The following is a 144179-nucleotide window of genomic DNA, read 5'->3' as shown; positions in this document are numbered from 1 at the left end:
GATAGTGGGAGTGGGCAAATATAGAGTGATATGGAGGGAGGTTAAAGGAACACAGGATGAATGATGGCGAGGCGGGAGATAAAACAGATGAGGTATAGCAGAGGAGATGAGAGAGGGTGAGTAACAGAGAAGATTCCTGAAAGTTAGAACAGCATGGCGTCATTTTGTTTCAACCACATTCGTCTCGGAATATGGTTTATTTCACCCATTTTAGATTTTGTATTGAACACAAAGAAAAAGAGCAGCGTTTCAGAGTTGTTTATTATTTACCCAGTAAACATCACGGACTTATGTCTAACGCTAACCCAGTGATCGCCTGGAGGGTTGAACACAAAACAATGTATCTGGATCTGTTTATTCACAAAAATATCCTGCAGGCTTTTAGAGAAGTGCGAGGCCGCTGCTGCAAGGTGCTGCTTCATTTCCCTGCCATTTCACAGAGCCTGCATAAACAAAATACTAAATAACAAAATGTTGAACTATTTATTCCCGTGTGATTTGTGTTTGCACTTCTCTCTCCAAAAAATTGAGAAAACAACAATAAGCCTAAGGATACATCCATACTACTGTTCACATCAGCTGTGCTACGGATACACCTGATATCAACACGACTACGGAGTTCTAGAGCCACTGAAATGGAGAAGTTTGGAAACGCTGTTGGCACCGTTTTAGTTTTAAAAACTCTGGGGCTGCGTTTTTTCTGCGACGGGCAGAAACGGAGATGTTTGGAAACGATGACCTGCTCAACAACTGCTTGCTGATTGTGTCTTTTCAGTCACGACGTAGCCTTCACAGATTCGTCAGGCTTCCAAGAGAAAACCACCAGCAGTAGCCTCGGCTACCAATGTAAAACACAACGTGGATGATCAATTACACGTGTTGCTGTCTTTTCTGACACCTGTTGTGCAGTTACATTTTGCATTTTACCATGATATCCCTGCTCTGGTCATGTGATATGTGTTTTCAGGTGTGTTAGTATGGACAGGGATTAAAACTGATGCGGAACCAAAACCTGTCGACATCGTTTTAGATTGAGACGATGTTTTCAAATGAAAATGCTGTCTTATGGATGTAGCCTACGATGTGTAAAACATAGCTGAGTGATTTTGAATGTTCCAGATGGAAATGATCTGTGGAAACAGAGAAAAGGGATTTTAACAGTGGAAAAGTGCAAGTGAAAAAGCTATAATCACTGAGCCGTACCATTCCATCTTAAAGAAGGGAGGCTTTCAATGACAGATCATATCCTGCACTGAACAACAATTCTGATGAAAGCTGTTATTATGGACAAGCCTCTCTGAATATGAATGTCCGTGTTTTAGCCTTTAGTCTTTTTGTTTTGACATTTTTGCAATCTGACAAGTCCAGGAGGTTTCAGCTGTTCCGTATGCACAGAACTTTCCTCCGTAAAAGTCTTTAACTAATATGTATAGGGAACATCTTTTCTCTATGACTGCTAAATATGATCTGTGGGTGTTTATCCTCAGTGGACATGATATCACAGGGACAGAGTGAGGTCCTCAGATTGCAGCAGTGTGTGTATGATGTGCAGTGTATGACTGAAAAGATGGAGCATGAGATTCCTCTCAAACTTTGTGTCCGTCACAGTCATGAAAAAGTTGAACTTTTTCATGTTCTTGCAGAGGCTGTGCCGAAAACAAGTCGGCATCTCACCGAGAGAAGCATTTGTGACCTCGTCGGCTGATTCTCTTGGATATTCTGGACCATGTTGTGCTGACAGTTTACACCAGAGTTGCATTATGATGCTGTTTTCATTCATATCCGGCGCGATACAGAGGTTGTTAATGAATTAATTTCCTCTTCACTACACTGTCAGAAATTCCACTGTGTCTTTGTAGTGGCTTTGATTGCTCTGAAAAACACTTTAGATGAACAAAGGGCGTAAGGTTTCAGCACAGCAGTCACACAAGTGCCTGTGCATGCAGATGCTGTCAAAGAAATTGATTACTGACATAAATGTGGACAGCGATCGCCATCATTGATTCATGTTTTATTTTAATTATTAACAATGAAGGCATTTCTGCAAGTAAAGGTCCACAGCATGGAAGAGCAGTGTGTGTGAAAACTCCTGACCCTCCTCTGCTAGAATAATGAGTTGTTTTGGCCGGATGCCATCAGTGTGTGCGGGGTTCAGGTCCCTCCACCCCCTGCTCCCCACCATAGTTTGTCTGGCCAACCACCACTGAGCCCTCACCAGTCATCAGACATTCTCTTTCTAGCCCACTACAAAGTCCCAGCTGCGGCCACGCCGCCAACATCAGCACCGGCTCGCTGAGAAAGGTCACGTCTAATGATCCGGACGTCATGCTGGAGCTGGAACCAGCTCTGACAGGGAGAGCGGGGTCCAGAGGAGAGACAGGGTTTGTGCCTGCATTACTGGTGACTTTGAATTTGTGCATCTCCCTCTCTCTCTGTTTTCTCTCATTTTCAAAGTGAGTCTTAAAGTCACATTCACACACACATTCATTCATTCAGCTTGTACATACAGTACTTTTTCTGTCATATCACTCACACACTGCTGGTAACTCGGGGTTCAGTGTCCTGCACAAGGACACTGCAGAATGCAGGCTGGAGGAACCAGTGACCTTCTGGTTAGTGGACGACCCGCTCTACCTCCTCTGGCGTTCGGCAGAGTAATGCTAAGGTTAGTAAGAGAGGAGACAACTGGTGGTTCCCAGAGCTTGGTTCACACCATGAATAAAGATGTTTGGCTTCCCAAATGCTCCCTAGAAATCTATTAATAATGCATTTCAGTGAGCCAGACGTTCCCAGTGAGAAAATGAGGAATGCAGTGGTTTGGATGTAGCGGATATAGTGGGAAGCAACGCAAACAAGTTTTTCTCCTCAGATTTTGTCTTTGTTCATCTTTTCCTTTACGTTTTGTGCTTTAGGTCCCGAGCCCTCTGCAGGTGCCGACTGGGCGCACACAGCCTCACGCTGACGCTCACCATTAGCACCAAACAGCAAGCAAACGGTTCCCTGGTAAAATGAGTTTAACCCTCCTCTCAGAGCTCCTGGTGGGTTTCATGCTGGCACCTTCCCTCTGTAGTTCCAAGAGCCTCTTTCTGAATTCAGTCTGTTTCTAGCAGTGTGCAAATTGAACAGGCTTGACTGTAAGAATTGCCGATTTGCACTGATAAAGATTCTACCGGCAGCTCGGCTTCAGATTCAGAAAATAAAATCAGTTGTGGGTGATGTGTGTGTTTGGAGGGGGGGGGGGGGGGGGGGGGTTGGTATGCTTTTATGGGATTTACATATTGAAATATTTAGAAGTAATTAACCAGGAGAAATGCAAACACACACACAGACAAGCACAGCGACTTAATGACTCCCTGGCAGATTTATGGTGAATAGAGCAAAGGGGAGTCTACTTGACCTCAATGAAGGGACAAATGGCCGCATTAGTGTCCATAAATTACAATACAAACACACATACAATTACACAGCGCAGCAGCAGACATGGCCTTCCCCAGCTGCACCAATGCACATGCAGATGCCTATGTGTGACACACACACACACACACACACACACACACACACACACACACACACACACACACACACACACACACACACACACACACACACACACACACACACACACACACACCACCTCTCATCTTATTGCATCATAATGATCGATTTATCATGAAATTATCTCGCACAACACCAACACATTTAGTCATCCATGACTGGGACAAACTGGTGCTTGTGATATGATACAAAAATCATCTTTGTGATTTGTGATTTCTCTTTCCATAAAAAGGAACTTATTGATTACACTGTAATCTGCCACACTAATGAGGCCTTTTACATCTTTATAGATGAGAAACTGAAACTCTCTCCATGCTTGCTGCTCTTTCATTAAAGTTTTCCATATTGATTCGTAAGCCAAACATCTTCACCGCTCTGTTTTTTGGAAAGTGCATCTGCTCCCTAAAGAGCGTCGGTCTGAACACCTATTGACCCGAGGAGATATTCTGCTGTCTCTTATGGATCATGAATGTATCTTCACAGTCTGGAGCACAAATGAGAGCACAGCATTGAGGACGAGTGGGCAGTTAGGGAAATTAAAGCTACAAAGAAGCTCAGTGAGGTTCCCTCCGTCTTTAAGACACAAATAACAGAGCATATGAAGAAGATAAAATAGATAGTCAAAGATGACTTTACACAATACGGCCACACACTTTTAATTCATTTTAATTTCTAAAGATTCAGCTGCCCAATAATCAACCTCAGGCAATCAATCAACCAATCGATCAACAAACTTGTCTGCCAGGTGTAATCAGGTATTGGTTAGGACCCCTGCATCAACCGTGGGAGTGGAACTCCCAAAAGAAACTGTCGATAGAGAAAACAGGAAAGGTGCGATAAAGGACGAGTCAGAGAGTGAACGAATGAAAGAACTAATAGATAAACTTGCCAGGCCCAGCAGTTCCACTATATTGCTGTGTTTAAGTGAATTGTCCATTATTTCCCAAATTGGTTATCGGTCTGCATTGATTTTCCCATTGAGCCTCCCTCTGAGCTCCAGGTCGACCCACACAGGCTGTCCGCCCACCGCTTCGCTATTGAGCTTCTTGCCTGGATACCCACGGCTTGACCAGCAGCCCCCCCACCCCTCCACCCTCAGTGAATCAGCACACAATGGCTGGCGAGATACATCTCTATTATATGGCAAAAAGTATAATAAATAATACGTGGGGAATCAATCCAAATCTGGCCAAAGATGACAAAGGACGTTTTGTGTGAGTGAAAAAGCTGGATGTAGTTTTTGTTTGGAAACAGTCACATTGATTTCCCTAGCAGGTGGAAATTTAGATATCAGTGTTTGCCGGTGTTTTCATTCTCTCCATGTGGTCGATCCATATCCTCCACACTAGTTGTACAATGAAGAAACCTTATATACTTTCTCTCGCTGATCGCTGATTAGTCAATCTATTACATCTACCCACAGTGCTAATTTAGACTGGCTAAACACATCGATGTCACTTAAAGGTTGTGGGGAGGAGACAGTGTTTCTGGGAGCTCTGGGGAAAGATCCCACAGAATATGAAGACAGATGCACACGAGGCACGTCTGTCTATCAGCCTATCAGTCTATCAGTGTTGCTGTACAGCAGATAGATTCCTCTCAATAGATTCATTGTCCCTCCTCGCATCTCATGCTCACTTTCTCATTGGGCTGCTATAGATCTCAGGAGTGCACACCGCGCTCAATCTACACTCCATTAGAGCTTGTGGATGAGGCGGGGATGAATAGACAGAAAGAAATAGAAGTGTGAGGACAATGAATGCAAAGCTATAAACTCAGAATTATTGATACAGCGAGCAGCACTGCAGCTCAAAGCTGATGATTGGGATGATGCTGCTGCTGCTGCTGGTGGTGTACGTGGCGGGGGGGGGGGGGGGGGGGGGGGCTGCTCAGAAGCAAATCTAACTTTTCACGCCCATGTCCACTCATCAAAAGGCAAACCTCGCTTCCCTCTGTGACAAAATACACACCAATACACCAATACCTCCATACACACACAGCCACACAATGCGGCACAAAGAGGACACACTGTGACTCCTGACACTCATGGGCAAAAAGTGGTGGACTGCTGGATAATATAGAAGAAAGAAAGAAAGAAAGAAAGAAAGAAAGAAAGAAAGAAAGAAATCACACAACACTGCTGAGTGAGTTACACACACCTAACAAGGCTGTGTGTCTTTGTGTGTGTGTTTGTGTGTGTGTGTTGTTCATTGGTATGCACTGACATGGAGACAAAGCTGGGGTGCTCATTAAAGCAGACATCAAGGTGCTCTTTTGACTTAACTGTACCCTATACAAACACACACACACACACACACACACACACACACACACACACACACACACACACACACACACACACACACACACACACACACACACACACACACACACACACACACATACATTATACACACAAACATATACAGCTTGGCCATTACGGCAACTCCCAGCAGGGACATCTCATTACATCCTGGTAATAAGCCTCTGCAGACGCACATTTAAACCAAAATTCCTTCCACGACCATAAAAAAAACAAGGTGATTGTGAATTCCACCTGGAGCACAACAGAGACAAGAGCTGCGAGACCGGGTTCCATCACTGACACAGAGGAAGAGAGAGGAGCCCAGTGGCAAAAGTTAAGGAGATGTGACAGCTCCGCTCCATCATGGCTGACAGCAGACAGCTTCATTCAGTGCAGTGAGCAGACTGCAGGCTCACGCCGCTGCAAAACAGAGCGTGTTATTGGGTAATGCTCTCTCTCTCTCTCTCTCTCTCTGTCAAATTTCACTCACAGCTCACAAAACACTCTGACAAGCGTGTGATCTCTGTGTGCAGCGATCATGTGGTGACCCTTTCTGTGTGACAGAGATCTTCAGAGGGACGTAGGCTGAGGATAAAAATTAGTTTGGTGTCTCTCTCAAGGACAGAAGTCATGGCTGTGGGTAGACGTGGATATTAGATTAGGAATTTCTATCCTGCCTGACATAAGTGTTTTGATCAACCCAAATCAAATTTTTGGTATATTTTAAAGGTCTGGATGTCTGGAGCTTTATCCGATAATCATCTTTTACCAGCCATGGTATGTGATAATTAACTGTCACCATAAGTTCTTGGATACTCATTATGCATGTTTGCATGTTACATCTGGTCTTAGATCAGCAGAGCTTACATTTGGCTAAGTGATCTATTATAAGCACCTCATCCTAGTACAAACACTCATTCATCTCCAGTCACCTCACAGGAGATTTACTCTCATGACAATTCCTTTCCACTTTTCCCTTTCTCCCTCCCCGGCTCAGTTATTATCACATCACATTATCATCACAAAAGCCAGCCCCTTGTAAGTGTTTTCAAGAAAAGCCGTGTGCCCCCTTGCACATGTCAGGAAAAGAGGGGGAAGACAAACCAAAGGGGGGATGAAAGAGAGGAGGACGCTAAAGCAAATTCCAGGCTCTTACCGTTGAAGCCGGTGAAGTTCCCCCAGTCGAGCAGGGAGCTGTTGAAGGAGGGCAGTGAGCCGTTGTAGAACAGATCAGTGCCATTGGATGGGTTTCGCATGGAGTCGCTGAACAGGTTCATCTGCAGCAGGGTCTTTAACAGATAGCGAAGCATCTTGCCCCACAGAGGGACCTGCTCTCCCTCCTGCTGAAGGTCTCACTGTCTCTATCTGTTAATACTGGGAGTCTATCCACTGGTGACTGGATTTCCTCTGCCTCCTCACTTGGTGCTGAGATGACTCCAAGAGATGTCTTTATGATCCCAAGTTGAATTCAGCCGTATGAAATTTTTTCTTTAAAAACTGAAGAAAAGAAAGTAAAGTTGACTTAAAGAAATCAAGTTGAGATGATTGATTGGTCGTTGATGTCAGACTGAGTTGGGGGGCCCCCGCTGTGAGTCCCTCCAGTTCCTTCCCAGCATCGGATTGTTCCTTCCTCCCTGTTTCTTTTGTTCTGGGATCACATAACTTCACACGCTGTCTGCCACCACACAAAAACACAGCTCGCCGGTGTAAAAGAATCCAGCAATGTGATGATGACCCCTTCGGATTTGCTGCTCTCCTCTCTCCAACCCCTCCCTCTGGCTCCTCCTGTGTCCCTCCCTCCCTCCTTCTCCCGCTCTCCTCCTCTCTCTCTTTCTGTCTCTGTGATGGGGTCCCGGGGGGTCCGCAGGGGGGAGAGAGAGCAGGTGCTGTTGGCAATAAATGTTTAATTATTAGATTAATAATCATCCCAGGAGGCTCTAAATCGGGGTGGTGGAGAAAAGGGGGAGAATAGACTTACTGTCACTGTCTTTACCCTAAACTACACACACATACATGCACGCAAGTCATCTCATATACATAAACGCATGCGTACAGTATGTGCAAGACAAACAAACATGGGACAAGCCAAACTCCTGCTGTGTCGTTTGTCTCTGTGTTTGTCTTCCCACTGTCACACTTTGTTTTTTCCCGTCACATGTCAATATCTTAATGAAAATGAAATGACATTTTCTTCAGCAAAAACAGAAGATTGCACGAAAAAATTGGACTTAAAGCATCTCTGAAACAAAACAGTATGAGAAAACACCCTGATAATGCGGTGAGCTGCAGAAAACCGGAAGATCTTAACATTCAGTGTTCAAGGTAGAATTTATTGTCATTCCCTCCACATACAGTACTCAGTCTTCCGGGGATCCAACAGATACAATAAAGTAAACAGAAAACAAAGACAGTAGTAAAGTCCAAGCCGTATCACGACAATAAAAGTGCAATGAATGAAAAGTAAGTATGTGCCTGGCTTCATTGAAAACTGTCCATAAAATGTACATAAAAAATAATAAGATTCCGCTCCTGGCTTTTACAGCAAAACAAGCGAACACTTCAACAGTAGCCGTCTCAAATCAGTGTATTGTTATAATTTAACGTAATATAGATACATTTTGTTGTCCAAGAAAAAGCCTAAAGCTTTGAGGCATGTTATCTATCCTTAGTGTTACATTTACATGAAGCTATAATATTAATTTCATGTTTTTCAGGAAAATAGCAGAAGCACATAACACACAGTAAAGTAATAAAAAGCAGTAGCTGCATTACATATTAATTAGATGAGGCTCATGTTATTTGGTTAATGTTAACTTTTTTTTTTTTACTCAAGATTATGAGCTGTAGCAAACAGCCATGACTGCAGGGCTGCTGGATTATAGTGTTTCTGCATATTTGTCAGCCCGTTGTTTATAGACTGTATAAGTGTGTGCATCCCTATGTGTGTGTGTGTGTGTGTGTGTGTCTGCAAATGGATGAGAAAAATGTAGCCACATGCCTTCAATCATGCTCAAGCATGCTATAGCCCTAATGCATAGTCTACATATCATCATTGACATGCACGTGCGATCGTAGCAGTATGGTCGCATGTGGCTCATGGACGCCCCGCTGACAGCAGCAGTGTGACTCCTATTAACGATGCCCGTCCCCCATCCGGACCCTGTCCTCCTGCTCCATCACTGTGACAATGGGAGCCATCCCGCCAACAAACTTGCCGTGACGACCCCTGTTCCGTGCCCTGTTCCTGGGGTTTCCCCCCTTCTTTATTTTAGAGGGTCCTCCATGCATGGGGGACCTGTGCCAGCTACATCTACACATACAGCACTAATGGGGGAACAATATGGACAAGGCATAGAAGAAGGGCGAGCTGTGTAAAATCAATAGCCGCTGTTCTCAGAAGTGTTTTGTTAATAGTAGAGGATGTAAACGTGACGTCAAATATACAGCAGCTAACTGATTTCTGCCTCTGTTTAAAACTGCCTGGCTGCAGCACTTTATATGCTCTGTTCTTCTACAGTGTCTCCAAAACTCTCACGCACATATTTGCTCACAGAGTAATTCCTCAATCAATCTCTTTAAGAGGAGGCTTTCCACCTCCACAGCCAGGCTGCTAGCAGGGTGATTAACAGTCCAGGAGAGAAACACCTCGCTCCACGCTCTCCACATTTAGAGTCAGGATATACTGTGTGGGAAAAGTTTATGTGGATTAAAGATTACCTCATATTTTTATTTTTTCAACACAGAGAGCAAACTTTTTGGGGTTAAATCTGTTCAAAGCAGCTTGACAGCCCTCAGTTCACTTCCTGTTATTACGCTGTTGACAAATATTCACACCAGGGTTCTTTATCATCCCACAAATGAGCCAGCATGTAACGCCTGCCACAAGAAAACAATAAATATTCACAGCACTGCCGTCAGCTGATAACAATATGTTGGCAGTTTTGAAAAAAAGACAGCAAATCATAACATGGTGATAATGTTGTTGCAATTATCTTCAACACCCAATTGCCTGTTTGTTTTTTTATTTCCGCAATAAACTCTCCATAATGAGGCAGCAGTGAAGTGCCACAGCAAAGATGTGTGTATGATTGCATGCTCCGTGGTTCCTCTCCTGAGCCACTCATAATTCTCAGTAACAACCCTCCACGTTCCACCATCTTGACAACCATGTGTTTGATGAATACATAAACATTTCTGCTGTGTAAACACTGAAAGAGTCTATTTTACATGCAGTGTGTATGATTCCATTTATACCCAGGCTTCAAAGCTTGTTTTTCCGACGTGCTGACGTGTTCTTACCATCATGTGTGCTCATGTTTAACATTACAAAGGACAGGTACCTGTGCTCATGTTCCAAAATAACTTGTAAAATCTACTTGGATGTTGCAGTGTAACACAGAGAGTAACCATATAAATAACAGTATTAGGTAGTAAATACTTCACCACTGGATATTACTTCATTTCTGAGTGTGACCATGGAGCAGAACCTGAAGGTTGCTGCATGTTGACCTCTGATTGAAGCATGAAACCAAATTTCATGCAGATCCATCAAACTGAGGGGTGAATGGTGGGGTTGGGCCTTTTATACAAATGTTAATTCAGAGTTGGATGCAGATGGATCATTAATGTCAACATCACGTTGGATTGATGTCTCGTTACGACTCTTTACCATTTCAAGGTCTTTTAACATTCCCACACAGGTAAAGAACAACAATGATTTGAAATCCCTCATTTCAGCATGAATCCCTGAGTCAATACTTGTAGCTATTTTTGACTCATATTTAAAACTATGGATAAAGAATCCGAAGAACAATTTAAAACATGTATGATAATAAAAATCACAAAATAAATGTATCATAATTTTGTCATAATCAATTAAGAATTATTGTTTATTGTACTGCAACAAAATAAAGTGTATATTTTGATTGTATTTCTTCTCAGGATATCAGTGTTGGCTGTTCCACATGAACTTCAACAGTAATTTGATGCAAATTAAACTTGCTGATAGACTGAAAGTTGAAATTGGCTAGATGAGGAATTACAAGGCTGTAGAATTTGAACTGCTTAACAAGACAAAGAGTGCAGCCATGCAAGCAGCATTGTGAGGCTGTACTTACTGTTGAGGTTGGAGCTAAATGTTAATGTTAGCATGCTCACAGTGACAGTGCTGTTGTTAGCTGGCGTTTACCATGATCGCCATCTTACTTTGAAATTATTCCAAACATGATGTTTGGAATAATCAATAGTTTTGCAGGTATTTGGAAAAGTCACCAGGACACATCAGTAAGAAACTGAATACATGTTGAGATACAGTTTTTCACTAGACAACTATGAGCCATTACCTGATTGAAACAAATGTAAAATGTCATTATATGGCTTGTCTGGTTAGAACATGCAGTGATACTAGTATCTAAGTTAAGGCTTCCCTTAACTTACATACTTTTAATAGTACTATTAAAAGTATGTAAGTTAAGGGAAGCCTGAGCAAAATAGTTCAAACGCTAGATTTAAATGTCCAGTGTGTAAGATTTAGGTGTAAGGGATCTATTGGAAAAAAGTGAATATAAAATAATCCTAGTGATGTTTCACTAGTGTGTTTCATCTAAATTGTATGAATTGTTGTTTACTTTACCCTAGAATGGGCCCTTTATATTTAAATACTTTATATTTACATCGGGAGTGGGTCCTATCTACCGAGGCCGCCATGTTTTTTACAATAGTCCAAACTGGAGAAACTAGACACCTTTTGAGTTTTTATGACAACTGAAGGCTACCACAGGTTCTCTTTCATGTTTGGAAGGAGAGGGTGAGGTGAGGGGCATTCAGCTGCAACATGCAACTTCTCCACTAGATGTCACTAGATTTTACACACTGAACCTTTAAGGAAAACATTGCAAATGAATGAAACATTTTAGAGAACATCATCACAACTGAACGGTCATTACCCCCTTTCCTTTCCCAAAACCCAAATCTATTTACGAAAACCTTGTCAGACAAATATGATAAATATTTATGGAACTATCTTAGTTTCAGTGGAGCACCATGGTTTACAGCGATACTGTAGATTTGGTTTATGACAAGAATATATATTTTCCTTAAGCCTGCCACAACTGGATGTATTTGTCTATTACAGTTTCATTGTACACTTGTATGATGGGTTTAATGTGTATAATTCAACCACATTCTTCTGTTACCGAATTGACATTTGAGCAGTTTCAAGTTTAATTTGCCTGCTCAGAGACCCGCTCCAACATAACTGGTAATAAAGCTCTCCAGCACATGCATAATAAGCTGTCCAATTTTTGGATTGTGCTGCAGGAATCTGGAGATGTACAAAAAACGATTTTTGTATTTGCATAAAATGGTCCCAAAACTTACGTGATGATATAGAACGTGAGCCATGTGAACAGTGTGACACTGAAACTGTGTCATAGATTCATTAACATGCCTCTCAAATAATTATTCACAAGCGAACCTTTTGATTTACAGTCTAAATGTGACTTTCCATATATTATAAAGGAAAAAGGTCAGAAGAAATATGAAGTGAACCTGAGAACACATTGTCTTATTAAACACACTCACCATCCAGAGGCATATCCTTAAACTGAGCAGAGCTCTGAGTCTATTTGTGCTCAGTTAAAATCTGGCAATCTGCCTTTGGCTGTGGAAACTTGGCCACTTTCATTCAGTCTCAGAGGACAGAAAGTGTCTCCTGGGTGATTTGGATGAGGCTGAGAATGAACTATTCTGCTGCAAACCCGTTTACTAGGATCTTTAAGTTGCTTTTTTACTGAAAAATGTCAGGTGGGAATCCCAATCTCAGCACCACTGTGCCTGCATACTGCTGTGTTAGCATGGCTGTAGACTCTTGTCATTCCGCTCCTTGTTAAACAAGCTGTTTGGATGACTCAGACAAAAGCCACTGGCCAAAGCAATAAATTGGCTTTAACTGATCAAATGACTGACATGGTCGTCATGGAACCCCTGTTTGATTAAAATGGTGTTTAAATAAATATAATTATTAAATGCTTGAGATTAGTGAAATGATTTTCTGACATCTCAGCTGGTTTGGAAAACGCTTCGGTCCAGTATGTAATTTACACAAGTGTGATTTGGAAATTGAAGCCTCTTTACAGTAGCATTGATTCTCTATTAAAGTAGGAGGCACAGTACATCTGTAATATTTTAATAGGCCATTCATTTTTTATCTTTCAAGGATTTAAAAAGAGTTGATTTTAACCATTGAAAGAATCCTAAACAAGTGATTATACCAAGCAAAGCACTTTTATATCAGATGAAGGAAGTTGAATCTCTAACTTCGTCACAATCTTCGTCCCCCCCCCCAAACACACACACACACACACACACACACACACACACACACACACACACACACACACACACACACACACTTTTTGAAGGCGTTGGAGCTTTTGTCCCCACATGAGGAGGGAGTCAGTGTCTGGCAAAGCCGCTCTTTCCAGTGTTTTGAATCATTAGATTTAGTTCATTAAAAAGATTTGTTCACCGAAGAGTTCAGTGCAGAGCTCTAACAGTGCAGTTCCACTCACTGAACTGAAACACAGAGAACTGATAACAGTCGTTGGTGAAGGATAAGCCAGTGGGCTGAGGATTTAGTTGGATAAAGACACTGTTTGCAAACTGAAAGCTGATATAACAAAACACTACTCAACTATGTAAAGCACGTATATTTTTGCAACACTTGTTAATTAATTTCAATATTTATACACAAATTAATTCATAATTACTTGGAGAAATGAGAGGGAGGGGCAGGCTTGAGCGATGGTGAAGGAATCCCTGGCCATGCACTCCTCCCTTGCCTGTAAAAGGATCAATGTTGTGTGATTGTGTGAGTCTCTGCCTACTCTAAAGGTGACAGTAGCCTCACCATATAGGTTATTGGTGAGGTTGATTCAAACTTCAAAGACTGCCTTGGATTCTGAGAATATCAGATATTCAGTAAGTGTGACTTTATAGCTTATGGTAACATTTTGCATGTGTGCTTGCATGGTACAGCACACATTAAAAGCTTATGCATACAAGGTGAAAGGACTGACATCTTTGTAGAATGTCCACACCATTGGGTCCGGACTTTCTCCACAGTTTGCCCTTTACAAATGAAGAACGCAGCAGGAGATTCTCCGCTCAGACGCATTCACAACAACACAGAAATCTCCACAGTGTTCAGGTGAGGGGTGGCGCAGCAGGCAGAGGCAGGATGTAACACATTATTTCCACATCAACTCTATTTATATGGCTCTTCTTTTCCATCCTGAGATATTTGTATTCTTTTATTTTTTTATTATCAGTTTTGCATCTGTTAGAAACGTCATCAACATGCCCACTCGCTGGTGGTGAATCCTCCGGAGGATCTCCTGCCGTATTCTCATGTCAGCTCATTTGGACACTATCCAGAGTTTTTACGAGATGGATGGAAGAAGAAACTCCAGGGAAAATCTGGAGCCTCTGTCTCGGACATTTGTGCTCTCACGTACAGCCCCTCTGGAGAATGTCGGGAGATTATGCATGTCTGAAAGCAGTTTTTAAATTAACATTTCAAATTTACGATACAAATTTGAGATATTTTCGTAACTTTCTCTCTGCTCTGATCCTTTCTTATACTGGGTGGTGAAATAGCCACAAGACCACTTGATTCCTCTGACTAACAAACTCTACAATCTCAAAAAGCCATACATTTCCGTCCCTGTGGTGTACTGGAGAAATACAATTTCAGATATTCAAATTTCCCCAAAGTTTATAGAATGTTCCTCCCCTACAAGACAAGTTTGTTACTATACCATTTCACTGCACTGCATTTGGGCATCAACATTCTGTGTAACACCCAGAAATCAATGGAACAGACTGTCAGACGACGTGAGGGGCAGCAGGTCAATCAGCACTTTCAAAGCCAATTTACAGGAGCTGCTACCTGCTCAGCTCTGCACTCACTGACTTTGATATCATATCCTTATTATTCACTTGATTTTATTTGATAAGCACATTTGCGTTATGCTGTTGTGAGTTCTTTCTTGTACAATGTTGTAGTTCCTGTCCTTTACAGGATTACTGATGCAGATTAGCTGTAAAATGTAATCTTGTGCATCAAATGGTGACATTTAGGTTTCAACTGTACACTACACAAATAAATCATTCATATTAATCAGTAAATTCATAAACTATAAATCTGCATTACAGTTCAAGATCAATGACATGAACCAGTCACTGTATCCCTGCACCTTTGCTTGCAGCTGACAGATAACGGATCATTTCAGGAAGTGATTCAGTTCTGTTCATAGTTTTCTTTTATTGTGTTTATGGATAAAAACAGAGAAACATATGTCCCCACATGTCAAGACTGAAGACATGTGCAGACAATGTGGCCACAAAGAAATCAGTTTATATGTTTTACATGATATAATTTCTCTTTTAATCAGTTTATGAAAAGATTTAAACTACTTAATAATCCTGACTCAGGTGCAAGCATTTTTATTCTGTTTTGGCTTTTGAACAGATTATGATCACAATGTTAGTCTCCATGTAAACAAACCCAGTGTGAAAACAGATACGACAGATTGTGCTACTGCCTGGGGCCCTTTACCTCTTGCTAAGGAGAAAGTGTTACATGGTAATGGATCCTGACTACATGTAATTGTCCAAAGAAAACTCTGGCCTCATTGCTGCAGCTCATTGTCATGTCAGCTGCTGTGGCTGTCGGTGTAATGACCGAGTGTGAGTCCTATTCCCCTGGATGAGCGTCAGCTGAGATGAAGTGTGGTTAATGTCTGACTTGTCCTGAGCAGCGAGACGTGATGGCTGCCAGCACCTGCAGTCGGACAGGCATCAGAAAAGGAATCGGTTTGCCACTAGGCACCACACGGCGCCAGAGTGGAACATCTGTGCCCGGGTCGGGGCGTGTGCACTTCTGGGGTCTGCTGCTGCAGTGTGGACCCTTGGGAACCTCTGAGCTGGGGCAAAGACAGCCGGATACATCTCCAACCCCACTCTCTCAGCTGGATAGTGGAGGGTTAAAGGTGGCAAGCAGCCAGATACAGCATCTCTACCAGGCTGCAGGTGTATGATACACCCCCCTCAATATTTGCCTCCTGCACTGATACATCAGGAGAGGTGGTGGCAGTAATTGGGGGGTGTTTTTGTTTTTTTGCCAATAAATATCGTGTGCTTCTGACCTGCCCTGGCAAGCAGTTGGCAGGATCCATCATTAGAGCTTGGTTCTCCCTACTGCCCATATGCCAAAGTGCCGTAATTGGTGCCTCTGTCCTCTGCATTTATTGTGTAGGCCAGAAGGACAGGCCCCCTGCACAAAATGTCCGCTGTCTCTCTCTGGGGGACAGTGTCCAATCACCCCTCTCACAAAGTGGCTCTTCAGGAAACCCCGTGGCTGATTTCCTCATTTCCTCCAATTGCCTCAGAACTTCAAAGCCAGCTTCAAAGCATTTGGACTGCCCGCTGACGTGGTTGAAACCGAGACAATCATGCCACTTTAAGAGCAGGAGAAATCCTTGTTAGTCATCTGTCTCTCTATATATATATATATATATATTTCTTCTCATCACCAGTCACATAGCAGGAAGCGTAACTGGAAGTGACAGAGTCAATATGCTTTAGTCAGGGGATTATCCGATCTCCAGAGGCCTAAGTTACATGCGGGGCCACAAGGGGAGGAAGTTAAACAAAGCACTAACCGCACCCCTCGGCCCGACTCTCTAAACCCTGAGCAAACTCTGGGTAATTGCACAACAAAAGCACGATTAACCATGACTCCATGGACATTAAGTAGGAAAAGATGGATCTGTCATTTATCCTATCAGACATTTGCATCTCATGAATTCCCCTCCGCACCTTTTCATATTAGTTTATTCTATTCAAATTTTTTATACTATTTTGTTTTCAGATGAATGCAGATAAATGCAAAGTACTCATTTAAATATGCATTAGCATTATTACCAGCACCCCTCCTCAAATGATGGAGGATATTTTGGTAAGCCCCCGGACCATGTCTGCTCCCTCGGGTTAGACTCCCCAAGTCCTACAGGGGAGCGCCGCCATTTTCAAGGGCTTCTTGGAGACTGACCCTTTCCACTATGCCGCATCGACTCTTTGATGTGACTTCCCTGAAAAAAGACCTTGCGCTATTCAACAAGATTGGTTCACGTTCTCACAATCGGCACGTGTGGACCTTAGAAACACTGGAGTTCATTCCAATCAGCGTTGGAGAGTGAAAATATTGCGGCGCAGGAGTGAGGACGTCTGCGTCATATTGATTGGCAGCAGAAAAAGATGAGTTATTTGTCAGCCTCAGAATGTGAAGGAGGGGAAAACTTTTGAGCTTGATTGCTTTCCCACAGTGCTTTGCGCATCCAACTTCAAAGAGGCCCTGCATTCCAGGGGAAAATCAATGGCAAGTGCCTGTCACAGCTTAATAAGTGCTGTAACCAGGACTCACCTGGAGAGATTTAACCATCTTTGCTGTCATTCTCCACATCATTTTGTGATTTCATCTCATCCATTAAATGTCATGAAAGTGATATGATCCTAAAATAAAGAATACATATATATTCTCAAACAAATAATCAACTTTATCAGGATGTCCAACGTTAGTGCGTCTATTTCATCTTCTGTATTTTCTCATGCTAAATACAGAAGTAAAAAAAAACAATGACCTTGAAAGGAGGATCCATCACCAGTTTACCAAATAATCTCTGTTACACTGAACCATCCATCTTGTCAGTCAGAAATAAATGAAGCTAAAGTAGATTTGACAGAGGTGGCAAATGATGTTAGATGCTCAGAGTTTTCTCTGGTTTGGTTCAGCTTATAACGTGTATTCTAGTAAGTTGAAAAAATATGTGTGGGGCGCTGCTGAGTGAAACTTATGTACTTTTGAACGCACACCTACTGACGTGTCTTGACTAAAGCGCCCTCAACTGCATAACACACCAGCGGCTACCACCCCGCCCTTTCTCTAAGTGCCAGTGCAGACCAGACAGCTGGGTCCCCCCCCCTCCGTCCCCGCCTGCTTCTCCCTCTCTGTGAGGCTGATGAGCCAGGCACTGTAACAGGTAGACTCCCCAGGTGCAGGGACCTCCTCCCAGATCACTAAGCTATTGCACCCAGCTCAACAAAGCTGAGCTTAATTAGCCAGGGGGGGTGGGCTGCTACTGGCCAATAATGAGCTGCGGTGAGAGTAATGTCATAGCATTGAGGGATGAGGAAGTTGTGTGGGGGGGGTCCAAGAGTCTTTTTTTCTTCTTCCTGGCAGTGAATTATGGATTTTAACCATCTGGCCGTTGAGGAGGGGCGGGGAGAGGACGATGATATGCCTGACGGGTGACTTTAACAAAGATGTGGCAAGAGAGGGGCGTGTCTGAGATCACAAGCTGAATTATAGCAAGCGTGACTGGACTATTGTGTGGTGTGATGGGTTGGTTATTCACAGCTGGGGCAGCCCAAATTGTTCTTTTATATTCTTTTATTCGGCTTTATTGGAGCCAGAGGGGCTCGAGGAATGATTAACAGACATCACAACAAGACCCACTGTCAGCCTTTCCCTCTCAATTGAGTCCCCATCCATTTATTTTCACCACTGTCTCTGTGATGCAAATACACAGGCCTTGCTTGGTTAACTGTGCCATCACTGGTCAGGCCCCAGAAAATTGGTTGGAATAACACAGCGGGTGCAGCATGAGATCCAAAATCAAGAGGTTTGTTTTAGCTCCAGTTTCTGAATAAACTGTGGAACAAAACTGCCAAAGACATTTATGAGAGGTAATTTTAGAACACCATTTGTTTGTTGGGGTAATTTCAACTTTAATTTGCCTCTCAGCATCTTCAACTATCCGGGTTTTCAATGTAATTTCACATCTACAGTCATCTGTGATAATACTGAGGCATATGTCCTTACAACATAGAACAACAAGAAGTGCGGAGCCGGCCAAGTCGCCCACCACGCTCCATGCTCACCCCCCTCCTCCTCCTCCTGCTCTGCTTCTCTGTTATGCTTCTTCCATCTGGTGCCCATTTTGCAGTCCACCTCCCTCTGCCCCTTGGGGGGTCGGGAGCAGGAGACACCAGGGCTAGCTTAACAAATCCTCTCAAAGGGCACCAGTCCCTCCTGCTACTCCATAAAGCCAACTAGATGGAGTTTTCATGGCAATTAGGGTGGAGAGATGGGTGGCTTTTTTCCAGGCACCCACTGGCCTTCCTCCGCCACTGGTACTGAAGGCTCTCACATCTTTCACACTGAAGCCATTAGCACGGCTGGCCCGCTGGCATGGACTAATTGTTGGCCTCTCAGGAAATGACAGCGGTTGTAATGGTGATGCCGACATTTAGAGGCTCCTGAGATCAGAGACAGTTGCTTTACGATGACCCGAGGTGTTCAGGCCAAACAACTACTGGAGAAGTTTCAGATGCAGACTTTGGACGTTTGTGTAAACGTACGAAACCCTTTGATCTCCGGTTAAATACCTCAAATGACACATTTGTGATTAGGCTTCATTTGGACATCATTATCATTGTGTACAATCACGCTTACAGTTTGGTTTCAAACAATGAGGGAGACTTGTCTTTTGATTCATCAGCTTGCAATAGGAAAAGCTTTGATGAGAGTGTTCTAAGCGAATGAAATAGACCAATCCACACAGTATTCAGAATACTATAAACAACAGACCAAATGTGTTGGTACCATTGATTGGAAAAAAAGATGGACGATGCATCTCCACTTACTCCCACTGTACAAAAATGAAGCTGTAATATCCCGGGTACAGGAGATGTCATCCTGCACTGGTGACGTCATTTGAGTCTGCGCATTAGTGATCAACCAATCGTGAGTCAGTTTCAGCCATCAATCACTAGGTCTCCGCCCGTTTTTACAGCATCAAATGATAAATGAGTGTTTTAAACCAAACTTATCAAACACATGATCACTTGAACATACATCATTGTGAAAAGAAGAAAATTCATTAATTAATGACAACTTTGACTTTTGAGCTTGGCCCATGTCCCTTCTCGTAAAATGGACATTGGGGGAATATGTAGGAGTATAGGAGCATACAAGTATAGTATTAGTACGACAGTCACCCCCCAGGTGTATGGAGCAAAGTGGGCCCCAAAATGGGGGTTCATTACTAATAAAGAACAGATGAACGTGCTAAAGGAAAATATTTGTACCACATTTATCTTTATATCAAAGGATGTAAATCATAAAACCATTTTATTCAATTTCATGGTCACGATGCACACTCAAGGAATTTGTTTCACGAGAACAAAGAGTGTATTTCTTTGAAGAGCCCCCACACACCAACACCACCCTAACCCCCCCTCCACACACAGGCCCAATTCTCAGAGCACATGATAATTAATTCACTGAGCATTTCATTGAGATCATTAGGAAAGTCTTGTTAAAATTTGATGCTTGATCAGTTCTCAGGCAGCGCAGTCGACCTTCCTGCACGTCAGTATGTAGGAAGAACTGTACAAAAGAATCTCCTCTGCACAATTTGTCTTTGGGCTGTATGGGGAGTTCTTGTGTACTAATTTCATCTGATCATCACTAAATGTCATGTCTTAATTTTGTAGTCACACCTCAGCTTTGAATACAAAAGTATCCTTGTGAATAAATCACTGAAAAAATACATTTCCATCAAAACCCTATGGAACTTGATCTGGTTAGTTTCTTCATCCGACCCTGACTGGAGAAAAAATATTGTGAGGATTTCTGTCCCTTCTTCAACTGTGAACATGCAGAGAGCAGCACAATGGCAGCAACAACACACGAATAACTCCAGGAGTGCATATTATTAACCAGACCACAGCAGGTCTTCTACAAACAGACAAAATTCACACATGTTCTCTGTGACGTTCGAGTTATGTCGGCATTTCAAACAGATCCAAACAAAGACCTCACTCAGATACCCACAGATAAATCTCTGGCATGATCTTTACAAAATGCTACAAACATTGTCAGTCTCTTAATTCTCACAGATTAGTAGTTTCGTCAGGCTAATATTTAAATGGAATTGGTAAACATCTTTTCTTCTCTGTTCTTCAGCAGCAGAGAGGATGACACTGTCAGAGAACAAATTCTTTGTTAGAAAGATTGATAAAAAGCGAACATTTGAAAGTTGACATTCATGCATTCTGTCAGTTTTGAGTTTTTCATTTTATCAAAATGAACTTTGAAAAAAATATAATACACTCAGTTATACCTTTATTGTATTGGCTATCATGTCTAGACTTGTGCCCAGTCCTAACTCTGTCAAAGGTTTAAAAAAATATTTGGATCCACATTTTTATCTTTGTGAATGGAATACATGTGACATGTGAAAACCATAAAATATAATGACTTTTACATGTAAGGGTCAGGATTGGATGGTTTCAGTATTCTTCATTTATAAGTCTTTGTTATGTAATAAAACAAAACCCTGTTTGTTTTTCATTTAAAAGCTCATGTGTTTGTCTATCCACAGCCATGAGTGATTACTGTTCATTGGAAGGGGCAGCCCTTTAATTAGTCAGCACTCTCTGGGGAGCCATTACCACGGGGGAATCTTGCCCCTCTTTATTAGCCCATTTTAAAATTGACTAAGAACAGAGACAGGCAGAGGCAATTTGGTTTCCTCAGACAGGACACCAGCTCCTGTGAATATGCATGCTGGGATGTGGGCTGTAGTAGTTGGAGGATGTGGGGACGTGTGACAGGGGGTGATGGACGACTGCGGTCGGGCATCATCTGGGGTCCCTCACACCGTAACAAAAGGGGTTTCAAATTCCATAGACTTAATAAAGAGACTGTGGCAATGTAGCAGCAGAACATGATGGAGGTGAGAAACAACTCTGATGAAAGGAAGGATAAAGGATAAGGAATGTCTGAAGGTATTTCAGCCCATCACATGTAAAATTCAAGAAAGATATGTACCCAAAAAAAGTTTGAATGTGAAGCTACTTAAGAATTGCTCTGCACCAGGCCCAAGGTTACTTCAACCTCTTAATCCATTTTAGAGGTTTTTTTTAATGCAGGTAAACCTGCAAAAAATGGCAATTGACTCCTTTCCCATTGACAGTAGAGGAGTTGCCTTTTGTATTCCCCCAGTGAGTAATATTTATGAAACTGAAAAGCTTGCTGTCATGCATGATATGAAGAAAAAAATTGCTGCTTTCAGACATGCTCTGAACTCCAGATAATCTCCTGACGTTCTTGTTAGGACTGACCTTGAGAGCGGTCACGACCAATAGTGATGAGGCAGAGACCAGAGATTTGACAGACCCCAGATGTGGGCATTTATTCACAGCAATGACAAAAAGTTCAGGTCAGACAGCATCGATGAAATATTCAGCAGCATTCGCAGGCAGAACTGCCAGCACTGACTAACCAAGCTGTCTTCTTCTTCTTCTTCTTTGTTCGGTGTATTGGCGGGTGGCAACCAACATCAAGGTGCATTACCACAATCTACTGTGTCTTCTTCTTCTTCTTCTTCTGTTCTGTTTATTGGCGGGTGGTCGCTGTCACCTAACTGAGCTAGATCAAAGGGCAGCCTTATATACTCCTCAGCTTCGGGTGCTACCAACCACAGAGATGCTCAAAGTGACCTATTTCACATTCCAAAATAAACATGAAAAAAAAAACATACAAAAATTGGACAAAACAAATACTAACATTACATAAAATATTTTAAAATGTACTCCTATAAATCCTAAACCCACACAAAGCCAACAAACAAACCCGTCATATCTTACCCACCCACCTACTGTATACCTCTCCTTCACCTTTCCAACCCTCCACGAATGACAAAAGGTGTTTGTTTCCCTGGGGACTCTTTTAACTGCGCATCCAGGCAGCAGGAGACAGGAGAGCATGGGTGAGTGTAAAATACATGGGAGTGTTTGTTATTTTTGTATTGACGAAAAATACATGTATACATGTATGTAGTATATCTTGCTGTTCGAGCCACTAATCACGTCATTGAACTGTGGTTTATTGGTGTCGCACCAATTACAATACGAACACAACCATTCTCAAAACAAAGTACTAAATGTATTCACTACTTTTCCTCATTATTTAACGTGCAATTCTTTATTGCAATTCATTATTTAAGGTGCAATCTTTTTCTGTGGAAATATACTTTGCCAATCCAGTTCATTGAACGCGTTCATATTTTTTGTGAATGCTGAACTTACCAGTTTACAAATGATGGGTGAACGCCGCTCATGTTTTACGACACTGTTTTACCACACGCCACATGACGTCTCCACAGGCACGGCCCAGCATGACTGGTGTTAGCGGTAAAGACGCACCTACTACTGGGAGCGAGTTGGAGTTTATGCACACACACACACAGGCCCGGCCCCCCACTCACTCACACAGCGACTCACACACATACCCCTGACTGCAGTGTGCAGTGTACCGTGCTGGAGTTTCCTGTGTCCTCCTGCTGACCTGCACTCACTTTAACTAATAAACATCAACACTCATCATAAGTAATTAGAACATGATCAGTTCATGAAGTTTACCTAGTGTTTGATTGATTCACTCCAGAGTTTATGAAGCTGCATTTAAACATTTTGTGCGCTCTCACACAAGACGTGGGGAGCAGTCAGGACTCAGTGTTAAAGTGACCGGAACGATCCACATTCATGATCAACACCATCGATTAATAACTAAATACATGATTGTTAGTTTGTCATCTAAATCTAAACCATCCCAATAAAAGAAACAGAACAAATGAACGTGAACTAGTTCATTTTCATCTCTATGAACTGAACTTTGAACTAGTTCTTGTTAAGTGTGAACTGGAACAACACTGTCCGGAAGTGACACAGAAACGTAACAGAGACTGAGGACCTCTGTCACAGGGGCTGTGCATGAGGCTGCAAATGTCCGAGTGAGAGGCCCCGGAGTGTGTCCCGTCAGCGCCGTAGTAAAAATCTCTGGATAATGTCCGAATGAGCCAGTTGTGGGAAAACAGCAGGAGATTGTCTGGAGGATTCACTGCAAAAGTGGGTTTGTTGATGACGTTTCTAACAAAAATTACAAAAATTATACAAATATCTCGGGATGAAAAAGTGGTGCCACACAGGAGGTAGACACGCCGAAGATGTCAAGAGAGTTTTTGGTGATAGGAGCCGACACCAGTATCGAAACCAAGACATGTGATCTCTGTATCTCTGAGAATCTCTTGCTGCGTTGTTCATGTGTGAAAGGCAAACTGTGGAGGAAGTCCCAGACCCAATTTTGCGGACATTCTCTGGAGATCATGTTTGGCTCAAGATTTTGTTTTGTGTGTTTGTGGCTATTTACGCACCAATGCTCAGAAGTTCAATGCTTGTCATAACATTGCACAGGAAATGTGCTGCGTCAGCATTAGACTGCTAAAATAAGGAAGAAAAACAACAACAAATTTGCACCTTCTCTTGGGTGTCATGTTTCCATCACTGCCAATCGCAAAATCCTGCATCTACTGTGGAGGCATTTGACCCGGGAGTGAATGCCGATATATTCCCATTGCAGATAAAAGCTAGATGTTAGCGGGTGTCAGTGGGGTTTTGACCAGTGGAAAGGGGCATTATGTCAGATACCTGCCAACACTGGTGTTTCTGCCAGGGCCCCTTGTGAAAGGAGGATCTGAGCCCTTCAGCATGTCACCCTGCTACACTCTTACAAATCATTCCACAGAGAACCCTTAGCAAATTATGGCATCAGAATAAACTGTTGTAGAAATGATTATTATAACAGTTTGCTACACCTTGGTCTAATAACGATTGTCAACCCTCAAAAGAAAAAAAATATATATATATTGTATGGTTGCACTTATATATTACACTTACATGTAGTACTTTGCTTTTTTTTTTTTGTTGCTACTGTAGTTACATTGTCAGTCGCTTTGGATAAAAGCGTCAGCTAAATGAAATGTAATGTAATGTAAATAAATAATTTCTTCCAAAAATGAAGTAATTCCAGTCAAAGTCAACTCTTTCCCTTGTACCAAACTTACAGAGGGGTGAACCCAACAAAGTGCAGACACTAACTGCTGCCAAGGACAGACTAGATCTCTCCTAACTCCATCCCCCCACTTCTTTGAAAGCTATAAACCACAGTGGAAAATTAACACATTTCAATCTACAGCTGTCTGTCTCGTACCTTTCTTGTTTCCCTCTCTCGCTCCTTTAGTCGGTTTTCATAGGTCTACCATTGTTATCCGACTCAGCTGCTCATTTCAAATGAAGTCAAATCAAGAGGCACATCACAGGGGCTGACTAATTACCAGCCCTGATGCATGTACTTTAGCCATCTTGTTTGGGAATAGAGAGATTAAGGCATGGAGAGACATATGCTGTCAAGCAGCGACCTTGGAGAGACCTGAGACTCGCAGTTCTCTGCTGAAGTGGCTTCAGTGGTGTATCAAGCCTCTGAGAAAAGCCCCAAATGCAATTACAGCAGGGGATTATGCTCCTACTCTGCAATGGGATAAAGTCAAATTTACCAGTGTGTGTTTAAGTGTATGTTTTTTGTGCATATGAAGTAGAAGGGCTTGTTAGTGGCAGCTGAACCCCCAGGGCCTCTGCTTTGGGGCTGTTAAAACACACAGGCCTGGAATCCTTCTTCTGTTTAGGCAGCCTGGCAAACAGTGCATCGTATAAAATATTGACTATAGATCGTCCATGGTTGTTGTTGTGCCGGAGCTTTTATATTCAGTTATGAGTTATGATAATGTTGTATCTGATGTTTATGAGACAGGACTAAACTACACTATTAAACACTATCTAAGAGCTATTCCTCTACAGCAAGAAGTGGGACTGATGTGATCACTCTGTGTGACACAACAAATGTGTCAGTGCTGAAATCCTGGCTTAAATAAGAGGAAGACACATTTATTTTTTTCATTTTCAAACCTGTAGTCTTCAGAACCTATGGAATGCAGTTTGAGTCAAAACAAAATAAATAAATAAATAGGTATATAAATAAATAGGTAAATAAATAAATAAACATGGCTATGAAATAGACCCTGAAATAAAAATATATCGCGATAAATATATAAATATAGCATAATATAAATATATAACTAAATCCATTTTCATAGATAAATAAATAATTTTGAAATAAGTAATTGTATTTATGTTTTTCGAAAGACGACATTCATTTATTTCACGGTACTTTTATTTCATAATGCCACATTTCATTATTTCATAGGACTTTTATTTTATAATGCCACTTTTATTTTTTTATTTCATGGGACTTTTATTTTATAATGCCACATTTATTTCACTGCTCTATTTATTTCCATTCCTAATATGCAAATGTGGGGGGCGTGGTTATCTTCCAACCAAAGCAACTGCACCAGAACAGCACTGAGTCAAGACTGAATGGGAGGGAGAATAACACCTGAAGGTGGCAGTAATGCAATAAAACATCTGGCGGGTGCCATGTCTGACTCAAAGAAGAGTCTCTCCGAATTATTGAGAGACGCTGTAAACCACCTCGATGGGATGGCGACGCGGCAGCCACCCCCTACAGCTTTTTATTTTATGAATAAAAAAGAACGTGTGGAACTTCATTCGAAGATTAAGTGACTTACTTTAGGCCTTCTTTGGCTGATCTCCTCTGAATTGTGCTGCGTGACACACCAAACAGATTAGCGATTTTCGTGTTGATAGGCCCTACAACACAAAGGTAGCGAGCATATCGTCTGTGTAGAGGTTACTTCCTGTACATCTTGCACATGGACATGGTGTTTGATAAGTTTCAAACAATTTAAGACTTCGTCATCCATGTCTATGTTCTGTAGAGCACTTATCCGCCCAAGTACTTCAAAATCTTCAGTGCGTTGCAAAATGGTGTCCCCTGACTAGCTAAGGCCAGCATGCTGTCTCTGACACCATTACTATCTTCCATCTTATCTGCACTACAGCTTGTTTTTCTCGCGTGATCTTCTGATCTCACGAATCCAGGTGCCCCACGAGGTATCTGCCTATGATCTGGTGCAGTTGCTTTGGTCTGCAGATAACCACGCCCCCAGCATTTGCATATTAGGATGGAAATAAATAGAGCAGTGAAATAAATGTGGCATTATGAAATAAAAGTCCCATGTAATAATTAAATATGGCATTGTGAAATAAAAATACAGTGAAATAAATAAATGTCCTCTTTTGAAAAACATAATTTTGAAATAAGTGATTGTATTTATTTATTTATTTAATTTGGACTCAAACAGCATTCCATACAGAACCACTGTATGGACTTTACACAGCTCAGCTGAAGGCACGAAAAGATTCATTCAACTTTTATCACATATGTATTGTAGCTTCCCCAGACCTGTAAACAGATTGAAATGGATGGAGCTCCCTCTTTCAGACCTGTTAAGACCTGGGTTCCCTCCCATCAGGTCTGTCAGGTTATAGTCTTTGTTTTATTGAATGGCTCCGTTGATCAAAGACATCTGCTGAATATCACTGGAACAGAGGCAGCGACACCACATGCTCACTTCATTCAGCTGCTGCCGTTAAATAACTGAAACTGAAACTAACTGCTTTTATAGATTTTGTGGCTCAGCGGGTCACTGGCTCTCAAAGCCTTCAGAGCTTTATTGGAGCACATTGGTGTGATTTTGATATCTGGATTTATTGCTGATAGGGTGTCTGGATTTTCCTGCCTCACGATATCAGAGACAGTGTGTTATCTTCAGGTTTGTCTCCTGGTTTATACCAACTCACTGACTGGTTTCTCATTATGTGAGTCTTCCATTCTTTGATTTTTCTTCTTCCAACAGTGTGAGAAAAGCAGTTGGAAAAGCATAACAACAGCAGGTCAGCCCACAGCAGTGTGCTTCAGGCTGACGTCAGTAACAGACTTTTAAATGTAGATCAGGAGCAATTACAAAGTATTTCTTTATCCAGCTCTTTGGTGCCCATCCAGCTGGAGGCCACCCATGAAACTTCCTATGTGGCATATGCCTATAGTCGGCCCTGGTCCAGAGGGAGAAAGTGCACATGGCAGCCACCCCAAAGACAAAATGAGTCATGGCTGAATCATGTCAGGTGCATGAGACAACATATTTTTATAGTTTTGATGTAATTTCACTTCAACTTGACAAAGATGTTTTTTGTAAAACAGTACTTTCTACACCTTAGCTGTAACAATGAAACTAGGGAAGGGGGGGGGGGGGTTTACTCTGTCAATCTCCTTTCCTTACCTCATCCACGGAGGGGTCACATGTGCGGCTGCATTTGTGGGGCATTAATGCTCCCTGATAATCAAAGGCAGAGCATAGCCAGGGAGGGAAGCAGGGATATAAAGGGACTTGGTGAAGCAGACCCCTCTGCACCCAGAGCCTTTTAATTAGGCTCACAGCAGGGACGCTGCACAGACACACACACACACACACCCCTCATCACTTACACACAGATGCATGCACATACTCATATAAACTGACAGTCACATACATTTTTCTGCCTCATTATTCCAGTGTATGTGTCGTCCCCATTTCCTGATAAATTGGGGCTTTGGATGTCTTCTGTCCCAACACTTGTCACAGGAGCAGAGATGGTTTGTTCTGATGCTCTGTGACCTTTTTCTTTCTGCTAACCATGCTATGTCACAAGCTTTTTGTCTAACAAAGGGGATTATAGGTGGTGTGTATGTTCTGGGGCATCAATTTACAGCCTCTAAGGCATTGCAGAGTCTCTGCCCCGAAAAATTGATCAACCTACATGTCTTAATATATTGCAGAAAATAAAAATGAGAAGCAATTACTAAAATATCATTATTTATTCAGCACATCTTTTTATTGTGTGGCATAATTGGACAATTTGTTAAATGTTTTAAATCAAATCTTAACTCACTTCAGGAAGAATGACAGATTTCTTTTCAATATAAAAACAATTATCAAACAACTGAAATAGAATTTCTGAACCCATAAATAACCCATAAATTCTCCTTTGCTTTCATCAAATTATCACAGCTGCAGAATTTCAAGTATAAACGTTGGTATCTTACCTCATTAGATTTATTGACAGCATCACTTTTTGAAACAGAGGCACTGAAATGCAGCTCACCATCTGCCTGGACTCCAGTGCCTGCTGACATTTGGCCGGTGACCTTTAACCTCGCTCGGAAATGTCATGACACCAGAAGTCAGCCTGATACAATAGAACCTAAACAGTAAACTCTTAACTGGTGAACACATTCAAAGTGACACGATAGCATTTGAACAAAAAAAACTAAACAGAAATGTGACACAGTTGAGTTGTGCAGTAAGTTTTACATGCCAGGTGCCAGACTTCATACCTGAGGAGTGATGACAGTGAATTTCAATGCAAGAAATGGAGAAAGGACGGTCACATGAAGGTCAAAAAAGATAAAGTCCTATCCATTTCATTTTAGTCACATTAAGGAGGGATTTAATATGAACATCGAGGATATCATCAGAACGTCTTTTACCTGGTGTCTGAAAATATTCCTTTGGGGACCTTGTATAAATGTAGATTTTGAAAGTACCTAACCACAGTCGCTCATCTGTGTAATTATACCAAAGAAATCAGCATCATTCTAGGCCATAGGACTCTGTCATTGGTCCTCTTTATACCACAGTGCGTGCTGCAGATTCAGTCTCTGATCTGCGGAATCCTGATAATATGCTGGATTTTTGTCTTGTCCTTCCTTTGTGCCGTGACAGCTCTAAAGAAAACGTCCAGTTACACAATATTGTTACAGCAGCAAAACTCCTTTTTACATATGTGCACAAAACCTTTTCACATACACACAAAATACCTCTGCAGCTTGACACACACACAAACATGAGGTACAACAACAAACTGTGAACTTCTATGTGAGCATCACTTAACAAGCACTAAATAGTAGTGACCATAATTTGATCCCATGCAATATAGAAGTTAAACATCAGTGCCACTGACCTGCACTGATGTTTAACAACCACTGCAGTATATTTGTCCTTAGAATTAGCCTTTATATCAAACTTTTGTTGGCTGTAAAATATATAGCACAGCATTTCACCTGCAAACACTTTAGACAAAGAGCAGAACGGGACTTCATTTATCATTTATTTCTTGTCAAGTTTGTTTTTGCATGAGTTTTTAATTTAAAAATATTAATAATTTACTCTAATTGTTGTCAGAGGTATTATATCTCACTATTCAATACATGGGGCTGATTTCGGATCTTTACAAAAGATCTAAATATACTGTAATTGTAGGTAAAACTAATGTTCCTGTGCTCAATTTACTCCAGTTTTATAATAAGTCATTAATACTAACACAATGTTAGGGCTGCTGGGTGCAGTGAAAATATTTCCCATTGTGGTTTGAATGGGGTCTTAAAGACTGGTGCATTCAACAGAAGATTATACTAAAGTAAACTGTTCAATATCTGTAACAATATCAGCAATAAGCACTTTAAATTTGAAAAATGTGATATCAAAGTCAAAGAAAAAAGTGTTGATCAGATTGTGTTATTACTATTCTATCAGTAATCATCCAAAGTTTATGTCTAAACACCAAGAAAAAGTTGGAATCACCTTAAAAATCTATATTCTCAACATCAGGGGCAAAACTTGATTTGTCTGCTCCACAATTTTTCTCGGGAACAAACTATGTAATTGTCCTTGAAGTAAAAGCTACATAAAACAAAAGTAAATCCCCATTCATTATCCATTATCTTCACTGGAACCTTCAATCAGATCATCACCACAATTTTCTTTATCAAATCAGTTTTGCCTCTTGTCGTGTCTTTGACTTTGTGTGCAATTATCAAGTTGCGTCTGCATGAACACTGGTTCACAGGAGAGCCATTCAACTGTCTTTGACTTCAATTTGAAAAGTCACTCAACCATTTAAAGTAAACATCTCCAATTGTTACTTCTGCTTTGGTGTGTTATGTCACTTGCAGACAAGTTTGAATTGCTGTCCACAAAAGACTTTGGGGACATTAATGTTATTAAGACAATGGACTTAATACATTTGAAGTGTATTAGCTTCACTCTATTCCGCCTATTTTACCTAATTCTATCCAGTGAACCTATTAAGAATTTGGGGAGCTGTAAAATAAAAATACATGGACAATGTATACACTGTCAAACCTGCGTCAGGAGCCAATTATTGTATCTTCAGGACTGGAGAGTAGACAGTGAGAGTTGGCCACACTGGTCAGGTCAGCTGTAGAGGCTAATGGTGTATTGAGCTGTGGACAGGCCGTGGGTCAAGAGGACTTGGTCGCTCAGCTGCTCCACACCTGGGGTCTGCTGATGATAAGGTGGGGGGGAGGCACTCAGCACTCCTCTCCACCATGAAGAGGTACATTCATCCGTCATTGAGTCTATCTGTCCAACCTCCATCGCCTCATGAATGAGCCTTCCCCCCAAACAGACCTCAGTGACTGGGGGGGGGCAAGGATCAGGAGACAGTGATGACCATTAGCAGTCCTTCATTCACCTGTGTCAACTGTTTTCCTTTGTCTTACCACTGATGCCTGACATTTGGGGAATTGCTCATACCAACCCATCTCAGAGTGCTGACTGCAGGAATTGCTAATGGGGGAGTGTGATGTGAGAGTTTGCATAAGGCTCTTTTTGAAACCAGGTACATCTGTTTGCTACGTTAACTCTGCATAAAATATTACAGATTGTGCTATGCTGCAATAAAATCCAAACAACTACAACAAAAGCACCACATCTACATTGGGATTTATGAATTTACATAGTGATGACACTGCAAACTATATCATCACCAACCAATTATTTGCTTCTTGATTTTACATTCATGAGATGTTAATGAGGTGAGAAATGTCCCTAATTCAAACAGCAGCAAATGATTTTTAGGATTAATTAGGTAATGGTACCCAGCTGCTGATGCGTCTGGATGGTATAACAAACTTTTAGTCGCACGGGTTGTTAAGGCCCAAACATTCCACCCAATTCCGCCCAAAGTCATATAAAATGGTTTCACAAACATGACATCTGGTTGAAAAGGCTGATTTGAAAAAGGCAGTGAATGGTGGAGATTTTTTGGGGTATTTCTCTTTGATCAACACAAACTCAAGAGACCGAAATCATGTGGTAACTCACAATCATGGAGGCATCAAAATAAACCCACTTCACATGAGGCCCCCACATAAAAGTCTGGATGGATTAGTTTTAAAGTGTCCAGAAGACAAAGAGCACCACTTCACTCAAGTATGTCGCATCGTCACCCCATTTTCTTCTCTCCATCACAACTGCATGAACTTGGACTCCCACTGAGCCCCCCACCTTCTCCTCCCTCCCACCTCCCTCAGAAGCAGGGAGGCGTGACATGACTTTGGCCCTGACCCTAGTCCCTACCTGGATGTTTTGTTTTGAGCGTGTGGAGATCAGATGTTTTTGGTCATTACACTGCCTCCCATTAGGGCTCCCGTTTCGTCCAAATAAACCTAATGAGACAGTGTTTAATGTCCAGAGTCCCTCCCTGCCCCTGATATAAGGATCCTGTGTGTGTTAGGGCACGTCGAGCCAAATTACCCAGACGCCTTGTTCCGTGATGGCACCTGGGCCCCCTTGTCGCTCGGGGGAGGTTAGCTCAGGGTAGGGGAATCCACTGGGGGTGGAGCCCAGCTGGAGGAAGTTAAAGAGCTAAATGCTGATTGAGGTTGGCTTGGATGAGAGAGGTGTTTTAGCATTAGGGGAGTCAACGGGGACTCATGGGGGTTCCTTTGTTTGAGGAGATGTGGGAGAATCCAACATAACTATCCTGTGGAAAATTCCAGAGTTGAGGTGAATGCATTAATTCTGTGTTTTTTGCTAATGTTTAGGCACAGAAGGCTCTGTGCTTGATCTTTGAGGCAAATGTAACTGCATGAGCTAAACAAAAATGGATCAAATACTCAATTCAGCAAAATTTGCTACAATATTATTATATTTAAGTTTTTACCCACAATTCTAGGGGAGGCAGTTTCACTCTGCCTGTCAGTTGAGCAATCCACTGCTGTGATCCAAAATGAAATGTCGACAACTACTGGATAGATTACAATGAGATTTTATATTCATAGGCCACAGATGATGATCCAGCAATGTTGGTAATTCTCTGACTTTTCCTCTCGTGCTTTAAAGAAGCAATAATTTTTCTCTGCCAGAAAACACAGTTTCTTGTTGGGAGCTGCTGGCGGTAATGGTCGATTACGAAGAGCTTCAGCTGATGTTTTACCAGACAATAGGTTATAATATGCTGAGCAGCACTACGATGCTACTGTGACTCAGTAAAATGACGAAATGGGCCAGTGAGGCTAGGGCTAACTGATTAGCATGCTAACCTCGGTAGAAGAAACAAAGTAATAGCAAAGTTAACATTGGCTTTGCTTTCCAATGCCTTAGACAGCTCTTGTCGAGTAAAGGAAAAACTTATTATTAAAAAATATTCTGCAAGACTTGTAAGAAAACTCTTGCCCAATATCACCTGGGATCGATCGACTCCAGCTTCCCCCGCGAGCCTCACAGGATAAGGGGTATAAATATTGGATGGATGTTAAGTAAACTTCTGTTAATGAGAAAGTAATTTGGTAGCATCGGCACAAACTTCTACATCAACTCCTTTAAATCTATATGCCTATACACTGTTTAATTATTAAGCAAAACTACCAAAGATTCACTGGTTACAACTTGTTAATATGAGGTTGATAACATGGTTTTCTATGATGGTAAAGTTACATTTCTTTTCCTTTCTTATTTGACACCATCTGAAGTGTGAGTCTGGGGTGATTATTCTGTCTACTAAGAGGCCAGGGAGGACATGATTTCCTCTGTGAAGTCCTGCTCTTTTTCAGCCTGGTGTCCTTAAAATGACATGTCTACCGCAATCAGTATCAAGGAGGCAGCCCACGTAATGGTCATTTCACACCTATCCAGTAATGAGCCAATCAGACCAGTGAGATGATAAGAGTGAGATGACATTACAATTGATGGCAGGATGTGAAAAGCCATCTCTAAAAATGATAGCTCGTTTTCAAAGACTGCATGGAAGAAAAAAATCATTAGAGGGGAAAGTCTAAAAGACTGAATGTGTTATTGTGTTGGATGAATTTTGAATATGATGATTTGACGGAAGAGCGAGAGAGGCATACAAATACTATTTATCAGAGTAAATCAATCAATGGATTAATTAATCAATACATCAAATCCATTTTACTAAAAATTAAAGTCAGCCATGTCTACTTAATTTACTTTAAGTCCAAGGAAAAGGAGTCATCTCTGTGTCTGACATAATAGTTTAACGATAGTATCTGAGCTAGCTTATGGCTATTTGATCATTTAGCTGTACATGCAGTATTTCATGCTGCTTCAGTGTATTGTCAAGTGCAGACTGAAATACAAAAGGGCTAAGATCACCCAGAAAGTAAATACGATGAATATAGTTCTTTACTTATTTATAACATATGAGTATTACATTCCTGTAATGCTACCAGGGTCCTATTGGGCAACTACTGCCTACAAATCATTGTGCAAGACTTTTCATTATGCATGAGAATAGGCTGCTGCAACGCAAATTCAACCTTGAAATCCACTGCAGGTGTTTACCTGACCATCTGATGGGCAACAAAAAGCATCAAATTTAAGCTGACAGGATGCACTTTAACTTCATAATCATCATGGCACTTCACACATGTTAAGTAATGAGTTTGGAGGCATATGTAGGACTGCACTCAGATACGCTTAAATGAAAAACACTTGAGGGCATTCCTGGCTCTGTCATTAATACTGATGCTCATGGGTAACAGATGTGGCCCAATCAAAGATGAGCATGGAGACAAAAATAAATCCATCACCCAACTGAAGGGGACAATTAATGCTGCCTTCAACAATACAAAGGTTGATTTTCAGACCTCCTCTCACATGAGCATTGATTCGAACTCATAAATAAAGAAATAAGTCAACGTGAGTTAATCTCAGCTGGCAATATGATGTCATGTCACGTTTTTATAGCATCAAATAACTATGAACTTGAATATGCACCAAGATGATAAGAGCTATCTAAATGACAGAAACTACCTTTAGGAAAAGTATATATACATATATATTGAATGTGCTGTTATTTTTTTGTTTTATTAGTTTTATTCATGTCCTATCTGAAAACATGGAGATGGCAGGGTTTATGACCTATACTGCAGCAACCCACCAGGGGGCAATCAAGATGCTCTGACAGTTTTGAGGTGGCAACACATTTGGTCTAAGAGAAAATCAGCATTCAGCAAAACACAATTTTGTATTCACAGTACATCCTTCCTTCATCTCTGTCTAATCATTTACAGTTTGACAAAGCAAATCGTTCCTCTGATGATAAGCCCAAGATTATGATCACTGCCGTTTGCTAATTATGAAAGACGCTATTCTCAAACTTCAAATTCATGAGGCGTCAGCAAAGCTGGTGGGACTGAAATGTGAAGTCAGTGTCCTGAACATGTGCAAATAAAGTCCCATCTCATTAACTTTAAGTTATGTCTGTACATGTCCGCAGAACATAATGATGGCCTCTTGATGGTACATGGATTAACACAGATCCTCACTATTTTGTTCAGATGTGCTTTCTGGAATATTCAAACACAAATGAGGCCACAGAAGACTTGACCTCACTGCTCTTGGGTGTGCCAGTGGAAGAAAAAAACGAGTGAGACCCACTTTTCTAACATCTTCAACATTTCTAATTGAGAGCTCAACTAATGTAACCATTAAGTAATTGCACTTATTTTCCCATGATTTCCCACACACACATGCACACAGACACACGCACGCACACACACACAGACCCAACAGCCTCCATAAATTCAATCAGGCCGCACCACATATCCACACTAGATTCCAATTCCCTGAATTTACTTACTTTTCACCATTATTGTTTCTCATTTGCAGTATTTTCTGTAAATAAGCCACCAACTGCACTGTAGGCAATTTGCAACCTGTTTACAACAGCATGCACATGGCCATTGTCCGTAAATGGTCACGTGTGTTAGTATGCACAGGGATAATTGCTGACGCTGACCCAAAATCGTTGTGTGGATGGAGATCACTTTAATTTTAAAACACCATTTTGATATTAGTATGGATGTAGGCTCATGCTGGGTAATAACAACTTGATCTTCACGAACATCTCATCATTAGCTTACCATGTTAGCTGCAGCTTGGGATATTTTACTTTTTCTCATTAGGATTTACCCTCTGTGAATGATAAACATCTAAACCAAATTTGTGCAAATGTATAGGTGTCAAGATATGTCAGTGAATATGTTAGAAATTATCACCATCTGGTGGCGCTACAGGAAGAGTCAAGTGATCACCAAAGTCAAGAGGATCAATTCTTTGAGCACCATGTATGTCTTCAAAATTTCACAGCAGTCTACCCAACATTTCACAACAAACCAAAACTGTGGTGGCATTAGAGGAAGGTCTGTCACTTTTTATTTGACGTTTGAAAAATGTTTTGAATGTTGGGGGAAATGTTCATATTTGGACTGTTATGACCTGTTTGGAATCTAATTGTACAGTCTTTAAGTGCAACAGATGGTTTTGAGTAATTTTTCATGTGATGCAGTAAAGGGTGCTCTAAAACTTCTCTGTCAGCTTGACTTATGGCATGCATTATGAGCAAGTCACCCAGTGAGGCTTTGTTTGGCTATGTTTTTTAACAGTGTGGGGATCTATGGAGCTCTATACAATTAGATAAAGTACAACAGACTTTTAATACACATGTAATTGTTAAGTTAATTGGTTCTCACACAGAAAAGGGGTCCATGAAAAGTCTCCAGATTCATCCATTAAAACTATGTCCAATATTTACATGTCCAATATCTTTCTAAAACATTTCTCTTGTATTGTTCTTTCATGCAACAAACAAAAGGCTAAGGGACATACCCGAGGGGGTCCCCCAATATTTGCCAAGTGAGGAAAATTTGATTTATCTTTCGGTGGATAACAGTATCATAAGGCTTATTCTGATCTAAAATAGATCAGAGTATGAGCCTCACTGTCTGACAGCAGATATGACAACTGATTGACAGCTGCAGTTGTGACACGTAAAGGTTAGACTGACCAGCCTTTCCTGTCTTTGACCTTTCTTGGACAGACCGTGTGTTGACCTCATCCGAAAGGGATTGTACTGTCCCTTTGGCCAGGTCAACACCCAAATGACCACACACACACACACACACACACACACACACACACACACACACACACACACACACACACACACACACACACACACACACACACACACACACACACACACACACACACACACACACGCCAACCACTGGACAGATGGCAGAGCAGGCTGGAATGACTTGTAGTCCCTAAAGGACGACAATCAAACACTGTGACAGGAAAGATAAAGTAAACAATGACACAATACATCAGTCGGACCATATCAAATGACCAATTACAGCCAAAATCCAATAAAAGCTCTCTTTTACAGCCCAGTGACGACTGCAGTCTGTTGGACTTTTCACCCTTGCTGCAGTAATAGGCAGCAAAGGAGCGATAAAATGGTCTTTCTGGAGTAATTAATTGTGTGAGTTGTGATGGTTTCATTAATTCATTAATGCAAATAAGCCTTAACGTATTTAAATGTGAGAGCACTCTGAGTATTGTGATGTAAGTAAGATTTACTGTATGATGTATGACAGTTATGTAAGGGCTGCTCTTTGGGCTTACTGTTGTGATTTGGCTAACACACACACACAATATGTTTTTCTACACCTGATTCTACACACGTTACATTTTTCTAAATAATGGTATATTTCCAAAAGCAGACATAGACCAAACTTTCCCATGGACAGTGAAATACAATATATCTTATCCATGTACCTATCATTCAGCTATCATAGCGACACAGTCACTCAGTAGAGCACATATTTCTGCCACAGCCGAACAATCCTGCATATCATTGTCTCATTCATATGGTAGAAATATAAAATGAAGTGGTCTCATACCTAAATTATTTATTTATCATAGAATATTTGCCTACTAATTCCACAAAGTCTGTCCGTCTCTCTGTCTGTCAGCATGTTTAACACACATCTTAAACCCTATCCTCTTAATGGCCTCACACTTGTGCGTTGTTAATGGCCTGGGGAAGTGCAGTGTCAAATGTGGATTGATTCGGACAAGTGGTATGTTCATTATTAATAAAAATTGAACAAACAGGTGACCAGGTGGGGCAGTGTGTCTTCAGTATGCGGACCGAGTTGAATCTTCTATTTCATCGCATAAAATACAGCAGCGAACTGCAACTGGGTCAAACCACGGGTCAAAATTGAAACCTGATCATTTTGATATATATTTTTATTTCATCATATCGGACCGACAGAGAAAGACATTCATGAAATTACTTCCCATTTTGCAATTTGTCCTAAATGAAAAGTCTTAACTGTTTGAGGAGGAATCAACGGATAATTCTGATGTAGCTCCGGAGCATCACCACAGGTCAAGCAATCAAACCAAACCACTGTCACAACCCGGCTCAGAAGTCGTGACAAAAAGAGAGGGAGACACTGGTTGAAAGCCAAAAATGAGTAAATTATTTAAATAAAATTGTCTGACAACGAACATAACACAAACGAAGAAGGTAATGAGGTGTGTTCATCAGTGGAATCAGTAGTGAGGGTGTGTGGATAATAAAGCAACGATGAGGCACGAAAGTCAGGTGAGTGAGAGAGCGTCTCAGCCAGGAGGACGGGGGTATATAGCAGGCCCAGGTGCTTCCAACTACCAGAGAGTCCACCCACCCGTTACCTGCTGCGTCACATCAAAGAAGAATAGGTTCTATAACAAGGCAGGGGCCGTCACATCCACTGCAAACAGGCATGTTTAGAACAGGCTCTGCACTAGTATTTATTCAAAGTAAAAAAGATTGTCCCTTAATCCACACGCACATCAAAATCTAATGGGTTTACACCAGGCCAAGGCTCCATCCCTCCCTATCACTCTTTGCATAACCCTGCTAACAAAGAAACCCGCAATCAAATAAACCAGGAAACTAAAAACATATCCTCCTGGGTGGAAATAAGTACAGAGATATTAAAGGGATAGTTCACCCAAAAATAAAATGTTACTCATTATCTACTCACTACTAAGCCAATGGAGGGGTGGGTGAAGTGTTTCAGTGTGGTGTCATCCAGGTTTACGTGAACCCCGACATTTCAATTTGACTTGAAATGGCATCATACCATGTTTTGAGCCCACTGTTATCCACCATCATTTGAACGCTGTTATTTAGGCTAAAAAACGTTTTGGGTTGAAATTGAATGTCAGGGCTTACGGACACTTGGATGACACCACAGGAGCAGTATGGAGGCATTTTATGTTTTTTTTCTGTTCTTTTATTACGTGTGAAGAAGGACTCACAATTTACTTCAATTGTATTGGATTTCGCTGCAATGTTGTTTACCCCAGAAACTCCAAAAGTGTTTTGTGGCCTTAAACACTTCACCCACCCCTCCATCCGCACAGTGGTGAGTGGATAATGAGTGAATTATCATTTTTTGGTGAACTACCCCTTTAAATAGCCACCGTCCAGCCAAAACTGGCATGATGGCCACCCTGGCCCCCTCAGCAGTATCATAGGTTTTGGGGCAAAAGCAGTGAACTGTGCTGTGGGGAGGTGAATAACTCCCCTTCGCCCGTGTATCTGTCCACAGATGTTAGTTTGATAGTCTGGGTTTCCTTTATTTACCTGAAACCTTCCAGAATCCACCTCTCCACCACATCTCTCCCACACAGCCGGTGATCCACGCCGCATTTTTCTCCGCTCTTCCCCGCACGTCACATTCCCCCCCTCCCCTTAGCAACAGAGGCAACATGGCGGCGTCCAGTAACGCGGAGCATTCTCCAGAGATATCGACGCCGTTGAAGATTCCGAAAACCGAGGTGCCATCCCCCGAGTCGGAGGATTTGAGTGACAGCAATCAATACCACTCCAACCCCCCGACGCCGAACCGCTTCTCGCCTCTGAACGTGGGCTCGGGGGCCGCGGGCCGGACGGCGGCCTCATCCTCCAACAGCTTCACCGCTTGCCGCGGGATGTCGTGGACCCCGTCCGAGACGAACGCCCTCATCGCGGTGTGGGGCAACGAGCGGCTGACGGAGGCGCGGATGCAGCAGCTGGAGGTGGCGGGCACCGTGTTCTCCGGCAAGGCCCCCGGTCCTGCCATGTACGAGCGGGTGTCCAGAGCCCTGTCGGAGCTGGGGTACGAGAGGACCCCCTCCCAGTGCAGGGAGAGGATGAAGGTAAATGAGGTTATGAGGACACAACAATGGCTGGAGGGGCTGCGTGCTCCCCCTGCTTTCACCTGGACCTGTAGCGCTGTAGCTGCAGGGGCTAGCAGCTGCTGCCGTGCAGGTTGTAGACAAGGACTTGTTCACTTCCATACACCCACTCACATTTCCTCATCCCCAGCAGCTGACCAGACATCGGGCATACATGTGCAGCTTAGACACGCTGACAACCCACTATGCAAAACTCTAGCCTCCTAATAAGCTCCCACATTAAGGAAATTGTAAATTTGTTGGAACACCTCACTTTTCAACGCAGCAGGGATGCAGCATTCCCACTCAGATCATCTTCTGTATATACGTTTTCAGTTCCTATAGCACCAAACAGTGGCTCTATATTGTAATAAACGCATTGGATTGTATTTTATTCTTTATATAGCTGAGATGTTTCCATATGATGATCACTCAGTGGACATCAGCAGTTGGTTTATGAATTAAAAGGATGTAAAATGAGTCTTACTCAAATCACTTAACTCATTCACTCAGAAAGAGTTGGCAGTGTTGGTACGGAATCAAACCTTTGACTCTAAAGTGCTGATTGAATAATTCAGGCATTCATCTGCTCACACACCTTTCTGCATGTGACAAACAGATAAGTTATTAATCATAGTTTTAGCATTCATTGTCAGAAAGCTGTCAGACATGCACTGAACTCCGCAGAGCCTCCGGAGGTGTGAATGCAAATGTCAGAGTGAGACGCTCTGCAGTTTCTGCTGACTTTCTCTGCCATGGCCCCCAAGTATAAAGTCTGTAGAAATCCAGCAGGGGAAGCCCCAGCTAGATTCACTGCGAGTGAGGGGGGTTGAAGAAACTTAAAACCTGATGCAAAAATGAAAAAGACAAAAAGAAAACAAATATATCCCGGTGAAAAAGTGGTGTCATACACGTAGACGATGCCAACTAAGATGTCAAGAGAGTTTGTGGTGATAAGAGCTGACACTGAATTTATCTAAAGAAAATCACATGATCTCCGCAGCGGAGTTAATGCGTCACTTCCTGCGTCTGTCTGCTGCACCCGGCCGCTCCACCTCTCACCTGAATATCGTGGAGGATTTGATGCTGTTGTGAACGTGTCTGTGCAGAGAACCTCCCGTTCTTGCTGTGCATGTGTGAAAGACAAACTTGGGTAAACTTTGTAGCCAACTATCCTGATTTTACCCGCAGGTCATGTCTGAAAACGGCTTAACTGTCAGTGCTCTATATTCATATGACATTTCCATGAATTTGACACCATTGCATTGGATTCCAATATCCATCCATACATACATGCAGCCTGAGCCAATCCCAGTTTACATTGGGGTAGAGGTAGGGCTCACCTTGGCAGGTTGTTTCGCATCAGTCTATACAAACCTGAAATTATGTTCTTCAAAATTTTAATTCCACCTCAGGGTATGAAAGAATTTAAATATTAAATAATAAGTATGTACTGCAGATCTGATTGTATGATCAAATTACACATATAGACATTTAGGAATGCAACATTCAGACGTAGCATCTCAAAAGTGTGTTTGCCTCCTGTTCTTACACCTGAATGTTTGAGCCTCACTGTGCATCGTGATGTTTAGTATGTGCAGTGAGACACTAAGGAGGCTGTTTTCACATTTACCTCCTCATTGGTTCTGGATTGTTCAATGATGGACAGGAGACAGAGTTGCTAACTAATTATTTAACTTGTCAAATATATACCAGATAGATATAAAAAAAAAACTAGAGAGATGATTATAGACTTCAAGGAAAGGTGAACATGTGAGCCTTAAACAGGAAGAAGTGGAAATAATCTTTTGTTTTATACTCTCTCTATCACTGACCACTATAGAAACAAATATATCAGACAAAGTAGTTGAAAGTTCTCGGCGGCTCCTTCCCCTCGCTCTCCTGAATTAGTGGTAAGGGCTGAATCTCACCCAGCTGCTCCTCTCTTTGAAGAAGTGTCCTTTGGGAGACGGTTCAGAAATCTCCCTTTCATATCTGAGCTCTTTAAACTACATTCTCTGAGGCTATTTACTTTTGAAGTTGCAATTTAAGGTACTTTCTTTTAGTTCATCATTTACTTTGTGATTATTTCTGCTGTACTGTTTAATATGTTTTGGTTATTTGAACTCTGAATTGTAAGCCTCGGGCACAGTTATATTGTTTAGTGCTTTTTTCCCCTTTATTTTGTGGCACCTTGGGTATTTAAATATGTTCTCATCAGTCTGATTATTTTATTTTTAGCATGTGTTGAATGAGCTCATCAAGTCATTCCTACTAATGATTATTGAAATAGCAATAAACATAATTATTGTTATTATTACAAGCAGAGTATTTAAGCGTAACTGTTGATGTGTTTTCATTGAGCCTTTTCACACGTGATAAAATGTTGTCGCAGTGTTTCAGACTTCTCAACAAAAACTGCAGAAAATATAAAACTGCTGAGTCAACCTTTTCTAATTGAAGCTAATCACAAACAGCACTGTCAGCGTTTTCAGATTAAAAGTATTTCTCAGCACATGCAGGACATTTTCCGATTTGTTGATCCCAACTCAAAACGTATTGTAGCCTGCGGCCAGAGAATCAATTGCTATTAAACCTGAGAAACTCGTTCGACTTGGCTATAAAAGTTTACAGCGATATATCTCGTCTTTGTGCCTCTGAGTCACCACAGTGTAGAGCCATCCAAATGAAACAGCCGACTAATAATTGTTTGTTTACACTCCTTATGAGCAGCCTGAAGTCACTGACTTATCCTCCCATCGCAAACAGACACTCCGCCGCTGCTACAGCCGTGTGAAGGAGCATGGCATCGGTAAAAGGAAGAGCAGCTACACTATTGAGCAGCTGGAGAAAGTGTTTGGTCAGGGAGGCTGGGACTCCCAGAGCTGTGCTCCGGTGCTGATCAACAGCAGCGGCCTCTATCAGGAGATGGAGTCTGATGGCAGCACCCTGGAAGACTTCTCCCAGGAGGACTGGTGCAACCAGGTGCTGGACTCGGCTTTCCAGGAGGGAGACATGGAGACTGGTGAGTGTGTCCTCGAGCAGCGGTCAGATAGCTGTTAGCGACTCAAGGATGGTGCATTTAAGCTAAGATTTGTACTTGTTTTGTTCCCCTTCAGACGAAATCCAGGTGCCTAAAAACAGAGCTCTGCAGATTCAAGCAGAGCTGTCAGAGCAAACCCAGTAAGTCACCGAGAACAAAGGCTGACTTCACTGTGCTTCTGTAAACTGAGCATGTTTGATAAAAAAAGCTTGTGTGTTGTAAGTTCACTTCACCTCCTCATACACATTACACTGTACCGTGGAGCTAGTTTGACATTTCTCTGAAAGGGGTCACTTTGATAGAGATGAACCGATCAGGGCAAGATAAACATGGCCTTAGCCTGTAAATATACAGTGTAAAAGTACAGTAACAAAAATTAGGTTAGCCCTAAAATTTCTGTTTTATGATTCTCAAATGTGTGTGCACTTCTGTCTGCCACACTGTCTTTTCTTGATACTTCCACTTGGAGTCGCCAAAGCCTGAGAATTCAAGTCAGGGTTTAAAGGAATCTCCATTACTCTAGTGTTTGTTCTCTTGTTTAAATTTATAATTTAGCTCCTATATACTGTACCTATATATTCAAAATAAGAAATGATCATATACAGAGTATTTGATATTATTTTTACATTAGTTATCATCTGTATAGATGTTGGTGCGTAAATATTTATTAAAGCTGCTGTTTATGTAAAACAGAGTTCTTACCATCAGTAGCTTTCCAATCCAGGCTAGTGTGTCTGCTACTTGTACGACACTTTCTTACATGAAAATAATTATTACTTCATTTTGGTTCTCTGCAGAAAAAGGGGCATGATGCAGACTGTGATGCGTATCCTTGAGTCAGTGGAGCTGAAATGGGAGCACTTCCAAACGTGGACTGAGTTCTCACGGCTGCACCTCTCCAACAAACTGGCCATCTTTGGCGTGGGCTACAACACGCGCTGGCGTGAGGACGTGCGCTATCACTATGCTGAAATCAGCTCGCAAGTGCCACTGGGCAAGAGGCTTCGCGAATACTTCAACCCAGAAAAGCCTGAGGGCCGTATCATCATGACCAAAGTTCAAAAGATGAACTGGAAGAATGTCTACTATAAGTTTCTGGACATCACCATCAGCGAGGCACGCTGCCTGGAGCTGCACATGGAGGTGGACTGGATCCCTGTGTCCCAGTCCAGGGCAGCAGGCGGCAGCAAATGCACATGGCACTACCTCCTTCCTGGGGACATCCCTAAGGCATACGGACTCTACGCTATCGGCTATGTGGCAGTGTCTTCCTCCAGTGACACCGGTCTGACCTCTCCCCAGGGTGACAGCGAAGACCACAGCTTACCTCAGTGCGAATCAGAAAACTGGGCTCCGAGTCAGGCTGATGGAGAAGGAGCAGGGCAGGGTGACAGGACTGGGGCTAAAGTCACTTACTGCTACTTGGGCATAGCTGAGGACAGGACCATACAGCAGTGTCTCTTCCAGCACTTTCAGGGTTCTGCCAAACACCACGTCCACGGGGAACCCTCTGCCATGACGCATTTCCTGCAGGAGAACTGCCGCGGCGGTGTCACAAGTTGGGATGCGGGAGGCAATGACTTGTCGCAGCGTTTTTCTATTTACATAAAGTTCATTGAGGTGGAGCTGGACTTCCTCTCAGCAGGGTCCCTGGTGGAGTGCCTCGAAACCGCTGTGGGTTATCCCTTGAAATACAACAACAGAGAATCATCATAACTACACACCACTACGGTGTTTATGACTTGTACTCACTGAAGATTTATTTAACAAGTATTACAGCCAGCGAGGCAACATGAAAGGTGACCAACTCTGTTACACAGCATGGATGTGTGCAGGATTCTGGCATATTTTTTGCAGTTTCTTTTGAGCTGACTTTTCTTTCTTTCTTATTAATTCTAAAAAGAATGACAGTGCACAATATGTCAGATATATTGTGTAGAAACACGGGAATAGTAGGTTAACTATTGAAGTATGTACTTATTATTTTTCTGCTAATGTGCACTACAAATGTTTTTGCTGCTTGTTGAGTGTCAATAAACATTGCTTCATCAGGGAGCGGGGGGGTTGGCAAGGTGACTATTGCAGTATGCATCTGTCTACCTCAGTAGGATGTAGCAAACGAGGCAGCGAGGGGACCATAGCGTGGATTTATTCTTCAACTGCCTTTACTTTGACTGTTGAAATCTGGACCTGAATTCACAAAGCATCTAAGAAAAATGGTTTATTTACGTCTTATGTTATTTTTTGCAAGTGTAACTGGGCTGCAGCTAGAAGATGCTTCTATGCAAATTAGGGACAAAGGGTAACAAATTTGTATTGGCCAGTGTAAATATGTTTATCCAGCAGTGTGAACATCAGACGCACTCTGCAGCATCATGCTTTTCACTCTGTTTCAGCTCAGCACATGGAACAACACATGTCACTTTAGTCTCAACTTGCTATGTCCGAATCCAAATGGAAAATGACCGCCAGTGTCAGCTACTGTAAAAAAAGATGAGATTTAAATCACAGCGTCTTAACCACTTCCTGCTGTTTTGAATGTCAGCTGGCCTCATTGGCTCCCTGCACTTCATTTAATCCTGTTTCCTGCCGTCAACCAGATGTTAAAAAAAAGTCACGGCAGAATGACCACATTTAAGCTGTCTTGGTTCTTTTTATGTGTCTTACTAACCCTGTTGCATGATCTTCCAATGATCTAATGCACATTCAAATACTTGAATATGTTTGTAGTTTTCAGAGTTTTGCTCCAGCACAAGCAAAGTCTGTTGTACACATTCACTTTGCTTAAGATGATCAAATACTGCCTGAGCAGAAAGGACATCATTAATTGCTTCTTCTGCTAAAGATAGCTAATAACACACTGGATCGTAAATACACCATTAGACAATATGTATTGGGAGCCAGTACTCTGGAGCATCTCTAGCTGCACTCATGGATTTGTGTGTCAGTACAAAGCTGTGTTAACAAGTTACCAGCTCCTCTCAGATGCTGGTGTTTCAAATGCACCATTCTTACAGAAAATACAGAATGTGCAGGTGTTTTGTGATAATCTGCTCGTGTGCAGGTGTAAATCAAGCCTATGACTTCAGGTCAGGTTCAGACTATAAGCTGCAGAGGTTAACTCACATTTAACCAATAATCATACTGAGTTCTTTATGAACATGATTCCAGAGATTATGTGCAATGTGCCAGGAAAGACTGGAGAAAAATCAAACGATGGAGAAGTCCACGATGAATCGATGTATATAAAATCTACCTTATATATCTAAAATATATATTTAAGATTATCAATGTTCTTGAGCATTCCGGCTTTTGCAAACTTGCAGTGTTCATTTGTTTGGGTATACAGCATATTAAGATGAATATAATATTTTCTAATTTATTGGTTGACACAATGTCTTGTATGTGATTGTTTTGAAGTCACCGTCTTGTATGTTTACATGTTTAAAAAACAATAAATGGGGCACTCACTGACATTTGCCACACAGTGGAAATTAGGTTGTGTATAGTTGTTTTTACTTCTGCGGAACATTGGAGTAATACTGTATCCCACTGTTTTATGGCTCATGTGCCTGTAGATTATCAGAAATAGTTCTGAATCTTATGTGTCCTCAATAATCGATCAATCTTTCAATCAAATTTTATATGTATAGCCAAACAATTTGTCTCATAGGGCTTAGCATCGTCCTCTGTCCTTAACGCTCAACAAGAGTAAAGAAAAACTACCAAAGAAAACCTTAATAACGGGGGGGGGGGGACAGAAACCCCAGAGAGAGCCACATGGGAGGGATCCCTCTCCCAGGACGGACAGAAGTGCAATAGATGTTGCAGATGACAATGTAGTTTAACACATTAACCAAGATGGCTGAGTGTGGATTGATTTAGATGTAGAGGATGTCATCCACCCAGGTGGCCAGGAGGTGGCCATAGACAGCCACTGTGGAAAATCCCTATGTGCAGTTAACTGTTGACTGTAACTTGCTGTCACAGAGAAATAAAATCTGTACCCAAAAGCGATATGAAAGACATGAACATACGATAAAAGATGACAACAAATCGCTTGAAGGGGTCAACTGACACTGTGCATGTGTGTGATGGACACGATGCCACTGACCTTTTGGAAATGACCCCTTAGAGCTGGAACAGATATTAAATACTTCTTCACTGACCTTCCCAAAAGTCTTTAACTTAATAAAATATCTGACATTATTACAAGCAAATAGAATCAGCTATTTTTAGAGTGAACAGTTTACACAAGGTGACACTACAACAAACGTATTTTGTTCTGCTCTTTGTTAGTTAATAATTAATGTTACATTTTTTTCATTCACTGTTCTATTTACATTGTAGGTGCAAAATGAGTCAGTGAAGTACATTACATTCACATAGTGTGAATCAATATTTCATTGTGCTCTGCTCTTGTATATTTGATATTTGCGTTGTGCTGTGTAATAGGCTTTTCATTCATGCTGTACAACATGCATGAAACAACAGGATTTATTTTTCAAAGATACATTTTATTTATTTAGTAAAACCGAAAATGTTCTTTATCATTTATTTTTTGTTGCAGTGTGGAGGTGAGTCCTTTAAAAATGAATCACTTCACCGTCACAAGCTGTGAACATATTCTACTATAAATCCTGATTTGATTTGTCCTTTGCCCTGCACCTTCTCTCTCTCTCTCTCTCTCTCTCTCTCTCTCTCTCTCTCTCTCTCTCTCTCTGTGTGTGTGTGTGTGTGTGTGTGTGTGTGTGTGTGTGTGTGTGTGTGTGTGTGTGTGTGTGGACATGATGTAAAGACACACAGAGGACAGGTCTTTGATCAGTAAGCAGGTGCCCTGACTTTATACCACATCTACAGTATTTAGGGCAGTGATGACAAGTGCTATAAGCCAATGAGACTATTATATAGGTTTGTGTAGATTTCACTCTGCAGTGTATTGTCTGAGATAATCTGATCACGGTTACATTTACATGCAGTGTACTTAAGACCTTGGTAACATGAATGTAGTCTGTGGTATTTTTCCTCAGTGACTTTCATAATAATAACTTTTGGAAATAATCCATCAAACAAGCTCCAAACATGTATAGTAATGTGTTGACTGCACTCGTCCCCTTTGTAAATATGAACTATTTATGACACATGGGCTCATAATGAATCTTCACGCTCACAATGTGCCATATTTGCGTATGTGGAAATATTTGTGTACACAGTTATAGTAGATCTTCTGTATTATATGGGCAGCTGTGGCTCAGGGGTGAGAGTGGTCGTTCTCTAACCAGAAGTCGGCGGTTCGATCCAGTCTTCCCCATGCCGAAGTGTCCTCTGGCAAGAAACCAAACCCCAAATTGCCTTCTTATAGAGAAAAGTGCTGCACATAGATGCATATGAATGGGTGTGAATGGGTGAATGTAAAAACTGTACTGTAAAGCACTTCAAGACTAGAAAATTACATTTCGACCATTTATATCCGGGCATACAGCTGGTATCATATTACATCTGGAGTAATGTGCTGGTATTTGTATTATATATGAAGCAGTCAATCATTTATTACATTATAACCACATGTGGATGTTACACGTTTTTGTGTGTTGCACTTTATTGCATTTATTTCGTTTTTCAAATCTATTTTATTTACCCTCTCACGAATGGAAACAGTTATTATAATGATTTTCTTTATTTTCTTTAGTAGAAATGTTATTTCAGATTTGATGGGTGGGGGTATTGGAGGCATGGGTTTGATCAGCAGAGGCATTTATGTGAAAGAGGGGAATACACATATGTCATGTATATTATGTTTCATTTGAGAAAAAAGAAATTGTCACACACACAAAAAAGAAAAATGATTTGATAAATTGCGTGATGCAAGAAATATGTTTGTCCTCCAGGAGTCAGATGTGCTCACCATTTGAAGAGATGTCATTTGGTTGCTTTGGATTAGAGTCCAGTATTAGCCTCCATGCCCTGCTCACATTCATGTTTGCAGCAATAATAAAAACAGCCCTTTTTTGACAGCTCTTCTCGTCTGAATTCTGGAGACTTCAGCTGGGGGCCGAGATGAAATTTACAACAACACAACAAAATCTCATCCCCAGGGGGATCGGACCCTGCTTCTTTGGATTTAATCAGAGGAATAACCCCTGTTCACCTCTCATAATTGAGCAGTCCTCCTGCATTAGCCTCACCGTTGTTGCTGAGGCAACGGGGCAACCTTAGAAAAATGAAATAAAGGGGTCTGGCCACCTCGGAGAGCACAGGTCACTCCATATTTTTACATCAGAGGGTGAGCTCACCTTGGGAATTCACGTCAAGCTGAGTCCAGTCTGTTCCAATGCTTTCAGACCCACACCTTGTCACACATGATGGAACAGGAGCTGCAGATTTGCAGGGGGAGAGTGGGGAAAAGGATGGAGCTTTGAAAATGGGCTGATCGTTGGAAAAAAGCTCGAGCCATGGGGTATTTGAAATGGGCAAGTTGCACACGAGTACGTCTGGCTGGTCGCATCGGGGCATTAATGAGACTTGTCAGCTTGAAGACTCGAGGAACTGATTTTATAATGAATTCTTTCTCTCTTTTTTTGTGGCGATATTTTGGAGAAAAATGAAGATTGGTTGAGACATTCACTCATCCACATTTTGCACTGATACTATGTTATATTTATGATTTTGTTATATAAATTAAATTTAAACCTTTAAGTATTTTTTTTACAAGGTGATGGGATTTGTCTGTAGAATCTACCTCTCGACACGTGTTTGGGTTTTTTGTTGTGTGTGAAAAAATTCAATTCAGTTTTATTTGTATAGCGCCAAATCACAACAAACATTATCCCATAATACATAGTATGGTCAAGACCTTACAAGATTATAGAGAAACCCAACAGTTCCCACAACAAGGAAACCCTTTGGTGACTGTGGATAGAATAAAAACTTTGAATGGCAGAAACAATCTCAATGTGGGCGGCCATCTGCCTCGACCGGGTGAGTGGGGAGAAATAGGGAAGAGAGGAGAGGTGGATGGAACAGAGGGGAGAGAGAGAGAGAGAGAGAGAGAGAGAGGTTGCATTTATATGTTAAATTATTTTAGAACACAGGACAAGATGGTGAACATCATGTCCCACCAGGCTGATCGGACCTGGGCGTCCCTAACATGTTGGGGCCCATGGGGTCTTTCCTCCTGATCCAGACCCATTGGCTGTATATGTTTATCATTTTTATATTGAGGAGATTCTTTATTAACGTTCTTGTCTATTTTCCTTTCACAGTTATTGTATGATACGTCTTGTGTTGGTGAGAATCTGCCTTTTGATGTGTTTTGACTCACGACAAACTGCAGAGAGGATTCTGACAATAAAGTGAAATCAAAGCAAATCAAATGTATTCATAAGTACATCTGAAATTCTTAAGTCAGACTGGGCTAGGTGGATACAGTATATTAGTGTCATTAAACCTGGGTGTTTCAAATAAGGACATTTTTTTTTCTTTACATTGTCATGTGAAGTGAATATACAACTATACAGTTTGTCCTAACTCAAATCTACCCTAAATAAACATAGGTACCTCTACCGATATATCTATTTCTTAGTTTTTTCTATTTAATTTTACTAGTTTGTTATTATTTTAAGGTACTGTACAAGTTTTCTTTTTGATTTAATTTACATGTATGTAAAACATGAGAGCAACATTGAGAAAGATCACATTTTAAAAGAATAATCTTTGAATGACTCTTGATAAAAAATATGTAAATATAAAAAAAAAAGTAGGAAATTCTTCGGGGGAAAGTAGGTTAGTGTTTTTTCTCTCTTTTTTTGCACCTGCGAGTCAGCGAACAGGTGCAACTGCGGCATTTACGAATGAAACCGCGGATGTCTGCCTTTCAAAATAAAAGAAACGCTGTCATGCAACTCATCCATTCATAGCGGATCCGCACGTTAGAGGGTTATATGTATTTAAGCCAATAACCGGAAGTTGTCGACGATATTGAGTTAAATGACGCCAGCTCGCTGAGGCGACACTGCTCTCTCTCTCTCTCCTCTGTCTTTCTCTATGTCTCTCTCTCTCTCTCTCTCTCTCTCTCTCTCTCTCTCTCTATGTCTCTCTCTCTCTCTCTCCTCTGTCTTTCTCTATGTCTCTCTCTCTCTCTCTCTCTCTCTCTCTCTCTGTCTTTCTCTATGTCTCTCTCTCTCTCTCTATGTCTCTCTCTCTATGTCTCTCTCTCTCTCTCTCTCTCTCTCTCTCTCTCTCTCTCCCCCCTCCCTCTCTCTCTCCCCCCCCCCCTCTCTCTGTCTTTCTCTATGTCTCTCTCTCTCTCCTCTCTCTCTCTCTCTCCCCCCCTCCCTCCCCCCCCCCCCCCCTCTCTCTCAGGAGAGGACTCCGTATGACCGCTCAGAGTTGTCGATGAGCGGGAGTCGCACATGCCGCTGGTGTGAAGAGGAGGAGAAGAGGAGTCACGGAGGGTCCTCGGTGTCGGAGGCGGTGAACCACTGAGCACTAGACCGGCTCTGCTCACCTGACGTGTCCCTCACCTGTAACGTCTCTGCTGGAGGACTGAAGCGAGACCACCTGACAGACCTGGAGGAGCTTTGGCCAAAGAGCTCGCATATATCTATACATATATATCTGTATCTTTACATATATAGAGACATACAGCCGAGTGAAGGACATTCACGCGCTGAGAAGTGGACACATCAGCCATGGAGGTCTGTGCTACTTCCAGGAAACTTCCTTTGCTCTCCTTCACCTTCCTGTGCGGGCTCTCAGGTGAGTGAGCAGCTGATTTTCACTCATTCATTCACAAGTGGGTTTTCATGTGGTTCCCCGTACACCGCACTCGTGACGTAGCCCTCCTGTAAAGTTCAGATATTTTCAAAGTCATGCTGATATCTTGTAAATAAAATCGGGCAAACGATTCAAGGTGACATTCATCCAACACTAAAATCACATTGTCATCCAGTTTATGAACAAATCAAGGCAAAAACTGTATCTTTTTAAAGCATGATCTTAAAAACATCCCCATTCTTCAGTATGTGACATGTATACAATATTAGTCATAATCATGTGCTAATAATTAATGAGGAAGTTTATGGGGTCTCTCTCTCTCGTTCTCCTCTGTACGTGTGCCAGAGGATGGAGGGGTGGATTTAAAGCTAAAACACCTGTTTGTTTTTCACAGGATTTGAAACAAGTGTTACACATGATTATGTCTTCCAGGGACAAATAATCCCTTTATGTCTGCCGCAACATTGGCTCAGCCATCACTCTCTCTAGCAATGTATTAAACTCCTACTTTCACTGATAGCTGTACAGTACACGCAGCCTACTTTCCCCCCGCCGTCTCTTTTGATTCCGAAATTGGGGCACGGTTCAGCCGCACAAGGGCTCCTGCAAATGTTTTAAGAAATGACAAGTTCTAAATGATTCATTCAGGTAAAACTCTCAACAAGAGCCGTGCAGACGCAAAGCATCGTTTTACACTTACACAGGAGAATATTGATACGATTTTCAGAAAGATAAAGTCAGATAGCTGATTTCTTCCCAGGAGGCAGAAAACTAAAGCAACATTTAGTCTCCATCAGACTGCACGGATGGAGCTGGAGCAAATGCACGTTTCTGATTGCACTGAAAATCGTTAAGTGTCCTTCAACAGCAACATATGGTTACTGTAGATTAATATTTATCTGGTGGTGAATTAATGTTCCTCTTGTCCCAACTCAGCTCTCACCAGAAACTAGATTTTTGTAAATTATAGTAACAAGCAAATTTTACTTTAAATGGCCCTTCTGGTTTGGCCTTCTCTGCCAAACCATCTGGCCCTCATAAAAACAGGAGATATCCATTAAGGCTACTCCGTCTACTACAGGTGAGTGAGTATTCTATTTGGTCTGTGAGACACGAGAACAAGCAGGAGCTTCACATTTGACCTAAATTCACTCTGGGTTGCTCAAAGCCCATGTGTGCTCTTCACCGCTGTTGCCAAAACAATCACCTACGCTGACACAGGCAATCTCAGACGGGCTTGTTACACCCTGAGGGAAGGGTTCTACCAGAGAAATGCTGCCATTTACCACCCAGACCCCTGTGCGGACATTACATGAGTTCAACACCTCAAAGGCATTTCAAGCAGTGATTGGTAATAAAGTCCCCCAGTGACTCATCTTGAGTTTTAACAACAGGCTTTGATTCACTGCACAACTGGACAATACAAGCACAGCAGCCGACCTTGACCTCGGCCTTCTCACTATCAGTCACCCTGCAGGTGTGTCCTGAAAACACGGAGTGGTCGAGACGCAGAGAGGAAGTGCTCATGAATGGCGGCCTGTGGCGACAGGAAAAGCCGTGCACTCCTTCAGTCCCTGATGTAGACTGTGTTGGAGCAGGAAGTGAGCTAACGCGTCCTAAGAACACGACGAAGGCATTATTTGAAATTTGGGGTCTCAGTCAAAAAATCCGAGCAGTGCAGGAAGCTGTCACACTGCTGTCGTCAGGACATCGATGAGTGATTGTGGTCTGCACATGAATGTGTCTGAAAATTAAGAGCTGCACTCTTTACTGTTTGGCTCATTCATCTGCTGACTCTGTATCTGAGCAGAGTTTTGGCGACAAAGTCATCATCACATACGTATATGCACCGTAAGAGCTACAACAATTAATCTAATTGACCAAAATTTGACTGGCAACCATTTTAATATTTTATATAATTTTTTAAGTTTCCTTGTCTTATATAAAAAATATTTCGAGGTTTGGACAGTAGAAATAAACAAGCAGCATATTAAACATAATAGATTAAACATATAGAACAGAATAGAATAGAATTCAATCAAATATAATACAATACAATTTTGTGTATTTTGCCCATCGTGATCCTATAAATAAAGAAACAAATACACTGCTAAGTGTAAAACGCAGACCTGAGACTTGTACAGTGTTGTAATAGTATGACCACAAGCCAGAGCAGCTGAACATACACATTGCGAGATCTAATTCTGATTTGGCCAATCAGTGGACTTTAACTTTAACCTTTGTTTGATTCATTGTTACTTGTCTGAATTGAATTTAACACTAAATGTCGGTGTGTACTCACAGCCCTGTTTTTCTTTTTCTTTTTTCTTTTGAAGCTTTTTCTGTAAAACAGCTCACAATGCTTCACAATCGCAGGAACTCATAACGATTGTCTCAGTAAAGTTGTGTTCGGACCAGCTAATTAGATTACATTAGCCTAAGTTCAACAGGCATTGTACCTAATTATGCTCTGTGTTCTAATTAGTTAAATTAATTTGCCCTCCTTAATTTAGTTTCCAGGCAAGTTAACACAAAAATCCCATTCAGGGTGAATGACCTTTATTTCACTTTTGTCAGAGATGTGTGTGTAAGACGTTGTCGTCTATATTTTAGCTTTTTTTCAGGGAAATGTCAGATACAGGCGCTCTGGTTGCTGTTATCTGGACACCATGATCTGAACAAAAAAAATAGGTTGTGCAGACTCAAACAGTAAATCGTTAGGAAGTTGGTAAGTTTGCCAGGAAAGCTCTAAATGTTTGTGAGATTGCATTGACACTTGGTCCCCTCATGTTGAAATGTGGATGATCCGCACTCAGACTATTTTAGATGATTGAATGTTTGCAAAGGAAAAAGGTGTTTTTTATTCCTGGCATTAGCACTGTGTTTTACTGTGTGTGTGTTCCTGTACTTATATATTTTTGAGGACCATTTTAAGCATAGACCCTATACAGAGTGAGGACATTTGTGGAAAGTGAGGACATTTAACATTCTGTCAGTCTGTTTATTTATGAAGTCATATTGTGAATATTTTCTTCCTTAGGGGGACAAAAGTCAAGTCCCCATTATGAATCATTACACTTTAAGGTATGTTTTGAGGTTAGGTTAAGGTTAGTCTAAGGTATGTCCTTAGGAAATGAATGTCAGCTGGTGTAATGTGTGTGTGTGTGTGTGTGTGTGTGTGTGTGTGTGTGTGTGTGTGTGTGTGTGTGTGTGTGTGTGTGTGTGTGTGTGTGTGTGTGTGTGTGTGTGTGTGTGTGTGTGTGTGTGTGTGATTTCTGAATGCATTTGCATGAGCACATGTGGTAATCTTGAAGCCCTTATCATAGGACAGTTCATGGGAACAACACGTAAGCCATGCTTTATCTTATCGTAACCAACAGTTGCACAATCACTGCTCCGTTCTGGACACAACATCTGGCAAAAGAACATCTTCATTTGTTTTCCAGGTGGGTCCCCACTGTGGACTTTACTTATTTAACAAGGTCAATCCATACAAGCTTCAAAGGATCCATTGGGATGGTGGGGGTAGTGCAGCTGCTGCCATGGCTGATTTTCAATGTCAACTGTGATTTAGAGTAGTAAGTGAGAAGGTTACAAGAATTCATTTGAGCCATATGTATTATTTTTAACACATGGCCACTTAACCCTTGCACCCATTAAAACATACGATGTCTTAAAGCCTGGCATACACATTTACTCTTTATATGACAATATAGTTGTTTTCAGACATGACCGGGTAATGTCCAGAGAATTGGCTACGGAGTTTACCAGCAGTTTGTCCTTCACACATGCACAACACAGCGGGAGGTTCTCTGCACAGACGCGTTTACAACAGCAACAAAACCTCCGTGTTAATCAGGCAAGAGGTGGAGCAGCAGACAGAGGCAGGAAGTGACGCATTAAATCCGCTGCGAAGATCACGTGTTTTTTGTTTACATCACCCCGACACCATCGTCGGCCCTTATCACCACAAACTCGCTTGACATCCTCGTCGGTGTCTTCTACGTGTACGACACCGCTTTTTCACCGGAAGATATTTGTTTTCTTTTGTCTTATTAATGTTTGCTTCTGTCACGTGTAAGAAGCATCATCAATCCCCCCAGTCGCTTCTGGTGAATCTCCAGTGGGGATCCCCTGCTGTGTTCACACCTCGACTTCTCCTGGCTCTCTACGGACATTATACCAGGAGGCCAGGCAAAGAAAGAGCGTAGTAACTGCGGAGCGTCTGACTCTGACATTTGCGTTCACACATGCACCTCCTCTGGAGAAACTGGGGAGTCCAGTGCTTGTCTGAAAGTATCTTATGTCAACATGGGTTTTGTGTCCTCGTCCACTCCCTATTGTCACCCTGACAACACTTCAGCCCAAAATATACTACATGTCCCATAAGAGTGCCAAAGGGAGAGTCATGGAATGCAGTTCATCCAACGTACAACTATGTATGGCCTTATCTCTAATTGCCTATTTCTTAGAATAATACTAAATGGATGTGCAGCAAAGCCCCTTTCCTCCTTGAGCCGGGATTACAGCAGTTTGAAGCCCACAGTCCTCGTGTACGTGTCCCCAGCAACTGGTGCAATTTTGATTTGACGAAGGAGATTGAGGGATTTATTGGTACATACGTAATGACACAGAAACACAACAGTGCACTTTTTCTCGACCCAACGAGGCAGTTTGCCGTCCAATCGTCAGTCTGCGTTGTGCAAGTGTGCCAGTGCCTCATGTAATCCTATGTATTTACACCCACTGGCGCTCTGTACAAGGCCCAGGAGAACAAGAACCTGAAGGGAGATTAGTTCAGGTTCCGCCGCACACTGATGGATAAAGAGAGAGCCATCACTGTGCAGGACAGAAATGGAAAGTCTAACCAGAGCTTCTTTATTTCAGTCTTTTACTCTAATATCCTGGGAAACCTCAGGCTTTTGTCTTTATGTTATTGGCCCATAATCTCACATCACACATTTTCCTTTGCTTTCCTTTGTTGTCGTTTTTGTCACTTAATAGTAGTTTTGCATGTCTTTGTAGTTGTAATGTATTTCTGAATGCTTTGCATCTTGTTGTATTCATTCTGCATCCCATTCATTGCAGTTGCTTGATTTTTTTAACAATAAATGGTATACAGCACCTCAAGCTAGGGCTCTGACACGTACAGTATGAGCATCGATACTTTAGTTTGATTCTAAAAATACTGCAATTAAGCCTGGGGTCATGTAAACACCTTAATCTAATTATATTACTTTAATTAAAGTCACTTTCACAGGATTAATGCTGTGATTAATGAATGTGGAGCACTGAAGTATTAGCTGCATTTCTAAAGGCTGCTGACCTCTAAAGACCATTTTCAGACCATCAGAGGTTTGACGGATTGCCACTCCTGCCCCACATTCACAGACTTACCATTTTTAAATATATATAAACATTCATATTTTTAGTCTCAATGTGGGATAAACTGTGGGAATGAGACATTGGTGGCTATGTCTGAAGTGCGACATGTTGCTTTGAGATATGTGGGTGTGTAGTTGCTGTTTGTCATTGCATTATAATAACAAATTGTGAGTGATTCTCTCAGTGACTGTAAAAACAACACTGTCACGTGCTGTTGCTGCGATATGGTGGATGTCACTTTCCTTTTTTTTTTTTTGGGGACGTCCCATCTCCATCCATGGATCCAGAAGGAAGAAGGCCTCTTCTCAGGGGTCATGAGAAAGGCACTGGGTGACTTTCCCAACGTTCAGCCCTGGCCTAGGGACTCTTAAAGGCACAGACACACATACTTTCTGACTTCATCTTTCTCTATGTTTCCCAGTTCACTGTCCTTCCTCTCTAAAAACGAAGAGCATAACCAGCCTGCACGCACAGGCAGAGTGATTGCATGTGGGCGTTGATCTTTTCCCACATGAGTGATGATGCCTGGAAAGATGCCTGCAAGTACTGATAGAAATCTCTTGTAGATGGTAAAACACGCATGGTTATCTGTATTGTTTTGCGTAGGGGCCACATAAACAGAGTTATTCCCAGCTGATGTTTGCCACTGGCAATTTATGGACAATAATAGTTTCCTTCAACAAGGCTTTATGTATATAAATAAATACAAGATGTATATTTATAGAGATATCGTGATTCCTGTAGGGTCTGCCCCAAGTCATAATAGTAGCATGTGCTGCTGAATCGCTCTTCACAATGCAAGATTGCAGTGTCAGCTGTGTACCCCACTCCTGTAATTTAGGGTTGACTGTGACACTACTGTAGCCAGGCTTTGACAGCACTCTGGCTAATGACTATTTACAGCCAAGAATGCCACAGGAGGCTTATCAGGTGGCTCTTAAAGCCGGTCTGGCTGCTATGCTGGGTGTTCTCCCTCCGCTCTCAGCCTCAAATCAGACTGCTGATGTTAAAACTGATCTGCCTCTGGACTGAGTAGCAGAGTAACCATTTTATAATAGCTAATAATAGGTTACTGACTCTGTGCTCAACATAGATAATAGTGACAGCAATGCAGAAAGATCCTAATTGTGGGTTAAATGTGTGTGAATACCTGGCACCTGCCCAGATGGGCAGAATTTCCAGTGGCAGCCTGTTATTCGTGTCTCTTAAGTACATGCTGTCTGGTGCGTTGAATGTCAAGACAGGTCCTTTTAGGATTTCTGATAATTATATAAACAATATTAATAATATTAAAACTTATTGCTGTCATCCATGAGTGGTCTCTGGTCTAAGCAGTGTAGTCAACAATGAATGGAAGAGCTACAATATCCAAAACTGGCCTGTTTAAAGGGTCTTGTACGTAGAACTAAATATATCATCACATCATATATGGACTGAAGGATTTTCCTGCTGTTGTATCTCCTGCTACGTTCTTCATATGTGAAAGGCAAACTCCAGAGAATGTCTGGAACCAATTGTGCAGATATTCTCCAGAGTTCATGTCTGAAAACGACTCGGGATAATCAATATCCAAAATCTGGATGTAAATGCTGCAGATTTTCACATAATTTTATGGAAGTATCACTTAAATCCCAAATAGCCCACAAAGTATGAAATAACACTAAGGACATTTTTAATCTCAGTTATACATTCAAGCTCTCATCTAACATTACCAGCTCTGACACTGGAAGTGACCTGTGACAATGTGACAGGTTGACAAGTTATAACAACACTACCAAGAAGTAAAAAAAAGTCCGGAGCAACCAAGTGTGTGTCTGGAGTCACTTTCAAATTTGTGCAGATGACGCCCAAAAGTTGACAGCCACACATGTGAAGGAAACAGGGCAAATCACATGAAGCTTCAAATATTTGCTGTAATTCTCAGCCCCAAAAAATGGTATTCCAGACAGAGGTAGAACAAATGCAGCTGGCTTTCAGTGGCGCTGACAGATGTTGCAGGCAGAAGTCAACAACAACCACAATCACACATCCGTCTGACCTGTTCTTTAAATAAAAAAAAAAAAGTTAATAAAGCTGTGGACAGACGGGAATTGAGGGCATGGGCTTAGACAAGATAGGCTGTGTTAAATTATTCTTACTTGGAGGTACTTAGGTGGGGGCGGGGGTTAGAGCCTGATGCACTTATGACTTCAGGGACATTGACATAATCCTGGTTTTCTTCTCCAAGTGTTTACAGAATGCGTAATCACATACTGCCAATCAAATCCATTTGTGGGCCCCCTGCCTTACAGAACATTTTCAGTAATAGGTGTATTACCATTAACGGAATGGATGGAAAAGCTGTTATTGTGCTCCCCTCCTGCTCTTATGGTTGAATAGGGCTTCAGCAAAAGAGTCTACTAGCCAGAAAAATGGCTTTGATTTGTGATATGTAGTGAATTATTAATCCATTAACTGAAATGTTTCCCCCAGGGAGAACCCCTTCCTCAATCCTGTCCTTGTTAATACAATATATCGTCAGTGCAGTAACCAGGGGAGCCAGTTAAAAATAGAATCAGCTGCTATCGCTACCTTTACTTGGTTTATTTTCCACATTTGCCTCCATGTTCATCCCTTTCTCTTGAACTTGATATTTCAGGACCGCCTCCAGGGAATTTGTACGGTTGTGATACAAACGTTCATTTGAGTCAAAGATGAACTGATTAGGTTTTGGTGGTCTAAAGTCAGAGGTCGAGGTCACAGTGACCTCCTGTCTTGTGACATATCAGGAACGACGTTTCGTTACATGTGGCAGAAACACCTATAGTCGAAGGTCAAGTTCCCTGTGACCTCAAAAAACATGTTTTTTTTGGTCTTCTGAATCCAACATGTCCAGAATGCCTTGAGGGGATTTCTTCACCTTTTAACTCAAAGGTTTATTTAAGACTCAAAGTTGACCTGAATAGAGTTTGGTCAGAGGCCAAGGTCACTGTAACCTCAAAAATACATTTTTCCAAGAATTCATACAGTAATTATGTCAACATGCACTTAATATTTGTATTGAATTCCTTGCATATAATGTGGATATATAATCTAACTTCATTGGTTGGCAGAGGCATTCAACTGCGAGGTGATAATTCTATGTCTTGGTGTTTTTTGTATTATTCGTCACGTGCTGACTGCTCCTTTCACTTACTCTTACTTTCTTAGATGAATATAAAGGTTTTTCAAGACTGCAGATGCAGTGTAACGATTTCAGGCAGCGTTGTGTTAATCCAACATTTCGTTCAGCATGGGAATGTTATAAATGTCTTAAAGCAGCTTGTGATTGGATGAATGTAGTAAGCTGGCAGCAGTGAACTATCTGGAGAAGTGAGTTATTTTTTTAATTATTATTATTAATATTATTTAATACACAATTTGGTAAGGATGTGGAGGTATGTAATCTCAGTTTGTTGAGAGATTAAATATAAATTAATTATATGCTTTTTTGTCTGATGTAGTTCTACTGCTTAATAGTCTATGATCTTCTATTGTTAATATTATTTAAAACATTGATATTGGAGGCATTTGATAACCCACTTCAATGATGAATAAAGTTTAGTTGTAAGTGGCATGCAGTTGAGCCCCTTGGACTTTTTTTTGTATACACAATTTAGACATCCACCACCACACACTAGATTTAGTTAGTTTAACAGAAGCAAAGTAATGACTGTCACTATAACGGTCTTATTAGGAAAACATCCCTTTTTTCATTTTGTGATTTATCGGTTCAGTATGATATTCCTGCATGCACTCATGCACACAGAGACAGGTAGTCATTTTTTTCATTTTTCATTTTTTCATCAACTGACACCTGTGTCCTGAGAGGAAATTATTTGACATTAGCAAAAGTAATTGTGTATGAGGCGACAGTGGCAGCAGGCAGCTATGTGGAAAAAGTCATTAGAGTCACACTATTAAGCCGAGGCCTTTAGGGTATCAGAACTGTATTGGAGTTCTCATTGGAGTTCTCAGTGAGGCAGAACGTGTGAAGGAGAACCATTAAAAAAGACAGTAGGACACAAGTAAGGTTTATGCCTCCAGTTTCCTGCAGACATTGCTCAGGGTAAATGTTCTCTTCCACGATGCTCGGAATGCTCTGCTGAAGAATAATCTGAGAAGTCACACAGTATGGCAGTTTAATCAGAGGAGAGAGTGTTGACAGTCACAAGAGTTAAAGGGACTGAACAATGGTGAGACTGTGGGTCATATCTGGCGTGGTGTATGGCACATGATATGCTATGACACAGCACACCCGTTTGGATACTATGTGGAATCGCTGTGAACTTGACTGTGCTGAAAGTGGGAGAAAAGGTGCATTAAGGAGGATGTCAGCGGTGATCAAACAGTACAGTGCAATTCAGTGTCAGGGATTACTGAGATTTGGGCTCCTGCTCAGAAAAGGCCAAAGACATGCACATCAAGGACTATTCAAATTCAGATCTATTTTGGTTTTCAAGCATAAAGATCACATTTAAAAACTTTGCAACCCTTTTTTGTAGATGATGTGCCTGTAAATTAGTGCGGTGCAGATGCTTTAGAGGGAAATATCTCTTCACTGTCAGGTCTGTGCCAAAGTCAACATTATGTATGCAAGCTGTCAGACAGAGATCTTTGAAGGAACAGGTCAACATACTGGGAAATATGCTCACTTAGTTTTGAAAAGATTGATACCTCTGTCATCTCTGTATGCTAAATGGAGCTACAGCAAAGAGATGATAAGCTGAGTCTTCTATGCATGTCACTACAAACTGACTGCAAGTTCCATAGGTGTGAATGTGAGAGTGAATGGTTGTTTGTCTCTGTATGTTGGCCCTGTGTTGGCTAATGGCTCCAGCTCCCCTGGTGACCCTCAAAGGATAGGGGGTATAGATGGATAGACGGAGTGATACGCCAACATTTTATGATCACTCCAAAACTAATGTGCTGCTGCTCTTTTGCGTCCACTAAGAACAGCCATGGACCACCAAGACTTTGGCAGAAGATCCCCTAAATTCTGTAAACTGCGAGGTTGAGTCGCTGCAGATCGGAATTATTCCAACACACACATCCTTTTCCACTGTCAGCAGGTGTGGTGTGTCAGCAGCATATGAGCCTTGCCATTTCTGAGGTGCTCTGACCCAATCGTCTTTTCATAAAGATCGGGGGCCTCATTTATAAAACTGCGTAGGATTCATAATAAATGTGTGCGCAGGGTTTTATAAATCTGATACATTTTGTGCGCATTCAGACTTTTAGTATGAATCCCACGCACTGTTTTATAAATGAGGCCCTCGATCTTTATGAAAAGACGATTGGGTCAGAGCACCTCAGCAATGGCAAGGCACACCTGCAGGCAGTGTTCACTTTATAAATCACAGTCCACCTGGAAACGTGTGTACATGAATCTGCCTCAAAGTCCGCCCTCTACACACCTACATTCAACCATAAATAGTCAAGGCAGAGCACCTCATGAATATTAAATCCTCCTGCTCACCAATGGGTGTCTATAGTTTCTAAATGCACTGATACACTGCTGCTGCTGCATATAATACTGTGAGTGAGAGTGAGTACGATATAAAGAACAGTGCCTGAAAAAAATAAATCGAACTCACACTGTCAGAATTTGCTTATTTTATTCATCCAAAACTGCAGGATTATTAAATTCAGAGACAGCTGTGATATCCCCAATCTATACAATTTAACAGAGTTATATATTTAAAATGATTAAAAGAGGCTTTACATAGAAAGGTGCATTTTATACAGCGTTAATCATTCCACACACAGACCTGTCGGCTAATAAACCAGATTGGTGAGCACTTGTGTTTGTACTGGGAAGGTTCGGCTCCGTCGGGTCGATCTGTGTAATACTGGACTCAGTTCAGCACAAAGCTCCAAGATCACAGATCTATAGAATCTATATCAGCTGATTAATCATGATCATGGGACAAAAAATCTTGTGATCGCTGAACACTCGTTTCCTCTGAATCCTTCCATTCGTGCACTCCTCTTTCAGTCCCGGTGAATCACGCAGCAGTGTCACCGCAGTATTTATTTAGAGCAATATATATATTTAGAGCAATCAGACCGATTACTTCACACATATTTGGAAGTAGAAGTTTGAAAGTGAATAGTTTTTCTTTATTTTTGTGAATGATCTCCAGTGCGCTCTGAGCGCCTGATGGCACAGTAACGTTCACTGCAGTGATTTTACACACACTCGGACTTGATGATACACGCACAGTGTTAAGATATTATTAAAAACTATTCATGACTCGGGTCTGTAACTCCGCTGTTTAATGGAATCTGAACTTAATCTGCTGTAAGTTGTTTTATATCTTTCTCAATTGAAGGTTCTTATGGAACAGTTATGTTGCGCGAGCACAACTAACGCTGTTGGTTTTAATGGTAATGATGAAGTGGATCAATAATCTGGCTTCAGTTCATCGCCTCACATCTGCATCGTCATTTTCCCGTCTCCAAAATGTTCCCACGCATGGGTCAGAGTTAGCGTACAAGTGTGCACATTCTCCCCTCAAGTTTGTTTTTATAAATCCCAACGTTTGCAGTTGCGTACACATCTTTCAGGCCCCGTTGTGTGCGTACGGAACAGTTAGAAATGAGGTCCCAGGTCCTTTTCATAGTTCAAGTCCCTACACATGTGACTATGAGATGTGACAGATCACTTACCAGTCACTACCACAGACCCTGACATGTGCTAATGTAACTATAGTCAATGTTATTCCATTCATCTGTGAGTGTTCGTAATCTTTTAGCTCACCGGTGTAAACTACAATAGATGCAAGTATACTGTATTTCTGTATTTACGAATCAGCGAAAAGCCATTATCAAACACAGCATATGTAAATTATATTGTAATTTTTTTATTTTAAAAAAAGATTTGGGAATAAATCACTTAAGACCCTCATTGTGACACAATGACATCTTTTCCACTTTTGGAGGACGTCTTTAGTTGAATCTAGCTTCATAAATCTAGCTGATTTAAAAGCACAAATTGAAGGTTCGTTAAACGTGAGGTAATTCCTCAAGAGTAGTATTGAGTTAAATTCACACCTCACAAGCTTTAGCATCAGTCTCCACGGCTCCAGAGTTAGCCTGGGGTTTCTGAAGTCTCAATCCTTAAAGCCCTGTGCCAAGCAGCATGGAAAACTAGCCGCTCTACTGATCACATTATTTCAAAAGCTCATGTGTGTGATGTTCCAAAGGGCAGGACCTCCTGTCATCTCAGCACTCACTGCATGAAACGTTCTCTCTGCCCCCCCACCCTCCACCACACGCCATTTCATTAATAACATCTGTGGTCATTGTTTATTGACAGAGGCAGAGTAAATTATCGGTTAAGAATGTATCTCCTCTTTTTCCCCTCCTATTCCTGCTCACAGACATCACCCTGTGCCTTTTATCAACATTATTACGTTCTCTTCCTCCCCCTCCTCTTCCTTCTTGCCCTCTTCTTTTTCTCGTCATCTTATCGTGCAACCATCCTCCTCCTCCTATCCTTCATCCAATCTCTCCTGAGGTCTGCAGCTCCGGCATCTCATCAGCATCAGTGTCTCGGGTCAGCCGGAAGGGTTAGACCAGCGTATATGTATGTGTGTGTGTGTGTTGTTTTCCTGCACATATTAAATGTGTGTGTAGTCTGTCTTCTATTCCTTCACATTGTTTTTTGTGTTTTTGAGCACAATGTGTGTGTGTGTGTGTGTGTGTGTGTGTGTGTGTGTGTGTGTGTGTGTGTGTGTGTGTGTGTGTGTGTGTGTGTGTGTGTGTGTGTGTGTGTGTGTGTGCAGTCCTCAGCCCCTCACTTCCATGTGTTTACTCTTCATTCTTTCAAATTATTTCTTCCTCCATCTCTCCTCCCTCCTCACTGCTCCTCTCCTCTGTGGCTGGTGTATATTACTATAAGCTCTTATCTGTTTTTCTGTCACACACAGCTACACTCTGGAGAGAGCTCAGATGATGCAATTATCTCCCATAATGGCTTAGAGTTGAAGCCCCCACCTCGCACCCCCAGTCGTCACCATGCTCCACCATATACAGTATAATTGCTATTTATTCACAATATCTCCCACATCGCTGCCCTCCCCGGTTCTCTCTTTCGGCTAATGCACCTTCAGTTACGAGAGCGGATATGTTTTAATGTGCCGCTAATATGCTCCTTTTTTCACTATGAAGGAGTCTCCCTGCCAAAACTGTCATAATTGGATTTTTCTCTCTTCATTTTCTTTCCAAGTGACAAGAGCCCTGAGAGAAAACACGTTTTCCATCATCAGATTAGGTTGATTACACAAGTGGACAGTAATTTTCAGTCGTTCCCACAAGTCCTGCAAATTCCACAACAACATGAGTTCTTTGTTGCTGATTTATGATGTAGCAACAGCATGTTAGCAGAGCTGCAGGTTCAGTCCGTCCTCGCTGTCTGTACAGGATGTGTTCAAGCACAGTTTTGTGTTCAGAGCTTAAAAGCTGTTTGAAGCTTAAAATTTCACTTTGGCTCACGTTTATTTTATGTGCATATAGCATGAGTAAAACATGGTCTTTTTAGACTGCTGCATGAATTACAATAGGACTTTATGTAATCTGAAAAAAGTGGCTGAAACACAGAACAGCAAGGTTTAGGGATGCGTTAAAATGACATCCCTGCTAAGGTTAAGGAACATTGTCATGGTAACGGTCTGGGAACAGTTGTCATGCTTACAAGGAGCCAACTTGATGTTGACTGCAGACTGGAAACAATATGTTTATCTATGCCACGGTCACCTGCCTTATTCCTTTGCTACCATCATAATCACTACAACCACTAAAGGGCACTGGCTCTTGAAAATTAGCGTAAACCATATTTGGTATGTTGCATAAACAACTGATGATGTCATTCTTCTTGTGAGGACAGTTTCCTTTATCGTGGGCTGTTTCATTTGGCACAAGCGGTTGTATTTCTGTCCTCGCAGGGACACTTCCCCTCACTTGCAGTAAGGTACTGATATGCACTCCCAGGATCCAGCTGTCCTCACATGCAACCATTGTTAATTGTGAAAGCCAAGATCTGTGCCCCACTGAAAGGCTACCTCAGTTTCCTTGCACTACATGTCTGACGTAAGGTCTATTTTCTAGCTCTTCGGCCAAAAACAATAGCACATAAAGTGATATGTATCTACAAGACAGGAAAGTGCAAAGGAAATACTAACTTTGACAGAACGCTGTGTGCTGCGTTGAATTCTACCCTACTTCTAAATGTCACTGTTACCTTTGCCGTGTCCCCTACTGACAGAGGAAGCACACATTGCCCCTCCTTCCTTCATCTGTCTTCTCATGCATCTGCATGCAGCAGCACTACTGTACATGGGCTCTGAAGTACAACACAGCAGAGGCACAGAAAGCCCCCATAATCTTCCCTGCACATGTGTTTGAAGCGGTGGATGGCGCTCAACTGAATGCTAAACGGGATCCGTCAGGATTAAGTCTGGTTTGGAAGCTGTTTAGCTTATTGCTGACTCTGTTTCACAACTGCAAATTTGGAAAAGCTTGGCACTGTTACCACAAAGCGACAGATTTCGCTCACGCTGAGACACTGTGGCAAACCTGGCCCATCGCCAGCACCAACACACAGAAAGACTTTTTTTAGGTTCGGATCATCATTGATGTTTTGAGTGTTCATTAGTGACTGGTCATTACGTTCACTGATTTCCTGAGGGCGACCATCTGTAAGAGCCCATTAACCTCAGACATTAAGAGTAATTAGGCAAAGTGCTCACTTTTTGCTCAGAAATTTCCACTTGGCGGATTCTTTATGCGGATGTATGCATGGCATCCGGAAGGTAATTGGCTGTCTACATTAGGGATGAAACTGACCTCTTTGTTTTGTGGGTTTGTTTCAGCTGTGATGTACAGTACATTTGACTACCAAAGGGGAAAAGGATGAAACCCCTGTAGTTTTGCTATAGCGCCGGGAGGGTTCCTGTCAGATGGTGTAGGCTCACACTCACATGCACATATATAGTGTAAGTACATACATGCACACAAAGGCCCTATTAAATGTCTTCATCACACTGTCATATGAAATGAAAATCCTCATTTAGAAGCAACATGTTTTTTGTCCCTCCTGGAGACCATGCGCTGCGGCCCATTCTGCCTTACTCTTGTCGTACACCCCCATACTGTTTCCACAACACCCCCTCCAATTCCCTCAATGGGAGCACTTTAATCATGGTGGCAGATCCATATATCCCCACCCACAGTGACACACACTCACTCATCTTAACACACATCCTCTTGGAGGACGAAAGGCAAGTCTCGTCTGATCCGTAATCGCTCTCTCTCGAGTTCCCCCGTGCATACCTCCTCCGCCATCACGATCATCAGGTAAAATGGCTTCACAGATTCCGTTTAATATCAGCATTGGCACGCACAGGAAACCCACAGAGGAATTCCAGTCTCTGTGTCACCCCTCCTCCTGACACTACCTGTCAGTGAGCAAGACATCACACAGCGCGGTGCAGGGGAAGTGATCAGAACTCCCCTCAACTGCAGAAAGTTGTCGATCATCTGTCTCTTACCTCCTCCCCATGTTAAAAATAGACCCAAGCTGTCAAATGCTAACCACAATTTCTTTCCTGTCTTTCTCTCCCTCACTCTCCCTCTTTTACTCGCTTTCCTCGGCTTTCCCTGATTTGCTGGCTGCAGCAGTTTCGTTGGTCATCGTAGCCACATGACAGGATCATGCATGGCTTGTCAGTATAAACTGTTTTCCCATTTCTCTCCATGTCAATCTCTGCTAATGTGTTCGCATGTCAAGGCAGTGTGCAAAACAAGATGAAGAACTGCTGAAAGTTAAGCACAATCACAAAGGCAACCCGCACGGACACATCTGTGCCACTGTCAGCTTTTAACAAATTCATTTATATGGCAACATGAGGTGACTAGTCTGTCGATGCTGTGGTGAAAGATGTGGTGAACGGTATGTAATTGTGGTGTGATGTCACTTTCCACTAATGTAATTTCAAAAATTGTGTTCTGCAAACTTTTACATTTTATATTTCAAATGTCCTGGGATGGAAATGTGTCTGATAACACAATGAAATACTGTTAATATTATCTGTAATATTTAAATTTGGGTGCACATCTGTGTTATTGCCTTTGCACATACTGTACGTGCAGGGTAATGTGGAGGTGCTTTAACTGTTTTGTGCTTGTTGCTGCAATACGCTGTTGAAAATATTTAAGTATGAGAAATGTGGTAAATCTGAGTGATACATATGGAGGCCTACAGTATGTAGACATGACTGTGTCCTCATCTTATAGGTTTTTTTCATTGTCTTCCAGGTTCTACCCTGTGAATCCAGTGTTTTTCTTATTTTGTTGAAACATAATCTCCATCAACCTGTGGAGGTAAAGAGATAAAAAAACAATGTTTGCGCAGTGAAATCACTGACTTCTACTTATCTTAATTACTTCATTAATTTACATGTCGTAAAATGCCAAGAAGTAACCAAAGCTGTAGAAAAGGCCAGAAAAAATCTTCTTTCTCTCTCTCAGATTTAACTCACTTGAGATTAGGTTCCCCTGCATATGTATGTACCTGTGTGGTAGAAGTGAACTGTAAATTCGTTTAATTTTGTTTTAATCTGACATTAAAGTGTCATACACAATTATTAAGAGAATACTTTTTGTTAACTGCAGCAACACTTTGAATATATTTAATCGCGAGTGGATTGACTCAAACTTGGGTGCACATGTGTTGACAGGAACCGTAAGCTGAGAAACAAAGTGCTGAAGGAACGTCCGCTGCTTTCATTAGGATAGATGGTGATTAAACTTCTGTTTATGTTTCACCAGCAAAGTTCAGAGCAGGAATTATGCAACCAATTACTGGTACAAACAACATTTAGAGTGTGAGATAAGACTGGAGACGTGTTCACACTCGTGCAATTGTAAAGACCCACTACTACACAGGTTGTTGGCTGACACACACACACACACACACACACACACACACACACACACGAACACACACAATTTTAATCTTTGATTGTTATCACGAGTGGAAGGCTCATTCATCTTCCCTTCAGTGTTTGATGGATGGTTTATGTAAATGGCCCAGATCGTCATTTGTCTGGTTAAATTGAACATGGCTTCTGAAATTCATCATGTGAGCCCTGCATAATGCAAAAAATTAATTATTATTTCAAACATAAACAAGGGACACATTTATAGTGGCTTTTAAAGCTTTTTCTCTTGGGTTTGTATTCTCAAAAATGTGTTCATGGAGAGAGAGAGACGATGTTATTCATGATAGCACCACCAGTTAACAGTGTCTTCTATATGTGTATAGTTCCGCTTTTTTTGTTGCATGTAGTGCGTGTAAGAAGTGTCACCACCCCCCACCCCTCACTCGCTCGCGGTTAATCACAGTCTGTGGACTTTCTGCAGACATTATACTAGGGGGCCAGATAATCCAGAGGCTCTCATTTGGACATTTACGTTCACACATACACATCCTCTGGAGAAAATACGGAAGATCTCCGTAGTTCAGTGCATGTCTGAAAGCAGCGCATGTTGTGGGGCAAAAATACAAAATAATAAAATACATTCAGACCAAATCATGGGACATTTAATACACAGGTTTTGTAGATGGGCCAAACTGTCAGGCGCGTTAGAAAACTCCCAGTTCTTGAGGTCTGTGTGCTGATTACCAGTTGACTCAATGAGAGCGGAGTGACACAGAGTGCACCGAGGCTGATTTGTTACTGCTCAGTTTAACTTGTACTCAGTGGGGTGATGACCGCCCAAGGTTAGGCACACTAAGGTGGTGCGTGACACCACCCAGTGCTTCTCAATAAATTATAAACCCACAGAGAGGAGAAAGGCTGACAGTGGGATGTAAGAAAAAAACATTGAAGTATTAAATATTACAGTAGTTGTGATTGAAGGACAAAAGAATAGGTGAGATACAGTAAATGAAGCAAATTTGTGTCTCTCAATCCACAAAATGGAGATTCAGGTGGAGGTGTCTCACCCTGTTGGGTGATGTGGGTCATTGTAATGCTCAGTGCTGCACTCCAGAATCCATTTCACCTGTAGCCTACAGCTGCAATCGGTCATGCACGAACTCATCCAAGTTGCATGTTGGAAAACAAGGTTCTGCCCAAGTCTCAAGGCCATGGCTGCTTTAACTCAATGTCCACAGCTTGTCCTTAACACAGCTTTTAACATCATCTCAGTCTTCATCAGCAGAGTTGGCAGACAATGGAATTTCAGTCACATTACAACAAGTGGTCAAGTAAGAGGTAAAGGAAGATGTTTGGCACACAAAGTGAATGTTCTCCCCATTTTCACCCCAGATGCTCTGATTGGTTTTGTTTTTCGTTGTTGACACGAAGCTTGAGTGTGTTTTTGGACTTCATCTTAGACTTCGTCTCCAAAGTCAGCAAAAGATTTGTTGTTGTTTTTTGTCTTCTAGGGGGACACATAGAGCCATTTTCTGATCTGTCTCCTGTTGGCAGGACTATGTCGTTACATATGCTGTCATACAGTAATTGGGTCTGTCTGGAATACCATTTTGGGTGATTCGAAACAGGGCAGAGGGAGACGAGGACTTCATTGACTACCTTTACATGGACAACAATATTCTGACTATTGACCTCATTCAGAACAAGACATTATTTTGATTATGATGCTAACATGAGTTGCTAATAGAATATTCCACTCATTCCTCTCATATGTGCTGCGGCCACATCGTGGATCTTGATAGAGGATCATAGATTGTGATCGCGGAGCATAGATCATGACGGTGGATCGCGAATCAGAGATCGTGATGGCGGATCGTGATCGTGGTGGCAGCTGATCATGGACTATGATTACAACAACACTGCTTGATATACAAAATGCCTACTCACATAACCAGAATCTCTTACCCTCTAGTCTAGTCCTCTAACCAGAAGGTCGGCGGTTTGATCCCAGTCTTCCAAATCTGCATGCCCAAGTGTCCTCGGGCAAGACACTGAACTCCGAATGCCTCTCATAGAAAAAGGGGCAGCACTTTTTCTATGAGAGGCATTCGGAGTTCAGATACAGATATAGATGCACTATATCAATTTGTGTGTGAATGGGTGAATGGCAATAAACTGTACTGTAAAGCGCTTTGAGTGGTTATCAGGACTAGAAAAGCTCTTTATAAATACACATCATTTACCATATTCTGCCATTACTGGCAATAACTCCTCCATTTCAATTGTCATTGCTGCTCCCTTAATTTCTATCAGATATTTTATTATGTATAAATACTTTAAACATAGACACACATTTCTATTATGTTAAAAACAGTTTCTACTAATCAATGTTGTAAATACTCTTATTTTGTTGGTGTGTTTAGTTACACACGATATCTATATCACTTCTGTCCGTCCTGGGAGAGGGATCCTCACATGTGGCTCTCTCTGAGGTTTCTACATTTTTCCCTGTTAATAGGGTTTTTTATTGGTAGTTTTTCCTTACTCTTGTTGAGGCCAGAGGATGTCGCACCTTGTTAAACCATATAAGGCAAATTGTAATTTGTGAAAATGGGATATACAATTAAAATTTGATTGGTTGATTGAAGTTCAATCAGATTCTTCGTTTTTCAGGGAAGAACATGTGAATGTCTGAATATACATGGTCACAGAGGAGAATATGAATGATGAAAAAATGGTGCTAATCAAAGATAAAGAAAAACATAAAAACCACCAGTCTTCATGTCTCATCACTCCATTATGTTGCCCCCCCCCCCTTGATGTGATGGGAAAACTCTTCATAAACTCTTTCTTGAATGTGTGGAGACAATTTTTTATACTATTAACAGACATGAGTCACTAAGCTCATTGCACGTTTAAGCTCCAAAGCTATGCAGTGGGATCGTTTTTAAAGAAAATACTTCTGCTCATGTGCGTCACAACATAAACACATTTTGACCAACTTAATGCTAAACTGAAGAGACGCTTTTTGAAGAAAAAAGTGGGGATCTTTAAAGTGTTTTGGACGTAGTTTGCCAAAAGTGTCTCAAACACCTCTGAAGGTGACCTCGTGGTCGAATTGTTTTTGTGGATTTAGGTTTTATCTCGTAGCTGGAGGAAAGATGCGACTGAGGCATCTCTGGGACTGAGACAGAATGAGCGCTTACAAAAAAGACAGAGGAGAATCAGTGAGAGGGCGGCTGAAAGAGAAGAAGGCAGACGGCGCAAAGCAGATAAAGAAGATTTTGTTGCGAGTCAAGAGATGGAGGGGAGGTCATGGAAATAGAGAGAGAGAGAGAGAGAGAGAGAGAGAGAGAGAGAGAGAGAGAGAGAGAGAGGGAAGGGAGAAAGTGGAGGAGAGCAAGTACAAATGAAGAGCGTGGCAGATAGAGCCAGATACTGAGCGGGAGATTTGGCTGTTTAATCGAGTCTGTGAGGATTAAAGCCGGATTATGTAGGAATTGCGATATAGCAGCAAATTAGCCCGGTAGCTTTAATCTGAGAGGCGGACAAAGCCAAAGTACTTGACCAGACAGCAGCACGTGTGTGTGTGTGTGTGTGTGTGTGTTACACATAAGTAATGAGGTGACATAGTTTGTTAAAACACACAGTGTCAGAGGGTGTACTCACACATACACACACACATTCAGTGATCTTGCTCTTTTTTGTTGTAGTGGTAAAAACAACACTGTAATCATAACAACACAGCTTACTATTGATTTATATTTGTTGTTATTTCTTCTTCCCAAATCCTGAACAAACATAAACATAAGTCTGTATTTTCACACTGATTCTGGATCAGAGCAGCAACAATTGTGTTTTTTCTACCTCAGAATGACTCTTTTATATCTAGGGGACGTGTCCTCTGATATAGCATCTGCCATGTAACACCATGTTTCTACAGTAGCCCAGAATGGACAAACCAAACACTCTCTCTAGTGAGGGCCTTTCATGTTTTAATGTTACCAGAAGGCCACCGTAGTTTCTCCTACACACTTGGAAGGCGAGGGGAGGGGTTTTCAGTTGGTTGCAGTCTGCAACCTCACCACTAGAAGCCACAGAATAATATACACTGACCCTTATCACCTTATTCTCCAGGATTTTGTTATGTGATATTTTATATGACAATTGATTAACATTTTTATCGATAATGAAAATAGTTGTTGCAGCATCACAGTGCATTACAATACAATTACAATCAAATCATGTAAAGTGGCTTCATCCGCATCTGAATATTTTGAAAAGCCCATTGAGATATACAGTATTATGAGTCCGTAGGGGGGGTAGGTAAAGTGTTTGAGTCCACAAAACACTTTTGGAGTCTCAGGGGTAAAGATCCGACATTCAAATTCGTCTCGAAACGGCATAATTTACACAATTTAAGTGGTGATGCTAGTGGATATAGCAATGCTAACGCACACTGCACGCCTGCCTTTGGGCGAGAGCTTGTTTGTGCGTTTTAACGCTAACGTGAACGCGGCTCCAAGGAGGATATAAGAGGACATTTAGGCTTAGCCCCATCATTTGAAAATGCAGTATGGAGGCATTTTTCAGTTTTTTGTGATTGCAAACAATCTGCTTTAAAGAAATGCAATTCAAGGAGAAATGCTTTTCGGAAGCTTTTTTGTAACCACTGAGCTGTAAGTGCACTGGTACAGCAGGAATTACCATTCAGTACAGACCTGAACTGAAGTGAATAACTGGTCGTGTGAGCAGTCCAGCCCAGATGAAACCTGATCAGAGCAGGTAGGTCAGGTCTCCACAAAGGCAGAAACAGTCCAGTGACTCCTGCATACACAGTCTTATCAGCTATGACATGCCACACACTACACAGAAGCTCGCACAAAGTTACACCTGAGTGTGTCGCACATAACACACACACACATTACTAGTGGTGGAAGTGGAAGAATTGCCTTCCCCTCACCTCTGCCTAACTGACTGTACCTCAGTAAATGAGGATAGACGGGTATAGAGGAGAGCAAAACATCTGACTTATGACTTATTAATGCTGCAAAGATGGGGGGCAGGGTGTTGGGTTGGATTATAGAGGACAGGGTAAAGTTACTTACATAAGGGCTCATTTCCAGCCCACAGTTGCACCTTGGCTGTTTTTGCCTCCTACACAGCTTCAGTCATGTCCTTCGCCGCTGGAGTTGCGGCCGCTTTGTGCCTTCGTTTCCCGCCCAAGCACTCGGCTGGACTCGCTAACACGCCTCAGACATCTTCTCATATTTGCACATGCCGTGCTACACCCACCTCACCACGGGGCTTGTTGGTAGTCATTTTCGTAAGACTGTGCTTACGCAACTTATTCTCTGCCGGACGAATGCTTGTGTTTGTTTGCTGCTCTTCTAACCCATTTTTCTTCGTCCGCAGCGAGCTGGGAAGTGACAGAGACATTTGGGGAAGCTACGAGAGCAATCAGAGTTGCTCTTTGTTAGGTTCCCTTTGGGCTCGGAAAATTCACTGTATATTAGGAGAAGAACATCTAAATGTACTGAGTACGTCATCTGATGAGGAGATGGAGACTCTTCTTTGAGCACAAATACTAAATATAGTTCAATGTAACTTTTCTTCATGTGTGGCTAGAGGTTTTATTGTCTGTATCTCGAGCCAAAGAAATCCAATGTGTCCAGTGCTGTTTTGCTAAATGGACATTGTTGCATTATGGCATGACACTGAATATTAACATATCTTACATCTGACAAAGAAAAGTTCATGACATGCTAACTAGATTAGATTAAATTATCAACATGAAGCCAAAGACTGGTTCAGGTTTTTTCAAGACTACTTATTTATAGTTTGCTGTAATCATTACTCCTGTTCATACTGCCCATAAAATGGTGTACAAAATCCTAAACATTTTGAATTTTCTGTTGAATATGTCACAAACATAAATATTTGCAACGCTTCTGGTACCTGTTTCAAAGTAAAAGCACTCTAGTATTTCCGTTGACTGAATGTAGACGTTTGTTTTAACAAGGTTTTGATTGTTTTTGCAGGACAGGAAGATGCAAGGCTTCATACCGTAGAGTCTTACTTAGTTTAGTTGTGTATACAGATGTACTTTTATTCGAGAAAGTACAGTCGTCATTCTATACAGACCATACAGTTGTCATACTAGAAATCTCACCATATATATTTTTGAAAATTAAGTATTCAAACGAAAACAAAGTACAATGGATGTAGGCTGCGGAAACACAAACAAAAAATCACTCAAGAATACTTTCTGATCATTGGAAAAACATCTCAGACAAGAAAGGTGGAATTTGTTCCTTATTTTTTACAAGGTAGCAGTGTTATGATGGACTTGCTTCACTGGTCGACAGGAGGAATCGTTACAGTGACCAGTTACTCGCTCAAGGTTTATTTGCCAGATGAGCATTTAGTTTAGAAGATCCAATAGTTAAAAGTCACTGTGAGGCAGCTGTTAGGTATTTATATTCTTTAAGGTGAGATATTTCCAAGTGAAAACAAATATGTGGTTGAGGTAAAGTTAAACAAGTCACTTAAATGAAATCGTTCAGTTTTGATTGGGTCGCTCCAACATGGCTTTCACCTACTCTTCTCTCACATATGTTGTTAGATTAAAAGGTGGAGGATGAGGGAGAATTAATTAACTTGAGCACACCCACATTTTGTTTTGTTTATACTGACAACACATTTTTTTTTTCATCATCATCACTTTGCTCCTTTGCCAGATATTTTGCATTATTATTACAGTTTTCTATACAGAATATTAAAACAACACAATTTGTATAGGTAAATATGTTTATAGTTTGCATTTTCTGTAGAGCGCTGATTGCTTTGCTCATGCACAAAACATCAGGTATGCACAAAGTGAGAGTAATGAAATGTATCTAATATATCTATAGGATTAGTTATTTCACAGCGTCTTAATGAGTACAACTACCTAACATAACGCACAATAAATCACAGGGTCCTGTCTCCTGGCTGTGTTGGCCTAAGATCGACCTCTTCTCCTTCCTCCGCTGCTGACTTGTTTGTTTAGCAGTTAAACATCTTTAGTGGGTAATTCCTGCCACCTTTGGGATTCACTGGGCAGATCAAGTGAGAACAAGTCACTTGCGAGACGAAAGCAGGATATCGCTATCATTACTGACTATCACATAATTGCAGTCCCTTTTCCCAATGGATGCAGAGTGTTGTTGCATGATCGTTGTCTACGAGATGGGATGTACAAACTGTAAAGACAATCCCCCCCGGTGGTGAACGGCTCTCTGGGAGGGACAGCGACGTCCTGGAGAGTCCAGAGTGCTTGGTTCAGTGGAAGAAGAGTGCCTTGCATTATGCATGGTGGTTGTTATTTTCATCACATGGTGCGGTGAGGCGTCATTGTCATTCCTGCTCTGTCAGCACAAATTGCAGTGTGTTCACAGATTGCTGTTTTGGTGTCTACTTTAACCTGCTCGCCCCCTCCCTGGTTCCCTCTTACTTTATTTCACCGGCTTATGGAGTTGGATGCAGAAGACCCAGTGGGTTCCATTAACTGGTCCTTCCTCCAGAGTGGAGTGGGTCCTGGTTGAACGGGGGGAGAACTTTACGTCGAGCTGGTTGTTGTGACAAAGCTGGCCCTCGCTGTCAGGCCACTCAGGAGAATAGGAGGGAGAAAGTGGCCCAGCTCTGGAGCCCATGCATTATTTCACACAGCAAGTGACAGCCCAGCACACAGGCACAAATGCCAACAGACGCCTGGGTGTCAGTGAGAGGTGTGTGTGTGTGTATGCTGATGCGTGGATGCTTGTGTCTGTGTGTGCACACGGCCTCATGCCTCTGTGCGCGTGTGTGTGTATGTGTGTGTGAGTGAGGTTCTATGCCACTGCTTCTGTGAAAGCGCACAGCAGACAGTATGCTTTGCAGACGAACAACCTAGATTAGGATTGGACAGGATTTAGTGAAGTTAGGAGTCTATTGAGGCTGTGTCCGCTAAAAGATGAATTACGAAAAGAGCTGTTCCCAGGTCTCAAGGCTCTCTTTAACCACGATAGCTGAGAACACAAGACAAGATGCAAGCTGAAATAAGGCAAGGCTTTCAATTTGCTCTTTCCTGATTGCCAATAGGATGCAGCTCATGTTTTACTAGTCATCCAGGTTACTCAGATCCACCCACCTGCAGTGCACCCAGTGTCTTTTCTTGAGTTGTTATGTTTCATGACCTTCACATTCTGAGCTATTTGTTCCTGCATTGTTCTGTAAAGGCCCATTGACTTTCCAGAGCAGTAACTCATTCATTTTAAATGAGAAGGATGCATCATTAGGTTGTGGCTGCTCTCATTATATACTATAATTGGACGAGGATGTTAACTGACTGAGCCTGTTTAAATGGCTTGTAAACAGTTATTTTTACTTCATCACTGGCTCACAGATTATTCATATCATGAGGTGTAGACAGATTCCTTCATCTACTAAGCTTCACTAAAGGTTTCATTAATTACTTTTAAATCACCCTTACAATTTGTGTATAATATATTCAACTTATAATCACAAGCCTGTGAATAATCAGGTTCAGGTTGTTTTAAAGGTGGTGGAAATTATATGTCCTCAAGTACTGTAGTAAAGTTTAATTTTATTATTTATTATTGTATACATTTTATGCTACCTAATACTGCTACCCCACACAATTGTTCTGCTTACATGTTAGGCTTGGGTGATATGATTGCTTTTCTCTCAATATGGAAATGTAAGCAAACTTCATTTAATTTTTTTTTGTGCACCAAAAGTTGATCATTTGATGCACATTTTCAATTTATGTGTAGAAATGGTTGCAAATGCAGATGAGAGAAAAAAATTCCTAATATGTAAAAATATGATTTTGTATTTGGCAGAAGTGCAAATGCATACCAAAAAAGCTAAATGCTTTGGAAACTGACTTAACACAGCAAATCAAGATGTATTTGTTACTTAATACAGAGACTGTGACATTCCTCAAATTTGATGGGCGCTCAGAGAGTGCAGATCTCTGCCAAAGCCAGTGTCAAATAACATACACCAGATTTCAGAGAAAAAAAACCTTAAAATAAATTTGAAAGGATCTGGATCTGCCCAAAAATGTAATATCTTATTTCCTGGTCCATGCCTCAACCCTATACCAACTTCAGTGAAAATCAGTGTAATCCTGCTGAAAGTTAAACACAAGTGTTTTCAACAGTTTCCACATTTTGTGTTATGACTGACATTTAATTGTGTCATCACATTACGCCCTCATGGTTTAACTCAATACGCCTCACTGCTAATATTTACATAACAGTAGTGGATGGTGCTGCACCTTAATTGAGTAAAAAAAGAAAATATTTCCTGGAAGCTTTGTTAAGAAATGTTATGTTAAGAACTGCAACATTTTAGATGTAAACTTGATTAGTATTTGCTAAAATCGGTTAATTGGTTTTATTACTAAACTGCTATTCTATACACCTATTCTTTGGGGAAATAAAAGAAATATCCATGTAAAAAAAAAAACATGGTTTAATAAGGAACATCCTAAGACCAACATGTGCTCACGCTGCTCACGTGAAACCCTTTTTATCTTTCTTTCTAGATAAAAAAGAACTGTCCCCTGGTTTGATATTCACTAGACGCTGCAGCAAAATGCTGCAATTTTCTTCTTCGTTCGTCCCCATTTCATTTAAAACCAGCTGATAAAGACACAGAAAAATAGAAAGAGCGAGACAGTGAGTGAAGGAAAACACATTAGGAGATAGAGGAAATAAAACTGAAATCACAGAGACGGGAGAAAGATGGGAGCTGTCTGTCGCACGAGCCTAACTGATGAGGCAGGAAAGGCTATGTGCTCGTGTGCAGGCCTGGATCTGTGTATTTGTGCGTGCCTGCCCATATGTGTGTGTTTGCGCGTTAACATCCTTGCCTACTTCCTCTTTCCCCTCCTGACATTCCACTTCCCGTCACAGCTGCCTGGCGCTCCCAGATAAGGCCTTCCAGTACATTCCTCCTTCCTGTCATCGCTCTCCCCTCCATCCAGCACCAATCGTGCCCACAGTGATCAATCCCACCGATAGCAGTTATCGTCAAAGTGAATAAATACATTCTGTCTTCTCCACGTCTCAATACAAAAGGCGCGAGGTTGTTGGTGAAAAACAACCTCTATTGTTGTAGCAGGGTGGAGAAAAAACCACCTGTCCAGGGGATTAGGTGAAGAATGACATATGGAGAAGTGACTGTGCTGCTTGTATCATGTGGAGGTGGTAGAGACCTCAGCTGCTCACCAGTTACAGATCGATATTTCGTAACCTTTTGTGGCTGATGGATATATTGAGGCGATGGAATGTGTCTGCACTGAAACTGAGCTCCAACTCAATCAGGCCTTGTTAACTTAGTCGCCGGCACCACGCCCATCCTTCCTGCAACAGTATCCTTGCTGTGGTAGCTGGTGAAGGGGCAGGGGGGGGGGGGTCTGAACTCATGGGGAGAGTGTGTGTGACTTTCTGTCTCCTGTTTCTGCTTATGTGCACCAGTGTACAGGTGCTTGGTAACTGGAGCCGGACCCCATTGTCCATTGTCCTAAGGGATTCTGGGTAGTAGAGCTGGCAACTCATACAATTGCTCGATTTAGAGTACAGCGGCTATTACCTGGAAAAGAGAGGTAGGGAGGTCTTTACTCCCGCTGCAGCACTGGATCAAACAACAGCAGCTGCTTCTGCAGTAACAAAGAAGCAAAGAGTGTGTGACTGTGAGCAACAGGCTGTTTCTTTTAAACAGGAGGAGATCATTATCTATTTAGGATTGGACAGAGCAGTGTTTTGTTCACTTTTCTCAATACCTGCAAGCAGGAGAAACATTCAAGCCTTCAAGTGACTTGTCTGACATTTAACTTAAATTGATTTGTGTGTCTTATAAAGTTATGTTGATATTTCACCTTGTAATTGTACTGGAAACTGTTATCGAATCAGATTTGGGCACTAAATAGATTTTCTTGAACACATTAGCACTGAATATTGGAGTTTGACATGTGGGACCATTATTATAGCACTATTATTTCTGTTTGTGTGTGTGTGCGTCTGTGCTTGGGGAGTTGTGTTACTGTATCTCATGTGTGCATAATTAATTTGTAAAGGATTCCGCCAATTCATGCTTAGATTTGCAAATATATAGATTTCCAAATGTGTATTCAGTATCTGTGTGTGCGTAATCAGATTTTTAAGTGTTTCCAAAAATCTTTAAATGTGTAATGGAGAGATTATTGACATTGGTACATGTGTAGACACATCTTCAAAAGTGTACATGGATCTGTGAATGTGTAGATAAACAATACAACATGATGGTTCACACATCCTCAAACACCTGCAGCACTGATGTGAAGATGAATAAAACAGGCCGACACAGTGTTAACCATTCAGTGATCTTTACCCCACTGTCGCTCTCTCTCTATCACACAAACAAACATACATTGACCCATCTCTCAAAATTGGATTGGCCATCTGCAGCACTGGGATCAGTCCCACTCTGTCATCAAAACAGTCATAAAGTTTTTACCATCCATGGAGGGCAGGCAGACCTCTGCATCTATAAATCATGTAGAGGCAGACCTTGCTCGCTTGTCACTGTGGTGCACATGAGAGTAAACTGCAGTGTACATGTTCAGGGTACGATCACAATAATCAACCTACATAAACGGGCCATGCTGACATGTTCTAAGATTTTAATGTAGATGTTCTCATTTAAGAATGCGGGGAGAATTGTTTTGCCTTCTACAACCTTGTGTTCTTGCCTCAACCATCATGTGTGGCCAGCACCTCTGCTCATGCTGACAGACCGAATCACATCACACCAGGGTTCATACAACCTCCACCACCATCAGCCAACCGTTACCATTGATGCCCTCTGAACATTGTCCAAATATATTTCATTTAATTTTGTTTTATTCTTCTGGTTTGCATTGACAGCAAAAATGTGTAAACAAAGCTGAAAGTTGGAAAAACGTTGGTGTTCCATCAGTTCAGCACTTTGGTCGAGACCTCAACATCTCAACTGTTGAATTATCATGAAATATACTACAGGTATTCATGTTGACTTATGGATGAATTGTAATAACCTCAGTGACTCTCAGACTTTTCATCTAGCATAGATCAAAATTCCAATTTGTGCATTGCTTGGTTTATGAACCAATACCTACAAAACTAAAGACAGTAATTAAGTGCTTATTAGCATATGATAGCGTGCTAAATGCCGAACCAAGATAGTAAGAATAAACCTGCTAAACATCAGTATTCCAGGATTGTCACTGCTTGTATAGCCTCTTGTTGGCAATCACACGTCTGACACGTGATTGTCTGATTCTGAAAAACCCTTCAGTTTCATGTGGATGCATCTGTCAAAGTCTCTGGAGGATTAGACAATTGGTTTGACTCATGCGTTTATGCATATAAAGTTTATTTTGGTAGCTTGAATTAATGATAACAGATGTAGAATATGTCTGATACACTTCATTGTTTCATTCCCCTTTTCTTATGTATTTTGTTTTTCATTTTCAGAAAAAAATAACATCTACCTCCTTCCATCTTATCTCATTAAAAGTAACCTTATCTTGTCATATCCCTGGTTGACATGTTGACAGCTTGCGTGATGACTGATGACCCTGATAACTGTGCAGCTAGGCTGTTGGTCTCGTTGATAATATTTCTCAGTGAGTTTGATTTCCATCAGTGACATATTTACTGTCAGTCACTTTTATTTATGGCTGGCAGTTTCATCAGTTACATGTGTTAGCAGGTGGATGTCGGTGTGCAGTTCAGTGTCGCTGTGTGTAGGCCTATGTGTCTGACTCCCATTCCGTCTGCTGCCAGCATCCCTCCACCCAAGCACCAGATGTGCTTGTCTCTTTTGGGAGCCTTACCTTTAGCACTGCCTTTGAACACTGATAGGATTAGGAGTGTTGAGGCTTAGCACAGAGTCCTCGCCGCTTCGCCATCTAACCCAATCAGCTTTGAGTGCAGCAGAGATGAGAGGAAGAGGTGCCAGGCCAACACCTCTGTCCACACACTTTTATTTTTGTATCCCCTCACAGAATCTGGAATGCATTCACACAGCCGTGTTTCTCTGAAGTGTTATACAGTTAATATACCATCCATTATAACTAAGACTGTGCGTCTGATGTTTTAGATGTGGATAGAGAAATTTCTTAGGATATAAATCCTCCTGATCATAATTTCAGTGTTGAAAGATTCTCAAATAAGGTTCAAGTGGAAACTTGTGTGCTCACTATTCTAGATAGAACCTTCCGAACTGAAGGGAAAAAAATGATGAAATAATGGTTGTTGAATGTGGCTGGTGCAGTAGAACACGTGTTGTCCTACTGACTCTGTTTGTTTACTTGTCCGCAGAATAACACAAAAGTCATGGACACACTTGTCCCAAACTTATTGTGGTGTTTGATAGAGATTAGTAATTTGCCAACAATTTCAGAAAATGATTGGCTCTCAACTCTGCCATATTCTGCTGTGTTCACGTCTGAGCTTGTACAATTTGTTGTAGATTATCAGACTTCTTCCTTTCTCCTTTTATCTTTCTATTAGCAGAGCTAGACAGACATGTATTGCTTGGCCTTAATTAGTGGAGGTCTACTGAGAGCCATTCTAGTAAGAGATTAAATAATATTATTAAGATGCAAAAGGAACTGAACCTACATCTAAGTATATTGTAACAAAGACCTGATGTGTTCATTGATCAGCTTAGTTACATTGAGGCTAAAGGAAACCTCTCTTTGATAATTGGAGCCATTAGTCAAACTATCAATGTTAAATTCTCCAAGGGCCATGATTTCAGAGTGAATACACTGAGACTGTAACTCTGCTACATAATCAATAGATCTAACATCAGCTGACGGAGGTCTATAAATCCCAATGACAATAATATTATTAGACCCACGATTTATCTTTCAGACAATGAATTCAGAACATTTGAGCACAGTAACAGCATGTAGCATGGGAGCATCAAAAAAGGATTTGACATATATTGTCACCCCAGCACTTCTTCCAATTCTGTCAACTCTAAAAAGATTAAAATCATCTAAGGCCAGCCCAGAATCAGTAATGGTTTCTTAAGCCATGTTTCTGAACGAGTAGACATATTTGGATCTGCTTTAGGGTCTAATATTCAAGTGATCAAGTTGCTGATGCTGGAGTAGACTAATATTGAAATGAATTAAACCAATGTCACTGTATATGGATCAGACTCGTGATGGCATTTAGTCTGAGAGGAAGCAGAATTATAAGGAATAACAGGGATGGATCTCAGAGAGGTCCCGTGGACATATTCAAGTCTATGTACAAGGGGATAGAACACACGGCACCAATTTATCTTCAGGCAGGTCATTGGGCAGTGGAGAAGACATAGGCTGACGGGTAATGTGAATGAGATTAGATGGTATAATTATTCAGGGAGACAACCTGAGGACCTTCTTTCAGTTCTTTCCTGTGCCATTAATAGTACAGGTATTTTTTAAATCATAATAAAGAGAACCCTCACTGCTGTAAAATGGATGGTATGTGTCCGGCAAAATTAAAACCTAGAAAATGGTAGAAATTAGAAACTATAGCAGCATGGTTCCCTATTTGGGTGGAGGCAGGTGACAGAGGTGACTGACCGCGGTGAGGCAGCGGTCATTGTTGCTGGAGACAAACTGAGAGCAGCTGAGGTGGTAACAGGTTTGGCTACACTGGGTGACAGGAGACACTGTTTCGTGTAACGACAAATATTTTTGGTCATTGAAGCAGGAGGCCAGAGCACTTCCTAGGGTGGGACTTGGGCTCCTGTGCAGTTTCTCCAGGGCAGTGAAGTCAGGTAGAGTGACATGAGAATGAACTCAGTGAAATACTACAGTGGATTACTGTGATCCGGGAGCATGTTAAGGAATTTTGGGGGTTCCATGCAAAAGGGACCTGGGGGGCCCCACATTAAACAAAACCTTATACCCCCACCACACACACATACACATACACAAATTTAGAAATTGTTGTCTTCAACCACACATTGGTCCTGTTGTAGTCTCCTGTAGTTAAAGGGGGTTCTTACAAATTTGTCGTTGCTGTGGACTAGCATAGCCATTCTCGGGGACCAATCTCAGCTTGGCTCCCCAGTGAAGCCCCTGCTGAGATCTGTGCCACAAGTGGGTATTGCCATTAATGTAGTAATATCTGACTTTATGTCAGAGACAGGTTCTGTAGTAGGATAATTATCTCCTGCAACAACAGCAATTACAGCATAAATACAGGTTTTCTCTCCAGGGCTTCATTCTATTCAGCATTCAAACACTCCAGTTATTGCCACACTGACCCAAACCCCTGTGTGGGCCACACTATGTTCAGCAACCCTATTATTAGGTTGGAAAAATTGCTATTATTATAATACATATTTCATTAATTATGCCACTCATTAGGATGTATAAGCCACAGCTCTTAGTCACAGAAGGTCAAACTGTGTCATGAATCTTGACGTCAAACATTTCACAGTCAAGACAGTTAAGCTTTTATATTTATTGTCAAAATTCTTTGTGACAGCCACAAAATCCCCCGGACACAGTGATAACATCAGTTAACTGTAATCGACTGAACCAGACTGTAGATTTTTATAAGTCAGATTTACTCAAGGTTATACATGGTACCATGGAATATTTTGGAACTGTCATGAGCTCAAGCCAGATGTGCCACAGCTTTTAAAAACATTGTCAAAAAATATCCCATTAAAATCCGGTCTTGTATTTTTGTATTTCAAAGTGTCTTTTATTTCAAACTTAAAAGTAAAAACAGATTAACTATAAGGAAAATGCACTTGGGATATATCAAGGTAATTTTTATATTATTAATTTCTAATGTTATAAATAAAACCATTGCAACATTAATGTGATCAGTACTAAATATAGTTATTGTTGAGCTAATTGAGTTTAAAACAATATGTGTGTACTTGGATATTTTTTATATTTTACATCTCTTTTGTAATTATAATCTCACTGATAATTATTCAGACAATACAGCTCCGTATATGTTTAGTGGAGATAGCATAGTAAAACTTGTGAAGTAGGAAGTATAAAGGAGCATTAAATGAAAAATACTATTACCCAACCTATGCCCAACCCCAATATATTTAGTTACTTCACCATTTTCTAGTTATTACCAACAATCAATTCTGGTCATAAGTGCTGTCAGTAGTTGTGAATGGAGTGAACCTTATATCTGTGGTCTGAAGGTGACATTGGTGCTAAATCCTCTGACTGTGAAACATGTCAGCTCATATTTTATTTTTCAGCACTGATGCATCTTCTCCTTGATCAAAGACTTCTCCTTTGGCTCATAGCTGACACTTTCAAAGCCACAGGTACATTAATATGCAAATGAAGACCACTTTAATCTCCATTTAAAGGCTTTTATGAGATTTGGCCGGTTGCCAACACAAAACAGTGACAGTTCCTCATAGAAAGAAAATTATCATCTAAATCAGTTTTTATTGGACTTCCATGGATGATGGATTGAATGGATGTTGATGCCTTCTTTTGCTTGCATTCCTCGTTTAAAAATCTAATCTCAAACATGTATCCAAGTTATATATTTTTTAGAAAGGGTACCATTCACAGATTTACCACTTGACATTTCTATCTTTGGCCTAAGTCGTCACTCATGACCCTCTTCCATCCGAAAGCTGAGTCTGTGCAAACTGGCATGTTTTCCGTAAACAACTCCTCACAGTTGAGAGATTTAGCTTCATCAGAGACGGATGTCCCTCTGAATAATATATCCACAAGTAGCTCTTGGATAGCTTGTCATGAATACACAGGGGACTGTTTCTCCTCTGTTGTCTCTTGGGGGTAATGCTCAACAAATATCCCAGCAATGCTGACGTATTATTGGGTCAATCTTCAGGATTTTTTTTTTCTTTCTTGAGTTTGAGTTGGACAAACCCGAGTTACTGTGAACATAAAAAAGTAATTTCCCCTGCACTCAGGCTTCAAGGGATATCAGAGACCAAACAGAAAAATAACCATTTCCTCAGGAGACATTGAACTTTGTCTGCTACTTCCCACCTCCAAGACCTGTTTTGTTGGTTTTTGATTCCCCACCCCCACCATGCACTCTCTGGGATTGTACGTTTGCTAATTAGGATATGCAATGTCTTCTGTAAGAAGGAAAGACAGGATGTTTTCGGAGGATGCTAAGGGCGCCATAGTCTTGTTTGGTGACGTGATAGATATACAGTTTAACAGCTGGTTGAATGTTTATCACATCAGCTTGTTTATACATCTCAGATACAAAACACAAGTGATATTTCTGACCATATGAGCAGGCTGTGTTTTTTTGGAAAGTGGCATCACAGCAAAAAATATGAGCCATGTTAAAAGATGGCTGTGGCTCAGGAGGTAGAAAGGGTCGTCCACTAAACAGGATGTTGGTGGTTTGATCCCCAGCTCTTGAAGTCTGCGCTCCAAAGTGTCCATGGGCAAGTCCCTTATGGCAGTGAATGAAGGCACTGCTTAGAAGTGTTAATATGAACGTGTGTGTGAATGGGTGAACGTTTGTACTGTAACACACTCTGATTCTTAAGCCGTTTTCAAACATGACCACCGGGTAAGATCCGGAGAAGTGGCTACAGAGTGACGTATTAACTCTGCTGCGTAGATCAAATCATTTTGTTTACAGCACCTTAGTCAGCTCTTATCACCACAAACTCTCTTGACGTCTTCATCTGTGTCTTCTATGTGTGTGTGTCACCGCTTTGTCATCGGGAGATATTTGTTTTGTCTTTGTTTTATCATTGTTGCGTCTTTCGTGCGACCTCTCACGGTGAATCCAGCAGGGGATCCCCTGCAGTGTTCACACATCGGATTCTCCTGGATTTCTACGGCCTTTTTACTAGTATGTCAGGCAGATAAAGTCTGCAGAAACTGCTGAGCGTCTCACTCGTCTGAGCAAGTTCACAGATGCACCTCCTCTGGAGAAGATACGGAGGAGCTGCAGAGTCCACTACATGTCGCAAAGCAGCTTTAAATAAGACCATGATTTCTACATTAATAAGGAACTGTTTTGATCGCTAAATCAGCTTTTTTTATAAATGAAAAGGAACACCTCTCCTTTTCATGGGATCTTTTTCGTAATATTAACATCCAGTTGAACATAAGTTGGCTCTACATTATGGGGAGTATTTGATTTCTCTTTCCTGTTTAACATTACATGAGAAAATGTATGTCTCTCATGTCTGTCGGTTGAAGCTGGAGATGACAAATTAGTTTAGCTCAGCTGAGAAAAAACCCCCAGATAGTCTCGCACATAACCCCTTGTCAAACCACATCTTGTTCTTTTACATCTGTTCCCCCCAATCTGCATGCCAAGCTAAGTTAAGCTAACCATCTCCTGATTCTAGCTTCATATTAAATGGATACATAGGGGAGTTGTGTGGATTTCCTCATTTACTGTAACCCTGGGGGAAAAGAACGGATAAGAATATTTCCCAAAATGTCAAACTATTCTTTATATGCTTTAATTCCCTCCAAAGTAATCATGACAGCTTCTCTCATTCTGTCCTCAACTGAGCTGCAACACAACACATCAGAGATTCAAAGTTTGGATGAATCTCTCTCACAGTGTCTACTCTCCCTTAATAAATCATTATAAACTTAATTGTTGCAAGACCATAACAGAAACATACCGTGTTCACACTTAAATCCTCTTTTAGATGCTTGGTCCTAAACATTCCTGTGTGTGTGTGTGTGGGTGGGTGTGTGTGTGTGTGTGTGTGTGTGTGTGTGTGTGTGTGTGTGTGTGTGCGTGTGTGTGTGTGTGTGTGTGTGCGCGTGTAAAACCCCACTAAACCGTTTCTGAGAATGTTTTATAAACCAAGCTCGTCTCATGCGCTATGTCTCATTTTACAACATTTCCCAAATCTCTGGATCTTCCGTTTTTTAGGGCTCGTTAACATCTCTTGTCCACTGCTGCTCTACCAGTAATGATATACCCTATAATTTAGAAAATACACTTCTGTCTCTTTAATCATTGGGGGGAAGTCAGCTACCGTCATTAGACACTTTATAGTATTATACTATCTCATTCTAAAGGGAGACACTCTTTCATCACTGTCACTTCAGGGCAAATTAGCATGTGAAGATATTTGACATCTTTAGCTAGTGTCGCTACGCAGCAGACAACCTCACCCTCTCTCTCCCTCCAATGACCTTATATGTTATCAGTTTTTGTGTCAGAGCCCTTATCTTTGATTCTGAGCACTGTCCTCCTCTTTCCTTTCCTTGCCTTTATTCAAGGGTATGCAAGACCAGGCTCCTAATTATGGAGGAACACATTTTCAACAACAAAGAGTTACAGCTTAAAAGATATGTGACACTTAATGATACACCCAAAATAAGACGGAAGCTATTCATGCTAATGAGAGGGAGACATTAGAATCTTCACATCCTTTGGGAAAATAAAGGAACTTGGAAGAAAAAGCCAACTTAGATTGAATCAGATGTCTTCACAGAATATGCCCGTTTCCTGAGGTCTTTCTTCCTAATAAGGCAGGTGAATTTGTCTCTCACACACACACACGTACACTGAGCTAACCATCCAAACATCAACATCTGCTGCTTCTAGTTCTGAGAGAGAGGAGGCGGACCGACTGCAGGGTGTGCATTGCACCATAGGAGGACCAAATGGCGTCATTATGGACCTTGTCCGCTCCTCTGGTGCCAGACGAACTGCTTTCATCTCCCCCAAAACCAAGTCTTTCTTCCTCTCTTGTGTCTTTAAAGTGAATCGCTCCAGAGCTCTGCTGTTCCCAGAGGATCGGCAGAATTCCTCTGCTTTTTGTGATGAAAGTGCTTTGTCTGAGAATTGGTCGAGTTAAAATGAAAGTTTATGTTGATCGTCGCCATTTCTAATCAGGACAACCTCCGCCCGGCTTTGTGTTTGGCTCAGAGCTCTGCACTCAGCTGGCAGCAGCGCAAATGCATTATGGATTGAAGGTGATGCCAATTTAACACAGGAACTAAACATGGACGACACGTGCTCTATATGAGATAGCACATATTAGAGATACCCAGCATGACAAAGTGTGCACAGCTGTTCACTAGTCATCCATTCTACACAGTTCTACACTGCAGCCACAAAGCCATCCTTACTTCACTCATGTCTCGCAGAATCCCATCTCTCCTGTTTTACTTAACCGCCTGTCAACCTCCAACCATGCTACCACATCTCTTTAATGACACACACACACACACACACCCAGTCAGCCACTGGTGAGAGCCCATCTTCGTCCATCTTTCTTGGCACAACAGAGTCACGTCATTCCATAATGTTTCCCATCTTTTGATTAAAGTGGAGAATTGATACTCAGATTCCTAGATTGAGGGCTGCTGGGTTTCCATGTCAACACGCTCACTCTCTCTCTCATGTCAGGTCATATTCTAGTTGGAGGAGGGGAGCTGGGCAGAATAACCCTGGGCTGAATTCACCATGATCCAATGGTGTCCTGAGAAGATCATGTCACCTGTCAGCTCTCCATGTAGTCTGGATTGATTTCCACAGCTGTCAGTGGCTCTGTGGACAAATCAAGTCTTTACCGTGTGTGTGTGTGTGTATGTGTGCACATGTTTTTGTTACCTCTTCAGGACCTTCTCCTGCATAAACACTGACCCTGTCAGGACAGGTAGACCTCAGGGAGTCCAAAGCTCAGTCTTGATGAGGCAAAACTTAATTTCTGAGGTTATGGTTAAGGTTCGGGGTAAGTGAATTGTGCTTAGGTTAGGGTTAGGTATGAAAATGTCATGATTAAATTAAAAGGAAAGGTTTTGGTTAGGATGTCCATGATGAATGGAGGTCAATGCAAAGTCCTAATGAGAATAGCTGAATAAACCTGCCTCTTTGTGTGTGCACGTGTGTGCATTGCATTATACAGTCTTCTCACCCTCACTGTTGGCTTTTTAAAGGTGTGTGCTTTTTGTGGGGTGATGACAGATCTGTGTCCTTTTACTCAGATTTTGAACACAAACAGGAAATGTCACCTCACGCTTCTGTGTTTGTCAAATTGACACTGATTAACCTCGGGTGTCAGTGCAGCTACAGGTAGCACATTTATCACTGAGTGCTCCAGATGGCAGCTTTTGTTGGGCATGACATATCACCGATTGCTTTGCTGTGCCACTGCATGAATTCCAAATGGCTCTTTTATGTTCTGTTTCGCTGGATCTGCTTGTACCATAGACATTAGTTACAATAACTTTTGGCACCTTCAACATACAGATGTCACCTCACTTAAAATAAATTAATGCAAATGAACAGTGTCCGTTTAGTGTATAGGCCCCAGAAATGTTCCACCTTTTGAAGAACACTGTTGACCTGTGTTCTACATGAAAGAACCAGGATCCACATTAATCACTGGGGAAAAGTCTCTGCTCCGAGGGTAGTTCTCTCTGAAGGTTCAGGAACTTTCAGGGTGCGGCCTACAGCTCTGAATGTCGCTGACTGATCCAGTATGCCAGCGTTTCCTGCATCATTGTTTGTACACCCAGCATTTTGACACCAATAAAACCACAGTCATCTCTCCTCCAGTTCAAACTCTCAAAGTAGAACATGAGGCTGATTGTTTCAAATCTATGTTTCATGCTCATTCTGCATGTTTTCTTCCACTAATGGAGTATAGAACAATAAATAACGAAATAAATAATGCAGTAACATTTCTTTGAAATTAGCAAAGAATTATGAAAATGTGATCATTTTTGTAACCGTAGTCTTACAGGAAACTTGAAATTCATTCTTTTTGGCTTTTTATTCATTTTAAAATGTTGACATTTAAATTAAGGTCAATGAGTCAGCATTTAAATATGGGAGTAGTCAGCGAGCAGAGTGTATTAAAGGCTGCTGCTGTCACAGTGTGGGCTGCTTCCTGCCAGACCTCGACTACTGAACTTCACTTTAACACTACCTACCAATACAAACAGGCTAATCCTGGAATAATGCTCCATCACAGCACTATCAGGACGCACAGCTTTTTCCTCCCTGCCATCATCCACACAATAGAAAGGAAGTGTATGTTTGTCTTGAGGGGTTTGAGGATGTCTTTGATTTTTTTTTTGTAGACAATGTGAACTTTTGCTTCTTTTTTCCAAAAGATTGTCCAGTCCCACTTCTAATCAGCAAAAGCAGAACAGTTCTAGACTTTTGCTGTTAAGTTAGGGCTATGACGGTGGGTGTGACCCATTTCTCTTTTCAATGTTTTTGGTCTAAAGCAGGAATGAAATTGAAGTTCCATTGTTTCTCTCACCTGATAAGACTGATTGCGTCAGATGAACGACGTTTTATCTGCAGTTTGTCTTTAATAAAAGCTTCCAGCTCTGTCGATTGACAGATCTTTAGTAATTTCTCCTCTGCAGCAGTTCCCATAATGTCTCGATCAGATGGAGGGCGGATCCAATTAACCAAAGCACTCTCTGTTCTTGCTAAAGGCTCAGTTGCTATCAGAAACCTGTGCGTCAGACTGGCACATGAACACTGTTGAGTGAGACTATGAGAACAGAGATATGAGAATAAGAATCCTGTTATCTGTCAAGCACAAATTGTGTAGGAATCATCTTTCTCTGCTTGTTTGTCACAGAAAACACGACTAATGGAATTAAGACAATTTTGCAAGAGTAACAGGTTTCATGTAAACACTATTATAGGATTATGTTTTTGTGATCATTTCATGTTTGTTGATATTCATTTAATACAAAGACACAATTGAACAATAAGGAAGTAATGAAGCTAATATGCACCAGGAATCCTTCACGAATGTTACCTTGCTAATACACTCAAAGTGACCATGCGACCAGGAACTATGTTAAGCAGTAATGTTCACTGTCTTATCCTAGCAGGTTAACATACTCAGTGGGAATGTCTTTGGCAGGTATATATGATCATAAAGTAGACAGAATGAACCTCTAAGAAAAATCAGTTCTGCAGACATGAATGTCTGAACCAAAGTTAATGGCTGTCCATCCAATGGTTGTTGAGATCAAACTACTTTAGTCAACCTGATGGTGACACAGCAGAGGTTTTCAAATCATGAGGTGTGCCTCCCCAAGGGGAAGCTGCAAATGAAGGGTGGAGTACAGAGGGAGAGATGTGAAGATAAACACCACATGAGGTAAGAGGGGCAGGTTCCATCTGGAATTCTGAAAACAGGAAGTTAGTTATTATAGTTTGACCTGGGTTATCATCCGCTGTATCAGTAGCTGTGACAAAGATAATAATAATAATAATAATAATAATAATAATAATAATAATAATAATAATAATAAATAACTTTGAATTAACAAAAATAAACGTTATTCAATTTAGCACCAAATCATAAACATAATAAGGTCAAGACCTTTACAGGCAGTCAAGGCAGTTGACTCTTTTGTGTGAGGGAGATGCCTCAGTGTCACACTTCCAAAACACCTACTTTCGAATCACAGGCTCATCAAAGTCATTGCGGTACATCATCTGGGACCATGAATTGGTGCCAGGCCTTGTTGAAGTTGGTATGAAACTGGATAAGTGACATTCCTGGCTTGTTGGTGATCAGGGAATCACAATGTTGGTATGATTTATTCTCTGGGCACCATCTCTACCATATTCCATGGAAATCTATCCTATAATCACTGAGCCACCCCAGTATGGACCTTAAACTTTAGAGGGCTGAGAATCTGAGTACCTGCAATTAATCTGATTATGAAATCAAATGGTAACAAAACATGGAGGAGCAGTCATCTGATTGGCCAGTGTTGATAACAACTTTTCCTCCATGGCCAGTTGTTCCTCATTGATAAATATACTGACCCTCTATGACACAACCAAGTTTCTCTAACCATTCACATTTTGGAGGGAAATTAAGTCATTCTACTGACTAGTCTTTTTCAAAATCTAACTGATGCGTGCATGTCACATGTTAACAGTGAAGGTCACTGATTGCACTGCCACATTATTATGTGCATGTATACATACCATGTGTACTGTCACAACATGTGCAAGGTCACCAGGACCTTCCACACTGTGCAGCAGACGCTATCATTCTGCATGTTTAGCAGTCAGAGTGCAGGATGAAGTCAGACCCCGAAGCATTCAGTATGCATCCCAAGACACGTTTGGAGCTGTCGAGGGAGACAAAAGAGTCCAGCACTGAAGATGTGTATCTTATCATATAGTGTGCAATGTAGGTAGAAGGAATACAGAAACATGTGAACACACATGCAGACTCCTGCCGCTGCACACACACGCACAAACACTGCTGACCCTGCTGGCCTCACACTATCTCTGCTCCCCAATTAAGCAGATGCTTCCCTTCTCCTCTCCTCTCGTCTCGTCTCCTCTCCTCTGCTCTCTCTCTCTCGATGTACACGACTGATGAGTGGCTGGTAGTTTTGCAGCTCGAGGACAGAGATGACACATTCTTCTCTCTGAGAGTCCCACCGCTGTGTCCCAGCTTTAATTATACTGAGAGGAGCGTCACTCGCACAGTTATCAGATGATAAGCTCTGCCTCGCTCTCCAGCCCTGAGTCCTGTGTGAATGAGATGCTCCATGGTGTGTGTGTGTGTGTGTGTGTGTGTGTGTGTGTGTGTGTGTGTGTGTGTGTGTGTGTGTGTGTTGAGATTAAATAGATTTTTGGATTCTCGCTGTAGTGAGACTAATTCTGCATTATTCCTGTGTAAGAGAGGAGTCAGTTGAGCATGACCATTGATTGAAAGGAAGGTTGGTCAATAGTTGGGCCCACAGTCAATTTTTTGGCAAATGTTCAACACACTTCCATTCTTTGGTTTTTAGTCCAAAACCTAGATTATTTTTCCTGTTTCTCCATGTTTATTTAAATATTCCCATCTTAAAACATTTTCAAAACAGAGTGTACATATTAAAGCATCACCCCCTAATGGAACTTCAACACCTATTTACTCTGAATGACTTTGGATATAGATGTTTGGACTGGATTTGCATGCAGACTGGGACACTGTTTCAGTAGTGCATCTTTTTCCTCTGCTCTCACTTTTGTCCCATCAATTATTCACGACGAAATGCTTTTGTTCTGTGTGTGTGTAAATGTGCCGCTAATGTTGCACTTGACAAAACTCCTGGATCTCAGTGGAACAAACCTACACCACACTTTGAAAAATTCAAGTCTCAAAATGTTGCTGTTTCTGTCTCAGTGAGTGTGCCGCATCTGGAAACCAGACACTATGATGCAGGTCTTTCTTGTGAATGGTATCTAATATGAATTTTAAAAATGTTTGTTGATAACAAATTCAATTTATTTTGAAAATAAATTACTTCTAAGGCTTATCAACTAACTAAAACATATCCACTGACATAAATTCTAACCACGTGGCAGCACTTTATTAGGGAAGTTTGTTCTAAATCTATGATGCCCATTTTTACATGTTCGAGGTGATAGGTGAAAAGTGTTTCAGCAGTGCTTGTGTGGTCTTCTATTGTTTGACTAAATAATTCAAACTACACAAGACATCATCATCACACTGTCCTCACTTTACAGTATTGGAAATCCTTCACCATTTTTGCAAAGGCACATGTATATACACACACATCTGATGCAGCCTGTGACACTTCCGAGGAAGGAAACTGCAGCTTAGGGATGAGGCAAACAAACAAGTCCAATGTCAGTGGGAAATAACACTCAGAGTGTCTGAGACGCTGAACCTTGTCCATCTGCCTGACAGCTGCTGTAACAGACCTCAGAGAATGTCAGGCTCCTGACACAGACAAACAACCTGCTCCAGGCAGACGTTCCTCTAAATGTTAAAATAGTGTGGTACAGCTTTCCGTCATTTGAGCTAATGGCCTAAATATTCTTATATTGGGGCTCGGGAGGTGGAGCGGGTTGTCCACTAACCACAATGTCGGTGGTTCAATCCCAGTTTCCCCCATATTGCGTGCCGAAGTGTCTTTGGCCAAGATTCTGAACCCAAATTGCCACTGACGGCTGTGTCGGCAGTGGGTGAGGGATGTGTGATGCAGACAGTGCTACACATAGATGCACTGTGTGAATGGATGGATGGCGCTTTGACTGGTCATCAAGACTAGAAAAGCTTTCACTAAATACAGACCATTTACCATTTTTACATGTTTGCTGCTACACTTTGCTGACAGAGGAGCCCCCACCAATCCAAAGACAGATCTGGGATGATTGGGTTGGGTTTGGCTCCAGTAGTTTATCTGCATGAGGACACATAGCATCACATCTCCACCCAGCCTCCAGAGAGACGACTGTCGCTCTCCAGGGCGACATCTTTTGAAACTGAACCCCCTCTCACTGCTGATCATCCAGATCATATAATCTTTTCCTCCTCCCCCCCACCACTCTGTCTTTAATCACCCTTGTCCTCATCCTATCATCCTATCATCCTCTCATCTCTTCACTCACTTCAAGCTTCTTGACGTATTTCAAATTAAAATGCAGAAACAACAGATTACATATGACGCCCTTATTTTCCAACTACTTCTCCACCTCAGTCATTGTAGAAGTTTACTCAAAGTAGCCGATAAGACTCTGGGAGGAAGCGACCGGCCCACCGCGCCCATATTTGTAGCATGAAAGACACTAGTTATGTTCTCCGTCAACAAAGGCTGCGTGGCTTCTGCTTCATCTACACCGAGGCCTGTAGAGGTAAACAGGCTCAATCTAAAGTGTTTCCTGTAATTAGGCGATATGAACATACAGAAACCTGCACACACACACACAGGCAGCAACTATCATCAAGGGAAAGAACAGGCTGTGTTGTGCCTCCTAAGCGCGCTGAGGAATGCCAACCGACTCATGTCTGCTATACACACTTGGCTCTGACGGAGGAAAAGGCCGATTCATCAGATGTTTTTCAGCAATCGCATGTTGGCTCATGTCCTTGCTCTGTATTTGCCAGTCCTCAGCCACAGTAAAACCACATACACAAGACAGAGAGACTCTCATCACACCCCGACACATGAATAATGTGTGACCAGCGTCCTGTTAGGTTGTTTTCCACAGAAACACCTCGGTTTTACCGCCGTCGCTCCCAGCAACAGTCTGGCTTCACCGTCGCTCTCAGTGACAGCATGTTAGGAGCCAATCTCATTCTTTCACTACCCGGAAATAGCTTGACATGACTAAACAAGATTATATTATGAGAGTTAAAAGCAGGATCGTGTGTCATATCCTTGCCTTTTTTAGAGAGAATTGTACTGGAAATATTTTTCTCCCGAAAGCTACCATACTGGTAACCTATGACACATAGAATAGAATGGAATGAAATGGGACAGCGTAGGATAGTTTTCTTTCACAAGAAATACGAGTTTGATCAAATCTGCATATCAAAAATATCTATATTTGTTAATTACCCTGATTTTACAGCAAGGTAAAGCCTGTTAGGACCACCCTACCATTATCTATACTGCTTACTCTTCGAGGGTAATGGGGGGAGCTGGAGCCAATCCCAGCTGATTTGGACAAGTCACCAGCATATTACCACCATACAGAGCCTACCAGATATGTACAAACTACCCACATGAATATTACAGAAATATAATAAAGAAAGGGAACTAGTGCAGTTTTGTGCTTTCCTGCTGAATACTCATTAATTCATTTTATTTGTAAAAATCATTTGGCAAATGTCCTGTTTGAATTTATTTACTATGCACAGGGGTGGCTGTGGCTCAGGGGGTAGAGCGGGTCATCCTCAACCACAAATTGCTTGTCATAAAAAAGTGCTGCCCATAGATGCACTGTATGAATGTGTGTGTGAATGGTTGAATGGTATTCATCAATTGGTACTGAGTAAATATACCACTTTAAGAAACTGAGCAGTTCAGATTTTAAGTATTTCTCTAAAATATTTAATATGTATGACTACTAGGAAAAGTTAAGAAACTAGAATGGAGTCTCTCAATGGAGCACCTACCTCTACAGAGGCCCAGCAGTAGCCTTGGTATTAAGTAGCATTCTAGTTACTATGTGTTGGAGGTTTAGCATTCCAAAGCTCAATTGAGCCAAACCACTGAGGAGAGCACAGTCAAATGCTGTATCCTCTACGAATTCAGTTCAAAATGAGTCATGTAGAACCTTGTTCATATTGCAGCTGAGTGTGGAAACACATTGTCAGAGCCTTTAATAAAACTAGATACTAATATGTTCGAGTAGGCTTCTTTCGTTTCCTCCTTTAGGCTGATGAAGCAAGTTCTTCTCCTCTGTTTTCTGTCAGCATTAAACAGCTCTTATTATTCACTCCCAACTTCCTCCCTGTTGTTTTACATGTTTAATTCATATGCTCGTAATCAAGGTAATCCAAATCAAGGTTTTCCTTAATCCTGCTCTCATGTTTCTTACAAATCCTGTTATAAGTGCTCGCCTACAAAGATAGAACCAACCTAACCATGAAACACCTTGTTAAATCAGACTTAGTGAAATGCCTCCATTACCTCCAGTGAGCATCATCCAGACCTCATTACTCCCTGCATTGTCTTTACACTGAGAGAACTCGCTCCCATCTGCCTCGCCATCAGTCACCATGGAATATTTAAAGCCAATCGTCCTGAAGCCTGCACACTGGATTTCAGACCTGCCACAGAGGGGAAGATTAAGCCTCACTGACCAAATTAAGAGTGAAGAGTGAATGTTATGAATGTGAGCCCCGTGGCTTTGTTCTTCTCTCTATTCATCCCTCTGTTTTCTACCTCTGCGAACATTCATTCATCTTTTCCTCAGCTGTGGTGCACTCTCATCAGAATCAGGGAGGATTTCTGTCGGGAAATCTTCTTAAAGCAGCACTTGGCACGATTTTTATGGGGGAAAATATGCCCATCTGATCAGGCTGAATCATGAAGAGCAGCCCATCTACACTAATGAGTAGCTGAAGATTTGGCCTATTTTCTCCAGTGAGATGTTGGTGCCTGTTGGGAAGTTGTGTGTGCACACTACAGGTCATGAAGTGCTGTGTCAGAAGAAAATCCACAATAGTGAGTAAGAAAACTCTACTCACCAAAAGCAAATGAACCTGCCTGCTGAACATAACGCTACTGTCAGGAGACTGTTTTTTATACAACGCCTTATTAGGGCCATGTTGAAGAAAATTTAAAAAAAGATATACGGAATGAAGTTGTAATATTGCAAAATATAGATGTAATTTTACAAAAATAAAGTCATAATTTTAAGTACGTTTCAACTATGAAACTATGACATGATCTGCGGTTATTCCTGCCTGATATTCAAATGGATTTCATATTTTTACAATGAGATTGGTTCACGATTCTGGATCCAGGCGTGAAACTCCAGTCAGCACGAACGGATTCTCCTTGCTGCTTATTTCCTAAAACATTTTCACTACATTATTATTCTGCACTACAACATTATTCTCATAATATTGTGCCTTTTTTCTTTAATATTACAACTATTTTTGTAATATTTCTTTATTCTCTCTTTATTCTTATTGTCATCAATCGACTTTGTCAGCACATGTGTCGATCCATCGATTCCTCCATCCTTCTCTCTGAGCCTTTCCGTGGAGCCTGTTCCAGACTCACTGCAATCATCTGAGAGCTGCTCCTCAGTGACTCATTACATTTATGTTTAAGCCTCTTTCTCTCATCTCTACATATCCACCGCTCCAAGCTGCCAGCCGTCAGTCAGCACCTCCGCTGACATGAGGTCTTACTCTCACTGATGCTGCAAATCTTCTTAGGGTCTAAAGAGTAATTGACACTATGACTCTTCTTATTGTTGGCCGTCTCTTGTCCTTCTTTTCTCCTCCTGTTTCATCTGTCTCTCCTTCCTCCACTTATGTTCCTTTTCCTCCTTAGCTCTGTCCATCTCCTTTACTTCATTAGCGTGTTTCTTCATTAAAAACAATGTTCTGTAAGTAGGAGTATCCCCCACATTCTCTGTCTCCCTCGTCACTGTCACTTATCCACTCCATCCGTCTCCATGGTGACAGAGAAACTGATATCTACTCCACCGTCTGCAGAGATCTCTTTACGTGGTTTATTGTTGCAATTCTAATTTCAACTGTGCCTAAAAAACACAAGAGCTTTTTCCTTCAAAATAACAGTAACATCCTTTATTTGACACATACCAGATAAAACCAGATATTTGAAAACTAATTGTTTTCAAATACTAATCTTGTTCCAAAGCTGATTATCTTGATCCAATGTTTTTTTTTTTCATTATGAGATGTGGAAATGAAATGCCATAAGTATTATTTCACTGTAACAGGAACTACTTTAATTGAACAATCCCACCATGCCACTATCTTTACTCGATATCCTGCAGCTTCACCAATTTTTCAAAAGATATTTTTGGGCATCATGGCCTTTTTTGAATCGAACAATGAAAGGGGAGAGAGAATGGAGAAGACTTGTAGCAAAGGGTCGGAACCGAACCTGCGGCAGCGGCAGTCTTCTCAAGCCTCAGTACATTTTCTGTGTGCAACATTTTTACAATAACATTAATTGCAAACATAAAAGGGAATGCATGTAACAACGTGTGTTGTATTTCACTTCATTTTAATTTCACAATTTGTTTTGTTATGTTTTAATCAAAGCATTTAAAATATTCTACCATGGAGTCCACCATGTTGCCATGTTCCTAAAGTAGCCAGAACCAACAAACCCAGCACTGGCTCTAGAGAGGGCCCTCCATGTTTTTACATTACCTGATCAGGGATCAGTAGGTTGACCAACACACTTGGATGAGAGAGGAGGCCTATTCAGTTGGCTGCAATTTGCAAGTTCACCACTAGATGCCACTAAATCCTAAACATTGAACTCTTTGAGCAAGCACAGCACTTTTTACAGCAGCACCAGTGAAATTCACAGTTGGTAAATGGTCTATATTTATAAAGTGCTTTTCCAGTCCTATCGATTAAAGTACAAGTTTCTGTACGCAGCGCTTTTTTCTATCACACTCGAAATGCAGACTGGATGAGCCTGGGATCGAACCAGCAACATTCTAGCTAGTGAATGGTAACATGGCTATTCAATTTTGTCATGCCATGTGCAATGACAATAAAAGGAATTCTAATTCAAGCCAAGATGGCGACTGTTAAGGGGGAAATGTGTCCATCGTTTTACACTCAACTTTTAGTCCATTCTGAGTGCACCAGGTATTTATAGTGCATTGCATCTTGCCATACTTGCCAGTGTAAAGGCACTTATGCCCTCAAAATAGAAAGTGTGAGTATGGAAATATGCTGAGACATGGCACAAGTTTCTTCTTTGTAGTGTCCAGCTGGTGCAGAGCTGGTGAAGATGTTGAGTCTGGACAGAACATTTCCTCAGTTCAGAAAACACTCAGCACTTACATTTCATTGCATCACTTCCTGTTCATTGAGTCCTTTCCTTGTTAGTGACAATTGTGGCACCAAAACAACGGTATTAATTAGTTGGAATGTTTTGCTGAATTTGCCTAAAAGTATGCATGGGTCATGATCCTGTGCAGATTTAAGAACTTTATCTTTTCTGGGTCCAAGTTAGTAATGTCTGTCACAGAAGTTAACACACACAACTAGGGCACGCACACACACACACACACACACACACACACACAGAGGGTGATGGAGAAGGAAAATGGATACAGGAAAAATAAATTCATCCTGCTGTGTGTGTGTGTGTGTGTGTGTGTGTGTGTGTGTGTGTGTGTGTGTGTGTGTGTGTGTGTGTGAGAGAGAGACAGCTTGATCCAATTCATTATTAATTTGACCCTCAATACCCTTAACTGTAGTAAACAGAAATGAAGCTCAGTCACCGTACATAAACAAACTTTTCATAGCACGTGTACAATACAACAAATCATTTAAAAGTATTTTTATCATATAAAATGATCTGTAACATAAAAAAATGTTTTTGATTTGACATTTGTTCCTGAGGAGATCTGTTTTGACTCTTTGCTGCCTCCCTCTGGCCATAAACACACTCTACATTTTACTCTGCCAATGAGCCCTGAGTAGTTCACATCAGGCCACTCCACATAAACCAACTCTTGGCCGCTGTTTCACTTTGCCACTTTACAACCTCAAGCGGATTGTTCTTTGCTTATTAATGTATTCATCTAACTGTTTAACTTTAAACTGAGATAATGAATCAACTATACAATCTTAGTTAATAGAAATACTTGTTTAATTCCCACTACGATGAAACAATCATATAAGAACATCTTATCCAGGAGATGCCTTTACAACACCTTGTTTAGTCTGTCATTTGTTGACATGCTCTCTAAGATCATTTATACTTTTCTTGTAATAAGGTCAATAAGTACAGAGGTAAATATTTTGACATTGTTTCCCAGAGGATCACTGCACTTAATCGCCAGTTAGTGTCGGCTAACAGCAGCACCAGCACAGACATTTATGTTTTCACATGAACTATGACTTTAAGCTTTTTTTAACCTTTTGCTCTCCTAGCGTCACATATCAACGTCACATATAATTCCCTCTGATTAAATCCTCCAGAGATGACATTTTTGTAAAGCTGCGGTCGGTAAACAGAAAACTACATGTATTTATTTTGAAGATTATAAGTGAACGTAAAAAAAAAAAATGTAGCGCACATGCAGACTCAGAGATTCACCAGAGTAGCTCATCAGAGACTAAAGTTGTTTCAGTGCTCGCCTGGTCGGTTGCCTGATGAAAAACATCGTCTCAGAAAACGTTTACTGTAGATCAATGAAGATTTATCCTCCAGGAAATCTTCAAGTGCCCGGCTTCATGGATATAATATCTGGTTGGTAGGAACAGCTTCAGCTGAGAGTTTGATAATGATAAATGGGCTTTGGATCATTTCTAGCTTCTTTTTTTTTTTGTTAAAAACGTTCAAACATTTTTCTCAAATATTTCTCGTGGGTGTCATTGGATGACATTCCTGTGATGTGTTTCAACACTAAACTAAGGATTGGATATTTGGATATGGATGATGTTGTCAGAGCTCCTCACCACAGTTGGTTGTTGGTCTTTGTTGTAAGAAATTGCGAATAAATATTCATCTTATATTTACAGGTGTGGTTAGGATATTTTTTAAATGACAGCATATTGTTTTAGTGGAAGCCACAGCTGAATGCAAGTGACATATTATGAGATAAAACTCATCTTAGTTATAAATCCGGATTCATAACAGTTTAGCATATTGACAGTAGGTTTGCAGAAGGCTCATGCTGACAGTTTTCTTTTCTCTGTCTCACTCTCTCAGGCGTATTAGCCCAGCTCCAGATGTCCCAAACCATGGATGTGATCAAGGGTCAGACGGTGTTGCTGAGGGCCACGTACCGCTCCACGACGGGCAGTGACCTGAGCAGCAACACCGTCCTGTGGACCTTTGTCTCCAACAACACCCAGTTGGTAAGAAAGGAGACGCTGGGGAAACACTCATGTGTAGAACATGATGGAGTGATACATATACAGTACATGCAGTATATACAGGCCCTCAGTGAAATCTTTACACTTTGCCATCTGTGGCTATGATATCTGGGATTACAGTTATGAAGGATTTTTGCTTGTTCTTATACTGTTAATCTGGCAAAGCTCTTTCTTTTGTAAACCCTTGGAAATTAATCCATACAAACACTGTACTATTTATTTACTGCTTTAATGCACCATACTGTGTTTTTGTATCAGGACATTAGGTGTATTTTTCGGGAATCAGATTTTTGGTGAAATCATTGCTTAAACATAACATGAAGCAGAGGGTTTTTACATAAAGAGCCCAGCTGATCAGCCCCCTCCTCATATTGTTTTATTTGAACATGTTATCTTGGGACCAGGCTGTGGCTCAGTTTACATGTCCGTCAGGTCAGGTCAGATTATGACAGATGGACGACCCAAAAGAGGATCACATTTCAAAAGAAAGCCGGGGAAAAGAGAACTCAGAGAGCTTGAAAAGACACAGTTGAGTTTTTTAGACGTCTGGACAGACATCCAGTGTTTCACTGCTTTACCTTCATTTGTATCCAAAAAGGTAAATAAAAGAACAAAACCTCAGGCTTCAAAGCTCTGCCACGATCTCTGCAGAGAGTCCAGCCAGATCAGTTTGCTACACAGTTCAGCAGCATGAGAGGAAGTCAACACTCATACATTATCTGTTCTACCGTATCCAGTAATATGGAGACAAAGACAAAGGGACACCTAGAAAAAATATATAAAATACTGCTTTTGTTGGGGACTATTTTTAGCTGTGGATTAATCCACATATTAGGGGCAGCAGGATATGTGGTACTGAGTCAAAATAAGCCTGTGTGTGTGGTCATGGGGATGAAGGAACATGTCCCCCTCTTCATCAGTGAAGGGATTTTAATAGTTCTTGGACATCAATGGAACTCCATGGCTCAGAGGCATATCATACATCAGGCTCAGAATACACTGGCAATACGGTTCAGGTCTTCTCATTGGATTTGTTGATTATAATGAAAATACTGAATATTGCCAGAATCATCAATTGAAATACTCTTTACCAGAATTTTTTTTTTTTTTAATCTGAAGACTGAATTCTGACTAGTTTGCATTTGTATGTTTAATACCTTGTGATAGGTCACTTTGTTACATCACCCCCTCCCACAATAATCAAATGGATTCTGTGAGAAGAGTAAATGATTTCCACTGTAACGCATCTCACCAAATGCCAGTCACAGTTTTATTGAATAAGAGGTGTTGAGATTTAAAATCCCTTTATGTTCTTTGAACTTTGGACCCAGGATAAACCGCCAAACCCAATCATATTGACTTGACTCTTAATGAAAGCAGTTCCTCTGTTGGCACTGATCAGATTGTGCATTCACATGCTCCTCAGAAGGTCTTATTTCCAAAGTGTGTGAAGTCATTGCTCCAACGTCAGTGTGTTCATGTTTTTTTAAGATTGAATATGTAAAAATACTATGGATGCTGTAAATTGCTAAAAGCTGAGTGTGAGAATATTTTCATTGGTTTATAAGAGATGACAGCAAACTTTCTGAGCTGTGGCTCTGACTTGAAATGGCGTTTACATGAATTGTCCTGGTTGGGAACTCATTTTCCAATTATTCCTACACCAGATGAATATACTGAACTCTGCTCATTAACTACTTACTGTATATGTCTTTACGTTTGACACTGGCTCCCTGCTCTCTTGTCCAGATCATCTCCTACACCAAAGACTCCATGATAGTGGGGGACTTCCAGTTTAAGGGCCGTGTTGGTTTCTCCAATGGCATGCCCTCGTGGGACGTGTCCCTGTACATCAACAACACCCAGGAGTCCGACTCAGGACGCTACCTCTGCCAGGTCATCACGTCCGATAAAGTCTTCACCAAAGAACTCAGTCTGGATGTGAAGGGTAAGATATAGATCCTGTTTAACTGACTGACATACAGAATGTTGTACAATCTAACAATCCTGTCGTCTCCCCTCAGTCCCTCCTGCTGTTCCTAAGTGCTCGCTATCAGGGAAGCCAGTGCGGAAAGGAAACGTGACTCTGAGCTGCAAGTCCAGTTCTGGGAAACCCATTCCTATGTACAAGTGGAGGAAGACCAGTCCCACCTCGGAGGTCTTCTTTTCACCCATGCTCAGTGAGTGGAGCCTGATCAGAAATTCATTATCTGCACTCAGAAGTAGAAGCAGAAGATTTATGGATGTTCTTGTGTTTCTCCCGATTGATTCATTTAAAATAAAAAGCATCAGAGGGGTGACGAGTGCCCTGCACGTGCACCGTATGTACACCAATCAGGCAATGCTGACTTTTAAATACTGTGATAACGCAATTTCATAATGATGTCAACATGATGTCTTTTTTATTTGATGACAAATGATTGGCTTCTCTCGACAAACTGTAGATCATGTCTCAAATCTTATTGTTTGCAAAAGATAATGTATTACTACATTTTATGACGATACTTTCAGATTGATCATAATGTCTATAGTCCTATATAATGCAGCCTCCAAAAATGCATTTTTGAATTATGCACAACGTAATTTTCTGACTCATATGATGGGAATACATTTTCTGATCGATATAAGATGTAAATTAGATGGAAAATGTGTTTGACCTTCAAAATTCACATATATGTTATTGAGTTATTTTGTACACACACACAATACACACACATTTCTAAATAATATATTATATCTCCATCTGGCTTTGTGACAGTATATTGTGTAGTTAATTACAAAGCTCAATATTGAAATTGGTTAATTAAGATTATTTAAGAGAATGAGAAACTAAGACAGCAACTCCCCCGACAGAGAATTCAAAGAATCTCAGTGATCATGCTGATACAGTCGATGATGTCATAACGAAGAATATAGTTTGAGGGGGAAGAGAGTGACAGACAAAGAGGAGAGGTGGAGAGGTTAGAGATGAGAGAGAAGACCAGGAGAGAAGAAAGGGATCAAATACAGAAAAAAGTCATCACATTGTGTGTGTGTGTGTGTGTGTGTGGTATAAGTATTTGTACCCATCACTCAATTTTATTATGTAGTGGATTTATTAATATATTGATACAACAGCTATTTTTGCATATACTCATAGAACCAATTGTATGTGTTCATGCTTGACTGTCGTCCTCCATGTTCAATGCTGTTGTAGATGAGAAGACCGGCATTCTGAAGCTGAGCAACCTGAGCAGCAACATGTCGGGGAAGTACGTGTGCACAGCCAGTAACTCAGCCGGCTCCGAGTCCTGCTTCATCAACCTGGAGATTGTCTCATGTACGTACCACACAGCAACACCAGCAAAGTGTGTAAATCAACTTTTCCTTCACTCTGCCGTTGTTTAACTCTACAGTTTGTATGTTATGTAGATGTATGTGCTTTGGCGACACGTGACCGTTGTGTGTTTTCTGACAACAGCCACCAATGTGGGTATGATCGTTGGCGCCACCATTGGCTCAGTGGCCGGCTTCATCTTCCTCCTCCTCATCTGCCTCGTTTTCCTGGTGAGGAGGCGGCGAGACAGTGAGGACGACATGGCCAACGAAATCAAGTGAGTTCGTGAGGTTACAGCAGCGGTTAGTGCTCGGTCGCAAGGACATAACTGATGAGAGCAGTTCGCTATGGTTACATCATATTACCAAACACAGATGGTTGACGGCCATTTTACTGTTTACATTTGTTTTTTTATAAGCTATGATACATTTAAGAGATGTATGTTGTTGAACAAAGTTGCATATGTGAAAGTTTGTGTTCCTTTGTGCACTGTAAAATAAATGTCATTCATTCATGCGATGAATAACTAATTAAATGCAAGCAAACTATTTAGACAATGCATCAGTTAGTTATGAACAGAAAAACATACTCTGAACATGTGACTTCTTTGCATGTTCATGCATGTGATGTGCATGGAGGATAAATCCCCTGAGAAATAACAGAAAAGGGCATTCCTTAAAGCACAGTCACCAGATTCAGTATCAGTGGGATGCGGCTGATGGTTGTTTCACAGGGTGAACTTTTCATGAGGCAGATTGGAAAAGATGTCAGTAAATAAGAGAAAAGCTCAGATATTCAGTGAGGGTCAGCTTCATCAGTTTGTTGTGTGGTGCAGCTTCATTGTTACCTCATGATCTGATATTAAAGCCTTGGACCTTTTTCCCTTTTTGAGTGTGGCTTTAAAATTCAGCTAATGGTTAGTTTTTTTTAAATCAAACCTCTTCATCCTCTCCACCTCCAGGGAGGACGCTCAGGCTCCTAAGCGTGTGTCCTGGGCTAAGAGCGGCATGGGCTCAGATATCATCTCCAAGAATGGCACCCTGTCGTCCATCGCCTCCAGCCCGCACCACAAAGAGCCCTCCAACCACCACAACAACCACCACCTGCAGCACTACCCCCAGCGCCCGCCCTCAGACACCGCCTCCATCATCACTGCCACTGGCAGCATGGCCGGCTACAGGCCGTCACGCCATCACGGAGCCTCCACCCCCACCCACTTCAGCTACAACAACAACACCACCCTGCCACGCGGGCAGCCCGGCCCCTCTGAGGCCAACACCAACGGGGGCTCCCCACCCAGACCGGAGCGCTACGCCCAGCTGCCCCAGGCCCAGACGCTGCCACTGACCTTCAGCCATCCTCAGCTGCAGCTCCAGGCCGCCCCCTCCCCTCCACCGCTGCCCTCCGGTGTGACCGCCTCTAACATCGCCCGTATGGGAGGGGTGCCCATTATGGTGCCAGCACAGAACCAGGCCGGATCGCTGGTCTAACACCAGCCAGCGCTGGCTAAACAGTGCTGTTGACATAAGCCAGTGGAATATTGCTGTTTCTGTGAAAGGGTCGGCTGCTGATCCGTTTTTAAAGGGAACACTTAAACTACTATTTAGCAAAGAATTACATTAGATGAAAATGTCTTATTCACTTCTGCTTTTGTTTCAAGAAGCTTTCATGGCAAGACTCTCAGACACTGACTGTTGACTTGCTTTAAGTATACCTACATCTTTTATATTCTGTATGCACTGTATACTGAACATTGAAAACTGTGTATAGACCTGATTTTCATACATTTGTCCAGTGTCCTCTTTTCTACTTTACCAATGCATTTCTAATTATTTTATTTTTTCAAATGTATCTTTTAAATGTTGTAAAATGTATTTTGTTTTTGTCCTCCTGCTGAACGAATGACTCAAAGTGAACAGCAAGTAAATGCTCACTGGAGCCTTTGAAGAAATGCAGATGAAATAAGACGCAGGTCTGCTGCACTTTGTCATTGTTACTTCAAAAACTACCTGAAGGAGGACGCGAGCAGAACAAAATAGGTGTAAGCACATTATATCAGTACTGTTCAGAGCAGTGAATGTTCAAAGGGAAGTCAGTGAAGCCGGCTGTAATATATGAAGATCTATGTAGTAATGAGTGTATTTCTGCAGTAGACTTGTGGGAAAAAAGATAAGACAACAATATACACATAATGGAAAAGTTTGCCATTGCAAAATATCCTAATCCTTTTCTGGCGTCATTTCTGTCTGTGGTTCAGCTTATAAAACGCTCTCAGACTCAATTCTTCAAACACAGATTAGTCAAAGCTCCTTATTATATCGAGCACCATTCAGAACTGCAGTGTGATGACTTTGCTAATACACAAGTCCACACTCGGGTTTTAATAATTTAAAGTTGCCAGCAGCATTGACATTGTAAATATGATATTTATTTCCTGTTAAATGCCGAACAGACAGCATGGTGACCACAACTTTTATAGAGGTAATGTGTTCGCCTGCAACACTGGATAGTGAACCAAAGACATTCAGTATGTATCACTCCATTACGTCGACATGCTCTCTGTATGTTGTGGTATATAAAGAGATCCTAGGTCAGTTTTAATTAATATACGATTCACTGCTACAGGGTTCAGGAGCTTCAGAGAAAACATCTTTCCCATGTGATGACAATGAAAAGCTGATATGAGTTTCTCTGTATGAAGAACATAAATAGGCAGATTCTTAGTAGGGGGAGATAACACCATCCTCCTTAAAGCTGGGGGAGTAAAGTTCAAACACTGTTAACAATGTCTCCTTAGTTTTTATATTTCTTTTATTGCAGAGTCACAACTGTATCCAAACATTGTGACTTTCTTTCATCTTATTCTGTCCACTTCTTAGTCACACAAATGCCTAAATATAGATAAATATCATCTGGATTTTAAAACGTATTTACTTTATGTATAATGATAGTGATCTACATCACCATCTACTGCTGTTTTGTCACTACACTGGAGCATAGGTTTGTTTTTCTTTTTCTTAGTGTGCACAGCAAGAGCAACAACCATATTCAAATGGATCATGTGAAATTCAATGATGCTGAAAGAAAGGGCCGGAGCTTCTTTGACAGACTCACACTGAGTATTATTGTCTGTTCAACAGGAGCTTGGCAGGAAAGTGACAGCGATCACAGCTGCGGGGAAAGACTTAGATGTTGAAAGTGTCGAGGGAAGGCAGTTTGATGAGTAACACATTTACAGCTACAGTTAATAGACTCTGTTAACTGGTGAATGGGTCATTTAAAAAGTGTACATTACGAATATGAAGATGTATTCAAGACAAACCTTTATTTTTATACAGTCACGTATGAGAGCACATGAGCAGAGTTTATAAGCAGTAAATAGTTGCTAGTTTTATGGAGTAAAGAAGTGTTCACTGTCAGTGAGTCAGGATGGATTGTACAACTACTGTGGACAAACGTGCTTATTTATACTGTGGACATGAATGTGCAGCGTGCACTTGTATCGTCCATATTTATGTTCATGGAAAATGCTTTGTATGCTATTTTCAATTAAACTACAAATGATCAGATGTGTGTGTGCGTTTGTGAGAATGTATGTCCATTTTAAAAATAATTTACATTGATTGTTAGAGGAACAGCTTGGAGGAGCACTGACTGAGGATTTGTTCTAAAAACGAGCTCAATATAAACTTACTGGGTCTATTGATCAGAAATCAAAGTCCGTTGTTTCCCCCTCTAGTGGCCATAATGAGCCACTACAGGTGGGAAAGCAAATTCCCATTCATATTTCCTGCAACAATATCTTATACACGATTTGTGTAACTTTCACTGGTAAAACATTAGAGTGCGTCCTATTCAGTGGGGATCCTGCCTTCAATCAGTCGTTACGATCCCTTTTGGAGGTTTGGGAAGTTTATATATTAACGTCACTTTCAGGTTCTATTGGAAATTTGTGTATTTTAGTGAAGTTTACTATTTGACGTTGTACACGTTCCCAGACATGACGTAAAGATTGCAGCTCCGCCACCAGGGGGCAGCACAGCTTCTCTGTTCGTGAAAGGCAGGAACAATCCTGATGATCAGCTGCTCTAAAGCAGTCATTGTTAAACTGATTCAACAGATACGTATGATCATAGATTATTTATTATAAGTATTACAAGTTGTAGACATTATAATACTTAAAAAGTGTGAAGAAGATATGATGTTGTATTTTGAGGTGGAACAATTTATATATGTGACTATTCAAAACCTTTGACTTACTGGAAAACACAATAAAGCATTAAAATGAGTATGATAAGAAGCATAACGGATTATTTAGAGAGATGTTTTATTTTGATAGTTATTCCTTAATTCTTTTTCCTCTTCCCTCAAGGTAAAGCTGTGCAGTTAGGCTGCTTGATAGGACAATATGCCCTATACACTATTTCTGTATAGAAATCTTAAATCTCAGTTTTGCATGAGGATGTATGAGTTGGATTTTAGGACAAAAATTCCAATAAGTTGTGGCAAAAACATGACAATGTATTTTTGTACATGTTCTAAAACATGTCTGAAGGGGGCCTTTAGATACATTTGAAACAATAACATTTGAATAAGAGGACATTTGCATGCTCAACATTATAATCATAATGTATGTTGTTATGCGGCACGTTTTTCAATTGATGCATCGTCAGAAGAATGAATTCTAAAAAAGAGTAAGGTTAAAAAAAAAAAACAAGATTAATCCACACAGGATGTTCCCTGAGGGGTCAAGACAGAAAGACGCACATGTCACACAGCATTCGGGTAGAATGTTTATTAGAATTTGCGATTAAGGATGTAACATTCACCTACATGGCGCAAAGGAAGTCTTAAATATGCTAATATGCAAATATGCACGCCTTCATTGAAATGAGCTCGTCTCGTCAGGGGATGATAACTCAGAAATACAGCTCCATGTGGCTGGACAGGGTGGAGTGCACAGCGCACTGTCGCTCTCATGACAGTAAATAAAATAGAAAATCAGACTTTATATCAAATATTGAGATACAAATGAAAAGAAATTACAAAAAGTCAGAAGAGCACTGGATATAAGACAGTGAAACAAAAAGTATAAGAAACAACAAAATAAGAAAAGCTTTGTGATGCACCGCACCCGTAATAGTTGTGTGTTTCTGTTTATTCACATGGAGCTACAGTACTAAGTCGGCAGAAAAAGGTGCATGGCTTTTGTATTCAAATGAATCACTTTTTTTTTTTCTGAAACAGAATCAAAGAATACAACAATCGACTGTGGTTAAGAGGTCAGTTGATGAGAAAAACTTGGCAACACTGAAATTCTGTTAGAGGAAAGAAAGAAGACAAATCTAAAGAGATTAAGGAACAGAAAGCCGCGATGACATTGTATCCCTGTACCAGAGTGGTGTTGTGTCAGTAACAGCATGTCATGCTCCGTTAGTGAAGTCCTTTCAAACGGGACTTACCGCCCCACTTGTTAAAGTATTAAGACGGCGGCCATTTTACAGTCTGGCCTGAACTTAAATGTGCAGGGAGGGAGAAGGTGAGCTCAGCAAAAGGCAGTAGTCATAGTTGAGGTGAACACGATAATGTCGATGGTGAGGATCCGTGGTTGATAATGGTCAAAGATGGGAGGTCATGCAGCTCGGGCCAGAGGTGGGGAGGGTCTGGAAAGGCCCTCGGGGGGGGGAGAACCCTCCGTCACACTGTGGCTCCTGGCATACCGGTGGTTTAGGTAGGACACAGGACTGTAAGAGAATAATGGAGAATAACGTTACGTCTCAGTGTGAGTAGACAACGTTACTTTAAAGTTGACTTTATCTTCAGCAGTCAGTTGTGTTGTTGTGTTTACCTTTCAATATGTAGTCAGTTAGCAGTGTGGGCACCTTCTCACTGTCCTCCTTCATGGCATAAAGAACTGGTGGAAGACGTACAAAGGCTCAGGATATATTTACCCTTTTGTTTTCATTCGCCGTTTTATAGAAAAGTTGTGGACACTTACTTTTTGTGAGCATCTGCAGGTCGTCGACAGATGGAGGGGTGGCTTTCTTCTCAAATGGAATAACTGTGTTCAGATACTAAAAACAAAAGTGGGACATTTCAAAGTCAAGTTAACATCTGGTTGTGACGACAGCTTCCTGTCACTCGTGAGGACACAGCACTGAATCAAAAGATCGGAAGTAATATTTCAGCATTTTTGGAAATGCACCACTTTGCTTTTTTGCCCTGAGTCAGATTAAAAGATTGTTACTGCTCCCAAATCTGTCCTTTAATTAGAAGCTGGGCCGGCTATAGCTGAGGAAGGTAGAGCGAGTTGTCCGATTGGAAGGTTGAAATGTTGGTAGTTTGATACCCGGCTCCTCCAGTCTGCATGTCCAAATGTCCTTTGGCAAGACACTGAACCCCCAATGACCCAGGACGAGTGTGAGTGTGTAAATATAATGTATCAGTCTAGACAAAGTACTAGAAACATAAGAACACTATGAATGTGAATGTGTAATGTGATGTAAAGCTCTTTGAGCAGTGGTGGAGGCTAGTAACACGCTATATGTGCATTTCATTTTCCTGTTTCCAGTCTATAAACCAAGCTAATTAGCTGCTGTTGATCTTTTCATCAAATTCTTGATGGAGAAGCATATCTCTCAAAATGCAGAACAGGTCTTTTAAAAGTCAATGGACTGTATAATGCGTCATAATCTGTGATCACACATATAAACACAAGGGTAAATTCAAAATACCTGCAATCACTCCCAATCCTATTGAGAAGATAACTGGAGCTAAGCAGACCAATATTTCCAACTATGACTTAAAACAAATCCAGTCCAACCTGTCACGTGAGCATCTCTGTGACATTTACAGTATTATGGACAAAAACAGGCCTATTTCTTGCAGAGCTGTTGCTTACAGTAGCAGCAGAGATCAAATTACACAGAGAAGGACGATCATATGACCTCAGCTGAGCCTTGTGCTGACGCAGGGATGTAAACAAAGCCAGTGAAGCTGCAGCAACTGCTCTGGGGCCCACGGCCTGAAAGGGCCCGAGCATGAGCCAGCAGCACGGCTGGTACAACACAGTGAAGGCCCCTCCACACTGTAAATACATGTTGTCACCTCACGGCTGTAACACACATGAAAAGGCCCCGGGAGCAAGAACCTCACAATAATCCAATACTTCTAGTTTGTGTCGAAATATACATGTCAAACTGCAACCCCCGTTTTCTGATGACTTTATGTTATATGAAATATGTGAACTGAATGAAATAATCAGTCTTACAGATGTACTCCTTGTAATATTGCTGTCTACTGTCCAGTGTCAATATGTTTCTATCCATAAGTGCAGGAAGCAGCACAGGACTAAAAGGTTGCCAGGCTACAATGTGTACAGGGCGGGTCAGAGAAATTGTGGGTCCCCCCCCGCTCTTTCTAATGACCTTACCTGTTTATCGTTGCCTGTGCTTCCAAACGTCTGTCTGATGCCCGTCTGTAGGATGCTGGACAGTCCTTCCATGCTGAAACGCTGCAGGGCACAACGCACACACACACACACACACACACACACACACACACACACACACACACACACACACACACACACACACACACACACACACACACACACACAAACACACACACACACACACACACACACACAATTCATTGATTAATACAAGATAAGAATATTTCATTTTCATTTTCAGTATGTCACACAAACCATGTTAGTAATTATCATTAAGTCACTATGAGATACACTGATCCTGGTTGTTTACACTGCATCTGCATCGTTATGTCATGTTTACATTCACATGACTTCATCACTATAGCCTCAGACACCTGAGATTAACCAATACTGGGAAAATCCATTAGGCTGTTTCTCTGTTACTGGACAGGAGCAGGTTGGACTGGGCTCTTACTGTATGAAGACAATGGGTCACCTGCACTTTAGGATCTTTCCTGGAAGATACTTTAGCAGCTAATGGACCTGAGATCCATTATGCTCACAGTTGGGGGTCGGGGGGGGGGGGGGGGGGGGGGGGGGGGAGTCAGAGCTGACACACACTGTGGTTTCACCTTTCTCTTATTTACTTTGGATTAAACATGGACGTCCATATTCATCAGCAAACCTAATCAAGAATATACGTATTTGCACAATAAATTCTGATGTATTGACAGTGATGAGAGTACAAGGTTATCAAACGTTTGTGTGACAGGCCCAACAATTATGGCGCACATACATGTACTCATTAAATGTTAATAAGTGTATGAAGTAAACAAGGCCGTCCCTCCCTCCCTCTCACCTTGACAGGCATGCTCCCTGTCTTCTCTGTGCGTCCCATGGAGCCTGTGTTCCCTGCGTTCCCTGCGTTCCCCACGTTCACCGACTGCGTGCCTCCACCCTGCAGGCTCAGGGCCTTGTCCCGGCGTCGACGTTTGCTGCTGTCTCGCTGCTCCTTCTGCCTGTTCTGCACCTCCATCAGGGCCGTGATGAAAGTGTTCTTCACCTCTTTCTCGAACTCCAGCTCCTCGCGCCGAGCCAGATTACTGACCAGCTCCTCGGAGTACTCCAGGATGGCAGCCTCCACCCGGTGCAGCAGCTCCACCAGAGCTGAGCTGGGCATCAGGCTCAGGCCTGTAGACCAGATGAATGCAGAGAGAAGGACAGTTGGATGTTGTTTTGTGCCAAAGTATATTTCCTTACCCAAACTTTCAGACACAGTGCTAAACACTGGTTTCTTATGCTTCTTTTTTCTATAAAGCACATTGAATGATCTCTGTGATGATAATGTGCCATACAAATAAACTGCAAAATCAGTAGAGCTAATATTTACTGCAGGTGTCTGCAATTTGTTGGTTTCTGTGACATTGTGGCAATATCATTAATTTAATTAAAATTATCAAGAAAGATATTAACCAAACACTGGCTCATTTTAGCACTGAAGACATTTCTCCCCTTAAATTGTATGCCCTGCTAGTTGAGTCCAGAAAAAATGAACAACTATGTATGATCTTAATACATGCCAGGATCTATTCACACAGCTATGTGTCAACAACGCACTGCCGTGTTCACTCCCACCACATGGATCTCCAATCTGCTCAGCAAAGGGAGGCCTTATGGCAGAGAACACTGTGTCGTCTGGAACTCTCACCTATGGTCCTGCTGAAATCAGATGACTAATGTGAATGTGTGTGTGTGTGTGTGTGTGTGTGTGTGTGTGTGTGTGTGTGTGTGTGTGTGTGTGTGTGTGTGTGTGTGTGTGTGTGTGTGTGTGTGTGTGTGTGTGTGTGTGGGGGGGGGGTGCTCAGTTCACCTTTTCCCCCCTAAACAAAGATTTACAGACAGTAATTCGTAGCATAAACTGCATATTTAATGCAGTCTGTGCTGGTGTTTCATCATAACTGGTCTTCATATAAAAATCCATAAATCATGAAAATGTCATTTTTTATGTTCAGCTTGTGGCACGGTCTTGTTTGAGGAGGTTCAGTGACAATACTTCAATTGTACTGATGAACTGTTTCTTGGACCAGCGGAGATTTACCTTTACAAGAGCAGGAGCAGTGCTCGGAGTGAACAGAGTACTCTCCCCAGCTGCTGCCCCAGTGTCAGATAGGAAGTTGCATAAATTAAACAAAAGAATTAACATGGATTATTTCTAGTTTCACCTTCGTAGGAGCAGTTGTTGTTGGAGGCCTCGGACAGCTGCCGGATCTCCTCCAGCAGTGAGGGGCTGGTCCTGGAGGAGCAGTGGCTGCTCTCCTCCTCATCCTCCTCCTCCTCTGTTTCACCAGGATCCGGAGAGTTCTCCATCATCTCAACTATCTCCTCAATTACCTTGAAGAGAGAGAGAGCGACAGAGTTAGATGGAGAGATATAGGGAGACAAGTAGACGGACAGCAAAGTGATGAGCAGACACTGGTAAGAGCACACACATTTATATCCGTCATTTATCAGTAAAATGGAGCCGGTGAAATACCAAACGTCTCCTCCTGAAGGATACATGTACTTAAATCCATTATTTACGTCGACACAGGCTGCAGCAGCGGAGGTCAGCTCCAGTTGGAAAACAATATTCCTGACCACATGCCAACATGCCCATCGGCACTCAGATCAGCGCAAGTGCAATTGCAATTCAAACAACATGGAGACTGAACAATCAAAATGTGAAGGCCACAATCAACAATGACAGGTTGTTTTTTACTGTTAGGTTTCTAATACACGTGTCTATCTACACAATCTTGCAGAAAAAGAACAACGGTAACCTTTAATGTTTAGTGCAAATAAAACAGAAGTGATGGTGATTGGCCCTAAAGCAGAAAGGCTCTGTTGGGTTGCAGTGTGTAAGCATTTTTTGAGGGTGACTGGAACGTCTCCAACTATTCTAACAGTATGACTAAGCCAGGTGTCTGCCAGCTCAAGAGCAGTGCCAGGATCAGATCTTTTCTTTTATTCAGCGATGGATAAACCCCTTGTTAATGCCTTTCTTTCACCAGACATCTAAATTACCACAACTCCTACTTTACAGACGTTCAGCTTGTAGAAAATACTGCAGCTCATACAAGATTGAGACATATTTTTTCACGGCCCATTCTACATTATCCCATTTCACTCTACACACCCCTGCTAACCACACACAGTCCCCACAACAGACAGACAGGCAGACACACACACACACACACACACACACACACACACACACACACACACACACACACACACACACACACACACACACACACACACACACACACACACACACACACACACCTGATCAGCTGTTATGAGAGGCTCTTCATTCAGGCATTTGGCGTTGTCATTCTTCTCATTCATCTCTTCCTCCTCTTTTTCGTGAATCTGCAGATAGCAGAACACAACGTGGAAACCAGTCAACAGAGTAATAAATACCGACAGGAGGCCTAACTTAGAAAATTAGGCTAACAAGACTCGTAGCTGCCACTTTGCATTGGAATATTAAACTAAATACATCATCATTTTTTGATCAGTGTCTAGGATATGGAGATCAGTCTGGGAGCACACTTACTTGCAAGTGTCATGTTTGAAAATTTGAAAGGTTTTACATTATTAATTATCGCTTTTTAAAAAGCAATCAACGATTCTATTTGTAAACTTGCTTAAATAGTTTAGACTTTATTTATGGACTTATTTGCAATGTTTTGTATTTGTCAGTTTATAGTTAATTTATAATTGCAGCATGAAGTGGGTCTATAGGGACGGCAATGTGGGCTTTACTGGTCCAGATTTAAAAAATATCAACAACTGCACTATTGGGGATTGGTTTATTGACACTTATGGTACCAGAGGATGAATCTTTCTGACTTTAGGGAATCCCTGACTTTTCCTTATTTGCAACATGTGTGAAATTTCTTGACAATTTCCTTCAGACATTCTTCTCTCTCCACTCAGACGGAATTCAATCACGTAGGTGACCCTCTGACATGAATCCAGCACCATCATCATGTCAACAGGTCACTTTGCTATCTGACCAAATTCCTGCAAAACTAATGCCACTCCCATCCACCTATTTAGTGCAAATGAAAAAAAAACATTTGCTCAACTAAAAGATGAACAACATGGAACATTACACCTGCTAAACATCACTTTTTACCTTTATGCCAGCTTTTGTCATGGTGGGCATAGGGTGGTGTTAGCATTTAGCTTAAAGCACCTTCTTGCCAAATTACAGCTTCAAGGAGCTGATAGCCGGCTTTAGAGTCTTATACTTATCTTTACTGCTCATTATTGACTCTACACCTTGAACTTCATGTCAGTAAGTCAGAGTCAGTCCTTCATCGTCTGCAGTGTCATGCTGCAGATGTTTTATGTGTCTGTGGTGACCAGTGCCATTTTCTACGCTGTGGGCTGCTGGCAGTGGCCTGAGAGTGGCAGCCGACACCAGACACAACAAAGTGATGCAGAGGAGCAGCTCAGTCCTGTGTGTGTAGCCATAGAGAGGAGGATGTGGTCATTACTTCTCTCCTTCATGGACAACGTCTCCCAACCTCTACTCTGTTAGCCAGAGCTTCAGACTGTGCTCATGTGGTTCCTCCTTCCTGTGGCCATCCAGTTATACAGTTCCTCCTCTTTCTGCACATCTCCATCAGTGCTCTGCTACACTGTTCACTTACTGTTGACCCACTTTACACTTCTCATTCAGTTTGCCACATCTATCTAATAATTCAAGAAATATCTGTGCGTCTGAATGTGGAACACAACCGTTCGCGATAGGCTCAATACTTACAAAAATTAAGTGACTAATATTCTGTAGCAGCGGCGGCTGGGACTCATCAACGTATGTGATGTTGTCGATCAGGAAAACGGCAATGACATTTGATTGTCCAGTTTGAGGTTCTGTGAACTGACTCGAGCTTCACTCAACTTTGAATTAACAGGTGAACAGCTCTTTGTGCAGCAGCTGCTCAATTACTGTACGTCACTTTTACAATTAAAGAAAGAAAGCTGCCGCAAGTATCACCACAGGCCAAACAGCCCAAACACTGCACTACTTACATTCATTTATTGTTAAATCACTGTTAATTTACTTTTTTTGCACTTCACTGTGATTCTGTCTCACACATTTTTCTTTACTTTTTGCACATTTCCATGTTTCATTCATACTTAATAGTATTTATAGTCATTTTTATAGTAGATTGAACTCCTTTACTTCTCCCTTGTTGAGCAGTTGTACCAAAGCAAGTAGGAATAAAAAAGTAATAAATAAATAAATAATAATAATAAATAATAAAAAAAATGATTTGATACAGTAGGACAGTTCATGACAGATTTTTCATTTGCTATTTCCTGAAGAATTCCCAGCTCACAGCAGAAAGACATATAATGTGGATTTGTTTAAAATAAATAGATTAACCTCATTAGAACAGGCAGCTCAGGACAGAACGTGTGAACCTATTTAAAGACAAGATAAAACTGCTTGACCTACAAACCAAATGACCACAAGAAAACATTTACTTTCAAATAAAGGGAGAATATAAACAACTGGAGTGAAAATACAAGAACAGCACATGAGTACTTTGGTGCATTCTCACAGCAAGCCTCTCCCTCTGGGACGACATGTCTGCTCAGGCCTTGACCAGCCCAAACACGGCCTTGACTGCTAAGAGCTGCTGTCCAGTTCTATGTGACAGCCAATTAAGGAAGGGGGTGGAAGCTCTGCTGAATGGCAGAGCCGTCAGGGTTGCTCAGGCATGGTCTTCACGTGTCAGCACGAGATTAAGCCTCAAAAAGAACAAGCCAGTCAGCAGCTCAGTTTTCCTCCGCAACACATTTCCAGAAATCTAAAACCATGTCAAGGGACTAAACAATAATGTGTTGTGAGGATCATGATTTAAAATGCTGACAACAGAACATTTATGCAACTATCTGTAGCCACTGGAATAAGAGATAAGAACAAACATGTCCCGTTCTGGGGCTGTGAGTCTGTTTCCTGGCTCAGACCTCTAGTAATAGTTTGAATCAAACCACACTCACTGCAGCACAACATGTGTAAAGAAACAGTATCAGAATCAGCTGTCCATTCATGGTTCATGCTTCTGAGGCACAGATTCATGCTAACTAAACATCATCCCAGTGAATTTGCAATGGTACTAAACTGCTCCTGAGGACAGGTGAATAAAATGTAGACCAACTATAAATCAACTATAAAGAGGAAGAGGGAAGAACATTTCTATAAGAGAGACATTTAAATAAAATGTTTATCAGCAAAAGAAAATAAATGTTTACCATACATGTAGCGAAAAAGTTATAGGAAATAAATTAAAATTAGTTTAAAAAAATCAATAGCAAACCTAATAGTCGTTCCCTATAAACCACATAAAGAAAGATGTGGATGCCATTTACCTCCTGGTCAGAAAGGTTGCCGTTGAGTCCCTCTGAATCAGGGCCGTCCCAGGTGGAGATGTAATTGTCAGTTAGAGCATCCCACACACTGTCAAATCACACACAAAAACACAGAGATGCACACATGTGAGTAACTTTCAGGTAACACAAATATCAACAAGAAACAAAGAAACAAAAACACGGTTGGTGCCCTCAGCTTTAAAGGCCGTCTACGATGCTAAGCTGCTGTATCCACACACGGTGTAGTTACACAGTTATATAACAGCATTAGACGAGGATTTGGTGTGTTGTTTTATCTGCCAGCTTGTAAAGGCGGTTTACTCAGACCCGTCTTCAGCAGCCTGCAACTCAGTCAATATTTCAATGAGACAAGTCACTGATGGTGGCCAATGTGCCGAGCTGGAGGCTGCAGAGGAACAATGCACAACAGAAAATAAAGCACAGCTTACTACTCGTTAAAAGATTTCCTGAGCAGAGATTTAGCTTCTCACATCATCGTGCTGCTGGTCTCTGGCTGCACCCGGAGCAAGTGTCTGTCTGAGCCGGACAGAAACAGAACTGGAAGAGAAGTCTCCTTTGTCTCAGAGCCTTTGTGTTTCTGCAGAGGTTGTTCCAGGCCTGCTGCCCTGCTCCCAATGGCACTGCCCACACCCCATCACACAGTGGACGCTATTGAGTTCACAGCTTACCTCACCAGCCATGTCTGTGAGCCACGGATGTGAGCGCCAGCACATAAACAGGGTCAGCGTTTATTACACTTAACCCTTAGCAGAAAACTAAACAATAAATGTTGATGTGAAATAAACCTTCTAAATACTGAACTGCACTGTTTAACCATTTTTATGTTTGATGTAACATTAAGTAAATTTGTGCTAAATGTATATTTTCCTAATTACATTGGATTGCCTACATTCTGTTAACAGACTGAATATTCAGAGAACAATGTCTGTCTTTAGCACACTGAAATAAGTTATTGACAATTTAGCCCTTTAGAGTTTACAGTCTTGATGCTAAGCTAACCAGCAGCTGACTACATACGTATGTATGTATCTGCATGTACATTACAACAGATACATAACAATGTAATGTTGAATTGTTTAAGAACAAGACCATATTCTTAAATTCCAGATATTCTAGAAATGTAGGTAAATCCAAAACGTGCGTTTGCAGAGGTAAATGAAACGTTGCAGATTAATTCAAACAGCCCTCAGAGGTACAACAACATTAGTTGATGAACCCTCGGTCAGTACAAGGGCAGTGTTGGAACAAAGTGTAACTACATTATTAGGCATATACTGCACTGCAGGAAGCACAACTATGTAGTTCTGTCAGAGTGGTGAGAGAAAGACAAGTAATAAAGCAAGACAGACCAAGACAGCTGTGGTCAGAGCTTCATCCTACAGCAACATAATGAGCCAAACCATTAGAGGAACAGACGCAGACGGAGGCTTCACACGAACAGAGCAGCACATTCTGCAGATTAACCCTCAGCTGCTGTGGGATGCACTGGACCCAAGGAAGAAGTGAAAGCTCAGCTTGGTGGGGTGAACTTTCTGAACAGTAGTTGATGCAGCTTATACTTGGATGACACCACGGGAGCAAATCACAACTCAAATATGTTTTTAGAACTAGGAGTAAAACAATTTTTTATTTCCAAATGTCTAATTGTACTCTCATGCTTTTGTTTGCTCTTTGCACCCTTGTTGCCTTGCATTTACTAATATTTAATTTAAGAATTTCATTTCATTTGATTTTGTTTAGCTTATATTTTAATATAAAGTTGTTTTATTTAATATTTGCATATTTTGTTTTGCTTGCACCTTGACAATAATATTCTTGAATCTTGAATATTTTCCTTCAAATGAACAATAACGAATCAAATATACCACAGTCAAAAACAACAACAACATCACATGACCAGCACATGCTGCCTACGTAAAACGGGGGCGTGGTCTCTGGCCGACATGAACTGGATCCCCATGTGACAACATCGACCTGCTGTGTTTGTTGGCCCTCAGCCACAGAGGAGGAATCATGCTGTTTCATATTCTCATCAATTTATCTGTATCCTATCAGTTAACTTAAGGGATTGGGACTAAATTTGTGACAAACTGTTTTCAACCAAACAGCAGATTTAGTGTCGAGAGAATTTGGTTTAAATCAGAATGAAAAGAGATATTTTCAGTGTTAGGAGCTTCAGAACTGTCTCACTTTCTATTAATAGCTGCTTGTATTCTGTGTCTGAGTGGCACTGAGGTGAATGACTAGTTAGGAACTTCAATTGATGATTATTGAGTAGAATTGTTGTAAAAAAAAAACATAACCAATGAGACATTGTTAATGGACTCAATAGATTGGAGGTGGTATGTTTGACCTGAATATATCTACACTGCTTTCCTCATATGTGCCATAACCAATCAGTGTAAAGCATTAGGATTTTATTCAAGGTAATAACATGCAGATTAGTGTAGTACCGTCAAACTCTATCCACCCACAGTCCTGTGTCCTTAATCATCGTCCACAGCATAAATAGAGGCGATTTAACAGTGTCTGAAGAATCATGTGATCCCTCTCCAAGCGCTCTCCTCTTACACCTACATTCAGGCTATTTTTAGCCTGATTCATATTCACAGTGTGAGGACGCCTGTGTTTAAAAAAAAAAAAAAAAAAGCGGTGGAGGATGTGGCAGTCAGCTGGTGGAGAGACGGAGACAGACCCACAGAGCCAAAGCCAACTGAGGCATGCAACGCTGCCCTCTGAATAATTCAGCACGCAGCCCGACTGGTGGAGGGTGGGGTCAGGCCCCTGATTGACTGCTTGTTTAGGATGCTGCGGTCTGTGTGTGTGGAAACACTCTGGTTGTCGTCATGTGTGTCGTGCCCGGCTGCCGAGCCACTGTTTAGGCCTTGACTTCGGCTGTGAGAGCAGCAGCATAATGACTATACAAGTGTGATTTACATAAAGGGCCGGAGGCTTCTGCTCCAGTGTGTGCTGAGAGTCTGGCTGTGGTATTTTAATTATAACCACCATATTTGTGGTTATAATTATCTATAGTAGGATATTATGAGTTCAACAGTAATATAGAAATAAAATAAACATAAGGTATTATTTCAGTTATCTGCAGTCGATAAAACAATGCAGCTGAAAAGGATTTTAGATACTTTCCATGAACAATGTTGTTGCTTATTTCTAACTTTGCAGCTTCCAGCAGACCCCCCACTTAACAATACTTTATTGTTCCTTGCAATTCTGTTAATTCTTTCATTTGTTTCTTTGTCTCTTTACTTGATTGTTTTTCTTATATTTTTTTCTTGTTGCTCTTGTTGTATTTTTCCTTTTTATTTGTGCTATCCATCTCCTTCATCTCCTTCCGTGGATTAAAGATGGCATGAAAGTTGTTGTAGAAAACTGACGTCCACAGAACTCACTTAAATTCTGCCTTACATCTGCCAAACCTAAATGAGCAGGCGTGCTCCCCCTCAGACCCACGACGGGCCAGAAGCAACCTCCCAACGCTGATTCGAAGGCCACATGTAAACATGACGATGATATTGATAATTGCCCTATGTTCTAAAATAAAATAATATTGATAGATAATTATCAATACTATACAATGGCGACCTGTCCAGAGTGAACCCCCTCCCCCGGGTGGGCTCCAGGATGGATGAATTATCAATAGTGATACAACTGACCAAAACCAAATCTAGCTGTTTTTATGACAATGGGCCTGTATACTTTAAACTTCTATTGTTCTCCCTCCAGCACAAACACTTTAGTAACCCAGACACTTTGGGAATTACCACTCAACAACCAATCTGTACATCTGCCCAAAACAGAACATGCAGTGTCAGCCCCATCCTGAGTCATTTTAGTCCCCATGATGTAAACCTCGGTTTGACTGGTCTCTGTTCAAATGTACAGTACTATAGATACTGTACAAGTAAATAAAAACCCCAAAGTAGAAGTTACAAATGCTTTTGAATGGTTTTAAGTGTTGAAAGCACCAGTTCATTCTGAACTGTCTCTATGACAGCCCAATCACTGCAGGCTGGAAATCACATTTTAGCAGATGGCTGCTGATGGGCGGAGATCCAGAAAACAATTTTCTTGTTATACAATATTAACATTAGTCACTCACTCTTCATCCTGCAGCTGCTCCTCATCCTCCTGGTTGTGTGACTGGTTGCGTATGGGTGCCAGGACCTCCGTCTTGGTGTTGTAATTGTGGAAGCAGACATTAAGCTTCTCGTCAAACTCGTTGACCAGGTCCTCCATCGACTTGAAGCTCATCATCTCAGAGAAGTTCTCCAGCTCAGAGAAGTCTTCCCGGGTGATGGTGGCCAGTGGGACGGTGGTGGTGGTGGAGTAAGAGGAGTGGTCCAGTTCTGGATTGTCCAGCTCATCCATCCGACACGGCCTTAGATCCTCAAACTCCTCATCCAAACACACGAGAGGGGCTTCCATGATGTCCCCTGTCAGGTTGATGTCCAAGCCCTGCGTGAAACAGACACAGTGAAGGGTTTGATCCTCGTGAAACTGATGCTCTGCGTTTCTTTAGCATTCTCTCAAAGGCCACTGCTGCAGGACATGTTTGAAGACCCGATCAGTCAAAGCACAAAAACCTCTCATTATTTTTAATCTGTCCCCATCTGCGAGATTTACTAATAACCCAGAAGGATTTATCTGGCGTCTCCTAAATCATGGCGGCCTCACCTCATCCGCAATGGCACCATGTTGTCTAGACAAAGAGGAGATGGAGGTGCATGTGCCAGAAGGGGACCAGGCCCCAAAGGGAACCAAACCAGTTGGCTTTACTGGTAACCCACAGTTAATTAACTGACTCCATAGGGATTTCAGTGATGAGGTTACCAAGTTCCTGGGACATGATATTACAGGACGATTTGTCAAAGCACATCAATGGCCAATGGTTTCTTTAGGGGGTTGATGCTGAATATCTAGGTGTCAAGATTGATTTATTTATAACTTCACTAAATGGCGTCATAAATTGTGATAGATAATTATACTGCTGCTCTGAGAGTCAACTTTCATTGTCAATGCAAACATGTCAGATATAAACATGGATACATTTTACAGCTCAATCCCTTCTCACCACCTTCAGTGTTCAGAAACAGATTTAATACTAAATATTTAATCTTGGATTAAATATAGAAGCAAACAAAGAGTCAGGCGACCAGGAGGCCACAGGAGATCCATAGTCATATTTTGGGTCTTTTATTTTCATTTTATTACAGCCCTTGAGCATTTAGTTCAGTCTGTTACTGGGGCAGCTTGGTGAACCATGGAGGAGAATATAGTCAAATCTTGGTGCTGACAGGATGAGGTATATTTATATATTCCCTTTTAAATTTGTTAAGTCTAAGTCTCTAAGTTATCATTCTGAATTTCCTCCGCTCAGTAGTCATAGTTTTTAAAAGGGTTTGAAGCCTTTTCTCTGTCCCACAGAGGAGTGAGAGTTCATGCACTCTACAAAAGACTTTTGACTTTTTACAACTAGGTTTTCACTACATGAATATGGTTTCCTGAATTATCCAAGACATATTCACCAAATCCTAATGTGTATGTAATATGTTTGTAATACTAACAGTTAACCCCACAGTAATATAAATATATATACACACTTATACCCTTCCATTCTTCAATCAACTGGAGCAGGGTTTGTTGTTGTTGGCATGTGTGAGTTATACCTCCAGTGGTTCTACTGGGACAAACAGTATTATCACATACCAAGAAGTCTCTTTGTTTTTTATTAATATTATAGATTATGATATCAGCCATAATATTACAACCATTGTTTGACTTGGTCAAGTCATGAAGACCATGGAAAATAATAGATTAAATACAAAATAAGCTTTAAATTACAATACTGATGGTTCAAAACAGGTTATTGGTTAAAACTAGTAGTTTTAATGTTGCGGCTGATTATTGGGCCCAACAATATAGCATTCCTTGTTTCCTGTTCTACTCCTCCATTTTCTTTAACATGTGACAATTACAAGAAAGAATGAACCTAATAGCAACAACAGAAACTGTCCCTCACCTTCCAACAGTAGTTATCGAGAAGGAGCAGCCAGGACACTTGGGCTTTATGTCTCTACTTTGTTAATAATGGGGGGATATGGTTGTGTTTCTTCATCCAACTCTACTTCATTTTAAATATCTTAAAAGTGGACCGAAATTGAATATATTAAGAGAGCGCAAATCACAGTAACTGTAAGATCATGTCAGCTCAAATGTACAGTCTACAGATAAAATAAAGTACTGGGAACTTCACCTGGTGCCGGTGAGGGCCATTAGTTTTTTGGAAAATTTTATACAATTTCATATAATAGTGAAAGGGTGTAGTCCTGCAGAAGGTGGCATCAGTCAATGGTGGACTTAATGCTGCAGTTAGACTTTTAAGTGAGGCCGTCTGACGCAGTGTAATTACAGTAGTCAGGCCTACATTTCCTCCTGTGTGCTTTGCTGGACCGTGGCCTGGTCTAAGTGGGTGAGTACAGAGGAGTCCATTTCAAAACCAGCTTGTGCAAGCCTCTTCCCCCCCAGCACGCCACTCAGCAGAGTGCTGCTCCGTCTGCAGCCGGATATTGTTTTGCACAATTACATCCCCTCTCTCTCTCTTTATAGCTTTTCTCTGTCTGTGTCCCTCAGTGTGTTTTTATTTACGTTTTGTTTTCATCTGAATTCACTATTAGATATAAGTCACAGTTTTTCTAATTTAATAGCGGATCAATTAATTGCCCCCCGCCTCCTTTATGTGACAGTGACTGACAGGTGGTGACTCTCGAGATCATTGACTGAAGGTGCTCTGGTCTTCAATGTCAACATGGAAATTAGCAGCTGACTTTAACCTTGCCACAGGGTCTCTTTGCAGGAGGTACTGATGCACTGCTGCTTCACATGGTGAAAACATGCCCATAGCACTTTCCCGTCATGCTGTGGCCTTTCTAGTTACTGCTGGATCCATTTAGCAAAATGGACGCGGAACAACATTTTTGTTCCAACGGAAAATGAAATGTGAAATCACAGCATCTGCATTAAAGCTGACCGCAGAGTGGAAGGTGTGGAGGTGTTCTTTTTTGGGGGGTATCTGACCTTCACTGAAAGTGGTGCTGGTCTCAGGTGCATCCCCCTCCTCCACAAGGATACAGGTAAGATAAAAGAGCCAATCACAAGAGCTCATCAGAGGTCGTTTAATGTAAGGGAGCCAATGGGACCACATGCGATCCAGCAACAAACTGACCAACAATTCCACTGCAGATATCCAAAGCACATTGTTCCTTTATTCTCCCTCAAGCTTGTCACCTACAGACTGTCCATTGTTTACATGGTGGTTATTTAGTATTTTAGATAAGAACAATAACAAAATATATATTATAATCCATCCTGGTGTGTATCAGGAATATGAATTGAAATGATCATTCACATCAGTCACAGCCATTGGATGACTCAGAGTCATTACTGGGGGAAAAATAACAGTGACATCGTTGAGGGGTTTGTCCCACAAATATATGTGAGGCGCATTTTACGCACATCAATATTCAAGCGGTCCATGGCGGAAATGGAGATCATTCAATCAGCAAGCGCATGTTATCAGCTCATCAGAAGGAAGAACAAGGAGGAGGGTGGGGGAGGGAGAGAAGAGCTGCGAGGAAGGAGAGGATGGAATGGACGGAGGAAACCATGGTTACAAGGAGGAGGGAGGATGGAGGGAAGATGATGCACAGCGAGGACCTCGGAGAAGGGTCAGGGCTCTGGAGCGGGCGCGGGCGCGGAGGCGTGTGCGGCCGGTGACAGGCACAGAGAAGACGGATTACCTGCAGTGGACGAGCCGCTGGGTGTTGGGGCTTGGTGATGGAGGAGTAGGAGCTTCTCAGGCGATCGGGATCTTGTGTCTAATCCCTCTTTCGCAGCGACGGACGAGCAGCGGCGGTTCCAGTCATTCCAGGGTGAAATGGAGAACAAGCAGGAACAGGGACAATATCACGGGGAGGAAAAGATGGCAGCGTGGTGGTGTGGTTTGGTCCGTGTCCCTTCCCTCACCCGTTAGCCCGCAGCCTCCCTGATCTGTCCTCCCACAGCCCGTTGTTTTCCAATCAATACGCATCCAAGCCCAGCGCGCACGGAGCCTGCGCACTGCCAGGCCTCTGACGACATCTGCTCACCCCTCCCTCTCTCCCTCCCTCCCTCCCTCCTTAGTTCCCTCTCTATCCTCCTGTCTCCCTTTGTCCCTGCCTCCCCCCCTCCCTGCCTGACTGCACGCATTAATTCCCCAATATTCATGAGGAGAGGGGGAGGAGATGGTTCTGTGAGGTTCTGTGTCACCAGCTTCTCTGTTAAATCTTTGTGCCACACACCTGAGAGAAACCTGCACTGCAGACAGAAGAATGATCACTGTGTTGAGACAACTCACTCTACTGTTCTGCAATAAACAGTGTCCACTGAGGGAGACCTCTTCTTACACAAAGGATAATCTCTCCTGAGGGAAACATTAAAGGTCCTCTCAACATCAATCAATCAAATTCAATCATTTAATCAAATGTTATTTATACAGCCCATATTGAAATAAAATCACAATTTGCCTCACAGGGCTTAGCAAGGTGCCACATTTTCTGTAGTTTCTAGTGTTTATATTATGTATTTGCTACAGTTTGAAAACTGTCTATTGTCGAAAAGTTAAAATAATTCTCTTTCATAACCACCATTTTTAACCCTGATGTAAAAAACCTCATGAGGTCGAGGAAAGATATGAAGGAGAAGCTGTAAGGAGTTTGGAGAGGAGAACCATGGTGCAGATAAAATCCAACTCCACTTACACTTGACGTTTAAAAAAAAGTTTATTAACAACAGAAGATACTCACAGACTTTACGGTACAGTGATAAACTTTGTGCTGTGTGCCGACGGTTCAGGTAAAGTTTCCTGTCCAAAACAGAATGACACGTCCTAAGAAAAGATGTTTTCAGTTTAAACAGAGGGAACATTTAACCATCAGTTACTCACAGGATATAACAACAAAAGAGATTTGATCAAATCAAATCAATCATTATTTGTACAGCCCATATTCACAAATCACAATCTGTCTCATAGGGCTTAACAGGGTGCAGCATCCTTTGTCCTTAACCCTCAGCAAGAGTTAGGAAAAATTACCCCCCAAAAAAACCTTAATCAACTGTAAAAAGATTTATTTATTTTTCTTTTCAAATTAAAGTTATAAATTTTGTTAATATAACTTAATTTATTCATGTGTTCCAATTGGTGTAAGTAGTTTTACCAAACATTTTCGGTGGAGGTGCAGAGGTTACACTTTTCTTATTCCTAATAAATCCAACAACGATTTAAAGGTGTAATACATTGCAATTGAACACAAAGCCTCATTTTGAGCCATGGTTTGTGTTTACCTGACATACTTCTCGTGTCCATATTTACATTTTGACAGTTTGTCTTCTGCATCTATTTTACTTATCTGAAGTCCTTAACAGTTATAAACCTTTTCTGCCTTTTGTCTATTTCATCTATTTTTAAATTGCAAACAATTCACACCCCAGACAACTTTAGCCCCTGGTAGCCCCCACCCAGACTGCTAGGAACCCGGGTGTGACACTCAACAGTCAACTCTTCCAACATTACTGCAACAACCCACTCCTGTAGATACGTCCCCTTCTCACTCAGAAGGCGCCGCAGGTTCTGGTCCAGGCTCTGGTCATCTCATGCCTAGACTACTGCAACTCCCTCCTGGCTGGTCTGCCTGCTAGTGCCATCCGACCTCTGCAGCTCATCCAGAATGCAGCAGCTCAACTAGTCTTCAACCTACCTCAGTTCACTCACACTACTCCGCTCCTCCGCTCCCTTCACTGGTTACCAGTTTCAAAACACTAGTACCTGCGTACTGTGCTGTGAACGGATCGGGCCAAGTCTACATCCAGGACATGGTCAAACCTTACACCCCAGGCCGTTGGCTTGTTGCTCCTTCACTGCGAGCTAGCCACTCAACAAAATCACTACTGTTTGCTGTCCTGGCTCCTAAATGGACAGCAGAAAGTCATCACATCTTCCGCCGCAGACTAAAGACACATCTCTTCTTACTACACCTTGGTTAAGAAGATAATGTCTAATAAACCAACGTCTGGTGTTTATATAATTTTTTTAAAGTTTAGATGCACTTATACTGTATATTGCACTTACATGTAGCACTTGTAGTTTGGCTTTTATGAAGGTAATGTACTTACATGGTTCTTGTTGTCCTGGGTTTGTACCCTCATGGTTGATGCTCTTATTGTAAGTCACTTTGGATAAAAGCGTCAGCTAAATGAGATGTAATGTAATGTAATGTCTGGTGAGTGCATCACTATAGTCTATTAGTGTTTGCATCCTAATAACAAGCATCAAGTCAAATGGCCTCACAAAAGGCTTCAGCTCAATGTTTCCAGGAATATATAATAATTCATTACATGTTCACCATCAGGAAGACCAACTCAGAATATGCAGTAATTAAAATTGTAGTATTAGAATGTACTAGAGGCACTTTTACAGGCAGAATTCTCTGGGGGGTGAGGCGGTCACTTGTGGGTCAGTCAGGCAGATGGCAGACAGTGAGGTGGAAGGTAAGTTAGGGAGGGAAACACATCTTTAATTTATGAACAGGAACAAGCTTACAGTCTTTCACAGGATCAAGGCTTGAATTTCAGTTGAATGGCCCTAATACACTGTCGTACATATACTCCCATGGAAACCCTGAAACCACAGAGCCCCCCCACACAACAAATCCCAGTTTAATCTCTGAGTAGGAGGATATATATGTACATCAAGCTTAACAATATTGAAATAAATAGCAGAATAACATGAGCAAAATAAGATACAGAGCTGAGATCCAAATATTTACATCCATTAACATTTGAATACCGAAGAATGTCTCATTCTGTGTGAGATTAACAGATTCACCAGAATCTTATCTGAACATTACCAAATTAAATGAGTGTTGTTTGGATGACTACAACACATAAATCCAAACACTGAATATTTAAAGATGAATAATACCAGTATATTAGTAATATGTGAGGTTTATCTGATCTAGTGATTCATATAGTATTAAACAACATCCTGTTCTAATCTATGTCCATCATGTGATTTATTTATAATAATAATTCCATTGTGTATGTGGTTTGTGACTTCTTTGTTAAGTGTTGAGGCATTGATAATAAGAATATGAAGAAGTTTCAGTTTTCTGCCACTTTTATTATACAGAGTCGAGTTCAGGTATAGCTCCTGATTTGTACAGAGAAACCGCCACTTCATCAATATTTCATTCATTCCGCAGTGCTGCCCTCCTTGCAGTCCATGAATAACACAACTATATTCACAGATATTATAGAAATATAATTCACAATCAGAGCTGAAAATTAAACCCACGCAAAAATGTGGAACCCCTCACAGTTTGAAACGAATTGAAATGTCATCCTCATCCAACAAATTGTATCAAAACATATAAATGTAAACGTATCATGAATTTGTGCCTTCATCAGTCGGTGTTTTAAAATCTGTTATAATCCCTGCTCTCAATCTGTGATCAGGTTTTTTGACCTCCTGCCTGAAATCCTCAGCATTAACACATGCACACACGGAACACTTCTCATGTTATCATCACACCCGCAGTGCACTGGAACAGCCACTTCTCTGATTCGACCAGGTCTAGCTTCTCACAGCCTAATGAGAGGGATTTGAGACAATAAGAAGTCACACTTTTCCCTATAGCCCAACAACTCCACTAATAGTTTTGTGTGAATTCCAAGTTGATGATTATTATGATGATTATTTTTATGGCATTTTGGTCTTTAGGCTGACAGTCAGTGGAGTGAGACATGCAGCTGGAGGTCCGGGCAGGATTCACAACTCGGCCTCTGGAGGAAGAACTCCAGCGAAAACAAGCTTGTGATCAGCTCATACCTGAAAATCATCAATGGATCAAATGTTTTTGGTCTTCACACAACAGGCTCCATATTTTAGCAAGCCCAAGATGTCAGCACACAGGAGGAGCCGCTCCCATCTGCTCGGTTTGACACTATGAAGAATGAATCTGAGACTACACTGTACTTACTGCACCTACAGAACCACTGAATATCTCAAATATCTCATCCAGCACACACACACACACACACACACACACACACACACACACACACACACACACACACACACACACACACACACACACACACACACACATATAAGCTTCCAGTGTGTGTTTGAGCTGCTGCTTCGTCCTCACACAGCGAGAGAGAGAAAGAAAAGGAAGAAAGGAGATGTGGCCTGTTAGAGAGGCCTCCCATTGCTACAGCAACGTAGCTCACACAGGCCAGCACCGCATAGAGGCCGGTTGCCATGGTTATGATGTAATTGTATTGGCAAAGAAAGCAACAGGGTGGAATAAGAATAAATCTCAGTGTTGTCCACACACCAGAGTTTTACTGCTAATGCACCGGCTTCATTTGATCACTAGTGAGAAAGCTTCAGGCCTGAACAAGACCAAACTATAGCAAAGTATTTTAAATCTGTAGAACTTTTTGTTGTTTGTAATTGCATGGCATGCTTGATGTGCTTTGATCGAATTGAAGTAGTTGCACATTCGTCCAGTGTGCCTTCATTACCTCTCGTATATTTTATTGCAATTAAGTGGAGTCACAGCTCGTTTAAAACGCAGCAGACTTTTCACCAAATCTACTAAAAGAGAATATTACTCAGATTTCCGCTTCTCTTCATTGTCTTCAAGTCAATTTGAGAATTGATTTTAAAATTTGATTGCTGACTAAGGCCCATTCTAGACTTGCACCTAAGTACACTGCTTGGGACCAAGGGTGACCAGGCCTTTTCTGTCAGGACTCCACTCTTTGGAACAAACTCCCTGAGAAGATCCATCTGGCACCTCTGTATCCTCTTTAAAATCTCTCTTAAAGACACGTTTTTTTCTTTACAATGTTTTATTTGATCTTGTTTTTTTTTTACTGTTTTGTGATCTTCAAATCGTTTATAATTGCTACTTAATGTTTGCTTAAATTTTTCATTTTCAAGCACCTTGTAACTGTGTTTTGAAAGGTGCTTTATAAATAAAGTTTTGGCAGTGACAATTATCATGATAGTATTCAGCATCTTATTGTTTATACCGGTTGTGGTGATTGATCATCTCACAATCTAACCAGTATACAAATCCAGCAATAATATGATTAACATTAGTCTTTAATCAATCAATAATAGTGGTTCGGTTATAATTTGGATGGAAACAGATAAAGTGTGTGTTGAGGTATTATTCCTCGAAGACACTTCAGAATCTGATTTCACTGATTGAGCTCCTGCTGAGTTTATCAAACTGTGGATCAATAGTTAGGATCCATTTGCCCTGAATAAAGCCTTCAAGAAAAATGTTCCCTCTGCATATAAATCCCACATTTGTGAGGATTAGAGGAGAACATGGCTATGGCTTCTCCGTGCACTGCACCCCAGCCACAGGCCACAGTGTGACAGGAGGGACACTGGCCTAGTTTTAACAGTTTGCCTGTGTTTCATAACCAGGGACAAAAAGAGCACACGTACACTTCTACACATTAACACACACACACACACACACACACTCATATCAGCACACTGGGGTTGATCATCTCCTTGGATTCATTTAATGTGGGTTCTACTATGCTGAAAATGTGTACATGCTGTATGAAATGCATCATTATACCACAACAGAATATGTATAGAAATGCATTAACATCAAAAACAAAATGTAAATGTTAAAACACACATTTCCATCCATGTACAGAATAACTATACATGGATGTATTTCGTCTTTTCTAGTCTGTATTCTGCTGACATCTAGTGGTGTCGCCATGTCAAAAACCTGCTCAACCAACAAAGTAGAAATCCTGCCACAGGATATCTCTCCTTTAGTGACCAAATATGAATATGATATTATTATTATAATATATAATATCATATTTTGATATCACAATATCTCACTGAGCCTGCCTTAATATGAAGTGTAAAAAAATGTACTGCCAGTTTTCCCCTGACTTCACATTTTTTGAAGAAACCTAAGTAACTCTGCCAGTGTCTCTTTTGGGTCACTTTGCCGGTCCCAAGCCCGGATAAAGGAGGAGGGTTGGACGTAGAGCTAGCAATTCCACCCCACATAACAGTCTTTTGATTAAATTTGATATTCTAACATTTGACAATACAGGACCAAATTGAATCATGTAATGTGGGTCTAGACAAAGCATTCAAGTCATGAAGTTATTTTGAGAAGTGATGGCCTATTTCAATGGCAAAATAAAAAATAAAAAGAACAAGAATCAACAGAAGAAAGCTCATTTGTAGTTCTAAACATATTTAGGGTGTTTTTTACTCACTTTTTGTCTCTCCCACGACGTTATTCCTCTCTCCTACAGCGTCCACTACAATTATACAATTATTATCCTGCACACACACAAACAAACACACACACACACACACACACAGAGTTGCACTGGCATGCACCCAAATATGATGTATGCACACATGTGCAATTATTAGAAAGCCAAAGTATGATGTATTAGTCAAGAAAGGAAAAATCAAGTTAATTATTTATGATTTAAAGTCTTTTCCTCAAGAACAACTCATAAAAACAGATTTTTTTCTTAAAGCTAGGCTTGATAATCCTGGAAAAGATAGAGGGAGCGGCTCCAGTTTGACAAAATGCAACTCATTAATCCCACACCTACTGCAATACCAGGTTGATAACTCCTTTGATCTGCAACACACTACATATGAAGTTGCATGTTCAAAGGAGTTAAGAATCCTCTTTGTTGGTTGCCACCAGCCAATAAACCGAACAAAGAAGAAGTGGGCTTACTTGAGCCAAGGCAACCAACTTGCATTTTTGTTTGCCTTGGCTTGGTTTATTTATGCCTTCTTTGTTGAATGAATATGACATTTGCTCTACAACATTAATTGCCTCTTGTATTCTTGACCGCCCAATGTCGCCCTGAACATGAGAGGAAACATTATTAATCATAATGCAAAACAATATAGGACTAATGACACTGCCCTGAGGAGCACCACTTTCCACCATATACCTTCCTGATAATGTTGTCCCAGCTCTTACTTTAATAAACCTATCAAATAAAAAGTCTCTGATCCAATTATAAGTCCTACCTGCTATCATGTTTAATCTAATCATTAATCCCTCCTTCCAAACCACATCATAGGCCTTTTCTACATCACAAAACACTGTCATTACAGACTCTTTATAAACTTGTGCTTTCTTAACCTCTGTTTTCAAGCATATGACCGGGTCCATGGTCGCTCTTCGCCTCCTAAATTCACTCTGAAGGCAAGATAAGATTCCTCTGCTTTCGATATAAAATGAAATTCATTGGATTTGAAGGATCCTTCCCCAATTTCCCAATAGGAAGAACCACAGCCTATTTCCAACCAACTGGGAACTTCCCCACTTCCCATACCTTTACAAACCTAACAGCTTCCTTGATGCTGCCATACCTATGTTCTTGGAATTTTGGGAATTAATAATGGATGTCTATGGTCGGCTTATGGAGTGCTTTCTTCTTCTCTGTTCGGTTTATTGGCAGGGGGCAACCAGAGTAGATCAAAAACGTTTGGCAACCTAACTATCAAATATCAATAGGGATCCTGATAAATAGGATGCAATACACCTTTGATCTGTTTTGGTCCCGAGCCGCCGATAGACGAAGTGAATGTGACAAGTCTTCACTTGTCACATGTCACATGTGGAACACATCCAACCACTGATGGAAGAACATGGTAAGTTTATTACTATTATAATTTTTTGGTTGATTTTGTTGTTTGTTACCATGAAACTTAGTAGTATGCTATATGGGTATGGGAAGAACTCATCAAGGGCAGATTTCATTTGGCGAAATAGGACATTTTTGGACATTTTCATTAATTTCATTCATTGATTGATTAATCTGCTAAGTAACCAAATGCATCAAATAGATATAGTCGATAAAAAAATACTTGGAGGTGGAATAAAAGTATAAATTAGCATTGGAAGTTGAGTGAGTTCAGTGCAATGCTTGAGTAAATCTACTTTCCTCCTCACAAGAGCTCGACAAATCATATCCCAGAATGTAAATGTATGTGTAAAATGTTATGATTTATAAGACAAAATTTAATACCTTGTTCTTTCCTTTTTCTTTTTTTCTGGCAGCTATTACATTATAGGGGGGAGGATGAGATGCAGGTTCTGAGAACATCTTCATTGCCCCTTCAACCATGTGGTCAGTCCCAGGACTACATCGGTTACCTCTCCTCACCCTTCTCTGACTACCTGGTGCTGTCTATTATGGGAGAAGGCACCTATGGAAAAGTATTCAAGTGTGTGAAGACAGCCACTGGTGAAATGGTGGCTGTCAAGATAATGAAGAAAAGAGAGTTCGCAGAGAAGGAGGTGTCCATGATGTTCAACTTTGTGAGGTTCAACAGTGTTTTTGTCGACCACGAGTATGTTTGTGTCGAGTACGAATTGCTGGACCAGAGTCTGTTTGATTTTGTGAAGAAGAGACCTACCCACTGTTTGTCTGTGAAGGAGATTCGCCCAATCTTGCATCAGGTAATTTCTATACGAGAGTTGTACTTACATATAAGAGGTAAACATAAACACAGGAACTCCTATCGAATACAATACAACTGGCTGTTCACCAAGCCCTGTTACCGTCACATGGAATATTTACCACTCAAAATCCTGAGTAATGTTCGAAACAACAGTTTACCTTTGATTTCCAATAGAAGCGTGTAACAGATTCTCTGCGTTACCGTGAGTTCCTCGTCATGAACACAAGGGGAATCAGGTTGGTGTCTTTCAATGTCTTTCTTTATTGCTCCCCAACAAACATAAACTTAAATCATACATCAAGCAACTGCGACGCGCCGCGCAGCGCCAAGGGCGCCTCGCGCCCTGCACCGATGGTTTCGGCGTCGAGTCTATTTTTTCCGCTTGCCGCGAGTGTATCGCGCCAGGAAACACACTGAAAAATGATTTTAAACGATATAAATGACATATTTTATATGACATAAATTATCAAATATGCATTCCCATACTTTGTATTCCCCTTCTGTTGTCCTGGAGTTTTAATTTTCCCAATTTTCACAATCACATAATTAAATGTCCCCCTCTGCCCATCCACTACAGTCATATAGATAGAAAGAGAGAGACAGAGAGAGAGACAGAGAGAGGGGGTGGCTATAGGGTTGCGTAGTCACTTGTGACTACCTCATTTACCCCCCGACACCCGACATTGCACGGAGCAAACAGCGGAGAAATTATTGAAGATGGATGACATAAAGTTGATAATTGAAGTGGAGAAGTACAGGGAGTTGTATGATCCTCAGAACATGTTGTATAAAGACAACGCCAAAAAAATAAGTGTTGGGACGCCGTTGCAGTTAATGTTGGAGCCACAAGTAAGTATATGCTGTTTTACTACTGGGTCAACGGGTCTCCTAAGTGCAGTGCGTTTTCCATCACGGAGAGGAATCGCAGGATGACCGGCGCGGAGAAATGCGCGTCCTGTGTGAACCGCCAGGCGGCTGCGCTTCCGCGTCCTGCGTGAACCCGGCGTTACCGTGAGTTCCTCGTCATGAACACAAGGGGAATCAGGTTGTGTCTTTCAATGTCTTTCTTTATTGCTCCCCAACAAACATAAACTTAAATCATACATCAAGCAACTAGCTTGGTTACTCTGAGGTTATCAGTCCAGGAGTGATCTCCTGGTTCCCGCGCCCCAGCGCGCTACTGCTGATAAAGAGGAGAGAGTCATTAGTTGAACTGGAACACCTGTGTACAATCAGGCTCTCTCCCTGGCACCGATCCCAGAACCCCATCCCCACTCCCTCCCTCCTGCAGCCGACGCTGACCACGCCCCACTACCACAAAGCGTTAATTTCTGGAAGGTGATTTGATTTTATCATGCGTATCTCGTTCATCAAGCTCCAAGCACTGATTGAAAATACCTCCTTTCGCTGATATTTAGACTTTCCAAACTAAAAACTAAGTTTGAGGCTGCATATGTGTTACTTTACCAAGAGCAGCGACATTTAGGATTGATCCGTCTGCAAATATAACACTATCAAATAACAAGTTAGAGTTTGAACTGCTCCATACACTTGTTAAAGAGTGGAGTGGTGGAGGGACCAATGAACGGTCAGTTGTTGTTGATTTGAGGGCATTATTGTTGTGCCAGCTTGTTGTTCTTCTGTGCAGTGGGTTGACAAAGATCCTTGTATTTGACTGTTTAATGCAACTGATGTCTTCAAAATCTGACAAAAGAGGAAGAAGATATTCAGAAACATCCTCTGATAATTTGTACAGCTGCTGACTTTATGTTGTAATTTACCCTGATAGATGGCCACAGCTTTGGAGTTACTGCGCAGGATAGACATTGTCCACACAGATCTGAAGTCAGACAACATCATGATGGTGGACCATATCAACGAGCCATTCAGGGTCAAATTGATTGACTTTGGCTTGGCCTGTTCTGTTGCAGACATAGAATCGAACAAGCCGTGCATCCAGCCACTTGCCTACAGGCAAGTATTTGGCAACTTGTTTCAGATTCTACAACCATAGCAAACGAAATATGTGCTGCAATAATGTAATAACTCATTATCCTCTTTTTAGGGCTCCAGAGAGCATGCTGGGACTTCCATTAACACCAGCCACTGACATCTGGTCTCTGGGCTGCATTGCTGCAGAGCTGTTCCTGGGGTCGCAACTTTACCCTGGAAACTGTGAATATGACATGGTCAGTATTAGAATCAAAACATATTAAGTAATTGTTTTGAATACAGTGGAAACCGTGTACAGTGATCTCATTTGTCCGAGGCCAAACTGATCATAATAAGCAACCGATTACTATAAACGTATGACAGTCCCAGAACTTGAGGGAAAGATAACAGTGCTTTTAAGGTTGCGTGCTCGTGTATGCACGCACACACTGACTCACTGATGCAGCGTTCCATTGAACCACGGAGCTCAGAATTTTCGGGGTTTTAGTAAGCAACTCAATGATCTTACTCGTGTTGTGTGTTGTTCCTACAGTTACAACTTATCACCCAGACTCAGAGTCGGATACCGGAGCGACTTCTCAAAATTGCACAGGACACTAGATGTTTTTTCAGTAAAAGGAAGAAACGTGGAGCGAGAAAACGATGGATCCTGAAGGTTAGTAGCTTCTTTTGCAACTATCTTAGATATGCTGTAAAACAATGTAATTCATACATCGACTCCTGCCTCATGCGAGCGCTACACACCCCTCGCCTGAATGTTTCAGACGTTTTCCGGTGGTTCTGAAAGTGTCTGATACGGACAATCACCTGCTGTGTTCTTTATATGTGAAAAGCTCCAGAAAATGTCAATTTCAAGACATTTTTTCGGGCTTTCATGTCTGAAAAGAGTTTAATGACTTTTCCCATCTTGTATTTGGGACACATCAAGTAAATGAATTGTTACCTCTTTTTAGAGCCCGAAGGAAATGGGAGTCAGAACCAGGATCAAGAGCCAATTCGAATCCCTGGACAGCCTCATCAGTGTGAGATTTTTAGTTCTAGAAAAACATTTGACAAAGACATGAGCCTGTGAGATTTTATTGAACTTTGTGATCTTTTTCTCTGACTCAGGTCAGACCAGTCTGCCATTTATCGGAGGAGGACACCATGGCAGAACTTGAAGACAGACAATTATTTGTGAATCTACTAAAGAGGATGCTGTGTCTGGACTCTGGCAACCGCATAACACCCAGCCAGATATTTCAAGATCCCTTCATGACAATGAACTACATTGAAGAGAAACACCCCGACAGCTTCTAGTAAGTCAAAATTAAGATCCTGTGTCTTAAAAAGACATAAATCTCTCAAATAATAAAGATCGGCGTAGGTTCTCAAGTCAACTATTTTTCTTTCAGTGTGAAATTGTGCTTTGAGCTGATGGAAGTCTGTCGGACGAAGCCAGTTCAGCCAGTGCAGCCACCATGGTCGAACCTACAAGCATCTACCAGCCTGGGCGAGTGCATCACCTCCACTTCCACCGAGAGCACCCTTTGTACAGCAGTTGGCATTTGATTTTTCAAATATCCTTTTGTTGGATGACCACATGCCACGATGTCAGCAATCAGGCACACAGAGTGCTCATCCAAGGAAGAGAAAGGACAGAAGTCCAGACACTGATTTACCAGCTTTGAAGAGGATGAGGCTGGACTGCATTGAGGAGAACACACAAATATGTAAGTATTGACTTTTATTCAATGTATCTCAGTTCAGCCACGTCCTGCACAAACCACTGATTTATGGGTAGTTTGGTAAAACGTGGCATATCTGAAACATATTTGATATTCATGACTATGTTCATTGTGCCTTTGATAAATAAAAATATAGTCATGGATTATAAAAAATATCCACCAAAGTCTCAAGAAAACTTCTAGAACTGGTTTCTGTTGTAACTAATTAGTAAATACTCTCCCTCTATGTTCAAACTGTTTATTTTAAATCCGTCTGGGGGATATCTTTAAGTCTCATCAGTGTTAAGCTCTTTCAGTGTAATAATTTCCCATAGTTCATTAATATTTATTTGGTGACTCAAAACAATAAAATTGTCCTTTGTCTTTATAGTGTTGCTTCCAGACACTCCAGCTGGGGATACTTCAAACTTTGACCATAATCCTAGGAAGAGAACGACCAGCAGTGAAGACATTGGTTTACCAGAAGAGAAGAGGAGGATCTACGAGCCTGAGGTGGACACACAAACTGGTGAGTACATCAGTTCCTCTAAGTTCAAGGTTGTGAGATGCTGTCAACTAGCTAACAACTTTTAAACACTTCTTGTATATTTATTGTACCTGTATGAAATTAGAATATAGCCATGAATTGTAAAAACATCCAAACATCTCTGGAAACCTTCTATAGTTAGTTTATGTTAAATCAGTTCAGTGGACGAAATCTTAACATCTAAGGTGAAATCAGGAGATAGGTTTTTACTAGTGTTACTCTTTATTGGTGCGAGGTTTGTTTTGGTTGGACCCCAAAGCAGAGACTGGAAACAGACTTGGAACGAAGGCAGAGTTTATTTAGGGTGCCAGGGTGCTGGCTGGGATGTCCACAGGAAGGCACGAACACGGGACAACAAAAACGTAGAAGAGCAGCAAGGCACACGGGAGGGCTGTGTAGCAAAAGGGAAAAAAACGCGGATTAGTACTCATAAGATACAAGCTCAGAAACCTAGGAAAAAAACATGAGGCTGCGCTACCGAACGAGATGGAATTATCTGGCGGAGTAGTGGAGTCAAGACCAGGCTTTTATGGAGAGGTTGATGAGTGAGTGAGAACAGGTGTGCCTTGTCTGCTGCAGCGGGGAAGCCAGCCACACCCCCTGCCACACACACGACCTGCAGGGGAAGAACAGAAAGGGAAGGGGGAGAGAGAGAGAAAACCAAAACACAATCATCACAACTTTGTCTTTATCGTGTTGCTTCCAGACACTCCAGCTGAGGCTACATCCAGAAGTGATTCTAATCCTAGCAAGAGAAAGACCAGGACTGAAGACATTTGTTTACCAGATGCGAAAAGGAGGAGAATCTATGAGACTGAGGTGGACACACAAACCGGTGAGTACATCAGTGCATCTCAGTTTTTTTGCCGGTCCATCCGTCCAATTCTTGATCAACTTTTGATCAGTTGTCACTCGGACTCAGATCAAGTTATTAGATTTTAGTCTTCAATGTTAAAAAGGTCACAGTCATATTATGTGAATCTGTTTATTTTTAGATTTCCTCCAAAATGTTCCAGCTGTCGCTTCATGCAGCTACTACAAACCTATGGAAAAAAATACACAAAACAAGAGGAAGAAGTTGAAGAAGAAAATGAGGAAGAAGCCAAGGAGAATAGTTGAGGAGACAGACACAGAGACTCTCCCCAACTATCCCCAGGGTTCATGGACTGTTGACACGTAGGTATTCTTTAATATCAATGTCTTGATTTTATGATACTTGTAGTATTCAAGACACTAAAACGATATTTGTTGTGTGCAGATTGCCAGAATGCTCATCTCAAAGATCCAAGAGACAGGAAACGGCATCATCTCAAGAAACCAAAGAAAAGGAAAAAGAAGAGAAGACGGGAAAAAAGAGGTAGATTCATAACGGCCCCAACTGAGCAGACAGAAACACCTACAAAGACAGACTGGTGGGATGCTTTCTGAAACTACCAACGTACCATATGTTGCGCCCTGAAAAGGGGAGATATCAATAAAGTTGCTCGGACACGGTGTTTCCTCTCTGGCAGCTTCATTGAGAATTTTGATAATTTTCAGAAGTAGTAATTTACAACAGTTCTTTCAGTATACAATATTTAAACAATGTTATGCCTTTTCTTTCCATTCACTTTTCTTATTATTTACAGTTACTGTAGAAATGAATCCACAAATACATTTGTACTTATTCACACCCATAAACATAGTGAAAATGAACCACACACACACATTAACAACCTCATACTCGGTTTGTGTGTCTTACTAAACTAAACACGGTCCCAATGCTCACAACATCTGTTGCACTTACGCTAACCTCGTGCCGCTCCATGCCGGCCACTGGAAGAACGGAGTTTAGCCAGCTGCATAACAGTATGGTTTAACTAGCTGCATAACAGTATACAATTATGGATCAAACGATCAAAATAATGGTAACATGGTAACAAAACAACTTAGCAAACATGTTCCAATGTTCACAGAGCATAAACATTAATTTTATACCTGAAAAGGGGAGATATCAATGAAGTTGCTCCGACACTGTGTTTCCTCTCTGGCAGCTTCATTGAGAATGGCACCATGGCCGAGAGCTCCCCTATCCGGCCTCTGCAGGTATGACTAATCAATCACCAAATGTCACCTCTCAAACAGGCTATACCAGTCGAGGACAGATTAGCTCATCTAGGTGGAATTCCTTATCCTTTTAACAATCTATCACACATACACGTCACAAAGCACACGCCAATATGCCCTACACATAAAAAAAACGCTAGTGCAACGCGAGTGGGCTCAAAGTGCCGACAGTATTAAAGTATGCAGTATGCATTTTGCGGATTCCATATCATGAATCATGACAGCACATGTCCAAAGCATAGACTGTATATATATACACACCAGAGAGAACACTGTTGCGTCAAAGAGAACACACACATCCAAGATAACTAAGCAGCTAGTCTGACATCATAGCACCAGGCTTTCCAACAAGCCACGCCCCCAAATATTGACTGTTGCTATAGCAGCGGTAGCTACCTTGGGAAGCCATGGGTTCTTTTGACTTCATGTGACTCTGCACCGCACTGATTTAACGTGATGCATGCTGGTTAGAAATTTTGTCTGACTTTTACCAGCGCTGCAAAACATCACCATGTCACATGACCTTAAAATATTGTGGGAGCAAGTCAGCTGCAATCAGACCGTGCAGTTGTTCTCCTTCAGCTGCAGCACCTGGGTGCATAAAAAAGTACATAAAATGACGGAAACTATCGTTGTTAAACTTTATTCAACATTCAACGGCCGCAGTAAACACCAGAACATGTGCAAACTGCATCATCATTATAACATCTGTCAAAACCACGCATGTTCACAGTAAGACAAGCTGGAGGGTTTTACTTTACATTTCTTCTTCACCCCTTTAAAAGTCCTCTCATAATTTGTCATTAGGGTACAGATTTTATTGCTGCAGCCGGAGGAACTGTACTGTGATCACTCTGCAAGGACTCGGCGAGGAGCTGCCTTTGGGCAATCAAAAACAAACATTCATTTTTTAACATCTGCTGTGGAGAAAGAGTCACTTTGCTGAAAATCTTTGTTCAAAAGCCTTCAAATGTCGCAGGCAACGACAATTAAAATGGAAATGGGAATCTGTGGGGGACTAAAGACTAAAACTTATCCAAGTTACACACTTTCATTCTGGTAATCTGGTAACAAGATTCTTGATTAAAAAGGTTTGGAGAAGGCGTTGCACAGTCTGGAGAAGAACCTGCTGATGGCGCTGGATCTTGATGGTGGTGTCACAAGCAGATCTTTGACGACAGAGACAATATATTTGTCCAGTGTTGGGTCTTCCATTTCCAATTCTAACAGCACACTTACAACCCCGTGCCACTTTTTGCAGATTTTTTTGAAAACGGCTTTGTCAAGTTGTTTCATTATTTTTGGGGTGATCTCAAAATCTTCAT

General features: G+C 41.4%; 3 protein-coding genes across 6 annotated transcripts; 2 read left to right on the top strand and 1 right to left on the bottom strand.

Moving 5' to 3' along the window:
- Window positions 1-39295: 39295 nt before the first annotated feature.
- LOC117774564 (myb/SANT-like DNA-binding domain-containing protein 2) lies at window positions 39296-46815 on the top strand. 3 transcript variants are annotated; one of them, XM_034607086.1, is made up of 4 exons: window positions 39296-40155; window positions 42907-43198; window positions 43293-43356; window positions 44014-46815. In XM_034607086.1, exons 1-4 carry the CDS (start codon window positions 39727-39729, stop codon window positions 44930-44932), a joined length of 1704 nt encoding a protein of 567 aa, XP_034462977.1. In that variant the 5' UTR covers window positions 39296-39726; the 3' UTR covers window positions 44933-46815. The 3 variants fall into 3 exon arrangements, with proteins under 3 accessions (XP_034462977.1, XP_034462979.1, XP_034462980.1); XM_034607088.1 differs by having other exon boundaries at window positions 39297-40155; window positions 44020-46815; XM_034607089.1 differs by having other exon boundaries at window positions 39298-40155; window positions 42943-43198; window positions 44014-46814.
- Window positions 46816-51585: 4770 nt separating this feature from the next.
- On the top strand, window positions 51586-109617 carry esama (endothelial cell adhesion molecule a). Its single transcript, XM_034606005.1, has 7 exons — window positions 51586-51973; window positions 102566-102714; window positions 104482-104680; window positions 104757-104912; window positions 105929-106051; window positions 106193-106325; window positions 107010-109617. The coding sequence occupies exons 1-7, from the start codon at window positions 51907-51909 to the stop codon at window positions 107536-107538; spliced, it is 1356 nt and encodes a 451-aa protein (XP_034461896.1). The 5' UTR covers window positions 51586-51906; the 3' UTR covers window positions 107539-109617.
- Window positions 109618-110828: 1211 nt separating this feature from the next.
- Window positions 110829-128045, bottom strand: fez1 (fasciculation and elongation protein zeta 1 (zygin I)). 2 transcript variants are annotated; one of them, XM_034606003.1, is made up of 10 exons: window positions 127748-128035; window positions 124051-124406; window positions 119913-120000; window positions 116805-116891; window positions 115703-115871; window positions 114340-114671; window positions 113481-113561; window positions 112047-112122; window positions 111897-111962; window positions 110829-111792 (listed from the first exon to the last, which is right to left on the bottom strand). In XM_034606003.1, exons 2-10 carry the CDS (start codon window positions 124374-124376, stop codon window positions 111776-111778), a joined length of 1242 nt encoding a protein of 413 aa, XP_034461894.1. In that variant the 5' UTR covers window positions 124377-124406; window positions 127748-128035; the 3' UTR covers window positions 110829-111775. The 2 variants fall into 2 exon arrangements, with proteins under 2 accessions (XP_034461894.1, XP_034461895.1); XM_034606004.1 differs by lacking the exon at window positions 116805-116891 and having other exon boundaries at window positions 127748-128045.
- Between the last annotated feature and the right edge of the window lie 16134 nt (window positions 128046-144179).

The sequence above is a fragment of the Hippoglossus hippoglossus genome, chromosome 14 (assembly GCF_009819705.1).
Source record: "Hippoglossus hippoglossus isolate fHipHip1 chromosome 14, fHipHip1.pri, whole genome shotgun sequence".
Taxonomy (NCBI): Eukaryota; Metazoa; Chordata; class Actinopteri; order Pleuronectiformes; family Pleuronectidae; genus Hippoglossus; species Hippoglossus hippoglossus.
This window is presented reverse-complemented; position numbering and strand designations above follow the sequence as displayed.

Bases quoted from the DNA above. Each gene is read 5' to 3' on its own strand.
- fez1 (XM_034606003.1), bottom strand. From the start codon at position 124,376: ATGGAAGCCCCTCTCGTGTGTTTGGATGAGGAGTTTGAGGATCTAAGG. The intron at 114,672-115,702 runs GTGAAACTAGAA...TCTGGTCTACAG, and splicing joins CAACAACTGCTCCTACGAAG to GCCTGAGCCTGATGCCCAGC. The intron at 112,123-113,480 runs GTAAGGTCATTA...TTTTGTTTTTAG, and splicing joins GCACAGGCAACGATAAACAG to TATCTGAACACAGTTATTCC.
- esama (XM_034606005.1), top strand. From the start codon at position 51,907: ATGGAGGTCTGTGCTACTTCCAGGAAACTTCCTTTGCTCTCCTTCACC. The intron at 102,715-104,481 runs GTAAGAAAGGAG...TCTCTTGTCCAG, and splicing joins TCTCCAACAACACCCAGTTG to ATCATCTCCTACACCAAAGA. The intron at 104,913-105,928 runs GTGAGTGGAGCC...ATGCTGTTGTAG, and splicing joins CTTCTTTTCACCCATGCTCA to ATGAGAAGACCGGCATTCTG.
- LOC117774564 (XM_034607086.1), top strand. From the start codon at position 39,727: ATGGCGGCGTCCAGTAACGCGGAGCATTCTCCAGAGATATCGACGCCG. The intron at 43,199-43,292 runs GTGAGTGTGTCC...GTTCCCCTTCAG, and splicing joins GGAGGGAGACATGGAGACTG to ACGAAATCCAGGTGCCTAAA. The intron at 43,357-44,013 runs GTAAGTCACCGA...GGTTCTCTGCAG, and splicing joins GAGCTGTCAGAGCAAACCCA to AAAAAGGGGCATGATGCAGA.